This window comes from Rhopalosiphum padi, chromosome 2 (genome assembly GCF_020882245.1).
Source record: "Rhopalosiphum padi isolate XX-2018 chromosome 2, ASM2088224v1, whole genome shotgun sequence".
Taxonomy (NCBI): domain Eukaryota; kingdom Metazoa; phylum Arthropoda; class Insecta; order Hemiptera; family Aphididae; genus Rhopalosiphum; species Rhopalosiphum padi.
Genome location: NC_083598.1, coordinates 91153530 through 91276069, shown reverse-complemented (window position 1 = coordinate 91276069; position 122540 = coordinate 91153530). Strand labels below are relative to the sequence as shown.

Here is a 122540-nt window from a genome sequence, read left to right as displayed (position 1 = left end):
AAGTTTATAAAATATTATAAGTTTGTATTGTCTTATATGTAAGTACCTACTTTGGTATTTAGTTTACGATATTATGACTGATATGATTATCATTCAATATGCAATATTACATCAGTCGATAGTATACATATATGGTATTGTATAAAATATTGCCCGATTAAAATATAGTATTGTAGGTAGTCAAATTTTGTCTGCTATTTGTTGGCTTCCGCTATTTAAAAGTGTCCGTTAGGAGAGGTTTCATCGTATATATTAATATTATATTATACAGGAAGTTAGGGTTCCACCCATCAGGGTAGGTATTTTGTATTTTTTTATATTATACCTAACACGGTATTATGTAAGTACATACTAATATATGTATTTAACTACATACCTACATTTCCAAAAATTGTTTATATGATGCATTAGTCGAAATAGTTGTCATAATTATTTGTTTATTTTATTTACTTTTCAGAGTATTGTTAAAATTATATTATTGAAATACGTCGCTTCAACATCATTTTGAACAAATACTTACAATGAGAGAATGAAGTTTTATAATATTAAACGTTGTAAGAATAATAGTTATAAGTTATAACATTGAATATTGATTATAAATAATAAATATTCAATTGTTATGATAATTAAGAGTTGTAACTTGTAACAGATAGGCGACATATATTAGACAATTATTTAAATACACTGATAGTATATTACACAATTATAATATTATGTAAATTTAATTAAGTTCCAAAGATAAAAAAATGTCACTTATAATGTTATAGTATACTCGACTTATTCTGAAAGAGTTTTATTTAAACTTGTAATAATTCAAAATTAGTTATTTATTTAATATCAGTTAAGTTTATCATGTAAAATAATGTACATCAGTAAAAGAGGATGGGTAGTAGGTACGTGTTTTACAAAATTCAATACTCGTGAATATATATTTTTATCTCTAACTTGTATATATTATCATTGATTACAAATACTAGTAATAGTAGTAATAATATCAATGATATTATGTACTATTAGGTAGTTTGTATTGATTATAATATTGGTATACACTATACTAACAGCTAATAAAAAGATATTTAAAAATATGAGTGAAACGTAAAACGTAATTTATAATTTGTATAGAAACTTTTTAAACGTTTCACAATTGATTTTTAATATTTATTGATAAATTTCGTTAAAATATTAAACATCAATAAATTGGTGGCATTTCTGGTGGTCTAATGCCTACGGTCTTTATTTCTGATAGGAGATAGCTATTTAATGTTGTCATTAAGTAGTATTTAAATATTTGTCTTTTATATTTTACATTGATTTTTATTGTCTTATAATATATGCATTAAAAAATAAACACAGAACTTTAGCTATGGACCAATAATGACAACATTTAATTCAAATAGCTGAAACATTAGAAATTTATGTATTTATTGGTAATGTGAAATTTTAAAGTAGTAGGTTTAACCTACCTATACATCACTGCGTACTGTGGGGGGTTAGTATAGCTTTTTCATGATTAGCATTACTGGCTACTGCGCGAATGATATGTGGTTTTGAAGGTTTAGAAATTATTTCTATAGAATAGTTGAACACATGGTGTGATTTAATAAAATAGATAAGCTACTGTATTTGATAATATCTAATTCAGTAATTATTTTTATATTTTATTTTATATCTTCCGAAATCCATAACTATACATTTTTTAAATTTATTAAATTTAATAAATAAAATATAATTATACAAGCATAATTTATTTATGTTATTTAAGAACTTCAATACAAATAAGTGTAAGCCACTAACATTTTATTCATTTTAAAACCTTTATTTTTTTCTTTAGGGCAGTGAAGAATTATCATTTTTTTAATTTATCAATGTAATTGATCAGTTAAAAAACAAAATAAATGTCACAGTAAAATTAATATTTTTTAAATGTTTCTAAAAGACCATTATGGTATACAACAAAATTTAAACATTTTCATGTACCTATTTACTTTATTGTGGTATAGGTTAAAGTAAGATAACTAATTGTCTACAAATATTATATTATAATGTACGTACAAACTGATTTTAAACAGTAAAGGTTCATCAGAAATCAGAAACATATAATTATTTACTAGTTATTATACACCTAATTTTATTTTATATGGCTATTATACAAGACGCGCTTTGTATACTATGTTTATGAACAAATTAATAGGTACATAATTTAAATTTATATCAGTATCCACATAAAGAATTTTTAATTTGACATAATTATATATTTAATAATAATTAGTCGAGATAAATTTCGTATTTTAGATTCCAAGCGTAGCGAAGAATATTATATTAGTTTCACAATAACGTTTGTTTAACATCACCTTTAGGAGAAGTAAAAAAAATACAATCTTCGGCATTAAGGGTGATTTTAAGAATTCTCAGTTATTTTACATAATTATTATATATATATATATATATAATATATAAGCAATAATAGTTTATTTTCTACCAGACTTCACCCAAGTTAAAACTAATCTATCTTTCTATTTTGCTTTAATTTAATTATAAATTTAAATAATGTAATTACAATGAATAATTTTATGATTTTGTGCTTTTTAATTCTGGACATACGTATACATATCTCTAATCTAAACATAAATAACTGCTGACAGAATTCGAATGGTTAAAAGCCAACGTACATTCAATATCATTAAGATTGGTATTTGTCTTTTGTATTAACATCAAAAATGTATTTAGAATTAAGAAAGCTGCAAGTTATTACTGCAAGTCATAAAAAAAAAGATGTTTCAATTAATTGTTTATACATATGTATAATTAAGAAAGATAACATCAAATACCTTGGTATAATTATAGACCAATACCTGAAATGGAATTTTCAAGTTAATAACATTATAATTAGATTATGAAAAGTAATCCACTTCTTTATAGTAGAAAAAAATTTTGAACATAAAAAATATATATACATCATTTTAGATGTATTTAAAATAACTTATTTTGCACTAGTACAATTAACAATACAATATGATATCACAGTATGGGGTGGGTCGCATATTTCATTAAATAATAATTTTTCAATAGTATATAAAAATATTATATAAAAAAAAACCAAAAACTTATCTTATCAGAACAATTATTTAAAGAATTTTAAGTACCTACCTACTAAATGTTTAATTTCTGTATCATAGCAAATTTAATCAATATACTTATTCAAAAACAAAATGATTAAAATATAAACATATGTAGGTACGTCATGATCATAATTTAATAATACTACTTATTCATATTTCATACCATTAGTATGCGGACATTTTATACAAGTAGATTAAGGTTACTTAACAAAGCACCAGCCGATATTTTAAACAGTAAATCAAGATATGTAGAGGTACCTATTTAAGAAATTATTAGATAAATGGTCATATACATTACTTGAAAAATTTCAATAAATTGTATAATATTTTAAGTGATTATCTTATATAGGCATATAGCTATACGTTTAATGCATTTAAAATTAATTTCAAATATATACACATTTATTGATTTTTTTCTAGTTTACATATTATATTATACTTGTTAAGAGTTTTGATTAGTTTCTACTGTATAACCAATAAGAAGCTTTTCTTAGTGGTGAACAGTGACAAAGTTATTTTTCTATTATATAAAATAAATCAACACATTTTTTAATACTATATACATTGGCAGAAATAAATAATAATTAGTAAAAAAAAAATCATTACTTAGTTATAAGTATTTGATTTTAATATTTATTAAAAAAAATATGTATATATATTTGTAAAAAATGTTTGTGTCGTTATATTTCTACTAATTATAATAGTAATATAATCTAACCATTTAAATAAACAAAAAATATTCGATTTTTGTGAGCCAAAACTAAATTCCTCTGAGTCACAAGGAATTTATTGATATTACTTTTAATAAAAACGATCAAGTTATTTGGAAGTTATACAGTTACAATGGATGTGCAGAAGAAATATATATATATATAAAGGTTAAAAAATATATGTATATATATATTTATGACCTAAGCCATTGTTACAATTATCTTTAAAACTATATAGCCTATAACCTTTATAGAATTGTTTTTTAATTATAAAAAAATATAAATATTAAATGTATCATAGAATATTATTACATTATGTATATCATTTATTTATTGGCATTGAATATTATTAACATACTATATAGTTACCCAAGAAAGATAAATCAAGTAATATTTTAAATTAAATAATATTTATTTATTCTGAGACTAAAACAGGTACATTACTATTTACAGTTATATTTTAAGCAGTTCGAACCTATTAGTTATCGTTAGTCAGTAGGTACTCAATGTCATCATGTAGGTAGTTACAAGTTATGATTTCATGAAACATGTTGATACAGAATAAATAAATAAATATTGCGATTATATTTCAATATTTCATTGAAATGCATAAAAATAGTGATATTTTGAAATTTATAAAATATTTCATACTCATAACACTTTTATTATAATAGCAGGCCCTTTAAATACCCACAAAATATTTATATAAAATTGTTATGATTAAAAAAATATTTGGACTGATTTTAAGATATTTATAAACGTTTGAAGTTCAATTTATCATGAAATTGTATATTTAAACGGAATATGACAATTTTTCCTCTAACAAATAATAAATATTTGTTTTAATCAAAATAATATTAACGTATGGACTTGAAACATTCTGTGACTATATATTTATGCTTATTATTATTAATAAATACGGAAAGAAAATATACATTATTTTTTTACTGAACGATAATTTGGTATGTTGTACATTTGTAAAACAACACATGCGTCCTCTTAAGAATTTTCTTAAACCATAAACGTGCAGCATAGCAAAATTGTACATTCACAATAATCCATTTTCCTCTGATATATTTTAATGTAGAGTGAATATGTTGATTATCTCTGAGACTTTCTAATTGAATTCTAATTTTTTTTTACATTTTAAAATAATCATAATTTTATTCAAAATTAAAATATCAATAAAATTCTCTTATATTTATATGTTACATATAATAACCATTACCTTAAATATTTTTGATAGATCAATTTATTTTAATTTTATAACAAAACACGGTAAAATGGATTTTTGTGAACGTAAAATTAGCTGCTTAATGTGTCATCACTGACATCACTATATTATTATATGGGAGAGGTGTTCTATTGATTTGAGTTTTAAGAGTAATCGTTGAAATTATTTTTTTGTCAACAAATAATAATATAATAATTTATAGGTATAATCTAATAATCTATCTGAAATCTATTATTATAGGTGTAGGTACATAATTTATATTACTACATTGTCTACAGTAAGCTCTTTTTTTGGCGCTTCCGCGGGCGTCTATAATTAAAATGATATAGTTGGTGTCTCAGTTTCATGCGTACGACGTATAATTAATATATAATAATATAATATAATATATTAATAAATAATTCGATTTAATTTGACTAGGAATCGATGAATAAATCGATAAAATCAAACTGTAGACGGAAATTTTACATAGTTTAATATAAAAGTTGCTCTAATTTTGCATATCTAAACATTTTACAAATTCTGTTTATTTTTAATAAAAAATCACTGTATATCACATACACATATAAATATAAATATTGAATATAGTATCGACCTTAAGTCAGATTTTTTTTTTTATTATTTACAACCACCAGCAGAGTATTGAATTTCAAGTACATTTATTGTTTTTCTTGTATCTGCGGGTGTCCAGACGTAAGTATACTATACTACTATAAATATACATAATAGATGTATAGAATATGTAGTATAGCATGTGTGGATATTGCATAGATGAATAGATAATTTTAAATCTTTAGACTTGAAATTCAAAAATCCAAAATAAAAAAAAATTTGGTTTTTTTAATTAATTTTCAAAAGATTTTTTCCTACTTTGTCAATTACATTTTTATCATACTCGCACACTTTAAAATATTTTAATGATAATAATATATTTATAAATACATTATAATAAGCATAATAATAGTTATATTTCTTTTATTCATTATTAACCTAACCTGACGTTAGATATAATATGCTAGCAATACCACTAATAGCACAAAAATACTTATAATGTTGATAAATTATGAAGAATCTAGTAAAGCATTTAGGTAGCTGCTGAGTAGCTACATTATACGCGTATAGATATTAAAATATTACACACTCTATTTACTATAAAATGTACCTTTTTTTTAAATTTAACATACTATATTATTTCATTTAATTTGTAATCCTAACTTTTAAGTGCATTTTAAAATAAATACACCTTAATGATTTATATTATAATGATATCAGGTTTTTACAATGACATTTTTTAAACTTTTAATTTTACGTAGAATATTGAAACAACAGTTAATTATACAGTGATAATTTAAATTTAAAACTACCATGGAGCACTACAAAAAATATCACGTCTTATACCCTTATTTATTCGATCCCTTTCCAGTAATACAAACATTTTTGGGAAAATATTCTAATAATCTAATGCATGCATATTAAAAACTAAAAATCATGGGTTGCAAAAGACAAAAGTAAAGACCTAACCTGCCAACCATTATGATAAAAATTGTTTTTTTCCTTTGAAAAGATGGTATTATGTTAAAGTTATACAAATGAGTTATAGGCCATAGCTATCACACTATGTACTAAATAAATTTTAAGAATAAAACGGTTGGCAGAAATCACTAAAATTATGTCTTAAATAATTTATATTACATTGCAAAAAATCATCCTGTCCGTATATGTATATAATATTTCTATGTATAATATGTACGTACGATGTGAGTACGATCTTAGCTCCCGACACCGGCGTGCATAAGATGTCTATGTCTAGGAATATGAGAAGACAGAGTTGCGGATCATTGTCACTACGATGATGATCACGGCCCGTTCCGGATTACAAAGTGACGCTAAACTATCGACCGTCCTACTATTATAAACGGTTGAACGTCTTGTTACAAAATGTATAGCAATCATAATAAATATATATACAGGGTGATTGCCCAAGCATGCTCACTCTCATTTTTCTATTAATAATGAATTATTTATTGAAATTCTAATTTTTGGAATTTTTAATAGGTACTAAACTAAATTCAAAGACTATATTTCAAAATTCTTGTAAAAGTTATTGAGGGGTATTCTGTGACAATAAAAACTTTTGTTTTTCAAAGGAGAACTTCCATTTACTATTGTAAATTATTAAATAAATATATTTTTAGAACACTTTAATGTATCTAATTAAAAATTTGAACCACTAGGTTTTAGTTATTAAAATATTTATACCTACTAAGGGTAATGGTCCTTAAAAATTGGTTTACAGAAATATAAAATACACGACGTAACATTGAATCTGGTATTTATTATACTAGGACTATTTTACAAATTATTTAATTATTATTATATTATTATATAGCCTATATATATTTCAAATAGACTAATTATCTTTAGGACTCAAACTTAAATAGTTCGAAAACAACTCGTTTGAATTTGAATTCTGATACGTTGTAATTTTCAGAAAAATGATCCATCAAAAAATTTACAGTAGAAAACGGGAGTTTTCATTTAAAAAACAGAAGTTGGTAACTTCGTGTCACACTGTTTAAGTAGTACCAAAACTATTAAGAATTTGAAAATATGGTTTTTAAGTTTATTTAAAAATTCCAAAAATTAAATTTTAAATAATTGCATTATTAAAAGAAAAAGGGGTGGTCATGTTAGGTTAAACACGCTGTATATAATTAACTATTATAAAATAATAACATTGTTTTGATAGGATTAACTGCTGATTCGTATATATATATTATAATTCATTTTTGTCGCGTTATCGTTATGTGTATATGTGTATATAATCTATTATTATTATAATAATGTTTAATTGAATCACTATAATAATTAAATTATTTAGCAAAGTATAATGAAGTGTGTATTATTATTGCATTTGATTCGTAAATGATAGCATCTACCGTTTTGTAAAATAAAATATATAAATTATATGTATCAACTTAAAATATTTTATTGTTAAATAATATGTCACGCACTATTAATATTAGTACCAACTACACAATATATTAATAGGTACTATATTTATTATAATAATTTTATTACACCCTGTTTGTCTGTTAGGCCTCGTTGCCTAATTTTGCAGCTGCAATTTTGTGGGGATACAGAGTTACTTATATTATAATGATTAACACGTAAGTTTAATATACTCGTACACATATTATACATTATATACATAATATATATATATATATGTCCGTTCACCTACAAATTGTTTTCCTATTGGCTACTATAAATAAAAACAAAATCTCGTTACGAAATAAAGGTATATTTATGATGATGTTGCAATTGTCAGAAATATATAATACATTGTTTTAGAAATGTTACGTTCTTTACGCGCACCAAAAAAAAAAAAATAATAATAATAATAATCAAAATCCATGTACGAATAATATTACAATGAAGTCTAACTTAACGTACATCTCTCTAAACGGACAAACTGAGCAATAATCCCAGCAAAAGGAGAGATATTCTAGTGAATTTCTAACTGTCTATAATGTATCCACCCTTAAACCCTTTCTATTATGGACACTAATATTCAGTGGCATTAATACAGAGGTGCACGGCGGTGCATTTGCACTCCCTGGCAATATATAGCAGGTGCAAAGAAATGCGTTTTCACCTGCTGAAATAAACAGCTCAAAAATCAAAATTCTATAAATACATATATAATTCTATTTTATTGTTTTATTGAATTGTTTGATAATGTTTTTTATTTAATTGTTATTGTTATGTTATGTTTATGCTTTACACTTAGGGGAGTTCCAAGACTTAGTTGGGGGAGGAGGACTAAGTTATTCTTTCTACAAAACTTTATAACAAAAAATATAATATGTATTATATGTTCTTAGTGGGAGGGAGGCTGGAGCCGCGCCTGTTTAATCTAAGTTCAAACTCAAATTTATACGCAGCTATACAAAAATATATCCGTGTGTTTACTTACATACTTTTTCACAGTGTGTGAGTGTCGCGGATCACGACAACGAGACACGCGATTACGTATATGTCAAGAGACGAATAATGATTAATTACATAACCCATAGGAAGCCAGGAAGGTATTCCTATACATCGCCAATTTTGATAATATTAATTTTGTATATTTATAATTATGCATTATTTACATTTGATTGAACCTATTTCTAATGCGTATAGTATTTACTATTGGTTTTATTTAGGTACATTAAAATAGAATATTTTCATCAAATACAAGATTATACGTATACGAGTTAACTAAACAAATTACTAAGGCCTGTCTACAATGGAACCTAACGCTTGACAAACCGACAATATCACTATCAATTGAACGTCCGTTATTTAAGTTATTTTAACTACACAAGTAGTGTAGGTACTTACAATTTTTACTTGAGAGGTGTTTTTATTTTATATTTTATTTATTTGTTATTCATAAATAGTTTAAAAAAGAATATTTATTATATCATTATTAATTAATTGTTTATTTTTTGTTAATTTTATAAAATCAAATCTACCCTCAGCTGTAAATAAGGACTTCTTCTAGGGACTAGGATAATTTTAAATACACAATAAACTGATAACAGCTTTGTAAAATTAATTAATATTATATATTTATATTAGAATTTACTAATATTCGTGTATAAAAGCTTGAACTTTAAGTAGTCAGTAGTCAAAATGATAGTCAAACATGGGCTTTTATCGATGTTCTTAGAGTTTTAGAATTTATTATTATTTGTTGGGATGAATAAATTTTTTTACACCACACTGCAGTTCTACGACAAAACATACTATGTGCAATGTGCATATTGCATAAATATAATATTAGATGTAACATGTATATTGATAAAATTAAAATCTTCATTCTATTCAGTATTGAAGAACCGTATACTGCGCAGTAAAAATTTTACGTCAAGTAACACCAATTCATCACCTATATACCTACTCAATGTACTACCAGTATGCCTGCTGTGCAGTGAAGTATGTGAATGCCCATCTATACAACTGGTCGCTCGTTACTATTCTTATTGTGAATAGAGTATAGGCAAAAATTGTATTAGATTTAATGTTTATAATAGGTTTCGTGTTTAACAATCGAATTATGAAACAGAAAGAATGTAAACTACAATGTCAGCGAATAAACGTAATTATTGCGTTTATTATTATACATTGGAACTTTAATCAATATAGTATAATAACTAAAATCTACTGTATAGCGATGTTATGAATAGGTATCTTTGATTATATTTTGTATTCTCAGTAGCAGTAGCGACCTGAAAATTTTCATAATATTACGATTCAAGCCGCAAATTCAATAATGTTTAACACGCAAAGTTATAATATAATATAATATTAATTAATATTAACTACCACCATCCTAAATTTCATAATTTAAACGTAGTGGTAGCCATTGTGTTTGTTTCGTTTTCATGCTATAAATAATTATTTTACAAAAAAATCTACATCTTTGCTATGATAAATTATAATTAGTGTATAGCCTATTAATTATATATACCTATAATAAAAATGTACTACCATTATAACTACTCTATTTTGAAAGTTTAAAACTTTCAAGTGTATATATTATAATTTATTTATACTATAAACACCAATAAGTATTTAATTAGTGGTATCGAATGTAGTCAAACATTTATTGGTTACAAGGCTTAAAAAATAGACTAGGTACTTAAATAATTCAGTCGTTGCAAAAAATGTATCGATATTATTACGTTTTTTTAACAGTAAATACCAACACCATTTTAACAATTAAAGATAGCAAACATTTTTAATCTAATCTTTTTCATAGTGAATTTCAATCGCTGATAGTCTTTGAGATCATAGAAATAACACCAATCAATTGGTAGTGAATCGTCAGACAACGCCTTCGTGAAATATATCTGATCTAGTTTTATCCCATTACAGAGAACTATATAAACTTATAATATAATACCTGTTTCAACACCCAAAATACCCCCCTGTATACGTTCCTGACGTTAGACTATTATTATACAATATAATGTACTAATGTAGTACAGAGACAAAGATTGTTGTACAGGAGAAGGTGTAATTTTTTTTATCGATATAACAATAATTGATAATAACATAAATTCAAAACTGCCTACAGTCTACAACAGCTGACTATAAAATAATACGTATATAATATTTAACATGATGATTGATTGAAGAATATAATACGTCTTATACGTATACATATTCTGAATTCTCTATATATCCAACAACGAGTGGCGGGAGGAGTGAATAAAAAATATCATATACATAAATATTAAAATATATATAGTATAATATAATATTATTTGTCGTAGCATATGTCATCATTATTATATTATTATGAACTTGAACTGGTATATTATAAAACACGACATGTATACACACTATAACGCACTACATTGCTTACGTACAATAACACTAAAGAAAATTTTCGTTTCCTTGAACTTGAAACAATGAAAATAATTCGGTTTTATAAAGTGAAAACCTTACACGGTCCACCTGTTAACAACGCCGTGGATAATATTATATCTATGTATAATAGTGTGTGTTTGTATAGAGAGATGTGTACCTACCGACGGTGCGAGACGGTGATCTGTAAGTAGCAGACACCTATAGATATATATATATATATATATATAGGTATAACAATGTATACAATGGGATAGACTGACAATATATTACTACTGTGACCCCAACACTGACAGTGCGTATCTTTTGGAGTTTTGGCATTGGCGAATCATTCGAGTAGAACACCCTGGTAATTTCTTCCTAGTGAATTCGACACCGACAGTTGTATTCATCGCAGTGTCAAGCGTCTGCAGTAAGTACAGCTAAAGTATAGGCATTCAACCTTGCAGTGGAGTATTAGTTTGTTATAATAATATATATTTATTGCACAGCCGCGTGAGTTAAGGTTCGAACAATTGACAAAAAATCAGATAATGGTCGATGGGTATGTAGGGAGGGAGGTAAAAAAAAAATTGTTCGTTTTTTATAAATATAAATTATTATTTTTATCAGATTTAATTAAATAACTACATGTCGGTGTATAAATAAATCTAATTAAAATTGCAAATATTATCATTTCGATGATACGATGAATTCAGTTTGACGTTTATTATGATATACAAATAATTTATTTGGTATGAAATATTAGCAGGTAATATTTTTTCCTTTATACAAGCAGATCAACGTAATATAATAATAAGAGACAATATACATGTATATAATTAGTAATTACCAATATAAGTAAGATTTTAAATTCGTTTTTGGAATATTCACAGTGACTTATTTTAATTATTATTTGATAAAAAAAATCGGGGAAAAAATATTACAAATGGTCAAATGGAACACATTTAATGAATAAAATAAATTTAATACGTTTATGATATTTTCCTATTATTCGGTTATTCAGTTAACAAATTATAACAATAGGTAACTCATTACGTTTTTTTTTTAAATGCAAACACGATTACACGTTAAAAGTATTATCAATAATACCTAATAATAATAGAGATCGCAAATAATTAACAATTAATGACAGTGACAAAACCGAACAAGCGCCAGGCAGAAAAAATTGACCATATTACCTTACTGACCTCAGAGAAGCGCGTGGAGTGTGGCCTTTCATGGTTTATACAATTTATTATAGTTATAATAGATTTCTAACCGGCTCGTTTTTTAAGTTGTATTTATATTATCTGAGGCAAGATAATACCGATTTTAAGACAGAATCACAGGAATTTGAATAGTTAATATAATACATTTAACTTGTATTTATATAAATTAACATAATATATAGATCAGGGATGGGCAACTGGAAGTTATTAAAGGGCCAATTTTTAGAAAATTAAAACTTAGCAGGCCAGAGTATAGAGAGCAAAAAAAAGGTCATTCAAAATATGCATTTTAAATTTAGCATAAACGTAGCATAGAGTATAGACGATTGACTTTGAAATTGTATGATGTAATTTGAAAATGTATCGCGGGCCAGATAAAAAAGATTCGCGGGCCGCTAGTTGCCCACCCCTGATATCGATCAATACTTAAATATCAATAACATTATGCTCATACTTGTAAGAAATTATCACTTCTCTTTAAAATTTGTGGAATCACTGGGATTAGGTTGAAGTCGTAGAGATTATAAGAGGGTGTAGATGTATGCCTTTGCTATCGTAAGTAAAGCCACAAAAGTAACTTCACGCTTGAAAATGTCAAGTTTAGTAGGGTATATTTTGATTAAGGAGAATATTGACATCGGAACATAAGCGTGATATCTATATATGGTCAGATTTGAAGTTGCATCCGATGACAGCAATGTCGTCATGAAAACCAATCTATGCCCTTACGCGTTGCAATATTGTGTCAATTTTTTTTAAATTTGTGGAATCAATACATTCACTAAATGTAAGTGTGCGATACGATGATACTCAAAACATTGTTTGTGTGTATCTATGTTCTTCACTATCTTTGTCTTTATTTGTAAAAAAGCTTATTTTAGGGTGACGCTGACATTTTTGTAACCTGACAACTTGGTCCTTTAAAAGTAGGAATCAAGTGTGAACTTCCATGCACCATACATAATTATATGGATTAATAGTACCTATCTAACCTTAAAATCAACACTAAGTCTTGCTCGATTATTTTTCTAATGAACGTAAATGATTGGAGAGGTTCATTGGATGTCAGAAGTATAATAAGGTTAATAGGTTCGATAATGTTTTCATTCAAAAAACTAAAAAAGCATTGTATTTGTGTACCCTTTACAATAGCTATCTATAGGATTATAGCATAAGATATTGACCTGGCCCTTAAAAACTTAGCCAACTTGGGAATGGCGTTGTATTTTGAACGAACGAATGCTGTTCCATGATAGTTGTGCCAATATAATTGGAAAACGAAGTAGCATGTTCTTTGAGTATCATGGCAATGTCAATATGTCATCTATGTTGATTTTATTAATAAAAGATAGTTGATTAATGGTGGAAATAGTATCTTTTTTATGAGCTTAGTATTTATTTGATAACCAAAAATATAAATTTAGTCACGCCTGAATAATGGAACAACATTACCTTCGGTAATTTTCAGAGGCCGGTTTAATGTTTTATTACCAAGGCGTAGTGAAACTGAACTTTCACTTAATAATTTTAATAATAAAATTATAGAATACGCAATTTTCAGTTAGGTTGGATTAGATAAAAATTATCTTATTTGTTTATTATGCTGAAACACAGATTTTAAATTTTCCCTTATTAAATATAAAATTATACATATTAGGTATATTTATGAACATTATTCCATTGCTGTATCGGGTGATAACGCATTGTTAAAACTTTTAAGTTATAACATATAAATATTATATTTTACATTTATAAATTCAGGTCTACTGACAATATTTTATTATAGTTATTTAATTTGAGATGTGAAATTTATCGGAGAGATCGATGTGCGGTCGGGATCTCGGGGACACAATGTGAGCTGCTTGCGCCTTCACCGATAAGAGCGTGCGTCTAGTTCTTCAAGGCTGAGCAATGGGCATTAACAAGTTTTAAGAAAAGTAACTATCAATAATTTTTAGTGTTTTTAAATCGAAAAAAACATATTTTTGGAATTTAAAAAATATATTATTTATTTGTTTTTCTTATAGCTGAGGTCCATCACAAATTGCAGTCTACAATTATATGCTTTAAAGAATATAAATAATAGGTATACTGAATTTTTCAATAGTCATTATTACATCATTCTTTTATGGCAGAAACATACTTTATAATTTATATACATAATATTACAGATAGATGGAATAAATATTTCTTTCTTTTATATTTAATTGGAAAAAGTAACTTACATTGATTTATTTTTTATCAGTGTTTGAAAATGACTTTTAACTTGCAGGGACTAAACATTTTTTTATTTTGGATATGGTTACAGTTCTTAAAGCTATTAAATAAGGTTTCGATTTAATACCGAAATAATAAAACGGTTCTTGATAATATATATTTTAAAACTATGTATTTTTTTTTTAGGTAGCTATAAAGATGTAAAAATTACACTATACGAAATTGGATTAATAATTTCTAGTTGTAACATTTTTTTATTAAAACTTAATAAAAATGCAGAAAAATCCTGATGCATTATATTTACTAATTTATTGAATAATTGGAAATTTGTTTTTGAGATGTATAAAATATTCATGTCGAGAAGCTAGAATATTACAAAATAATATATTATTGAATTAGTCTAATTTTTACCTTGAACCTTCTTTAATTGAAGTTAGGTATATTCATCCAGTTTTCTTAAGTCTGGGCTTTACATTTAGTATATAAATATAATTAATGTACTTTGATCACATTTTTTTTAATAAATCATACATTTTCAAAATACCAATGACATTGCCATTGATCATATTATGGAAAGTAATAAAAAAAAGATGAAAAAACTCTTCAAGGCGTGAGTCATTAGGTCGGGGAAACGTAAAAAAAAAATCAGGTATAATTACATTATTATTGGTACTTATATTATATTTAGAATATTTAGACAATATCATACTATAAATAATTAAAAACCAACTACGATAACGAGTTTGCGGTGGTCGATTACACGATGTTAAATTATTATAACGATTAATTATAAAAAAAAATATGAAATGTGGGACATGCCTTATAGCGCGACGATAACACCCCAACTGTTTTCCAATTCTCCCTGTACAGAAGGCCTAGTAGAATGATACTATTTCGATATCATTTCATCAGGGGTGTGCCTAGAAATTTTTTTCGGGTGGAGCGGGGGTCAATATTTTTACTATATTTCCTATATAGGTGTCGCTCACATGACACGAAACAATGCGCGTATTTTACGATAACACGATAATGATGCAAAGACACTATGTCCATGTGAACCTAGCCTAATCAAGTCCCGCATATATATTATATTATGTACAACTTGTATTAATAATTATTTGTATTTTTCGGGGGGGGGGGGTGAACACCTCCCCTAGGCATTAGGCACGCCTCTGCATTTCATGTTTATTATTATACTGTATTAGTATTTGAATGTTTACTGGATTGATACACCACATAAAACATAGTCAGCTCGCACACACGGCCCATAACTATAAAAAACAAGAATACTAAAGAAAAAAGAAAATATTTTGACAAATAATATTATACACTAACAATCTGACTTCGCCCGAGAAAAAATTAACAAACATTAAATACGGCACTATATCTGTGCATTTTGGTTTTAATGTATACGGATAAATCAGCATCCATGTACCTATAGCTACCATGTTTTGTGAACTAATTCTATCGAGATGGGCAATTCACTTGTGGTAGTTTGTATATAGCACTTGGTATATTTTCAAACATGGTTCAAATTAATCTTTAAAATTTCCTAATATCTCTAGAAACGATCTCCAAAACTTTCATCAAAATCAGTAGAGTGATTTTTGATTATATATAGCTATGCACATAAGAACATTCATGCTTTTTCTGTACCTATATTTGAACAACTTACAATAAATTAAATATTATTTTGTTTCGACAAATGGAAATTAAATATTCTTTTGTGTGTTTAAAGTTTCCATTGATTATATAAAATAAAATAGGTATTATTGAATGTCATAGACTTGTATTTAAATTTGGTCAAAATCATTCAAATAAATTTATTAATAAATATATCTACTATATAAAATCAAAGGTCTTAAACGGATGACCCTTAAGCAAATCCCAAAAATGTTCTTCAATAAATCCAGCAAAATGTGTAAATGTATAGGTTATTTTTTATTACCTACTTACTTTTGACTGTTAAATCTATAAATATTGAATATATTTGAGTTGATTGGCTGAAAACTATCATATTTTTACCATTTGTTATAAAAAAAAAAAATAGTTAAGATATAATTTTAGACTTGTATTTTATATTTGGTATATATTATATAAAACATCAAAATAATTGTGTTCAAAATGTGTGCAGTTTAACGGAGTTTAAGAAAAAGTAAATCTACAGACATTTAATTTATCACTAGTAACGCTATGTAGAATTTATATTTTCTATAGTGTTATGTTTTATTATATCCATAAGACCATAACAATTAATAATCATCATCTTTGATATCCTTGTCTGACCAAAACTTACTTTTTGATGATATTATTCAACTTTTAAAATATAAAAGTTATTATTTAATTGATTATTGTTTATTATACATTTATTCACATAATAGCTTTTTAAATTTTAAAATAAAAATTTCATGTATCTATGGTTATTCGTTTTTGAGTATTACAAAAAAAAAAACCAAAATCGATTTTTTTTAAATATTTGTTTTGCGTTGTTTTTTCCGGTTATTTTGAAAAGTATTAAGTAGACATTTTTACACCTCTCTAACGTAAAAATTAGATCCGATTTGCATTTAGAAATCACCATTAAAGTTAAAGCAATTTAAGCATTATTTCAACTATTGATAGGTATATATAAACACATCAAAAGTAAAACCAAATTGTAAAATCAATGCATTCATAGCTCCGCTCAGAAACTAAAAAAAAAATCAGGAAGATCTATCCTCATACCCTTCCTCAAATACACCACTTTCATATCATCGAAACCATTGAGTAATAAAAATTGTACTTATATTCAATTGTAATACATTCATACACAGATTTACTTTGCATAATTTAAAATAATGTACCTAATTAAAAAAAAAATGAATTCATCATTTTTATTATATTCCCATAATTTATTATGTAAGTAGGAGATTAATTAAAATATTTTGATTACTAATTAATCTGGTCACTGTCTAATATTGTGTAATGTATGCGTATGATAACAAATCATTATATTATTATAATTATATCATGTCATCAGTCTTTACAATAACACTAATGTTTTTCATTAAAAATACACGTCAATAGGATCCTATGTACATTGTATATTGATATTTTGTTGTTTTTATAAAATCTTAAAAATTCAAGTAATATAAAATAACTGTTGTTAAATTATATTATTTTGATTGAAAGATGATTCATAAAAACAAAATAATAATTGTTAATTATACCGATCAAACTGGTTGAATTTTTCACAATTAATCTAAACAAAAATATTTTCGTGACCATCAGTCGACTGACCACAACATCTCGAGTTAGTTGTCTGACATAATTTACGTTCATATGAGTTAAAAGTAAATCAATATCCTTATATCTTCTGTAATTATTTTATTTTTAATAAAATGCATATTATTATACCTACTTGTACTACTATGCAATTATATACTCATATCAATATTCAATACACTATATTAGGTGTATAAATGAATATATTATGTATGGGTTATACTCTATATACTATTATATACTGAGTAATATTTTTATTGAACAACTCTCATTATTTCAAAATTTATTAAAGTTTTTGAAAAAAATATTTTTATATTTTTTTTAGTTGAAATAAGTGTTTAAAGTTTAGATAATCGGAGTTGCGAAGTAGTTTATCAACATTTTGCAGTGTACGAGGTGCAGAGTATGGGTACCTTTCCACTTCACTCACCTAAACTTTAAATACTTATAACTCGTAAATTCTTCATCCGAATTGCCATTCTTATGGATTAAAATACTCTGAAAAAATATTTTGCTGTTTCATAATATGAAATTAAATATGTATGTTATTATTCAAAGAAGTAAATACTTTCAAAAAATATAATTGTTTCAAAAAAATGTTGTTTTATTTCGACTAGATATTATGTGAAGAAATATTTTCTAAAATATTAATAGACTAAATCTATTTAAACAAAAATTTTAAAATAATGACTGTTGTTTGATAAAAGAATTGTCCTGTTTAAGCATAAAGCTAGACTACCGAATAGGTACCTGGTTTATAGTACCAACAACTTACCGACATTATATATGTCTTATTGGCTATTATTTTCTAAAATGTATGACAGATAATGCATAATATTATAGATGGGTACAGTAAAAATACTAGTATACTTATCTATTTACCATGTGAGTACTGAGTATAGTACAACGAAAATTGTATACAAATACAAATATTAATTGCCCATGAATTTAAATTTGAATTATTATACAAATGACCTTACTTAAAAACATTTTACAAGAAATTGTGTGTAGTTAGGTTCCTTTTGGAATTTTTATTTTTATTTCAAAGAATCATAATATAGTTATTAGAAATTATAATATGTATACATTTATCCTTTAAATAGATTTTTAGATGGTTTTATGCGTAACATAATAAGACAGCGAGAGTATTATTGTAATACGTGATATACTTATCTATTATAATATTATTTAATAATTACACTTTACAATATATATATAATCTAACTTGGGTATCTATTATTTATTAATTATTAATTATTATACATACAATTAGCTCTATAATAGATTAAATATATATACTTGCAATCTTAGATACAGATGATCATGTACATTGTACACAATTTAAGTCTATAATATACATTATATATTAATCTTTGGCTAAATTTCCTATTTAATTTTAGCAACCAATAGTGGAACGATAATAGATTTTAGATCTACGGTCTAACAGTCTACAGTATTATGTTTAATTTAGTTTAAATTTTAAAAATGAATAACAGTCTTCGAACTATTAAGGTGGATACAGAGTACGGACACTAGAGACGTTCCCTATTGACCCTAATTGTTGGTGACCATAAGCCATAACTCATAATACTCAGGAATAAGCCAATACATTTTTTATACAATTTAAATTTTAGAAATGTATTTATTTATTTGTGGCCATTCAAATTTTCTCTATTATAAAAAATGGTCTATTCACTTGAAATCTATAAAATCTTGACAAAGTTTTGTATAAATGTATTTTTCACTTTATTTGGCATATTATATTAGTATACATATACACGGCAAGCTATTTATTGAAGCATATCTCATCCAATAGTAAAGTTTATAGCAAAATCGAAGAAAAAAAAACTCCACGAAGGTCGTTTATTTTTATATCTTGAACGACATACTATTACAACACCAGATAATCAGAGACCGGATAGATCAGACACAATAATATTCAATACTATTTTATTTTACTTTTTACTTTTTACGTTTAATAATTAGTTCGGACACACATAGTAGTTTAGTACCTAATAAATATTATACCTTAATAGATGATATTACTGATAATATAAGAAATAACTATAATAGTGAGAGCTTTCGTCGTTTCCAAATAACTTGAATTAGTAGTTAGGCCTGGATTTAGATCTACAGCTAGTGCTCATAGGCTGTACAAAGTTTGGTACCCTTATTTTACTAACCCTTTTGGACATTGTTAAAATATATTGTATAGGTACATTTTTTAATTTTTTCAATTAATAACTCATTCTTACTCTACTTGATACTTGAATAAATAATAAAATAATATTTTAGGTTTATTGATCATATCGATAATATGTTCGAGTTACCTAAATATGTACAAACAAGTAAAACACCAAGTTAAACAAAATGTATTTTTTATTATTGTAAAATAATTAATATAAACATAAACTAATATTTAAACTTTTATTTTTCTTGTTTTTTGATGAGAAAATGTGTTAATAGTATCACTAAAATTTAATTTTTTCACCCGAAATTCTGCTTCAATGTTAAATTTATAAATAGTAAATACTGCTAATGAATTCAATGGATTTTATTCTTTTAAGAATGGAAAAGTCCTTTCACCTGAGCAGTTTGAAACTGTTGCATCTACTATCTCTAGATACATATGTATAACTATTTCTAAATTTGGAAACATACACTCTAGTTCTTTGGTTTTGATATACTTATACATAGAGAGAACATATTTTACATTTTTCATTTTTTTAATAAATATTTGAACTTAAAATGCTTATAAACAAAAATTGTGACTAACGATTTCTGATTTTGATTTTTTTATTACGATATGAACAACTTATAATAAACCTTGTATTCAATTTTAAAGATTTTTTGGATGGCTAAATTTTTTTATTAGTATATCAAAAAGAAAAAAATACGATATTTAAATACGGCCCTGCGTATAGTAGTATAGTATTATAGTATTTGTATATTAAACTAATACAAATTTTGGTCAAAAGTTTATTAAGTCCTGTAAATTTTAACTCTTTTCCGATACATGTAAAAAAGATTATTTTTTTTATAAACATCAAAAAATGTATCAATGATGTTTTATTTAGTGAATTAAGACAGTGTTTATTAAAAGTAATAAAATATAGTCTTTTTTATTTTTATTTTTTTTCTTCTCTCTCTTTTTATTATACAGCGTTTGTTTATTTAATATTATTATATTATAATAAGTTATTGAAAAATTGTGTGCACTGTTACTCCCTTCACCACCATAAGCTAAACTTAAAAGTGTAGGTAATTTTTATTATTTTATTTAATGCTTTGTAATTATGTTTGAGCGCAGCACATGTCCGAGCGTAATTATACTTTTTTTTACCGTAAAACATGGTTTCGTACTTCCAATAATACGGCTTACTGAACGGTTATAAAGCAAAAACACCTATAATAAAAAATGTAGAGGAGAATTTTATCTAGAATCGTATAGAGCCCAATTTTTGATATCTTTTTTCAATCGTCCAATATTTCACAATGAATTTTATGGTTTTTTTTACTATTTATTGTTTTAATTATTTCAATAATTAATAAAAATATCGAAAATCAGGCTCTATACGATTCTAGATAAAATTCTCCTCTACAAATTTCATAATAGGTGTTTTTCACGTAAAACCCTTCAGTAAGCCGTATTATTGGAAGTACGAAAACATGTTTTTACGGCATATTTTTCTGGGGTGACACGTCCTCTTAATCAAATAATAAAAAAATATTTCAATTCAATATTTCAAATATTTCATTATATATTATAAAATGATTTATTAATTGTTTTTACTAAAATGTTGTTGTATATACATAGTTAAATGCTTAAATTATTTAATTTATTTTTTATGATGTCTCGATTTTATTTGAATAAAAAAATACAATTAATATTTTAACGAAACAAAATTCATTTTATGCTTCGGCGAGATGGGTTTCGGCAGGATGGGTTTTCGACCAAATGGCCTCCGGGTTCGAAGTCGGCACGGGTTTCTTGGCTAGCCGGTATTGCTGGCTAACCAATGGCTCTTGGGCCTTCCTTTTTTCCTTCGGTGCCTGAAACTTTCTGCGTAGAAAGGCTTTTTCTACCGTTTCCGACTCCTCGGCTGGTGCGGAGAGTGGCCCTGACGACTTGCAGGTTACCGTTTCCGGCTCCTTGGCTATCAGGGTACTGCGTCCACTAACTCCTGCAAAACGCGTTTTTCCGCTGGTGTGGAGAGTTTTGTTTGTCAGATGTTCGCTTCTTCTCGATCAGCCCAGCCGCGGTTGTGTATAACCACCCGCAGCAGTTCCTGAACACTTAATACAAGATTCCTCCTAGGTTTTTCTTACAGTACCTAATTAAAAAGTATAAAGGTTGAATTTAAAATGATGATGACATTTTTCGAAAAAATTCACAAACTATTTTGTATACCTAGTTTAAATTAATTAAATGTGTAAAATGTGTTATTTTTATATCTAATTAATGTTTAAAAATTTAATAGCGGAAAAGATTTTTCATAGCCTATAGGCTTTTATTATACAGGAATAGTGAATACATTTAATAAAAGTCAAATGTAGGTACCTACCTACAGACATATTAATATTTTTAAAAGGCATGAATTTAAAATATTCACGAAATTCATCAAAATTGTGAATTATTTATAGATTATAAATATAGAACCTAAAAATTATTGGTTGATGTATCCACTCAGAATTATTTCTCATCGTAAATAACGATTTATTATTAAATTCAAATTTAACACATCCAAGTTCCAAAACAGGCAATTATTCAATAACAAGATCAAGGTGTACATAACATATTTTACTATATACAGCAGAGCAGTTACCTCTACTTGTCTTGTCAGATTTTTTAAATTGTATAAAATTATTAATATTGTTTAAAGAAATAAAAAGTAAACATAAGAGTGGTCGTAAGTCATATACGGTATACGTAAGTATAGGTATTCTTAATTTGCTCATCAAAAGTAATCCTAAATTTTAAAATGACTTTATTTATTTATTATTTTGAAACAGTAAATAATTATTTGGCAACAGCTGTTATTTTCATATCACATGGTCTATTTAATGATAACAATCGTCGAACGCATGCTGACCGGAGTTTATATTTTATAATCATTAATCAACTCTTCTTTGAATTTTTTTTCATTTCTAGATAATATTAAATTAATAGTTATAATAGAAGTATCCATATTCCATATGATAAAAAATAAAAAATTTAATAGTCAAGTATAAAATATTAATTAAAATTTAGAGTAATAACGTGAACGTCAAATTTGAAATTTTGTTAACTAAAATCCCATCTAGACACCTGATAAAAATCTATTAATCAAGATATGTTTTGTTACGACGACAAAGATTTAATATTTACAACATCATGGAAATCATTGTCTGTTTATTCGAAATTTGATGAATCTTTGAAAATACTGTGGAGAGAAAAGGAAGATGAAGGGCTATTTAGGTACAAATATAAAGAAGAAAATGTGATTGTATTGCCTGGAAAGTATGGGTTTCTTGCAGTTGTAAGTTAATTTAAATTCTTTGTATCCACCAAAGATTGGAAAGTATTTTTATTGAAATCTATATAATTAATCTAATAAAATAAATGAGGTCTAGAAAAAGAAATTCTGCCATTGTACAGCAATGCTTTATATTTGATTCTAAAACTCACTATAAACAAGTTAGAAAAGCTTATGCAAGTATACTAAATTCTTATTAAATACTAAATAAACTTATTTTGATATACCTATAATATCTACAATTTAAAGAATTCTGCGATTATAAGAAAAATTTTACTAAATAATATTCTCATAATATAGAATGAGATTGAGTTCGCCATTTTCCGATCCTTACTCTATAGTATAGAGCAGCGGTTCCCAAACTTTTTTTTTCCACTTTGCCGTTTTTGGATCCAATTTAGCCACAGTGCCCTGCTGTGAATAACAAGAAAGACTGAACAAAAAAATACTCATTGATAACTAATTTTACGTAGACCACGGTGCCCTTAGAAAGTGCTTGTGGTGCCCCTAGGGCACCACGGTGCACAGATTGGGAACCGCTGGTATAGAGTCTATGGTCTTTACCATAAATTTATTATACTTTCTTATTAATAACTTAAGTTCTAATAAATTATTATTACATTATATTTTGTTATTACAGCTGAACATCGATAGAGGTACTAAACGTCGTAAACCAAACATATTTACAAGTGTATTAGAACCTTTTAATGACAATTTGTTCAATTTTACCAAAGTTAATCCAGGAGAATATTTATTCAAATTTAATAATTTATCAAGTAATAATTCTTCTGGTAAGTAAAGCGGCTTATTTCATATATTATGCCATTGTTAAATTGACTAATACTTAAGTTTAGTAATGCGACCAATATTTTCTAAGAGAGAAGCTCCATAAAATATATTTGGTTTTGAAATTTATTATTAAATATTATTATTATTATTATTTGCATTAAGGCCAAATAAAATTTATTATTCGATATAAATATATTCAAAACTGATTTAAAGGGGAGGGCCCACATATAGGGTATTTTTCTGGTTGTGCCATTGCTTCTACTCTGTTTTGTTGTTAGTTAGGCTTGGTAGTTGATACAAATATACAATCATCAGATTACAATCGTGATATTGCCCGGTATGTGAATATTGTGCATTTATTTATGTAACAGATTTTACCCATAAAGTTTAAATAAATAGTTGTGATCATCTTTTCTTAAACCATATAATTATTATATAAGATCTTTAATGTAATATGTTATTAGTTATTGGTTTAAAGAATAATTATTTCAATCAATAGGTAATAAATTAAAAAGAAAGTAATTAAATTAATGAAATACTATCTGTAAAGAATATTTAATTAATTTAAATAAAAAATGTTTAGGTTAGGATGATTAAATTAAAAGTTATCATTTTCATATAATTTTTTAAAACTTAGAAATTTGATACTATTATAGTTGTTATTAAATTTATTACATGTAGAACAGCGGTTCCCAATTCATGGGCCGCAGCCCACTTGTGAACAGCGTGGAACTGGGCTATGAATCATTTTATATTAATATTATTAACGTCTGTATTTTTGGTTAAAATAATATTTTATCAATAATAATTATGGTACTCGTGCAGTATGCTATCTTCCGTAAAATGCTACCTACAAAAAACTTTAATATGAATAAACTTTACCATATACTTTCAAGTTTCAACGTACCTCCACAAATAACATCATCTATTAATTTAGAACAACTACCAAGTTCTGTTAGCAAGTTTCTCTCTTGAAGACAGTTAACACATGTTTCATAATTAGGTATTAAATGCCCATACAAATATCGCATTGATTTATTCATTGAATTATTTTGATTAAAAAAATACAAGGTAAAACTTGCAATGAAAAACACATATGGGAACACAACACAGACACAACAATACAACATAGAATAATATAAAAAATATCTAAAAGTAAGTTATTGTGAGTCTTGGTGAATCAGTTATCATAATTGCTATTTAGTTATAATTTTATATAACTGTTATTTATTATTCAAATTTACTTTCCCAAATTAAAATGAAATGAAATAAAAATAACTATGGTATGTAGCATATTACACAAGTACCATAATTATATAATTAATACTATTGAACAATTTTATTAATATAGTTTCATCACTTTTATCTGACGTAGTTTGTACATGTTTATTATTAATATCTGTTATTTGTCATTTTTTTCATATTTACATATATTTACTTATATTATATATATAAACGTATGTAGGTGTGCTATTTATGGGTCTTAAGGATTTTTTTTTACAAAATTGGTGGTCCGCACAACTAAAAAGGTTGGGAACTGCTGGTATAGAATCATCAATCATCAATGTATTTTATATCATGGAAAAATTAATATAAATTAGGTTACTTATATAGTTATATCAAGTAAAAATATTTTATTTTTTTATTGAATTAATAATAAAATTAAAATTATAACTGTAAAAGTATTTTCAGAATGATTCATTTTAAATACGATATTATGTGATTTATTTAGATACAGATGATATCTTAGCAATAAATACAAGTCCTTTGGGAGATTTTCATTCATTAATTTTACCAAAAATCAATAGTAAACTACCACAAGTTATTAATGAATATAGTTTAAATATTGCAATTCAATTGTTACTGCTAAGTGCATCTCCGTAAGTTACTATTTCTTATAATTTTATAATAATTATATTAAACTATATACACCATACTAAACATTTACAGGGCAATACGCGTTGGATTTAATAGTTTATGTGCTTTTGCTTCAGTGAACCATCTTCATTTACATTTGTATTACTTACAATATAAAATGTACCTTGAGTATTGTGTAAGTGAAAACAAAATATATTTTATAAATATTAAAAATGTAAATAGTTTACATAAAATAAACATTCAGTAAAATGTTTGTAAATTAAAAATCATTATTTCATTAAAATATATTTTAATTTAAACACTTAGTTAAATTTTGTAGAATGTATATTATTAAATTTATTTAAATGTTTTTTATCATACAATTTTCCAAACTAAACTATAATTTAAAAAAAAATTGTGTCATAATGTATTGAATAATTTTAGTCAATAAATATATGTTATTTAATATTTTACAGGACATAGAACATTTTAGTGGTCCTTGTCATAAGATTATAGATTTTCCTTCCAAAGGATTTGTATTTGTACTTAAAAGTGGTGACTTGCTGTCCAATTTCGTCAAGTAAATTTATATTTTAGTGCTTGTATAAAATTAATTAATTATTTTTTTGTAAGTATTAAATAATAACATTATTTATGGCTTTTAGAACAGTTTTTATCATGATTAATTACCTTCAGCAAAAAGATATTTCTCATAACATCTTTATAACTCGAGCACTAGCTAAAGATTTAAATACTGGCGATTTTAATAATTCAAGAAACTGTGTAAGAGTTTTTATTTGGGCAAGACTTTCATCAGGTGAATTTTATTTACATAAGACTTTCATTTATATGGTACTACTTCTTATTTACAAATATTAAAATTCCTAATTATTATCTTGAATAAATTAATAATAGTTGAAGTTATTAACTTGATTTGTTAATTTTAAATTAAAATATAAATCATATTATAAGGCAAATATTATTTTATATCCTCATCTTCTTAGTCAAACTATTTATATAAAAATTTTAGATTATTTTTAATCTTTGTCCTAGGATCCAAAAATTAAGAAGACATTTTCATTTATATTCTTAACTTTAAAATGTTAACCTAAGATAAATTTTAAGTTTCTACCAGTTCTATTCTTCTATAATAATAATACATTTTTAATAATAATTAAAATATACATAGCATACTAGAAAAATATTTAATATTAATATGAGCAACTAATTTAATTATTTAAGACTAATTATCTATTTAAAATACATTTAAGTATCAGAATTTTAAAACCTTTATTGTTTTCATATGATTAGTTTTTTGAATTTCTTTATTTATATGAAATTATTGTTAAATGTAAATATATGTTTTCTAGGAGATAAACGTATGGATAAATTTTCTCCAGCAACTTGTGAATTGTTTGGGCACTTGGTATTTAAAGGTAATATAGAAATTATTTTAAAGTTTTGTACTTTTTTAGTTAATAATTTGTATAAATTATTAAAATATAATTAACTCTTATTGTGTAACCACTTTGTTAGATAAAACTTAATTATAGAACCAAAATATTATATTTTAAGAAATAATATGTATTGATAATTGTTTTACCAAGATTCCTGTTAAAATGAATATTAAATAGTGTTATGCAACTAGTTGCTATGGTTACTATTAATAATAGTATTAATCCATGTCCGATCTTACCTATTGGTCATCAATAGTTTTAACTGAAACACACCTAAAAACATTGTATAGTCTTAAAATTATTTTATTTATTCAATCAGTCATGATATAAGTTATATTTTGTTTCAGATAAATCTGAGTTTTCTGAGGTAACGGAAAATAGTGTGACCAAAATTCTTACAGATGTTACAGAATCTTCATTTTTATTAATTGAAAATGACATAAAAAATTTGTACTTAAACTTATGAAGTAAGTTAAAAGCTTAAAAATAAAAGTTATGTTAAATTACCAATTTGTTTTAATTTTTATTAAAAATCTAGTTTAATTTGTTACTCGTACAATAGTTTTCACTTTTTCAGTGAAATTAAGAGATAAATTTTCACTCCTTACTATAAGTGTTTACAATTGTATTGCCATAGTAACCCACTTAATGTTGTTATTACTTGGATTATTAGCCAACTAGTTTTTTAAAAATATTTTAATTTATATAATACTATAATAAATTAAACATGGAGCTTTATAGACTAGATTACACATTGTTAGGCATGGTTTCTTCTAATTGTATGAAAGTTTTGCCAATTTCTCAAAATGATGAAGCTGAAAAGAAGACACAAAAAGTAATATACTATAGAAAAATATATATAATTTATTTTTACTATTCATTTTGACATAAAATGTAGATCATTGTTGGCGATCAAGAAGGAATTGTTCAAATGTTTCAAATCCGCAAAGGAAAAATTAACATGTTATTTAAAACACTACCTTTAGAAAAAATAACTGAAGTTTGTTTAGGAGGAACTCTTGGTATCTAATTAATTTAATAGTTCAATTGAAATTTATGATTATTAATCCGGATAAATAATACCTTCCAAGGTACTGTTCAAGATAAAATATTTTTGTCAATGGGTACATCTGTTCGCGGATATACTAAAAAAGGTCGAATGTTTCTTAGTTTTGATACTGGATTATTGGAATCAATTAAATGCATGTGAGTGAAATCTGAAAATAACTGATGTATAATTTGTTTATTGAGATCTAATTAACTAAATAAATTGTTATGTTAAATGTATTATAAATTATAATCCATAAAATATACTTGTTAAGAAATTTCAAATTAATTATCATCTGCAAATTAATTACTAATTTTAATGAATTTAAAATAAAAAAAAAATGTTTTAGGTATGTTACTGGGAATGAACTTTTGGTATCGGGGAAACATATATTTAACCACTTTAATGATTGCAAAGATATTAGCACTTATTTATGTCCAGAAGTAATTAATAGCATTATAACATTAGATGTAATAAAGGTAAAGTAAACTATAATTTATCATTATAACTTTTTAAAATTTTTTGTTATCTAAGTATAAATAATTATTTAGATGCAAGGTGTAATGCCTATTCTAGCATGTGCTGATTTATGTATTAGAATACTTGAAGGTTCAACTGTGAAAGAAATATTTTATTTGTCATCAGAACCAATTTGTTTGCATTTAATGAAAAACAATGGTGGTTCATATGGAAATGAATTATTAGTGGGACTTCAAAGCGGGCATGTTGTACTTCTTAAAATAGAAAAGTATATTTTAATTTTAAATGCTGATAACATTATATTATATTAGTAATAAAATTTAAATTAATTTATTATTTACTTATTAGAAATGCTTCTACTAGTATACTTTGGGAACTTATAACTCAATCAAAACAAGGAGCCATAACATGTATTGATTGTTATGAATTTAACGGAGAAGATCATCTTTTAATTGGGCGCCAGAGTGGATCGGTTGAGGTTTATTCATTAGAATCACATTCTGTTCCTATTGAAAAATATAAATATGTAATTTTTAAAGATATTTTAATTTTAAGCTACTGTCAATGCATTTATTATAATAATTAATATTATTTAAGAGTTGTTCAGAAAGTATAACTTCAATTCAAGGTGGAGCTATAAGAAGTTTTGGTATTCCAGAAATTGTTGTCACAACTTTTACAGGTTAAGTTAAATTAACTAACCAAAACATAATACTTAAATAATGATTTCTGTATAATTTATTTTAGGTTGGCTTTTTGGATTAACTTTTGTTGATCAACATATTGATAAAGAAATTGTATTGGAATCATCAAACATAATTTTAAATGATGAAAAACAAAAAATATTAGATATAAGGTAAGCATGTTATGTTTCAACTTTTGTTAAATTAACAATAACTTTTAAATACACATAATTTATAGGTAGTTTATTTATTGGCACTATTTATGTAATGTATATTATGTACATTTATTAAAAAATTTTATATTAGCTTGTTCCTCCTATAATATTTATTATATAAACCATAATTTAGTTAATATGTGATTTGAATCTAAATATTGCAGGACTGAAGTAAGTGATCTGGAAAGACAAGTTGCTATAGAAAGAAATAAATATTTGGAATTCACCCAAAAAAGTTCAAGACCCTCTGTTTTACCTTATTTAGCTATTAAGAATTCTGTAAGTATAATATATAATTTTTCAAAAAAAGTAGTTAATGAAGTATAGGTAAATGAAAAATGTTTAATTTTTTTCCATAGATGTTTTTAGATTCAGAAAACTTAATTTATCATTTAATAATTGAATTAGAAGCCACTATTGATAATGTTTTATTGCAATGCAATTGTTTAATTAATTTGATTGATGTTGAAAATAATAATAACGCAGTTGTAAGCAAGAGTAAATGTAAAGAAGAGGTATAGTAGTTTATATTATGTATTTATTTAATTATAGATGAGAGTGCAACAAATAAAATTAATAATTGCTAAATATGAATAAATGTAAGTGTACTAAATAAATTGAAAAACCGTTTTTAACTATGTATTTCCAATTTATAAAAATACCATTTCAAAAATTTTTGTTTTTTTGTAATTTATATAGTTATTGTATTTTAAAGATATGTTAATATATTTACTTATTCAGTATGTATTTAAAAATGTATAGGTATAACTCTTAATAACCAAAAATAGGTTGTTTTAAAAGATTTAATAAGTTGGTCATATTTTTATTCATTTTTTTTTTATCAATTTCTATACTGTTATTTATAGCCAATTTCCACTCAAATGTTCTTATTATATTATTAAAAGTAGTTTTATTTCAATAATGTTTAATTTTCAAAATTTAAATTAAAAATTTTAAACAAATTAAATGAAGGCCCCATCTAAAAATAAAGTGTTTGGGATTTTGTAAGCTAGACTCCTCAGTGCCAAATTAACACTATTAAAAATAAATATTGTTATTAATATATTTTTCATTCATATTAAATTTTTTTTTAGGACAGTAATAAATTATTGATTACATACAGATGTCAATTAAACACGACAAAATTAGAATTGAAAATGTGGTCACACGAAGGTGATCATGGAATTTTAACTGCTTATATTACACCTTTATTACAACCTAAATGTTGTCAAGTCTGTAAATTTCCTATCAAGCCACTTTTATATCATCAAAGAACTAAAAAAAATATAGTGTAAGTTGTACAAATATTAGGTATCTTCATTTTTATTTAAAAAATGTATTATTCTAAACACTTCTTTGTAAAAAGATATGGCTACTAAAATTATAATTATTAATTTTGTTAAGTTAAATATATATATATATATAAGAGATAAAATATGTTTGGTTTTGGTTAAATACTGGTGCCATTAAAATATTTAAAAAAATATATTATTTTCAGCTATCAACCTCAGAGTTTTTTGACACTATCTGGTGGATTTAGTCTTTCAGAAGCTCATTTGTGGATTTCAAACTGCTTGCCAGGTTTTCCTGAAAAACCAGCTTCTCAAGAAAACTTAGAATATTCTTTTGAATCAATAATATTAGATACAGTTTTATTGTGTGCTTATAGGTAGTTTATTTAATCATGTTTAAGTACCATTAACCTAGATTAAATAATATTACTCTTTTATCATTATTTTAGTCGAGGATCAATAAACATAAAGACTGACAATATTACTGCGATTGCAATCCTCAAGGACAACTTCAGTAGAGATGCTACAAGGAAAAATATTAAATTGGACATGACTTACGGTTTGTATATTGGATTACTCAATATAATTTATGGTTCATCGACACATGTTTATTGTATACAGAAATATCAGAAGGTAGTTTAATATTGATGATTGATGCAATTGTTTCTAAATTGAAAACTGACATAAAAAATGACAAAACATTGAAGCTTATTAATGCTATAAAACAACTATCAGTCAATCCTAATACAAATGGAGAATCACTCACAAAAGAGTATTTACTGATGATTTCCAATGAAGACAAATTAAAAAAAGAAGCATCTCAGAGACCATCACGCATGCAGCGTTTACAAGGTGTGATAATTAAATGAAATTAATTTTTAAATTTAAATTTTATTATTTAAATTTTTACTGATTTAGCTATTATGTTGGCATTGTTTGACGATTGGCACAAATTGAAAGGGTTAAATGTGAAGCCTAACTCACGAGAGGATTTACAAGAAGCTCTACAGACAAGCAATACATTGGATTCATTAATTAGCATGTTTGAACTTTAAATGTTCCCTAATTAATTTAATAAAGTAATACATAAATTAATTATTATGCATAAATGATAAATCTATATATACCTATGTATAATATATCAGTCAAATACCATTTCCTCATTAATTGTTCATCCATCTCAAAAAGTCAAAAACGACAAAACGTATCAATTTTAAATTTAGAGTAGTGATTTCTTTATTGTATTAGAATACTAGATGTGTAATAAGAAGGGATTATTAAAAATTCGGCTTTTGAAGATGGACTTATTTAAGGATTTTGTTTCGGCATATCACGGAGAACTCTTTTAAAGTTTAAAACGAAAAAAAATTATATTAGGTACCCAACAATTAGTGGGACGCAAATAGGCAATTCGTTTTTACGGAATGCAGCTCTGGTTGGTAACCCTAGTTTACACTAGTTCAAAATCAAAAGGCGAAAGGGTCTATTTAGATCTGGAGGATACACAATAATTGCGAAAGTACCTTTTCCCGAAGTAGATTGTGATCGTTTTTACCTTTTTTTTATGCGACGTTGCCGAATTGGGATCGTCTTTTTTTCTAACATATATTTTGGCACAAGAATAATCAGTGAATCCTACAAGCTTAGACTTAAAATATATTACGATATTACTATAAGATTTAGTGCAATAATGCTACATAATTTATTTAATTAATTACCTATATAGTTTTATTTATAAAAATTAACTTTATTGATTAATTTTAAATTTCTTCTAGCTACAGACATGCATTGAGAGCCGCGTATTAATAACGTCGTTCGACATCATTCTATCGAAGAACGTTTCCCGACTTTTCTCACAGTTATAATTGGAATTTAGCTATATGTTTTTTGGTGTTATCGTATTCTGTCCGGTACCTGTAGGAAAAGAGCTTAACAACTTACTGACTGTCATAGTGTTATCGTTAGTGATGGAGGTGATGTCGATTTAAGCGGCTTTTGAACCATTGGTACTGTTAGTGTCGGAGGAGAAGATGGGTTTAACGATATAGGTGCCGATGACGGAGTCGATGGACCTTGCACAGTGGGCGACATGGGTTTATTTGATCAGGATATAAGAAATAAATGCTGGTTCTACGACGAGTTGTCTATAATGAACATTCGATGGGTTCTTGTCGTAACATTTACCCATAAATGCTGTGGGCGACACTCATGTCGAAGTACGGTCAGGCCAATATAAAAACTGTATGTGAAAGATCCATCCCAATGATTTGCGTTTTTCATTACTTCTTAGTTCTCATACATTCAAACGTGTTAAATAAAAATGTAGTATAATTTATATTTTGTACATTGTAAATAAATAATAATAATATATGTTTATAGTATATACATATATTTCTTTCGAGGATTTTAATCTGTGTTTTTTGTGCGTTGTATTTTCAATTGATTTTTAAAGGTTTTCTAAACGGAAGATTATAACAATTGTAGCATACGTATTTATATATGCATAAATAATACGTATCAATGTAATATATATATTATTTAATATTTTTTAAGAACGTCATTTAATTTCTAATTTCGTCGATATTCACACTCAACGTTTTATAATTATTTTTAACTGTTGTTATTTGTGACATTAATACCTACTTCGAGTTCTTTTTCTAAACTACCTTTTATTTTAACCATAAAATGTTCGTCAGTCAACATCTTATTAATTTTTTCATGTAAATTTTGGACAACCTCTGTCAAATATTCACATCATTATAACTTATCGGGTTGTGCCAAATTCGTTAGAAAATATTCTTCAATGCGGTGCAACTTGAAACAAAACCGAAATCATTTGGCTTATTATATTGCTCAATTGCACAATTTTTGTTTCATACTTTAAAATCTATAGGTAACTATTTTTGTTCGTTGAATTTTCTTATTTCCGTATATACCTAATATTAATTTATGAGTACCTAATTGAGATAATATTTTGTAATTTACAAAAGTATTATCTTCTACTGTTATACATTTTCCTTCTATAAGCTTGATTTTTTCATTTATTTTGTTAAATTCTTTCAAAAAACCGATAGGCAAAATCTCATGCATGTTATTAAATTTCTTAGCTACTTTTGAATTGCATTTTTTTTTTGTTAATCTATTATCTTTGTTAATATGGTTCTGTGTGTGAACACATCATGTAAAAAAACATAAATTTATAAACATTTAAAAATAAATAAATAAAAATAAAAAAAATTTAATATAACCCATGGAGTGCCTATAATAAAACCCGAGCACTAATACGTCAAATTAATTGATTTTTGATTAAACTTTTGCAAAATAGTTCGAACTAATATAAAATTCGTATTAAAATATAATTCAGTAAACATATTGTTTATTCATAATCCATATTGATAGTGATTCGTATATCTGTTTATTATAATACTTTGTTACCTATGTATACTATTCAAACCATATAGGATATAGCACAAAAATGTGTATTTATATTATTACAAAAACTATATTTAAGCACTTTTTAGTTTTTGAGTGGAACGATGAATGTATTGATTTTATAATGATGTGTTTGTTAACACGATATATAGTAGAAAAAATTAATTTGATCTTTAACTTTGAGAGTGGTTTCTGATCCACTTCATTTACCAGGCAAAATCACGGAAAATTGAAAATTATTTTAAAGTTAAAAATTTATAAAATATTCAATTTTTATTGGTTTGGATTGGTAATAATATAAGGTTACTTATAAGTTATAAGTAATTCATACTGTAAGCAAAAAATCTAAAAAACATGTATACTTGATTCTTTTTCATAGATATACCTATTCAAAGTTGAATTTTGGATAAAATTCGATACTTAAACGAAGAAAGTGATTTTAGTTATTGCGTTATAATTTAAAACCATTATTCATGGCATCATGGGTGCTTTTACGTATACTATGCATTTTATCTTACTTAGGTACCTAATGACATATTTTAAAAATATACAGATTAATTTTAAGATAATACCTTTTTGTTCCATAAATATACTCACATTATTTTATGTTAAGGTGGTATTGACTTGAAAATTAATAATAATAAATGATATAGTTTAAGGTATAAATATATAGTATTATAATAATTAAATATTAATAATAAACGTAATTTTTTTTGAAAAAATTAAATCAACTTACCTAAATACTAATAGTAAAATAAATTACTTAAATGACCATATCATGAAATATACTTAGAGCGATATAGGCTGATAGAACGTCTCCGCTTAGAATCATTTTTAGTACCTATACCTATATTATAATGATATGTTATTATCATCAAATTAAAATTTAACACAAACATTTTACAGTGACTCACTCGCCACCTACTGTTCAGCAAAGCGGTATCCGGTTATTGTTCAATAAATACAATTTTATTCTATAATTAATAAATGTTACATATTTGAGGCTCAATCTTCGAGTATCTTTTCAAAATTCATATTTAATTTGTGGTTCAATTTTCGGGTAATAAAACGTAAACAAATATTGCATACAAAGCATGTAGATAAAATGTAGTTCAATTAACGACCGTTCGAGTAAACTTGGAGTGTACACATTGCATTTATTTCTTATAGCCTTATAGATATACCTAATGATATGTTAATAAATTGAGATTATGTTTTATTAAATATAATATATTATAGTATATATAAGCATTGGACACGAATTCATGTCTCGAATTGGAATATAGTAACTCTAATAATCTAAAATAATCCGTAATTCCTATTCAAATTGAATATCGAAAATCGTGCGCCAAGCTCTCACTCCCGACGACTTGAAATTTGAAACTAGAACTGTACATCGTACGCTTACATATTATAATTCATATCATATACGACTATATCTATATCTATTCAATATACTTATAATCTGATGCGTGTGATAAAGCCACAGTATACGCACAAACATATAGGTAATCTTATTAGGCTACTATAATGTCTATGAATTATGTTATTTACATATACAGTATTTTGATTTAAAAATAAATTTAACTAGGTATTTAAGTGCTTACACACAACAGTCAATAGTTGTGCATCGACATATTATAAAATCTTAATACAATATCAACGTGGGAGAATTTTAAATATGTATCTATTTATGCATCTATTTAATACATAGGTACAAATATACAATTTATATTAAATACTTATTGTATGGGAAAACTTATTTAATGCACATTAGATACATGGATAAATAAATCTTTGATATGGTTTTATGCATTGTTTTCTGATATCTATTTTGTGGTGATAAAACTAAAAAACGATATTATTTGTTTTTTTATTGCAGTAATAATTTGATGCATACTATTTAATTCAACATTCAACAATATTTTGGCCAGCAGAGTATAATTATAAATACTATGTCGTACCGCTAGTACTTAGACGGTTGATTTCTGAAATTAAAAAAAAACAATTTGAATACATTTGAAGAATTTAATATTATTAAGGAAAATACACGAGGCCAAAGAAACGATTGCCGATTGGTAGTCAAGGCATAAATAAGTAATAGAGATACGGGATAATATAGAGTAGGTACTTACCTATTTTAAATTTTTATATTGTAAAAATAATAATATCGTTAAATAAAAATAATTTTGCCACTGAGCGCGCTTATATTATGCTTGTTCAACATTTTTAACGATTGGTAGCTACTAGCTATGCAGTGAAATCGAATAGTTGGGCGTTTATTATTATTACTACTTCTAACTCAGAGTAAAAAGTTCAAGATAAAGTGCAGCTGCTGGTCGGTATTATTCTACTCGATCCCCGTCTAAAAATGTGTATAAGAAGATACAACTTTTTTTTTATCAAACATAAACGATTTAAACTCAGTTGAATTTAGATACACAATACATACGAATACACGATAAAAGGATTGAATCAACAGTCATACAGTAATTTATAGAAATATAGAAATATTTCTGTTACGATTTCCGTGGAAAGACGAATTGCTAATCCGTTATTTTTAGAGATGTTTAGAGTTTTACCTATTTCATATCTCTTAGGGTTTTTGAATTAAAAAAAATAAAAGATCCAATGGGTGACTATCCATACATCGTCTTGATAACGGCCACCGCGTGCTATAATACATATTCAGCTGTTATTTAGATGGATGTAAAGAGAGAGAGAGATAAAATACTAAAAATAATCAACAACAATTCATCACGTGCATAGACCTAGTCACTTCGATCATGATTAACCTCGCTGAATATTAATGTATTTTTTTTTTTTGTTCGACAGCAACACAGGGTTGGACCTTAACAATGGATCGTTATTCTGAATACCAAAGTATTATAATATGTATAATGAATATATAGGTACTATATAGTATATATACGTGTATTTAATAATATCTTGCGGCTCAAAGGATTCACCTAATACGCGTTTTTAATCAGATGAATTATCATATAATATTTTTACACGAAATTAAACGTTCGTATTGTCCACTGAGAAGAAGATTGATGGTGCGATGTTATTATTTAATATTTTGTATCGTTTCATAATAACAATGTAATATTCTCAGTGTAAAAAAAAAATGAGTATCATGAGATAGTGCGCGTGACGTTGACTCGAACTTGGCAGGATTCTAATAAAAACAAGACCAATTCGGTTGAAAATATATAATATTATACAATATACCTGTATGGCTGTATTACCAAGAAGATTCGTAAATTTGTATGACGCGTGGTAATGAGATATGTTGTGGTATACTTAGATACTGCGTGTCTCCTTTTTTTTTAACATATCGTGAGTTGTGATTGTTACTTTATTTTACTTTTTGTCGGAAATTATTACTACCACTGACAATATAATAATATTATTATATTTTTAGAATTCGACGAATAGCGGACGTTGTATTTTGAATTTTGTGAAATTTCTATTGTTGCTTCTGCTGAACTGTAAGACGAATAATCATTCCGACGTGGAATCGTGTTTGGAATGTCCAGCTGAAAAATAAAATGAAAACGATAGGTAGTAATAAATAATAATAATAATAATATATCAATCCAAGTTGTACGCATTCAAAAGTGGTTTGCTTGCGCCTACAACGTGCAAAGAATCTCAGCTGTTTTTTTAGTTATATGTTTATATGACAATATTAATTATTAATTATGATATTCGTTGATCGTGATTCAAACTGTATATAAATGACAAATTTATAATAATATAATGCCATAATGGTGTGGTTGTTTACTAAGTCTCGCACTCAATACTACACAGACTATTGATGTAGATTCGTCATTTGTGTACACACACAGAAACAGTAGGTATACAGTAGTACAGGATGTCCCACTATATTTGACGTTTATTTGTTTGTGAAGGTTGTTGCAGATGATAGATAAATTGCATTTTCCTATCTCCTCTCATGCGCTCGGTTCCATCATTTGTTCGTAAAAAACCTCTACTGGCTAACACTGCATCGGCACCCACCCGTGATATTAGGTATTCGTTATTATAACAATACTCAGCTCTGAAAACAAACCAATACCGATTTGCATAACTAGATATTATACTTATCTGGCTATACTGCATGTATACCTAAGTATAGTTAGTGCTAAGATTCCGAAGTTCTTGTATTCAATTGTTTTTTTGCGAGAGTTGTGAATATTCTAGATATATATTTTTTTTTTTGTAAAATGGTTAAAATAAATACAAAATTTGACGGCATAGTGCATCAATTTATATTTTTTCCTATTTTGTTATGTATTTATAAAAAAGGTATATTAAGCAAATTTTCAACAATACCATAATATTATAAATAGAGCATATTTTTTGTAAATTAATTTTTCACTTCATAATTTTAGAGCATCTTTTGGTGATTTTAATTATATATTTATATATTTTGATTATTTTTAGTGGAGGAAGTTCCAACTTCCAGGAAAACCTATCCGATATGAGAACGATTGGACAATATTATGCAGACAAAACATTTTTTTTTTTAACGATTACCTACTACCTATCTATGACCTATTCATGTATATTGTATTGAGTTACAATCATAGATTTAAAAAAAGGTTATTAACATACAATATGAATGTCTTAGCAATAACAATATTTCTGATTGAATTAGGTTATACCTATACCGGCTATAGCGTGTATTGATTAAATGAAAACGCATACGATTTTTAAGCAGTAAACATTTAACAGCATTTGTGCATTTGATAATATTTTTGGCAAATAACGATAAAGAATGCCAGTGAATTAAAAATGAATGCGCCCTTTGGGATGCTGCTGGCTATGGAAATGTATAGTACTATACTACTACAAAGCCATAGCGTACAGAAATATATTAAATTTGCGAAAGGGATCGTACAAGTTATGAGTGTACTTATAAAAAAATAATGCATTACGTAATTCAAATAAGTGGCATCACATCTAGTTGTAACAATAAATACAATTAATTTGATTTGCGTGTTCATCTAGTCAATGTTCTGAATACTTATACCTAATGTATATTTACAAGTATATTTGATTTATACTTTATTGAATACATTATCTGTTAAAGTCTCGGCATTGACATTGGCGCTAATGTTATTGTCTTGGCACCTACCCGTTACTACCAAAATTACATCACTGACGTTAAGTGTTTAAGTAGTAACAAATTAACACACATACACTTTTTTACTTTACACATACATACGCAATAAATTACACTCATGTATAATTTATTATAATTGATTATATCATATATATATATATATATATTGCAACCAGCTTTGACTCGATAAAATATTAGGACTTTTTCGCTGCCATTTTTTGTCATATGCATAACTTCTATTCATTGAATTAAATCGATTCCTTTTAAAAATTATTTACACATTATTGTGCTATATAGGTAGGTACAAACAATATAATAATTCTCTTTTAGATAATATAGGCCATCGTCGTATATTATGCGTCCACACTTGTGTTATTATTATTTCGTAGGTATACCGTTTATGTATTATTATTATTATTGTAATCATTGATTATTTATTGATTCCCTACCACTTTGTATCTATGAATTAATTATTATTACCTATCTTTTTATTTATTAAGAAAGAAACCACAGTAGTTATTTGGCCATTGGCTATTACATTTTATTACATAATATCTTAAAAATAGTTTTTTTTAACTACAATTAATAATTATTAGGTTTACATTGTTGATTCATATTATGTAGTTAGCAGTTAGCTTAAATTAGATAGTAAATATGTGTATGGTCGAAAAAATCCAGTGACCATTAGATTTTTGGGACAGAGTGATTACGTGAGTGTTAGAGGAATTTTGAAGATGATTCTTCGATATATTTTACAGTCATCCACGAATTCATTAATTTTACATTAATTTCGTGTCATTCTTAAAATCCTACTGGTACGTTATTGGTACGTGTTATTGTATTAATTTTATTTAACAGCCGCTACGAGTCGCTTAGGTTTTTATCCCAATTAATAAAGGATTACTATGGGATAATAGACCAGTAAATAATATAACTCGAGGTGTATGTATAAGTACGTACAATAATAAAGCATTAAAGCTTATAATTTATAATAATCAATAATAATATAATATAGTTTGCTCTATGTGAACAACTGAGCATAGTTTATCAGGCCCACTATATTATTCATATTTATATATTATTTGAAGCGAAGTGTATATAATATAATATACACATAGATTCTTCAACAAATCCGTATTAAGGGATCGCTTTTCGCAAAAAATACTTTTATGCCTATGCGTTATTTGTCTACAGTTTGTGTGATGTATTATAATCATAAGATATAATTTCAGACCATTTAATTCATATTTTTTTACCAATGTAATAAAATATAGAAATTGTATTAAAATAAAACATAAAAACCTTATTTATTGATTTTATCGTAATATAATGTAATTTATTTATATTATACATGTATATTGTATGTATGATGTAAAGAATATAATTTTTAAAACATTTTTTCAGGTTCAATATTCATTATTTTAAGAGCATTCTAGTCTAGAGTTGATATTATTACTATAAGTTCAAAAAATTACAAATTGTATCTAATCATAAGTAATTTTTGTGATTGTTTTCACTTATTTGATATTTTAATTCGCTAAAACAATATTTGGAAATAATATTGATGGATGCTCCCTTCCCTCATGTTTTAAAATTTATTGCACTAATTGTTAATTCATTATTGAATTATTTTCCATACACAGATGTCTTTACAATAATAATATTGTTAGATTTTTATAATATTCACTGGTCATTTATTAATATAAATAGCTAGATAACTATTTACCTTTGGTAGTTTTCTACATGACGTAATCCTTCATATAAAATATTTTATTAAGACTAATAATTATTGTTTTCTATGATTTAAATTTACCAATGAAGCATCGGGTATGTTAACTATCCGCATATACTTGCTTATTAGTTATTGGTATTCACAAATAATTTATAAGTAAATACCAACATACAACTGTAACTATAGGTTCATAGAGTATTAATAGCTTGAAATAAACTAAATTTTTTGGAAGTTGTATTTACTGTATATAAAATAATAAATTACGTGAAATATATAATTAAACTTAGGTTATTGAAATAGTAAATAATATCAATTCTATATGATTAAAATATTTTTAAATACAACACATTTTTAAAGAAACATCATTATATTTTATTAAATATTTAATTTTGCTATAATTTGAACTTAAAACGCTTATACAAAACATTGACAATTGGTATTTTCAATAGTTATAAATCATTGCAAGAAAAAAATATTTGGAGCATTGAACATATTACATTGTCAAGCTATATGATCGATAAATAAGCATTTTATCAACATTGATTGAAAAACTATAATAGTCAACCGTTTCAAATGTCTTGGTTTAAAAAAAACCAAAATAATATAAAAAATATATATAAAATTATGTCTAAAAAATGACGATATAATATTTGGTGAAAATGTTTAGAATCTATACCTCTATTTCATTTTAAATGAATTTTAAAAAATAATGCCAAAAATATGTATTGCACACAAAAAAAAAAATGATTTAAACAGAGCAATATCCTCTATTTCTAAGGATATTTTATAATTTATATACGTCCTAATTATCAGTAATTTATTTTTATATTTGTAGTACGGTATGTTTTACTTATTTTTGCCAAAAACATGACATATTTATTACATTATTAATTATTGTTATAAAATCACTTAATAACATACTGTAGAAGTGTGAAAAAGTACATGTTATAACTTATAAATAGTTTAAAATTAGTCTAAATAATTTGAAAATGCATAAATTTATAAAAGAATCCAAAGAACAAAGTTTTTATGGATAAAATGTTTTGGTCTACGACACAGTTATAATAAAATATAAGATAAAAATTTTGTTAAAATGTATGATTTTATACATAATATTTTAATTTAGAATCAAATTATAAGCATTTTAAAATTGTATGACTTTCTAAATTTTAAAATAATCATAACTTGCTTCAAAATTAGATATCAAAAATAGTCGGTAAGGGTCCTAATTAATACGACGTCCTTTTAAAACATGCTTATGAAAATAAAGACATATTTTATAAAAAGCAGCTTAAAATTACAATTTGAAAGACACACAGTCTTTACACCTAAATCCCAACCTACTAACGGTTAGTTATCTAAGTATTGTTTTTTGAAAAACCCCATGGCCGCTTCTGCAAAATTCTATTAGGATGTGGCGCGATCAAAGGCCGCGTGAAAAGTCCTATAAAAACTCTAGTGTAGCGCAGCAAGTTATCGCTAATGTAGGTAGGTAGTATAGGTACATACGTTGCGCTTAGCCCTCTTGCGTAGTGTCGTCTCCTTGGCGGAATTCCACAATAACGTTGAGAAAACACGGGTTTCCGTTACCTACTTTAACAGTTTAATTAAAACCACACCGCTGCGAATTCATACATGTACACACACCCACACACACAAGCGTTTATGAACACTCCTTAATTATTTTGCTTAGCCGTTGTGCGTATATAGGATGCTCGATTTGATCGCATTGTTTAACTTGTCAGTTTAATATTTCATCGGGCGACATACGCTACATGTATATAATATATTATACACATATATATGTAGTGTGGAAATAATGCATATTATGCCGGTAAAGGTATAGGTACCTTATTTTGTAAAGGATGTTTTGTACCGCATATTTTCTTACTTATTGTGTGCACGCCATCCACCAATTATAATAGTATGCATTTAATGTACCCGACTCCAGCCTACACCTTAAAATACTTGGAAACATAATAAATTTCAAATTTTCAATGATTTGCATTCATTATTAGATATAAGTTTTAAACAAATAGCTTATAATTAAACACTTTAAGAGACGAGAAACAATTTTTATTACTTTTGTTTTTTGCGATAAGCCAAAATAATAAATTTTATATTATAAAATAGTATTTATTAAAGTCACAGTAATGCTTTATTTCAAAAAATGTTTAGAAAAAGAAAAGTTATAGAAGGCGATGAAGCCCAGTATACCCGAACACTTCAAGATCCTTCGACGTGCATTAATAATAATATACGTATAGTTTGTAGTTTTTCATATTATCCATAATATATTATTATTATTGCTTTCCTGTAGCTATGCTTAGTTTTACTTTAGTTTACAGCAATAATATTTTTATAAAACTTTTAAAATATATTTTTACACTAAAGAAATTATAAAAACTTGAAAAACAAATCTAACATTGGGAAAAATATAAAACAAAATAATTATAATCGCTATAATATTTTATTTAAAAACGTTCATAAAAATATAAATATATAATACTAATACATTTTTATGAGTTATATCTTCACTTCTTTTGATAAGTGTTTAACGACGAAAGAGAAAAATGGAAAACTATTATTTTTATAAAGGGAAAAAAATGTAAATTTTTATATGAATACGTACCTACGTGCTACGTAATATGTTCATCCACATTGATAAATAAAATACATAATATTTAATATTTTACGTTAGATACATTTGAAACTTTAAATTTTATATAATACGTATGTTCATATAGAATTTAGATTTAATTAAACCTTTCGAATTTTTAACTTATCAATTTTGTATGTAATTTCTATGTTAATTTAAAATAATATAGGATTAAAATTGAAAGGTTAATAAAAATATAATTTTCTTCATCTATTGGAACAGTATTTTTTTTTTTATTATAATTTCTTTGAAATATATATTTTTTTAATTTATTAGCTATCTATTATTTTACGAAACACATTTTTTGGTTGGTAATAAAAAAATAAGAGCTCCAACAATTTTATAAAATAATACGAGGAACTCTTCTTTAAAGGCGACAATTTTGGAATACCTTGAATTATATATTTATACATCAATCAAATAGTGAAAATAATAATACCGAAGTAATAATCACGAAGTAAAAATAGGAAAACTTGAAACCTAGCGAAATCCAAAGCAAAAAGAGTTTTTAATTTTCGTAAAATTTACATACAATAAATTATTTGCATACAATTTCAAAAGAGTTACCTTATGTATATACTATATACTGTGCACAATTTATTATGACTTGAGTCATAATTGTAAATTTTAATATTTTAATATGTTTTATATTAAATAATTAGATATAGCATATTGCATATATATGTTTATACAAGTAAATTGAGAACTAAATTATAGTTTAGAAAATGTAATCTCGTCTTATCGTTATTCGAGTCAAAATACTAAAATACTTTTTGTTTTTCTCCATTAGCAAATTATTATTATCTATTAATTTCTTTCCAATTTTACGTACGGTATGATATGTGTAGTTGTAAAAACTCAAAAGTTAAAAATAATAATATATGCAGGTAATTTATATTATTATAAATCCTAAAGATACTAATATAGTAATATGAGTCAATGTTCAATGTAAGATTATATTGGACATTATTTAATTAAAATCAACGATATTGTGTTTCCTTGTAACAATAAAAATGGTACACAAATAATTATAGATATATATAGTATACAGTATACACAATATATACACAATCTGTATAGTATGAATAACACTTTTAAAAAGTATTTATGGTTATAGCTTATGAAGATTTAGTTAAAAATATTCATTATGTGAATAATACATCCATTAGAAAAAATATGTAGTTATTATGGGAGGGAGAAATGAGTTGAAATGACTAGTGTTCATTGTTCAACTAAACAATAAGCTTCATAAATAGAAAGGCTTTAGTTAGTAGTACGTAGGGACTTGAGTGCTAAAAGTTAAAGCCTTTTTTAAGTCTTAATACTCATAAATACTTAAAAAATATTAATTACACTATGAATATTGTATATAAATAACAAATTATTAAGTGATAAATTTAAACAATTAAATATTATTCAATATAATAATTAATATTACCTATATTTACAAAACTGTCATCACTCACAACATGACAATAAACTCAAATCGTCTTTTCTGAATGGCCAAAAGGAAATACAGTCTATGAAATGTGAAACGTCCATTAATATATTCTCGTTTAGAGATTTATTTTGTACAGCAAAAATATCACTATTATTAATATAATAATAATAATATAATATATTTTGCAAAATAAACAAAGTGATACATTTTATATTATATAAAATTTAGTATAAATTAGATTGCAGCACCCCATATAAGCAAAGCTTGTGCTGGGGGAGCAAATCTTATCAATACAATATTATTAGAATACATTATTTTATTTTATTATTTATTATTTTTAAATAGGTGCCAAATAAGAAAAAAAGTAAAGAGTTAAGAATAAATACATAATACATATTTATATAAGTTTAATAATATTAATTATAAACTAGATAAGCCATAACTTTTAATATAGCTTTTGAATAACTTTAAATTACAAAAATGATCGATGGTGTAGAAACCGAAATATCCCGAATTAACAAGAGATATTTAAAAGGTAATTAAAAAAAGTATTAAATATATTGAATGGTATATTTTTAACTGTTGTTTTTGGGATTTGGATCATACTTTGAAGTAATTTAAATTGTTTTTTAAATAATTGAGTATCCAATAATTTGTTTTGAAAATGTTGCCGCCTAAATAATATATTCTAAATGCATCATAATGATTATAAAATCTAAGCAATTGAAAATAATGTAGATTCTAAAGGCAATAGTGGTTTTACTTAAAATATAAATTATGTTATGTTAAGTTTAGTTCAGTACTTATTATACTTGAATCATTTTTACTAATATTATAAAACTATTATAATTTTTAAATCGTAGCATTTTCAAAATTTTTTGTAGGATAAAAATAGTATCACCCATAATAATTTTATATTATATACAAAGAATAATTTTTATAATACTTTGATTTATATAAATCGAATTTTGAACGAGTAACTAATTATTAGGTCAGTAGACAATTATTTATTAGTATCTTATATCTACTTTAAATTTAGATAGGCAGTGCAGTGGACAAATACTTTGCGGGACAACATTTTTCCAATATCCACTCTTCCAAAATTTAAATACTTATTAACTAAATACTCTTTCGAAATGTTATTTATATGCACCTAACAAAATACTTAAAAAATATTGTGCTCTCCGCTTGGGAATATTTATAAAAATGTATATTGTCGTTTTAAAATTTATAAAATATAACTTTTTCCAAATATGTTGTTTTGCAATGACATCAAATTTCAAATTTCAAATTAATTGCAATATATTTATTTTAAATAAAACCAAAAAATATAATTAATTAGGCATCTATCAAAATAATTGAACTAATTTAAATTTAAAAAATTCGTTTTTAACTGCTGGGAAATAATTTTAATAAAAAGTGTTCCATAAATTAGTTAGTAATGTTTGTTTAACAAATAAAAAAGATTAAAATTTCAGTTAGTCTAACCTAACCCAAAACAAATTAATTTAACCTATTAATTTATAAATACGACACTAATACACTATAATATACCTATACTTGTTCACAGAATAGTATTTTTCGAATTTATATTTTGTTTTTACTCAATTTTTTTATGATATATTATAACCACGAGGTAAATTATTGACGTGCACTTAATTGATACAGTGATTAATTGACAGCAAAAAGAATTGACAGGGATGAATTGACGTAGGTACGTTAAATTTACGATATATACGCATTACAAAATTTATGTACGCATTAATAATTTAAAATACATTAAATATTCGTTAGTTCAAATTGAAGATTACAACACTTGAAACTAATAATTAATCTGTTAGACACTAAAATCACATAACAAAGATTAAAATTTTAATTGATTTCTTTTGGTTTAACTTTTGTAGTGCCTACTTAGGTGTTTTTTAAAAATACATATTTAATAATTGTTTAAAAAGTAGCCTTAAAACGGGTAAAACGATATTTTATAATATGGTTATTGATTGGAATTTATGATATGTGATTTTGTGAGGCTTTTCAAAATTTGAGGTTTGGCGACTATAGGTTTGTCATTTAAGTGAATAGGTATTTAGATACTTTAAAACCAGACCTAACAGTTGTTATATACCTAGCTACTTTAATATATTTAATAGGAAAATGCATCCTGCAACAAATCGATCAATTAGAAAAAAGTGGTTTTTAAAAGCTTCATTACATATTTTAATTTATAAAAATATTCTACTTAATATGTCATTACTCTCGGCTTCCCTATTGATAAGATAGGAAACACGACTGAAGGCTGCATTTTTATATCAAATCTATAGGATGGTTAAACATTTTTTTTAAATTCCGAAAACGATTAATTAATAAATAAATAGATAAATGTATTGATTTATTTTTCAAGATATCGGTATTGAATGATATAATATTTCTTAGATTCCATTTTTTTTCGTACCTACTTATTCAAACAATAAAAAAATTAAAATTTTAATATACTTCTTGTTAAATTAGTTAAATTGGTAAGTATATTAAAGGTACTGAAAAATAAATGAAAATCGCTACAATTTTACCAAAAAATAAATACATTTAATGATCACAAATTAATCACGAAACAAAGTGTTTAAACTTTGTGCGAGGACAAAAACGTGATTTTTTCAGAAAATGCATCTTTTTGTAAGTTATATAGACTCATATCAATAACGTCTGTAATAATTGAGTGATTGTTTACATAATATATAACTATCAATGCTCGCGAATCGTCGTATTAACTTTACTTAAGAAAATTAGAATGCTTTATTACTGTGAATTCTTTCAAAAATTAACATTTTGTATTTAAATTACATTTTCTGCTGTTACTTAGAAAATATAAATTTTATTTTATTGATAACTTAATGCGATAAATAAAATAAAATGTATTGTCATTAAGTTAAGTTGTTAAGTACCTGTTGATTATATTTAATTTAATAAAAATTAGTGCTTATAATAATATTTATTACTTCATAAGTTATTATCAATCGACAATCATCAATAAATATAAGTAATTAAAATTTTGTTTAAATATAGTTTTTAAATTAAACTATTATTATTATTTTGTGACAATATTTCATCAATTTTTTCTGCATATAAACATTATAAATATTATATGAAATATCAAAACATAATATAATTCCGGTTTCTAAATTATTACGATAATTCATGAATCATTAAAAACCTTGAAATAAAAAGTATATTTTCAATTGTATATTTTTCAAGTGTATTTTCAATTTATGTAGTCATATATATATATAGTCATTACTTTTTATTTAATGCTTGTTAAAAACTGCTTAAGTCCGCAAAAACTGATTTTTTTTTTATTGTATTCTATCTATAAACTTTTACTAAATCAAGTAAATGCATGTACATTATATTAAAAATATATATAAATATTTTTAAAAACTTATCTTTTTTTAAAATTTTTGGTACAATGATCTAAAAAAACATTGAAGGGAATACTCGTTTTCCAATAAATTAATCTTAGAATTATAAATCTTTTATGTTATTATTTTTCTGCAATTATAAATGTAACAATTTTTGTATTAATAGGTATATTTTTAGTAGGTTTAATTGATTAAAAAAATACACTGTTCTAAGACTAGAATATTTGAAAAAAATATATAACTAAACCACATTTATTTTGTAAAATGTTAGTATTAGGTTGAAATGATGTTAAAATTATAACAAGTAGTTGAAATTTAGATTACCTTTTATAATGTCGCTCTACTACTACGCTCACATTGTTTAAAAAAGGTAAAAAAGGTTTAACCTTTCTATAGACCATAGTAGTGATGGGTACCTATATTTGAAATTATTTTATGTTATCGACCATACTGTTTTATTTAAAGCAAAATAGTCCTCGGATCGTTAGATGTATAAATATATGAAAGTGTCAAGATTATGTTCCTATCGTATGCTATGTATTATAGCAAAAGTTTTAAGTTTTGATCACATTTCATCAAAATGATGAAGTATTTGATAACTAGTTCAAACTTTTTCTGATTGATCCTTTATACATGGTATTATATGAAACTTCGTGGAAGTTTTTAGGAAAACAGAAAAAGGGTTAAGTATTGTATTTTATAAATCTAGCTAACATGTCAAACAATTTCATCGGATTTCTATAGTATGTGTTGGATGACAGGAGAATTTGTAATAAAAGTTGAGATTTGAGACTCGTCTAAGATTAGTATCAAAGCTACACGCGTGTTTTCTTTAGTAATGGTTGTCATAATGTTGTTGAAATGATGCATTTGCATATTGTTTTAAAGTGAACAATCGTGTTGGGATTTGTGAAGTATGAAAATTGTCAACTCTATTACAAATTGTCAGACATAATAATACCTACTATTGTCAAAATACACATAATATATTTTAAATGTCAAGAAATTCATAATATATAAAAATAAAATAGATATGAATAATACAGAATATTTTGAAAACTAGCCTAAAAAATAAACACAAATTAATTGATTTATATGAGGAAACTTAAAATATTACGATCCAAATTAATCGAAATAGGTATTTATAATTTTTTAATTATTAGTTTTTATTATTTACTATATCTTATGTTTGAGGTTTGTCTAAAAATGTTTTTTTTAGAAATTTCGTCGTTAATACCTTAAAATTAAAAAAAAATATATAGATAATCAGGTAAATAAATTATAAATACATAAATACTAAATACAACAAAGTTTTCAGAAAAATTAATTTGAAATATTTTAATAATAATATAACGTGATATGTACTCGTATAGCCTATTATTTTCAAAAGAGATAAAAAATTAAAAGTTATTTCATGTAAATCAATATTTTTACGGGAATAATATTACCTATATTGATAATATCAAATACCGCCTAAATCAATTATAAAAGTTTTGACAGAAATATCACGTATTTCCATAGTGATAATTATTTTGACTTGAATTATTATAATAATATTGTACACATTATTATTTTTACACTTATAATACGATATTATTATTAAATAACGAATATTAACTAATATTTTAAGTAAATTTTTATTTTTATACTTAAATACGTGTGTTTCCTGAAAAATCTATACACGCGCGTTTCTATAGTGATTTATTTGAATAGCGATTTTACTTCCAACTTACATCGAAATTAAATTAATGCTTTTTTTACGAACCCCATCGTCCCATCTACTCATTTTTTTGTTGTTATTAGATTACATAAATTTTAATGAGGCATAATATATTATAATATCAAGTATATTTATGCATATACTATATAGGTACACTTGTGTTATTCACAGACGAAATTATTACTTCTACGTTACTTTGTACGCAATTTAAAGCTTCTAGTTCCATCGAAAGTCTACACACGCATGTTCCATCACAACACACGTCTAAAATATATTATAGTATTATACTGCACCTTCCATATTTAATATTATATTACCTAGGATATATATAGATCCGATTCGACGATATTATTGTATTCTATGCGATTCGGCGGCATTACTAAACACTTATTACTTATAAATCCAAACCCTATATTTTTTAGATTATAAAATATGTATTTAATAGTGTAATTCAAATGCTTAGGTACAAATAACAACTAATCTTTGTAAATATAAAGATTTATCAACACACTTAGTTTGTAATTATTATTAGCAAACAATATTTTATAAATTTAAAATTAATTTGATTAGTTTTCCTAAAAATGTTTTGGTAAATTAGAAAATTATGTTTGCTGAAATTTCTTAATTCGTGAAGTTAAGTAAATAAAAAATAGCCTTCTATAAACCTATTGTCACGGTGTCAAAACTGTTTCAAATAACCGTCCTATTTCTTTTTTTTTGCATTATTATACTTTTATCTTGTTACTGATGTTTTAGTCTAGTGTATCAACTATCAACAATTTTCTATCTTTTATTTTACTTTTATATTATTCCAATAATTCCAATACATTTTATACACTAACCTTGCAATTTAATTTTGTATTTTTTGAGCTTGTAAAAATATGTCGTATAATCATGGGTCTTTAACCCGCGGCCTGCTTTGACGTTGTTTGAGACACGCGAACACATTTTAAGCACGTCTTTATTAATTTAATAAATGTTTTTATTAGAAATGTGACCGTGAGATTTTACAAAAATAGTAGGTGGGACTCTCTACTTAAAAAGATTAAAGATCTTTGGAACATGTTATAGAACTATTTAAGTATGTACTATCTCAACTTTTGTACATACATTTATTTATATACATTAATGAAATGCTGTTCGTTAGTAAGCGCATAACATGAAAATGAATGGACCAATTGGGCTTATTTTTTTTTTAATGTATGTAATAATCTGACTATAGTTTTTACGGAAAGAAAAATTGGAAAAGTTGTCAGGAAAATTGAAAAATTCAGGTAATACTGAAAGGGTTTTTGTATAAACCTACGACTGTGTTTAACGTTTTATCAGCTATAAAATAAAAAATTCTGTAAAGACAAAACAATGTTTATCAAGTCAGCTAATATACAATATTATATATTTACATCTACGTATACAATATATATATATATATTCACTTATGCCGCCATATGTAGATAAGCAGAAATTGGTGAAATTTTGATAACCAAATTGTATTGCATCTACATCAAAGCTGCAACCCAATAATGACTCCATTGCTGACATTACAATATTCTCTATAGTCTATATTAATATTTTACATAACACATTAAATTCAATATTAGTATTTATTAATACATCATAAACAAGCAGTTGAGGACGTTTGGGATTTAAAGCAATTACAATTTCGTATTTGATGTAGCAAAACATAGTAGGTCACTATAAACAAATACCTACCTATACGTTTTATAAGACAGGATACAAAACAAATTGATATGAATAAACTTGAAATTGGCAGAACAAAATTTCAGAGTCTATTTTGAGTTTTTTGATTAATATTTTATGGACAATTTTTATAAAATACATATTGCTATTATTATATTATGTTTACTATGTATAAATGCTACAATTATTTTTAGTTAAAAGGATACATGATTATCATAATTTTGCAGATCTTTAAAGTGGGAAAGGCTAGCTCAATTTTGGTGGTTTCCTCTAAACTTTGTGCTTTACGTATCGGTACTTACGGATGAGTTGCTTTTACCGATTTTTGTATGTTATGTTGCCTCAGATTATTTTTCGTGATGTACTGCAGTACAGTACAGTATTACAGTCAGAAAAGTTGTACTATACAAACATTACAAACACATAACAGATTTTAAGAATTTCAACATTCGAAAATAATAATATAATAATATATGGTGCCTTTTTTTCATTGAATAACTTAAATATTTTAATACAATATTAATTAATACCCTAAAATCGAGATTATTTTATTTGAGGTACATTTATAATATTTTCATACCTATTGTTATTAGTACTATATAAAAGTAATATCACAAACATTTTTTTTGTACAAATATGTAATATAAATCATGTGATAATTCGTGTATTCATGTATTCGTGTGTTCATCCGTTAATATTTATGAATATTTAGAATATTCAATTAAATTACATTTATTTAGAAAATAATATTTCCTAATAATTTTTAATATATGTCCTATTAAATAAATTCTACAAAACATACCAACATTTTCAATAAATTATAACAATATAAATTCCCGGAGTTAATATTAAAAGAAAAAATGTTAATATAAGTATAATACTTATAATATTTTATATTTTATAAAAGAAACGATTTAATAATATAAATAAATATTAAATATATATTGATCATAAAAATTATCTCGAAATATTATGAGATTTTGAAAATTTGTTGACTTTTGGAGATTTAATTGATAATTGTTAGTATTGAGATCGAAAAAAAATAAAATAAAAACTTTATATATTTCTATAATATTTATTATACAGTAGGTAGCACTTTATACATGTTATTGTTCTATTATTATTTATAAAATATTTGTTTTGATTAACCTTTGTTTTTTGTTTTTGAAATTCATTCGATCTGTTTTCAACGATGAAAATAACAAAACATATTTTGATACTGTGGTTTACTATACTTAGCCGATTCGCCATTCACGTATAAACTGCACAAGAAAAATACATCGACGAGCATACAATTAACGGCTAAAAATGAATTTTTAAAATATCACACCCGCGGATGAATGTCCGGTTTCCCATCCTAGATCCGGTCCCGCGCGTATACCTTATGACACTACACATCACGTACGCGCGTTGCCGCATCACCATGCGCTGAATTATTAGTCATGTATACGACGGCGATAAGATTACGCGCGTGTTGAAGCCGCGCAATAATAATATCGCTCGTATAACGTCGTGTATAGACGACTCGAGTGCACGTATAATAATTATTATACGAGTGTATACGATGACATATTATTATATACGACAGGACGATGATGTTTGTCGTCGTGAATCGTACCGTAGTCGTTCCGGAAGTATAACGATAGAGAATAATTTTGAAGAATAACGACGACGCCGCCGCCGCCGCCGCCGCCGTCGTCGATGGAAATAAAATTGGAAACCGTCGGCGGCGGCGGCGGCATCGAAGGCGAAGTAATTGCGATTTGGCGGGGTGGCGGCAACGGGAGGGGTGGAAGGGACGGGAAAAATATAAAATATAAATGATAGCAACATAATATTATCTGCCCGTCTGCCTTGTGCTTTCGTTGCGCGTTCGTATATGAACGTATATATATACAATTGCGGCTCGTCGTCCGTAAGCTCGCGTATTATTACATTGTTGTGCCGGCTGTTATCGATCGCGAGAAAAGCTCGAGAGCGCGTGCGGCGCGGGCCGTCGGTATTGCGCGCGCTATTCCACTCCGCCGCCGCCGTGCCACCTCGTGCGCCGGTCCCGCTGCGATAGCATAACGCCAGCTCTGGCGGTACGCACACTACAACTACTAATACCACCACCATCGCCGCCGCCACCCCGCCACCATCGCCACCACCGCCGCCACCACGGCCACCGCCTCCTCCGGTACTATATACTTACGCTATACTACCACTATTGCTGCCACCACTGCTACACTGTCGTACGGCCGCGTAGTGTGTCGCGAGGGTTGCGCCGGACTCTGTGCGGGTATGTCTGGAGGCTCTCATGGAGGCCACGAGCTCGTCGTCGTCGTCGTCGTCGTCGGTGCCGCTTAGCCCTCCGTCGGTCAGCACCATCAGGTAAGTCCGAGACTGCACGCCGACACTTATAGAGGAGAACGTCTTCTGCCAACATGGGGGGGATAACTACCCCCTCCCCTATAATCGACGTAGAAATAATAATAATATTAGAGAATATAATGTACGCGCGCATTTCACTACCCGCTAATAATATTATGACGACTTTATGTCGTCATGTGCCTGAAACGTGAGGTGTGCAGTGGACAGCGATGTGTACGTTTGAATTCCGTTTGATTTACAAAATATTTTTTTTTATACCGATAATTATTGTACGCGTGAATTACAATTATTTATCATAATTTCGGAAGCAAACGCTGATCGGTTTCCGTACCTTGTCGTATTATGTGAAATGACGCGTATGATAATGTGCTCAGGTGATTAAAAGTGGCGATGGCGAAGAGGGTAAATAACGTCAAATATAAGGTATTTCTGAGCTTAATTCGATGGGAAAGGGAGTCGGTGACTCTCTGATCACTCATTAGGCGCTTTACGCCACCGAGTGTGAGTGTATTTTACCGTGTAATGGTTATAGAATACAAACATTGCCCTATTCGACCAACGGTTAGACTTTCAACCCTTAGCGCACGTATATAGGCTTATATGCCTATTATCTATATTAATACATCATCATTTCAGCGTGTTGTATATTATCATACGACTGTAATAAGCATACTTCGGCTAGATCCAGCTAGGGGTCCGTACAGGGTTCCCGATAAGATTTGATTTGATTTATGTATAAAATATTATGCAGTAAATAAATTGTTTTCCGCGCTCTATCCATATCGTACAATGCACAAGATTTTAATTTGTCTTCTCTGTATTTATTATTGTTATAGCATCAAGAAAGAACCCACGTCCCTACCGTCGAGTCCCACGGGCAAGCTGATCGATTCAGTGATCATAAGGAACCCAGGTAAACCGCGTTGATGACGATGATAATAATAATAATAATAGTACTAATATATAATATGTACGGTAACTATAATAATAAGACTAGGTATACATCTGTACATATATGGTGAGACCGCATACACTATATGAAACATGATTACATCGACTTTGTCCTCGCCATCACAACCGCGTGTGTACTTATTGTAGGTATACCTATCTCTATCTCTGTGTAATATATTGTAATGTGCGAAACGAAATATTATTCGCGCAAACATCACCGCAAATACTATGTACAAGTACCTCTGTCCTCCATATATATATATATATACATGTACATACCAGCATAATGCATATGATTTGATTACACGTTGAAGCGCGCGAGTTAGATTGATGATCAGCCACATATTATATAGACGGTACGCGTTCGCGCGATAATACTCGCACGTATATGTATAATAACAATATAATAATATAATCATTTCTGGTTTTTTCTTCCGCGGCTTTTTTTTTCTTCTCTTTGGCCGTATGTAATTTTAACCCCTCCCCCCACTTTACGACCAGGCTAGACCATACACCCCGTGTCCCCGTCACTCCATGATCTGCACCTATTTTGGCGTCTGTTCATCTCGCGCGCGGCCGGTAATCACCGAGCTGCGGCGGCGGCAGATCATCAAGTACACATTATCCGCACAGCCACGGGCGGATCATATAATAATTTTTGGCAAGGTGAATGCACTTTGCCGCAGCAGCGTCTGTCATCGTCATCATCGCCATCACAACAATATCGTCGTAATAATAATAACATATTATATATAGGAGGTGCCTATCTGCCTCGATCGTGCATTACAAACCCACCGACGACAATATACATATACATACATAACATTATAATACGATAATTGTTACTCGCGCCCGATATTATACAAAGGAACTCACCCCTTTTTTCCCATCAAGAATGCATTTATTCGACAACTGATTATTTGATTTTTTTTAATATAAGTACTTAAATATCGTATTTTAAAATGTTTAAGATCCTTAGTTTTACTCAGAATATTATCATGTGGAGATACAAACTACTATTTTTCAAATGAAAGCCTGCCCCTTTTCTATTGTAGATTATTTATTGGATAATTTTTCTGAAAAATTCGACGTATTCGGAATCAAAATTCAAATGAGTAGTTTTTAAGTTATTTAAGTTTATGTACTAAAGATAATAAGTCCATTATAATATGATTGAAAAACATATGTAGAGCCTATAGTGTTTTTAATATTTTAGTATAATTAATATTAATCTATTAACAATAATTATAATTTGTAAAATGGTTCAAGAATAATAAATACTAGATCTAGTGGTGCATGTGTTTTATATTTTTGTAAAGCCATTTTTAAGTACTATTATCTTGAGTATAAACATTTTAATACCTGAAAAACTACTCGTTTGAATTTTGAATTAGGCACATCAATATTTTCAAAAAAATTATCCATTAAACAATTTATAGTAAAAAGTGAGGTTCTCATTTAAAAAACAGAAAATTGTTTCCCCATATAAGCCACTCGTTAATAAGTACGAACAAATACAAGAATTGAATAATATTATAATCTTTAAGCACCTATATTTAAAAATTCCAAAAATATTATAATTTGAATAAATTAATTGTTAAAAAAGAAAAATTTGGAAGTGAACATGATTAGTAAACCACCCTGTATTGTGTAGTACGTATGATTGTACATAAATATGTACTACATAGAGCATAGCAGGAATAATATGAAATATTTAAATGGAATTTTACTATTTTAATGTGATTTTGTGTAAATCCCTTATCGATATACACGTCATATATTGAGCAGACAGTCGTGCCGATTGCCGTCCGATAGGCGCATACATGTAGAGGATTTGAGTTTGCGTGTGTTATCAGCACATTTTGCACAAAATCGACTAAAGTTATTCGCGAAATCATCCGCACACATTTTTCGTCCACCCATTGCTACCGAAACATGCACGAACATGGGAAAAAACGTCGTCTCCCTGCATTATTCGTCCTGCCACCGCCGCCGCTGAACACAGCTCACGCGATAATGCGTTCATACCCCTACGGCTATTTCCAAGACAAACGCCATAAAGTGCACCAGACTGCATATAACACTATACGTATTATATAATGCTCTCTGTGACGCCAGACGTGTGTTTTTTCGAATTCAAATTCGCCATTTCGCTAGATTGACCGTTGCAACATAGCGATTCGCGCCCCACGCACATATTTTATGATATTCTTACCATCATATTATTATAATATGTGATAATGACGTGTTCTTGTGAAAATACGAATATTAGATGTATATATATTATATTCGCGTTGTCACTGTGCCCTACACGATACGCCATACTCGGCTATAATGTTGCAGGGTGATTGAAACTGTTTTTAAATGTCAAGAGTTACAAGTCTGAAATTCATTATTTATACATATAGCCATATATATATATATATATATATATGACATATGTATTATACATATATTGCAGCGTAAAATCAATACGTTTACGTGTGGTACCTACTGAGGTGCAAGTACCTATACATAATAATATATATGAGTATAAACCGATTATAAGATGTGTTGCAGTATTAATATCATAATGTTAACCCGTCGTTAAGTAGTTCGCACGTCAAAATAGGTCGCTTATTCGCTATTCCGAGCACGTTGAATAACAGCTGTAGGTAACGATTAAAATTCACTCTATAATTTAGCAAATATTTTACAATCGAAAAATACTCATAACCTGCTTCAAGATTAAATATATCAAAGAAAACATTTAGGGACCTAAGATTCTATTCTTAGCTTTAAATTTTATAATAGATCAATGTATTATACTGCAGTATAGAAAATAACAAAGTTAAATTGATTATTTTTTGTTTATCTATTATTTTTTAATCTCTTAAGGTGCCCACAGAGAAGTCGACATGTTATAATTTTATGACCATAAATTATCATATAGAAGAATTTCGGCTTTTTATAATTTTGATTTTAAATTTTTATAATACTTAAGTGTCTAGTAGTTATGTGTAAGGGCAATTTTATAAATTATCAAAATCATATTATTTTTATTCAAGTTTATGTTATATGTTTATTTTACACAAACTCAAGTACCTATTCATTATATGATTATGATAATTTGAAAATAATTTTAAACTCGTTTCAATAAAAGTATTTTAACATAATTACATTATAATTAACATTAATTTTGAGAAAGTTCATTTCATATTTTGAAATATATATAATTATGAATTTGCAAATATCTTAGTAATTATGTAAAGCTAATAATAAAAGTAATAATTTTTGTTGATTAAATTCGTTAGTATTACATCTCGTTTTCATTGCTGCTGAGTACCTATTTAAATTATTAAATAATATTAAAAAAATTAAAAAAAAACTAGTTTATTATTGGCGGAGAAATATACATTTTCAATAATTGCAACAGTAAAAATATATACCAAACTACATATTATGAATAAAACATTTTGTATTCAATTTGATCAATAATTCACATTTTATAGTATGGCTTTTATAAACGAATACGTGTATAATATTACAGAAAATTCCATTTTTCAGACTCTTTTTGTGAATTTTATATAATAATATAAGATATAACCAGTAAGTACCTATCTAATTTAAATTGTAAAACAAACAAACATTTGGGTAATAAAAAAATTTTATTTCAACTTTAAAAATAACTAAAATTGTTAAATTTGTTACCAGTGGTTGAAAATAATAAATTATTTTTAGTAATTAAGATAGTTTATGTGGCTTTTGCTTGTTTAAGTGAATATATAATATTATTCTGGGTACGAATACGTCGCGCCCGTCACGGTAAAATATTGGTTATTTAATATTCTAATTAAATGATAATTTATACAAGAAAATGTAGGTACCTAGTGAAAACAAATTACTAAGTATTTTATGAAAACAACATTTCGAGTTTCCGGACGGGTAACTAGAGTTTTCGCATTGTAAAACATAATATAATAGGGCCACGAACAGTTTCGCGGTTGTTAATATAATACTGAAATTCGGTAATGAATTAGTTTGTACATATAGGTACATTTCATATGTATATACCATACTGATGCTTACATAGTACTAGTACCCCCCCCCCCCACACACACACACACGTATGATAAGATAATTTTTATTCCTCGTGTATTATGAAGTTGTAATACAACGTGGGAGAGATTCTGTTCAAAGCCAAATTATTGTAGGTACACGACTTTAAATAATAATAATGGTCTTAGAGGTGTGGTGAATCAAATTCATTGTTTTAGATATTGTATACCTGGCATGTATCATAATGAACATTTATTTTAAAATGTTTGTTTTATTTGAAATACACATTCATGCGGATAAATGATTGAAATTTTGTGGTATAAATCTAAAGTTAAAATTGAAAATTATACCTACGTTTTCTTGCATGTTTAATTTCTATTGTGAATGATAAAAATAGTACCAAAGTCGTTTTATATTTAATAACTAATAACTTGTTTTTGTTTTAAAATGATATAATACTATTATCGTATATAAATATTTAAAATTCAATCATATAATTTAGTTTGTTAAGAAATCACGCACAAATATCAAATATAAACAGTATACTATTGTAGTATGGGTGCTTTCATAGTCTAAATAACTGGATGAAAAACATAAAAGTAAAATTTAATTTTTAAGTATTTTTTTTTTATGTACGATCGCGTGAACATTTCGTATTTTCATATTAAAATAAAATAATGGAAATATTCAACTCAAAAATTAAAATTAATATTTCCATTATTGTAATAATAATTGATGATTGCACGATATTATAATATTTATTAAATCGAATTTTTGGTATTCAATTGTTTCATTTAGGAAATAAACAATATAAATTTTACGTAATATAATTTAAAATGCTTTAGTTGATTTAATATCAATAATGTCATTTGAATAGTATTCACGAATTCATTTATTAGTTACTTTAATATTAGGTATATTGTTCATTGTATAAAACAATTATGCAAACATAATTCAAAAATTGCTATATTTAAGTATATTTAATTATTTTATAATTATAATTAATCCATTATAATATATTTATTATATACCTACTAGGAGCTTTGGTCTTCATATCCAACGGATTTCGTAAATACATTTTTTTTCATACTTTCTAAGTCATAATAGATATATTATATTTATCGATGTGAATTACGTACCACGATGGTTTCAAATTTTACAAACACTATTATACAATTTATATTATAATACATTATATAGTATATGAGTTTAAAATTTTTGAACCTAGAAACTTAAATCACTTAAAAAGCATACTGAAATCAAAGTTTTCGCAAACCTATAGGCTCGCAGTATTGTATAGCATATTAATGAATGAAATAATTTAAATATGTTTTATATTTTCACCGTAATTTTTTTTATAACCTGATATTTTTAATTTAATGTTCGTGCATTTAAATGTATACAAAAATACGTTATGCAAGATAAATATAAAAATATCTATACGATTATAAATTATTAATATGGTATATATACCTAATCAAAAGTTAACAACGTCAAACATCAATATAATTTTTTGCATTATACGATTCCCATTAATATTCATGCATCACCGAATTCACGTAATCATTTCAAGCAGGCTTATCAGCACTTACTTGGGTTCTTGTTATTGGCATTTCTCTTAACACTTAATCTATTGTGTAAAATGTATACTCACAGTTATGTATGTTCACTTAGAATTATTTTTGAAAATTTTAAACAATATGAATACCTTAATTTGGCCTTACTGTTAAATTTGAAAATTTATAAATTAGTAGTTGGTTTAAGAGAGTCCCAGGTTTTAAACCTCTACTAACATTTTAGTTGCATTATATTACTACGTAAATATATTGTATTTTCAAAAGAAATAAGAAGACTTCAAAATAAATACACATTATTTAAATAAACTTTATAATAACTTAAATGATTATTTTTAATCCTTAGATTATATTTTGTAATATAATATATAATTAAAAATAATTGATAATGTATTTTTAGGAAGCAGTTTGTTGTTAATATTTTTAAACACTTCCGCGAAAAATCAATAAATATTTACTTTCACCGTCGGGTATAAAATACAAAAAGAATATAATTATTATACTCGCTTAATATTTGTTTTATATTGATGAAAAATAAATTGAATGTTTATTAATAAGATCACATATTAATTTTCTATTCTGGCCAGATATCTAAAGCTGAAATAATTTTGAAAATTACAACTTTGTAAGTGATTGCAAGAAATTACGCAGTTGCAGAATCGAGGAATTCAATAGTATTGAAAAACTTTCGTATGTCATATTACACTTACGTATATCATACATTTGAATAACAAGCAATAATTAAATATTATTTCATTTATTCAAACAATTTCCGTAACAACGCCTGGTCAGCTAGTCTGTATAATTTTTTTTTTTAATTAATTTTAGTAATCAATGGTAACATATTATTTTAATATATAAATATAAACAAAAATCATTCAATTTTCATAAACCGAAATAAGGCCACCTCTATAGCAACCCATAGGCACCATAGGGGTTGAAAAAAGAAGCTTAAAACACCATTCGAGTTTCAAGAAATCTATTGATATAACTTTTATCGGAATCGGCATAGTTATATAGTTTCTGAGATTAGCTGTTAGTAAAAAATTCATTTCATATTTATATAATATGAAAGTAGATTGAAAAAACAATCTGATCATTATAATAAAACATACGTACGTTTCACAATTATCTTGTTGCTATTCAGCCAACAAGGTTTTTGTTAAACCAACGTATAATAGATTGTTAATACGATCATTGTAGTTAAATCATTTCATTTTAGGAAATGTACCTATTGTTAAAGTGATAAAAGAAATTGGAATAATAGAAAATATTATATATTCAGTTTTTATTCATTCGTTTGTATATGTAAATATTATTACAGATTAGTTTAAAACCTTAATTCTAACTTGTTATTAACACATTTTAGGTAGATACTTGAAATATGTACTTATTTAGAATAATTTGGTTACTTGTATAACAGACTACAGACCATAAAATACCAAAATGTATTAAATATATTAATTAATATCAGTGAATTTATAATATTCGCTTATAGTATTTCAGAAATATGTATAATTATATTGGTACTTTGGCATTTTGCAGATATGTGGAGAATAGGTATTGTTGACCGTTTCCGCTGTCTTATGATTGGTGTATTGTATTGTTTATTTATTAAGGATATATTATGCTTACATTCACCGTACGCTGTTTTGTCGACAAATATTATTATTATTAATATTATAATATTAGCACTATTTGCTGAAATCGATTTATATTTAATAGGTGGGAGGAGGACTAATTTTCCCTGAAATATGGACGTATTTTAATTTTTAATATTGTAATTTATTAATCTCTTGTTGTTAAATATATGTTTCATTCCTCAAAATGTTAATATATTTTTGTGAGTGACTTTTCATAATATATAAAATGTATTATTGATGATAAATATTTCAATATTAACGTTCGACTAGGATGGTAATATCACTAATATGTGCCTACATGTTATATGTAATTGTTCGTTATTATATTTTTTTTTTTGATTTGAATTTTGAGTTTGTTATTATGATATAGGAACGACAAAAATGTCTAATATGAGATTTTGATGTAGTATTTCGTACACATGCAAGTTTCGTTGCATTTTCTTAATTTAATTATATGTTTAATTTGGCAATGGCTTGAAATTCATAAAGTATGTAACTTGTTAAAGTTCATTTGTTTTCATTTATTCTCGAAATATCTGTTGTTTAATTACTTTATATATACGTTTGTATGACGTGTATCCACGCAGATGCGTGGTAAAAATAGTAATTCTGATTATTATAAAGTTGTATTAAGAAAATATATATTTTTTACATTTTTATATCGACAAATAATATCATGTTAATATTTTGTATAAATACATATTGCATATTTAACATTGTTTTATAATAAAAGATAAATACAAAATTATTAATTATACTATTAAAAATTATTTTATTTTATTTTTTATCAAGATTATTAAGCAAATGTACTTACCTATGTTTTAAAAATGTATTTCAGCTACTATATAGTTTATAATTTTCCTTTTTTTCCTAACTGTAAACATTTTGTATTATTATTTTTAAGTTTCTATAAACTTCATTTATAATGGCTGATATACGTGTGTAGTATCTGTCATTGCCTTCATTTCCATAGTTACCTTAATATCAATGTCGATTTTATTGGAATATTTTTAACGCTAGTTTAAAAGCCTTAAAAGGTATAATTTTAGTTCAATATGTAAAAATTAAATTAATTAAATCCACTTTGTACTTAATTTTATATCACAGCCAATTATTATCAACTGTTGATAATATTTTTATAATGTTATTCAACGTGTAACTTTTTTAAATATAGTGTGATGTCGACATAATAAATTTAATTAGGAAAAATGATATTAACTATGTTGGTTCTTTCTGTGAACACTTTTATGAGATAATACACTGAAGAGGTAATCTTTAGGTTTCTCATTATTTAATATTTTCTCTTATAAGGACAACCTAAAGAGTCATTCAACATAATTTTAACCATATTTTTATTTACATATTTTATTATGTTGTTATTTACAGATACGAATTCTATATGATACACTTTTATAGGTATATATTTTTCAATCTTAATACACTGTTAGTAGTTCCACGAATAATTACTAATTATTCAATAGTTAACTATAATGGTTTCTTAAACATAATTTATTTTAGTAGATCATGATTTATCCTTTAAATTTTATTAAGCCATTAAATTAATCAATTTTTTTTAGGAAATCCGACTATCAGTATTAGATTTTAGAGTTAATTATATATAATTATTAATGAACAAACATTGACACATTTTCTACTACGATAAATTGTACTCGGCCATTCTGCTTAACATAAGATAGGATCAAATGGAAAGTGACATGATGAATAACACTATTATTATTATTATTATATTAATAATTAAAAATATTGATCATATCGTTGTTGAGTATTGAAATACAATATGAGATTTAGCTTGACAATCCTAATGGACGCCAGCGACGCTGGTCGCTCTGTCAATTGTAGTTCCGATTCCCCGTTTATCAATGATGGTGTTGTATACTTCGACAGTTTGACATTGGGGACCAGGGTCATACATCATGGTGATAACTGTTGGGTTTTGGAAGTTATAGAAGGAAAATTCGATAAAATATGCACATAAGAAATCTAAAATATGCATTAAAAATGTATTAAATATGCAAAAAATGTAATCAAAATTCAAAAAAAAATTACAACTTGTTATTTATTAGTTACGTAATACTAAAACAATATATTAAATATTATAGTTTATTAAAAAACAGTTATGTAAATTAAATGTGATGGAAAACTGGTTGGACAAAAAAAAATAATACATCATTGACATCGTGGCATAGGTATTGTCAGGCCATAACATAAACGTTATAGCATTATCAGTAAGTTGGGAAAATTAAGTTTTCAGTAGATTGGACAAATCTATTAAAATTACTTTGTTAAAAAATTGAGTAAACCTAAAATACATAGATAATTTAAGAAAAACGTAATTTTACCTTTACGAAAGATTAAATTACATAAAAACGTAAAACAGATTAAGAAATACCTATTGACTTTTTCTAAAATGGAAGGAATATACGCAAAAAAATGAATTTTTAATCTCATCATTATTTACAGCAGATTTTCAGCTTTGTTTGTCATAAATCAAGAGCGTATAGACATATATGCAACTCCAACAATAACATTTTTGAACCCTAATGATAAATTATAACAATTTTGACGTAACTGTTAAAATATCTTTTCACTTTTGATGAAAATAAAAATACTTATTAAGTTTCCGTTATATTATATAGTCTTATAATAGTTATTTCAGAAGCTAAATACATTTTTTAAAGATTGTTATGTAATACTACTCTTTTAGTCAAACAACTATAATATTATTATTGTTATATTATATTATAGTGATTGTAGGAGTATAATGAAATGTCTATGATTTTTTTTTGCAAGTTCAGTGTTGTTTTGATAATTTTTTGCACTATTTATACAAACTCGAATCATAGTAAAATTGTAATGTATCGATAGAGGTCTCCCCTTATTCCAAGACGATGATACCACCATCGATGCACATTAACAGAATGCAGAAATTCGAAAAATGAAACATAAGATTATTAAGTCGACAATGTGTTAATATAATTTACTAGTTACCCACAATAGACTATTTTTGAATATTTAATACGTAATAATTAATATCGGAAATATCATTTACGATGGACACTACATTAAAATAAGAAAAATACATATTTTTATTTTTTTTATTTAATCAAATTTCATAGATACATATGAGTACTGGGCCCCACTGAAAGAACTCGTGTGGGGGCCCAGGAGTTTAAAAATATAGTTACATTAGAATTTCAGGTAATTATACAAAAATAAAGAAAAAGTTGTTAGTTTAAAAAAAATATACAATCATAATATTATCTAAAATTATTAAACTAAAATTAGCTAAATATTGATTACACTGTATTGACAAAAATACTAAATATACCAATTATATAATTAAATCATCACAAGACTCCAGTATAGCCATTGGAGAATTCTTCTTTAAATAAATTAAATGGAATGATTATTATTTCGGATGGTGTTTTATTACATAATTTGGTACCGATTACTTCAAAATGTCTACTATATGTGGTTGTTTTTAGTTCTTTTAAATAAAAAATTGGTTTTTTGCGTATTTTGTATTGACTCCGTGCGTTATGGGTTGTAATAAACGATGAGCTTTTTAAAAATACAGTCGTTATTTTTAAATAGAGTTTCCTAATAGAAAGTACATTAAATTACGTGTATAATTTTCTTTAAGTAGCATAACGTGATATTAAAATTTTTAACCACCCGACAACAACGAAAAATTAAACGTTTTAACTGTTTTTGAAAATCATATTAAAAATCGATTGTGGGAGCAATGGGGTGGGGAAACGTACGTCATCAGCGGTCGTTGGCTCGTCATCGGCTGTTAGCGTTCCGCCGTAATCCAACACCATAGCATCGAACTGGACTTCATCGTTCACCGACTGATATTTGACAAACGACACGATAGCGTAATGGGACAGTTGGTCGCTGCCAAGATCTATAAAGATCCACAGCGGTCATTGGCCCTGAGCGGGCTCGCAGGGATCCGTTTTTTATTTGGACGTGGCACAGCGGGCGCAGTGTTGTAGCTACCCGTCCCCGGCCTACCCACGTGAAACGACGAATCGTGCCTATTTCCGGTTTTTCGAACTTTTCTTTGGTTCGACGACCGCCGCGTTAAAGCGGAGGTGATGCAGTCGCTGCAGTCGGGCCTAATGTCCGGTTTTGTGAAGAACGGCTGTGTGCATCGTTGGCGTCATGCGATCCGCAGCTTCTCATCGGTACAGGACTTCTCGGTCTTGTGATTTTTCATCGTTATATCCACGTGCTTACTTTACCGATTAAAAATACGCAACAGTTCCGTTGTAGTTCCGCTTACTATTGAAATTCGTCATCAAATTTGGCCTGTCTAAAACGGTGGGCGTAAGTCGTTCGCCCGCTTCAACGATTAAACATCACTGCAGTTCCGTCGTGATTATTCTGCATTCTGCATTTTACCTATTAATACTAATCAGTAGAATATTAATTATTAATAATTAGTACTATAGAAACGAATATTTTCAAATTTCGTTGTTCATAAGATTTGTTTAATAATTATATTATATAATTAATAATTAATATATACGTCGTTTTAATGTTTACATAGCTATTATGTGATGAAAAATATGTCAAAATATAAAAGTTTGTTATTATAGCTATAACTATGTTAAGCTTTATAATATATTATGTTATAAAATAAATGTATAATTATAAGCATTTTCGCTGTAATGTTCTAGGTTTATTTGTACTTTTGTAAAGTTTTATTGATTAAATTAATTTGTTTAATTTTTACATCGGACGTTCATCGATGCTGATAAAAAGTATACAGGCCCATAACTCATTTTAAATCCACAATTAATTCTCTAAGTATGTATTAAATAGATCATCGCCGTATTATTTAAAAAAAATAGGTACTAACTTGTTCTAAAAGATTATGTAACAAAACATTTGAATATTTTTTAATGATAATATTTAAATACTACATGATAAAAATAGCATGATGAAGTATATAGGTACAATGTACATTGTATATATAATACGAGTATAATACGAGTATTTGTATCCTTAAAAGATAATCGATTTTCAGATTGTCTTATTTAATGAATGGTGTAAAATAATTATACAATTATGTGTATAATTAGTTAGTCATTATATATAAAATATAATACAACTAATGCATTTCAGTAATTGCAAGATACTAAATTCTTAATCAATAGCAAGTAATTAAAAACAAGATTTTTTGTAGATAAGTCACTCTTAATTTGTACAAAGCACCAAGTTGAACGAAAAAGTTACTAATCAACTCGTTTCAGCTAGAATAAAATCAAAAACACATCCGTTTAAAATAGTAATGTAACAATACATAATATAAACACTGCACTTTTTACCTGGATATTCGTGTGTATTTGCTTGAAGAAATGAGTGGACGGTATCAAAAATATTTTCTTTCGGAACCGAAACCGGTTTATTATTTAAGTTTAAAAAATATCATACCGGTATACGAGTTTGTTTTCCAGACACAACCGGTTTACGGAATAACCATTAATAAAAAAAAAAACATAATTTATTTCATTTTCATTATTTTAATTCGTCTTGAACTCTTTTGACCCTTTTTCATTGGTCGTTTTTTGGTGGTGCTTATTTCGTGACTATGTCTATACTGCATTATTTTGCTGCACATACCTCGTATACCTCGATGGCTGCTGTACAGTACCTACATAGGCACCTAATATTCTATCGATACTGATACTGCCGGCGCTCTTTAACTATTATAGTTTGTAAAGTGTGCAGTGAGCGCGCACACAGGAAACAGATGACTGAACATGGGCGCATAAAAAAAAAAAATCATTTTCGAGATATCTGTACAGCCAGCGTATGCATGTATATAGTCGACAAGCTGACACATTTATAGGTGTGGCTGATTTCATCGTAACATTTTTTTTATATTATTATGAATATTAAAAACATGAAAAAAATGAACGATCAACTAATATGTTGATAGAAAACTGCAAGACTAGGTACATGAAAATTAAATATACAAACATTATACTCTTGAAATTTACCGGGAGTATAAAAAATAAAATAAAATAATTATTATTAATAATTAATTATAATTAATAGCAGGTGGTGTCAATAAATTTAGCGTAATTCATCGTAAAATGTGTTTTAAGGTGCATAGTAGCCAGTAGTTATACACTACAAATGAATATTAGCTCATTGAAGATACAATTCAAATGATACCACATTAGGTTAGGAATCACACCTCTGCAGTACTCCACTGCGTTCCGTAAGCATATATATATACCTACGGGCTATACTATAATATATACTGATATTTCGCATTTTTGAAGGTGTCTTTTTATTAAATAAAATTATTTCAATGTTAATGATAAGTGATAACCCTGACAACTACTGATAATGTTATTACAATAAAGTGTTCTATGTAGTTAAATCACTAATTAGACGAGTTTAAAGTGACGGTAATATATTATGACGATTATTTTAACTAAAAAACTCCAATGATTACAAATTAACTCAGATTTTACACAATTAATGTAACTATTAAAACTTGTCTCAATATTAAAAAAAATCTTAAGTATAATTAATAGTTTCTGAAATGTGTGGTATATCTTACATATGAATATGTAACCCCATTATTGATATCGATCCAACGACACGACATCCCTAACTTAAAATGAATGTTCAAATGTATAAAATTGACAATTGTTGTGGAAAAAACACCTCAAAATTTCTATTCATGATACGTGTATTGGCACTTACCGAACTGACGGTGTTTATCGTTGGGTACACGTGCGAGCGGCTATAATATGCATATGATGCTTAATGATATATGATATATTATAATATTAACTATGCGTCTATGCATAATATAACGAAGCGGTTTACGCCATGGAAATATTTTAGTATTATTAATACTATTTATAGCTGCGAGGTGAAATGACCAATAACTTTGTGCGACTAGTCGTTAGATAATCATAATTCGTATATATTAGAACATTCTTCGGAGTACCACCGCGGGGAGAGATGACCAGCGTGTGTAACATTCAGTTACATCGCTGCTATAGCTACACACTACGACTAAATGCGTATAAAATATAATATGAAGTCGGTTATCGATTTATTATTTTTTCTATTAAAATCAAAAACGTTCAATACCGACCGAAGTCTTTCAGAGGGGAAAGGGAGAATGCTAAAATAGACTTGGTCGTATCTATATTATGCAAACGTTTTTATAACTGGTAAAACGTCAATACATGCACTTTTGTACTTACTGCATGACGTCGTGCCACGTTATATTTTTTCGTTCCACGCTATTGTTTTTTATCTGCATTCCAAACAAAAGATCCATTGATTTGGTAATCTTAAATAATTGACGTTTGTGTGGTATAGGTTTTTTTTTACAATTAGTCGAACTTGTTCGTGTTGGATATAATAATATATCGACAATCGTGGCGTTGAGACGAGACCAACTTCGGATAACCTGTGTAGTATATCCCTCATCTACATAGACTAAACTACAAGATATATTATATAATATGTCACGCGTTTAAGAATACCTATATTTTGTATTATTTACACGGTGAAGTCATACTATATAAGACAACAAACAATTTTGGATAAAGTACATATACACGAAACAATAATAATAATTTATAACTTAACTGCAGTAGTCTTTTCGCGTTTAGAGAGAACATAAATATTTCACTGTATATATAATATATATATAATCATAGTAGTATAGCCTATAGGATGGAAATAGGTATAGTATAAATACATTAATTTATTAAAATAATGGTTGTTTAATCTATACGTTTCAATTATTAAAATTTATCATTTACCTATTATCTAGGATTAACATATTTAAAAAAATAAAAAACAGGACTAATAAGATAATTTCCGATTCAATCGCGATTGCCGCTTGACATGAAGCTATATAATAATAACCCAAGTTTTTCGTTTTTCGACCATATCGCGGTTCTCATAATTATTATTTATACGGTAACATAATAACTTTGTTAATTAATTAATTTATTCAAAATTAAAAATAAAATATGTATATATTTCAAGATATATATTATATATGTACAAACGTACAGTACACATATTAATAAAAATTAATACAGAATACTCGTAATTGAAATCGACAAAAAAGGAAAACAGTTAGTACACAAAGCTAAAATAAAGGACAATCCTGTATAAAACAGGATGTTTGGACCTATGATAGGAAGACATACCTACACATATTTGTTTCGTTACAAGTGTAAATATATAAAGGTACTGCTGTATTCTGAAAAGTACACACGCAGCTTCGTTTACCGTTATAATAATAATATATTAATTATTATAACATATTTTAGAAGAGAAAAATCTACTCACTACTTATATAATATAATATATAAACAACGTTTAAAAGCTTGAGTATAAATTTATGCTTATCCTAATTTAACTTTGATGTACTTTACGAATTAAACATTAGAAATTATAATATAATGAAGGATTTTGATGAGCCACCGTGGTTACATTAAGTTTTTAATTAAACATAAAACGCATTATTATCACATATATACTGCATGCTGAAAGTACTTTACGAGAAATATACGTATTCTTAATTATAAACAAATAGGTACCGTCAAGTCCTTTGAAAAGTTCTTTCGAGTGACACCCGTCTATTCTATCCGACGCAGCTGTATAATATAATATAAAATGTTTTCATTTTATGTCATCAAACGCTGCTACATTCCCAAAGCAATAACATTAAATACTAAAACGATAAATTTTTAAATGAATAACTAGATTTTTTTACAATATTAATCTTAATAAAGTGTGTTTCGACGTTATATACTTTGGAAAATTGATTACGTTACTAATATTTTCGATTATATTTCAAATTTAAATTCAAAAATGGCGTTTTATTTTATGACATTAGGTTGTCAACAATTCTCGTTTTAATAAAAATATCTCGTTACATGGCTATAATAAAGGTATATTATATAGATTCAATCATAAATTATATTATGAAACCTATTGGATTTTTTTTGTTGGAAATTATATTTTAAATCGTAAAAGTTTTACATGATTTTCAAACACGTAATCTACTTTTATTAAACTATTTTTTTTTTTTTCATTAATTATTACAATTACAAAGTTCTAACTATATGCATCATCGCACTCTGGTCTCTGCAGCACATGTTTTTTTTCATATTCATATTGTCATTAATGGACTTGGTGTGCACTGCATGTAATTATTTGTACGAAGTCAATAAATTTTGTGTAAAAAAACTGGTTTTCCGGCATAAACAGTATTATTACTGTAGTATTTGCAAGTTTGGTACACAATAAGACGAATAATTATAACTGATTTAACTCTTTATCTCTCATAGATTTTTATTTTAGTAAACATACCTTGTAGAATTATTACATCACTATTATTATTAAAAAAAAATCAATACAAAATTAACCAAGCCCGATATTTTTATACATGTGGTACACCAAAAATTCAAAAACCAATTGTATTATTTGTATTTTTTACATTGTGTAAATGTATATAATTAACATGTCACAAATTATATTGTAAATTTGTGATATAAACCAATTAGATTTAACAAAAAATTACGAATTTGCGAATACATGTCACATGTGGCACACCGCGTTAATTAAATCAATCGTATTCACAAATTTAATATCAAAATGTATTTATATGTTATACAAATATGGTTATAATTGCTGAGTTATTAAAGTAATTTTGTGATGGTGGTTCATAAAATTATACGTGAGCATAATTTATTTGTACTACACGCTTTATTTTACTTATAAAATCGTATGATCTTTTTAAATTTTATTTGAATGATCGATTATGATAATATGAAAACTTGGTCATTAAGTTTTTGCTATACAATTTGATGAGTTTTCAATATTTTGTAATTTTGTGTGAACTATAAACATGATAAAATATGTTTTTTATCAAAACAAAAAGATTTAATTATTTTATTTGTCAGCGCTCAATACTGAAAAGTGGTGATGTATATAGAACAACTATGTGTAGCTCTATACAAAAATACAATATAAAAATGTCTTTAAAATAAAACAAAAGAGCAATAAAAATCTTTTAAATAAATCACTTACTTTAACATGTTGGAAACATTAAACAAAAATTAATATATTTTATTTACATAATATTTTATCGGAACAACATTGTAACGAAAAATCGAGTTTCAAAATAATTTTTTATTGAGATTTGAATAACATTGTTAAAAATAGTAAATATAGAAAGCAAAGAGGAAATTCAATAAAAACTCGATGTATTTACACTACATTATTTTACCGAAAAAAAAAACAAAACAATAGTGTTCACGTGAAATATCGTTTTTACGTAAATATTAGTGAATGAAACATTTTACCAGTTGCAAAATAAAATAAAAACAATTTAATCACAAAAAAATGTACCTACACTAAAAAGAAAAAACTGTATTTCCTTTAGTGTGTTTGATTTATAAAAAACAAAAATAAGAATATAAAAAAAGACTTAGATGCTTATCGCACTTATATGCAGTATTTATCTTATATAGCTGATGTGAATTAATCATTATAGATATCGCACTTGTGATTGTAAATATGTTTAGCAGTACGCATTTTAAGAATAAATAAACATTAAGAGATTGCGAAGCTAAAATTTATCAGTAAAGCGCTGGCTCGGTGTTTCACTAAAAAGAATAGTCTCCGCAAACTATAAATTAACGTCGTTTAATATTGTTCTTTGCAACTCGTATTTTTCGTCGGAAACAATCCGAAAGAGAATTTTTGAAACTATGGTCCATAAGTCGTGTTGTCACAATTTCCTTCTTTTTTTCTTTTTTTTTTTAACAATTGCAGCCTTCAACATTATACTTTGCAAACACTCGCGCTGTGTACAACGTACCGTAATTGATTTATACGAAAGTCTTGCGAGCCAAAAATACTGAATTTATAAAAGTGTTTTTTCATTAACGATCATACATTTCTATTTAATAGTTTACAGTAACAACTGAGGAGAATTCGTTATGAACGGTCCAATAATCAGTTGTATTGTTGTATAATATTTGTATTGAATCCTAATAAATTCCGATAAAGTGCAGTTTCGGTACTTCTCAATCGTCCGGAAGCACTCGTGAAGGTGACTATTCGCACTTCATTATATTAACGTATGAATTACGATTTCCGCCAAAAATATAATTTTTTGAATTTATGGTAATTTTTTTGTATATTGAAACTCGCTATTGATATACTAAATGGTAAATGCGTAATGGCTTAACATATTAAATATGGCTTGAGCAGGATTGGTTTTAATTTCTGGTGTATACAATATATATGGTACTTATATATATTATGATATATTTCCGATGATCTGATATATTTCTTAAAAACCACAAGATTTACCCAAATACAGCGTCAATTTTTTTTTTTTGTAATTACTATATTGAACTTTCGCAGTTATTACAACTATCAGGTTATCACGAGGTAGTGTGTAGTTGTCTCGATTCCACGATGTACAAAACTGCATGTGAGGCTTTAAACTCGCAGTACGCATACGACCGTGATTTATAAGTTCTGACAACGCGATCATCGTAGTATACTTTGTATATCGCGTAATGGATAACCGTGCGATATTTTCTGTCACTCAGACACTCAGCCGTAAGAAAATTTCAGTGTTCTCCGCGCACCGTTTGGTTATTACTTATTTATATCATAAATCAAACCATTACTGCGTCACCGATCGCGGACAGTGAGTGCTAATAAGTCATATAATATAATAGCTATGTTCAATCATGGATGAAAATTCCAGGAAAACGATTCTTGTACGAATATTTGCAAGCCCCGCGCCATCATCGACGTTGTCACAATGTGCCGTCCGATAAAACGTATCAACCGCCTGTTTTCGAATGTGATTACAGTGGGCAAATCGCACACAATTTCATCTTTCACCAATATTATTCACAAGTAATCGTTATTTAAAACTAACTGTAGGTACGTTTAATTTGTGTATGTGTACAAATATATACATATACAAGACGTTTACAATCAAATAAGAACCATATAAACTATCATTGTGAATTATGATCTTTGTTTTTTCTATATGTATACTAGATTTGAAATAGTATAAGATTATAACATACCTACTTTTAGTGGGTAACTGTATGTTATTGAGTAGAGTGTGAAACACAAAATTGTTGCAATACAGTCGTCATAAAAACGAAGAGTTTATTTATTTATCATTCTATGCCTTACACGGTTGATGTAAAAAATTCGACTTTGTACAAACGTGGTAACTATGTAAATCGCAATCAAAAACTAAAAGCGACATATACCTTTAAACTAATAACGATAAACAAATATTGTTTACTCCTGCAATAGGTTTGGAATTAGACTTTGCTTTGCAAATTATAAAAATATATACTCATAGCTGGACTAAATAATTAAATGAATAATGCAATATTGTATTTTGTATTATATCAAATTTTTTGTGATAGAGTTCTCATATTATATAATAATAATTAATATAATATTTTAACAGACGACCTGAAAAATGCATACTTGAATAGTTGAATGTACTTAAATTAGAGAAGACAAGTGTTAAATTGTTGTAATAAGCGAAAAAATATGAACCTCTGTACTTATTACTTAGTTAATGAATATGCGTCAAATTGGTTTAAGCAACCATTGTGTATACGTATATAGGGCCTACAGATATTAAAAATTTTAAAAAACAAATATGAATAACTTATATTCACATAAATATATTTATAAAAAAGTACTATTTTACCACCAACAATTCTTCTCGCCCCCCCTTCAATAGCAGCCTCATCGGTAGTGTACTAGTGGTATAGTAACTTTAACGAAAAATAAGAAGAGACTGTCGGAAGTGCGCTGCTGACCAAATACTCACTCGTCCTACACCGATCGTATGTGTGTCTGTGCGTCCCGAATGAATCGGCGAACTTGAAAACCGGAAAACCGGAAAACCGGAAGAAGACTCCGAAGACCGAGCGAAAGGGTATTCGTTTCTGTTGGCACATGCTTACCGTGGCATATAATATTATTCGGATATGCACAACGACGACCAGAGAGCGCACTTAAAGCGAATCTTGCAGTGGTGGAGGCTCCGCGGGGCACTCCCACTAAACCCCGAGCGCCGCTTATGTGTACGTGTACCGCCGCCGCCACCTGCATAGCGGCCGCCACCACTTCATCTGACAACCTGCGACGGCAGCGGCGGCGGCGGCGTCGTCGTCGGTCACTGAACTATCAACAGCACTCGCACGCACGCACACGCTTACACGGCGGCCGGAACGTAGTTGTATTATAGTGTATTTTTGTTGTAGTAGTATTAGTAGTAGTATCTCTGTATCTAGTATAGTATTAGTATTAGTATTAGTAGTAGTAGTTGTAGTAGTAGTAGTAGTAGTTGTTGTTGTAGTAGTAGTAGTAGTAGTAGTAGTAGTAGTAGTAGTAGTAGTGTAGTAGTAGTAGTAGTCGTCGTCGTCGTCGTAGTAGCTTACCTGCCGCGGTCGTCGTCGTCGTCTTCTGCGCGCGTACCATCGCCGGCCGGCCGACGTGTCCGTGTGAGACATCAGTGCTCCAGTGCAGTCATCGCGGGTACGCGCACGTGCACAGAACGCATACATAATAAATATATGTATAATATATAATATATAAATATATTATCATTATTAACGATAGTAATATATATAAACATAATATATTTATAAAGAGTCGATTCGGGCGCGCGTTTAATCGGTCTACATTTTCTATACCTGTAAGTACGCGCGATTTTAAAAAATAGTATTTTCTTATCGCCGGGGAGTTAGACTGATTAGTTTTGAAATTCGCGCGTGAACTACTGTTGTGCTTTCCATCTGAAAATGCGTCTCGCCAATTCGCGCCCCGAAAATCCCACCGCGGTATAACGGTGGCGGCAGCGATGCACCACCACCTGCCGGAGCAGCATCACCACCGACATGTCCCACCGTCGCAGTGCCGTCACTTGACGACTGCCGACCCTCGTCGGGCATCGGTCGCACTCGAACCGCCACCGTCGCCGCCGCCGCCGTCGTCGTCGCCGCGGACATCCATCCGAGTCGTCTGTTTTCGCGAACGCGCTACGACATAATATCACATCGTGCAGCATACGACAACACCCGTGTAACATAAGACACATACAATCGTCGCAACATGGACGTGTTCAAGCTCGACCAGTCGTTAGCGGCGGGGTTGGGCGGCGCGCCGTCTGCCGACAAGCTGACGGCCGACGTGTCGTTCGGCGCCGGCACCACGGACGAGTTCAACCTGAGCTTTTTCGACGACACGACCACGGACACGGCCGGCTCCGAGAGCCACGACCCGCCGGCCCAGGGATTCGGTGACGAGTCCTGCACCGCCGCGGCCATGGACACGACCGCGTCCACGCCTGCGGCCGCTTTCCGCGACGTCCGTGTCCAGTCTCCGTGCACCAGTTCCACGTACCGGCAGCCAACCGCGTACGCTGGCCACGCGGCCAACTCTCAACCACCTCCCCCGCCGCTGACGATCGCCGTCACCAACTCGACGCCGTCCTCGTCCACCACCGCACCAGGTCAGTGTTCCATCCGAACGCGCGATTCGCGCCGATTTTTCCAACCGATTCGCATAACACCGCGCGTTACATCATATCTGCTATATTATCATTCGCTCCGATACGACAGTTAGCATAGTTAGCACGAGTAAAATGAACACAAACGATTATTTTACACAACTCTCTGGTGACAGATGAATGCGATAACTTATAGGTATAGGTTACCAGGTATATAGCTAGGTATATAGTTTTTCTGTACATGACTAATTTTACTGTATTACACTGTACTTATGGATGGCCTTTTAGTCGAATGCCCACTATTTAGATTCTTCCTAATAGTGAAGATTATCGTAGTATTATATACCCGTCGGCAGTATAAGTATTTTGATTAGTAAATTTGTATACGAAATTATCTCCGTTTACAACTCGTGTGTATGCGGAACAGCACGAGGTCTATACACTTAAACGTAAACGTGAATTTATAGATTGCCAAGTCCTCGGCAAGTTGAATAACCTATAGCCACTAGAGGCAAAACATCTAGTGAATAAATGTTGAGTAAATAAACAAGTATTTTAGTTATCAAGGTAATGGTTTCATTGTTAGTATCTACTTTTGTCGTGCCATTCATAAACATTATATTCGTAGTATTTATAATCGTTTGACAAAAAATAACATTTTATATTTATTACACGCATTACATTCACGAACGTCTGTGAAAAAAATGCACAGGTCAAGTTAAAATAAATTCAAATGTTTTTCACTATAAAAAATTTTACTAAATGGCTTTGAAGCCAACTATAGAGCTACAAACTTTTGGGAAAATTGTTGGGTACACTTTTTTAAATTTAGGATCTGCTTATCTATCAATGGACCCGGATGTTTCAGTTTTTGTAGTGTCCTCGGGGCCCGGGTTCTCACGCCCCTCTCTCTGCGTTTAATTTCGACCCTGCAGTATATTATATATACCTATGTACGGACTACGTGTGCTTACTTCCGATGACCCTGTGCGATACGTTTTGAAATATATAGGTATAATAAATAATAATAATGTGTTTAAAATATATCGTTTATACGATTTACGATGAACTATTATTTAGGCATAATAGATCACTCGGTATTTATATTATATTATTATGTAATTTATGTAACTTTCATGTACAGTGAAAGTATACGAAAATAATCAATCTTTTACTACTAGTATCGTAGCCCGTAGGAAGTGATTTTATTTTAATATTATTGGTGTATATATTATAATATAATATATAATATGCATGTGTATGTGTCTATATGTATAACATAATATTTCTCGTTTAGTCGCATTACGTTAAAATGCTTCGATCGGGATAGATTATATTTATATTGTTTAGATGAAACCGGTACCTACGCTTCTGATTTGCATCTGACACGCGCTTTATGTTCATTGGATGCGAACAGTTTGGTTTATTATATTCAAATCATAATTATTGTATATGATGGCATACCTACGCAGGCTATACGTCTATACGTCTATAATAGTTATTTACGAATAAAAGTAGTATTTACGCGTCTTTTGACATCAATGCTATATTTAGATTTTTTTTGTCTATAAATTATAGTTTATTGTTTATAGGTATACTATAATCATATGTTGCATTAAATTTCGATTTCTGGGTTCAATGACTATATGATGCAAGTATCCGTTATTTATTAGTTTATTACAAATGGACAGTAATTAATACATACCATTATTAACTATAATAATACAGGTTTTTTTACCTATATACTCTCAATGCATACGAAATAACGATTTATATATATAAAAATTAAAACGAAAAACATCCTCCCTCCCACCACAGGTATATTCGACGGGCTTATATATTTTACATGAACACCGAAGTTTGAGGAGTAAATGTTCAAGCCGATTTGTTCATCAGACCTTGTTAAGGAAACGTCTGTCGAAACTTTCATCAAGCACTTTCCGGAATTCATCGTAATTAGTTCGTATATATAGTTATATACAAAGAGGATTAAAAGTTTTCACTAAAAATACTCTACAAGAAGTTGCACGAAACGTCGTTGGAACTTTTGTAAGACTTCATCGACCGCATAAAATGCAACGTACGCTATTATAATGAAAATCGATTTTTTCCCACCCTAAAAACAATCTTTCAGTTGGAAATCGTCGTCGGTGATAAAAGAAAAAATGATTTATTGCGATCAAAATCTGTCGCGAAAAATAAGTACAAAAATTCAAGGTCACGTAAAATAACAGGTATACCATAATATATGTGTATATGTATATAAGTATACAACGTATAGGAAAATCGGATATTACATATTATTTATAAATATATATATATATATAGATATTAATACCGGTCGTGTATGATTATCTCGTGCCTGCGCGTGTATCGATTATGCGGTTATTTTTTCCTTGCACATTCAGTCATCCTCTATACCTATTATATTCTGTTGATCGATCATCGGCTTGCGATTGGTCAACGTTGTTGATGTTGAAGATCATTCACTTTGCTCGTGTACCGTTACCATGACTAACACATATGAATACGCGTACATTCACACACATACACACACATAATAACACATATATATTTTTTAGTTATGCGCCAAGAGAGCACTACCCGCACCTATGCCATTGGTTACCAAAACCGTTCACTGTTGGTCTTGAGCCAAACAATTTTAAACTTGCGTAATTTAATAACATACCTACCTACCTGTTTTTTTATTTATTATTTTTTTTTATCCTAGCCTTCCGGGTAAATTTCTTTCAGACGTAATCGAATATAGGAATATATACATATATATACGTACTAAATTTTTTTTCAATTATAATATATGCATAATATATATATCTATTATATTGTGTTTTTATTATATGCATAAATATACCGATTTAAATGTTAGGATACCGTCATGAACATTTCGCTAAATAAATATTGCATATAAAATCGTACATATCGTATGTACCTATACTATAATATAATTTTAGGTATATATGTAGTATATACAGGTATATAGTATACCACGGTATTGCAATGCCTATACATAACGGTTTGAAATTCATCCGAATTCAATTCGTCTTATAATATTGTTGCATTGGTACTATATATTAATACGGAAATAATATAATAATTTGCCATTCGAAACATGTGCATGCCTATTGCCTAAAACTCTGTGTCTACCTACGTGACAGCTGTATTAATTCCTAAATATTTAAATATATAATATATATGTGTGTATTATAAATGCTGTATTATTAAATTTGGGGTAATAGAAAAATAATTTAAATAAAAATCGCAATTTTTTATACTAAATGATAGGTAAACACGTAATATCTTAAAAATAATTTCGATTATTGCTCGATTTTTGTTTTTGGTTAATCTTTTAACGGTGCCGTCGCAGTGTGGACAAAAACAATGTAATTGTTGAATATATTATTATTATTTCTAGTCATGATATTTTGGGATTGAAAAAAAAAAGAAAATCATACCTATCTCACTGGAGTAGTTTTGTATAATATACACATGGCATTTATTAATGTAGGTTCGTATATTGTATATTTGTTTGGCGTATATGATTTGTTTATTATACTTATTATGATGTTCAATATATTTATTATTGTACCTACTACACACGGAAAATATTATATCAAACGGGAACAATAATAATAATAGTAATAATATACCATCGGCGCAAGTCCGAACAAAAGTATTTAATTTTTCAACAGAACCAAATATGTTGTAACTATACCTATACATCTCTACCGTGCGCGGTGCGCCGGCTCGCCGCTTACAAATCAATATCAAATATATAATAACGCTATATCCATGATGCTAATAATATCATATTATTATATATACACTATAGCACTGCAGCAGTGATAATAATACTGTAAATACGCACTCCTTGAACTTATGTAATATTATGTTTTTTACAATTTTATATTAGATTAACGATTGTAGGTATGCAATAGGTAATATAAAATTGATATTGATCGTTTCTAACAACATTTTTTCGTGGATTACCTGTGACACTATAATACATTATAATATATAAGAAGAATTCACAAAAACATATTTATCTCCATTATATCCTTTTATAATGAAGTTATTCAAATTTTGATTTTTGGAGATTTTAAATAAGAACTAATACTTAAAGATCATATTTTCATATATTTGAATCTCATGTTTCATTTATGGAGTGTTTCCCACAGTTTGATATACATATGTTTTCAAAACAAAACCACAATTTGTACTTTAAATAGTGTAAACTGTATTTTACTTTATATAATTAATAAAAATATTCTAAATAAAAAATTTAAACGAGAATTTTTTGAATAAACTATATTATGTTTCCATTTTAATATTAATAATTTTATATTTATAATTGATAATAAATTTAGTACTTGTTATTCCCAGATAATTTTTATAAATTAAAAAAAAAATTGATAAATTTACATTAATTACATTAATTATTTTAAATTATCAAAGTCTTCATGCTTTGTAAGCTTATCATCATTAATAACTAAAAAATAATAACTTATAGATGCTGCTCATTTAAATTGCAAATTATATACATCAAAATTTTTTTTTAAATTACCTATCTGTTTAAACTATTTACAATAAAAATAAAGCTTTTTGTTTTAATAAAAACTTTGTATTATCACATAGTTCTCTTTAAATAGTATAAAAATTAATAAGTTAATGATTATGTATAGATAGAATGCATACTCATTTAGCAAGGTCCTATTCTAACAAAGACTTGGAGGTTTTGTGCTCTTTAATTTTATTTCGGAATAAGGAGATCAATAAAAAAGTTCAAAAAGTTTCATATAACACCTTTATTGGTAACATACAATATTTTCAACATACATTTCAAAATAGTTACTTATTTTTCAATTTTGTCTATTTTTTTTTTTTTTGTCAAGAAAACCAATAAAAAACAGTATAAATAATATATTTTTTAAAAAGTATCTGGGTTTTTTTCGTCATAACATAATAATAATATATATCGAACTCTTGGTCAAAACATTTTTTATTATACAATGATTGACAAATAGTTTACATTAATTTTTTTTTTTTGTCAATATAATATTATATAATATATAAACAAATTCTACCGAATATTACCACTTATCACATTGGTACAGATAATTTCGATACAATGAACCAATCGGTATTTATAATATTTTTACGCCAACATACATCATGCATAATCAAATTTATATGATTCGGTTTATGTTTTACAAAAATTATTTCAATAAATACCTAGTTAATTGTATTAAAAAGTGATCACATTAATGCCTGTGTTGACTATAGTCTTATTGTATGTACAATATATGTTTGAAAAATATACTTTTCTGTTTAAAGATTTTAAAATATAAATATTTAATTTCAGTTATTACGTAATGTTCGTTTACCTGTATAGGTACAATATTCTAATTACAGTCAAGTAATAATATGTATAATATTCCTGATTATGAACAAGTTGTATAAGGTTTTAAATATTTTATGCTTCGAAAGTTAGAGCAAAGTAAAACAATTATAATTAACCATAGTTTTGCAAGTAGTAGAATTCGCTGAAACAACTGAAGAAAAGCGTAATTTGGGTAATTTCGGCAGTGTTAATTTATCAAGTATTAGCTTTGCGGGCAAGACAGCGAATAACTATTAGGGATCTATACAAAGAACTAGTATTATTCGACCATTTATTATGTTTTAACAATGAACGTTCATTAATTCAAAAAGTTTTTTTCAACATTTTTACTTTGGAAAATTTAAGATACTTTCATTCTTACATTTTATATTACTTTTATTTCGTCTAATATTATGCCAGAAGGTTTTGAAAGTTCAAAACCTTAACAAATTTTGATAATAGCAATATAACATAAAAAGCACAAATTTTTTTTTAAGAACACCAATGTGTATATCTTATTGAAGTTAAGTTTTTATTTACGGGAGTTTAAATTTGAAATTTGAAATAAAATTGTAACACATACATTCAACGCTCGTCTTAACTTTATTGTTTTTAAATCATGATAATATTATAAATAATCTTTTAAACCAGCATTTTAAACATCATTAAATTTAGAAAAGTATTCAAATGATGAAATTTATAATGTATGTAATTTTTAAACATTTTAATGGTTTTACCTGCAATATTTTTTTTAAATAATGATTAATGACTATACATAATCATCCTATATTTTATACATGTATATAATATTTTTAACACATCAAGTAAATAAAATATGGTATATATAATATATCTGACCAGTGAACACATAACACAATTTTAATCAATACAAGTATAATTATATGATCAGAATACTATTACAACTGTCATACCTATCTTCGCTTAATAGATATGCTACCACTTATCTCAATTTTTGTAGCTTTACAAGACATCTAAAACTCTGCGCGGTTGATAATGTACTTATCTTATAAAGTTATAAGTAACATATAGTTTTTATAAACTGTGAGATATTTTTATATATTTAATATATTTTAATATAGTCATTTTTATATCTGATTGTGCGCACATATAATAATTTAATATAGTTGTTGGAAGTTATGAATCGTGATATATAGTGTGGTGCTACAACATAATAAAATGAAAGTTTGTTACAATCATCGCTACTGTTATGCAAATGTAAGGCACTTTATTATATGCTACTTTTTTTAGTCGAAAAAATAATATCTACAGACTACAGAGACCATGTACTTTGAAAACTAAAAAAGGAAATTTTTAAGTAAATCTGTTAAATCTACCAGTTTCCACAAAAAAAAATTTGCTAATATATAGTCATATGACAGTAGTGTCATTTCAGTATTTCGTTAGGATGTGTATACTAATTTTTTTAAATTTAAAATTATATTATTATTTTTTCTTAATTTATGATAAAATAGTTGTATTTAATGAATAACGAAAGTAGTATTTAAATTGGCGACATTTGCGTTACTTTTTTGGAAAATCGTAGTGTAACTATTATTACTACAAACCAAAATAAAATAATAATACGCTACTATTCTATTGCATTATTTAATACATATTTCTTATGTTATTGGAGGTTATATATTTACAATTGACGAGTCGATAATATATATTGTCCTTTGCATAATGTGGTAACACCTATAGGTAGGCCTTGCATTTATATTATATTAAATAATATTTTTAAAACCCTATACAATTTTTAATCTTTTCATTTTTTCTATACGTGTCATTATATAAACTTCAAATGAAAATTAAAATCATACTTTTTTCAAAATACAATGGCCTGTAAACCCGATATTACTATTTAAAAATTACTATAATAGTTAAACAAAATGCAAAATTGATCAAAACGTATAGTTATTAGAAGCCTGTAAAAGCCACTGTCGATAACTTATACAATTTATTTTAAAAAAACACGGATTTGTTTATAAAGACATTACTTTGCATGGATTCGAAACATAAACACGATAAAAAAAACTCTATCAATATTGAACTTGTCTGTGTACAGTATATAATATAATATCAAATATGTCAGGGCTAACAGTTATATAGATAGTACACACGCGACAAAAATAATAAAGCTCATATTTTGTACACGGAACAATATTATAATATTTGTATTATGTCCAATATTTTACTGGTAGTAAAATTCTAAAATCTTCACTTACCTATATACAGTTACACTACACACCATTTAAAATATAATTGAACATAATAATAAATTAAAACAAATTTTTAATATAATATTATAATGTGTGAACAATATAGCTATTGAATTTAAAAAAATTGTATTATCATTGTATTTAAGCGTATAAGTATAAGTCACAATTTACAATATTATAAACAATGTATAAATAACACTCGTATCATTTCCAGTTCACAGAACGATTATTTGGTAATGGGACTTGTTTACAAATGAGGTAAATATTACCTAAAAAGGCAATGTTATTAAGACAATTTTATAAGAATGTTAGCACTTGGTGTCGCTAACTCCTGTTTGGGGTTTTATCGAAATCGGATATCTCTACACATTTTATATGGTGTAGTCAAAATCTCGTATTTTTAACGGATCACAGTAGAACAAAATACGTAGCTATAAAAACCTACCACAAAGTAATTATGTTCGTATGTATGTTGTATTATACAATTAGTCAAATAAATAATTATCAACGATTTGAATTTTTAAAATTGCGGGTTACCTATATTATATAAGCACGTAAATATTAAAAAAAAAAGCCATAATACTCGGTAGCTTTGGCGTTGAACTCGAAAATTAATGACATTTAAACTGTTAATAAAATCGCGGTTATATATTATTCATTAGAAAACGGCATAACTTATTGCGATACATTATGAGTTCAGTTGATAAATCGCCACGTTCTCTGTCTCGTTTAAATTCCAATCATTAAGACAGCGGAAACTATTAGAAGAGATCTGACATGATCAATAAAAACGTTTTTTGTTCTTCGGGTCTTCTTCAGACGATAAAAAATGGCTAAAAGAGTGTTTTCTTTTATTACTTTTACCGCCTATATTTTATATGTATAGTTTATACATACTATATAGTACATATAGTTTATACATACTATAAGTACATATAGTTTATACATACTATATAGTATATATAGTATAATTCACTCATGTATGAAGTCAATATAGTATTCAAGTTACTTTCTTTCCGAGAATTGGAAACATGGTCGTGTATTTTTTTTTCTACTTAACTACCTTTACGATGCAAATAACCTGGGCTTTAAGTATTTCATCCCGAACAAACATCAAGTGAATATTGTTCATTTACAATTCATAAATTATGATTAAAATATTTTTAACGATTTTGCATAAACGTATACAAAAAAAGTTTAATTGAAATCAATTGGTAATTATGATATAATAATACGAGGTAATATATTGTTGTATCATAGACTTGACTGTATAAAACAATTATTATTTCTTACTTATCGATTTAGTATATTGCTAGTCATATTATAATTTTATGAATTTATAATAATCGTTTCATTTTACGAAAAATGCATCCTACTATCATATTACATATCAATGCAATAACTACTTTAGTATTTTATTTATATCAGTAAGTGTTTAACTCGCATTTAGGCTCTTATTACATCACTAACTACCAGGGATTTTAGATTTAAATAAAATATAATAAATACCGTAAATCATGGCCTGCCATACAATTGACCGCACAGATCACAGAGATATTTTTGAACGGAAACTATACTACGCGAGTGAAATAAAGGGGCTGCACGATATTACGACAAACCTATAATATAACCCTTATATTTTAATATATTGTAGTGTCCTGTGTATCTCCTGTAGTCTTGTTGTTTTGCGAAACAAGACACAGCGTGATTTAAACAATTTTGCCTGCTTTTATCGATCAGACGATAGACACATTTCCGATTTATATTATCTCGTGTACTATGTGACATAATTTAATATATATTATTCAGTTATCTGGCGTTTTATAAGATTATTCAAAAGTGAATGATTTTTTTAATGACTGCAATGATATACGAATATAATTACTTTAATTTTACTTTATCTCCACGACTCCACCGTTATCAATGGTATTATTATTCAGTAACTGTAGCTGATAGCCACCTTCGGATAGCCATCATTTTAACCGTTGCGTGTATTTCCAAGGCGACCGAGATAAATAATAAACTAGTTACTGTACAACCCAATTTCACCCGGGAAAAAATGAACAAACATAAATTTACAGCGCTATATCGATGTATTTTAGTTTTAGTGCACCTCACTTTGTGACCTAATTCAACCGAAATGGGCAATTCACCTATAGTGGATTGGACACATATATCACTTGGTATATTTTCTAACGTGATTCAAACTACTTTTTAAACTTTGCTGATATTTCTAAGAATGGCCTCTAAAACTTTAAAGTAGAAGAGTTTTTGAGCCCATAAGTTACTCAAACATAAAGACTGTCTTTTATTGTACATTTGAATAATAAACTATAAATAAAATATTATTTTATTTTATTTAAAAAAAAACTGCATAGCGCCGCCTAATAAATCTTGCAATTTTTTTAAAAAATTTTTCTTGTAACCATTCGCAATCATTTATAATATAAATAAAATAGTATTTAATTTTCATGTGCCAAAAAAGAAATCATGAGTTAGCGAGCTACAGTATAGTATACCTATAAGGGTTGTAAAAAAAGCTAAAAACCACCCTCTTAGTCACAAGAAATCTATTGATACTTAAAACTTTTATTTAAATCAGTCTATTAAGCTTCTAAGATTAATACGTTCAAACAAACAAACTATTTAGCTTTATAATATTAGTATAGATATGCAGATATATGATAGTGAAATTTTTCAATATTTCAAAATATGAATAACAAAAAAATTTAATTACCGCAGCTTATGGTGTTATTGTATGGGTGGTGTAAAATCGTGCTTCAAATTAATCATGCACTTATTACTACATGATGTGTAAAAATTATTGTTTTTATTTTTTTTAATTGGCATAAATAGCGTTGAACATAATATAGTTGATTATTATCGTTTAGTGTAAACAATTTGTCTTTGCTTCTTCGATATAATATAAATTCAGTAATACAACACATTATTATATTACACACATTTATAATGTTGTTTGAATAGCGGAAGATATCCGTTAATTTTTTTCGTGAAATTTACTACTTGTATTTTATGTTTCAACTTTATTTAACTTTGACGTATACTACGCAGATACTTGCCCGTATGTACTATTCATAATATGTCAATGTTTCAAATCCTAAAAGTAATTTTAAGTTACATGATGCGAGATTATAAAACCACTTATTCATATGCATACCATGGAGAAATAACAATTCAAACATACGACATCTTTATTATTGGAACCTTTATAAATATATATTATTTATGTGTAACATAATATCTTTATGATTTGTGATCAAGGCCAAATCTGATGCCTCAGAGTCCGGACCCCTCTTCACCCCATCAAATTTTGTTTAAAAACTTTGACACCAACTTAAATATTTTCAGTCATAATAATAGTCGCAATAGGTAAATCTTATCATTGTCATATTTTTAACTGAATGTCAAAACTTAAATTCAGTAAAAATTACATTATATAGTATAGGTATAAACATATTTTCCCCTTCCCCCATCTGAAAAAAATACCTCGGTATGGTTTTGATCATGATCATATAGATAATTCTAGCATAAAATTCTCTGTAGGATATATAGTATCTGAAATTCTGAAGATTATTACTAAGTTTTCAAATCGAAATCCGAGACGCCGTAAACTTCGTAACTCAGCCGAAATTTAGCTGTATTAAAGAGTTGCTTTTATACAATAAATATTATTGTGACGACTTTTATCGAACGGTGAAAGATGGGCTGGTGATAACGAGGGTGGCTCTGGAGTAAAACATAATATACTTAGTCTCAGCATAAAATCGCGCTTGTGTATATACAATGAAATACAATACGTTCGGTTGCAATAGTAACGCTAAGAGTGTTTAGACAGAGATGATTTAGCAGACATTTTGGAACGTGCCGATCAATCGCTCGCAATATTCGAGAGGACGGTACAAACCTATCAGCCAGTATTGGAAAATTAACTAAAATATGACTATGACGCTTGATGGGATCGCGAAATTGCCACCCCATAGATTATAATAATGTACTGCGTGCATGACCATCATTCGATATAATCCAAATTATCGAATGACATCACTCGCGACGGGACGAGCGTGCACAGTGGCGTGCTCACGCGGGGGGGATCAGGGTGTCATGTCCCCCCCCCCTTTGGATTTTTTTGTAATGATGTATAATCTACATGAAAAAAAATTTAGGGTCTTTGACGAGTTAAAAATGAAAATCCCCCCCTTTCAAAAAAGCTGAGCACGCCACTAAACGTGCATATATTTTGAAATGCGAGAGGACGCACAGGTCTAAGCCGATAATACTATTATATAATAATATATACAGACGGGCACATAGGTATATTATTAAAATGTGTACCGTAGTCGGTCCGGTCGCGCGCGTCTTGCACATATACTATCGCCGCCGTGTACGCATATTATATTGCAGCCGCAGTGTGCACGGTGCGTGCGTTTAACTTCCTACATAATGTGTACCTACCTCCATACCTCTCTCTATACATATATATATATATATACGTACCACGGCCCGTGTACGTGCATGTGTGTACGCCGTGTACTCAGATCGTACAATAATAATAATAAAATAATACTACCACGCGCAATTGTGTGTGTGTGTGTGTGTGTGTGTGTGTGTGTACGCACAGGAAGGACGGAAAAACGCGCGGCGAGACGGAGACGGGACGAGAGAGAGAGGCGATTAATAATTATTTATCGTCGTCGGAACTGGTTTTGTGTTTTAAGTTTTGGTACGGACGAGCCCCGGCAGCGCGCGTGTGCGGGAGAAGTGAGGCTGCGGGTAGAGAAAAAAAAATTATAAAAAAGAGTTGGCAAACTGGTTATGCCGCGCGCGCGCGCACCACCGCGCCACAGCCCGAATACACACACCGTCTTTCGCGTTCGTAGGTACCTATATAGAATATATATGTGTGTAGAGTACTACATGGGTGTGTGTGTGTGTGTGTTTCTGAAAGCACTCAAGGTTATTGAACCGTCCGGCGACGGAATCCTTTGCTGCTGCTGCTGCTGCTCGTATTGCCTCCACACTCTCCGCCGCTGATGTATATAATAATAATATAATATGTGTGAGTGTGTGTACGTAAATGTAATATAATAATAATATATTTATATCTTTTATATTGTCGTGTGTCTCGCTGTTTCTTTTTGTTTTTTTTTTTTTTGTTTGTTGTGTTTCGTTATTATTATTATTTTTTTTTTACTTTTTTACTTTATTTTCATCCGTGTATTTTAAGATAGAAAAAAAAACACACGAATTCCAATTATTATTATGTTTTGTGTGTTCGAGATTTTCCGTTTTTACGAAGACTCTGTATTTTATTAGATTATTATGTATTATATTACGACATTACCTATATATATATATATATAAATATAATAATATAATTTATTTTTTTGTACAACTTATATTTTATTATATTCTCGCCATTCTCGGAGCGAACAGTCCGTCATGAGATGTCTCTCGGTCGCGGCATAATTGAGTGTGCAAAAATGACGTACCTATACGTATAGGTATTGGTATAAGCATCTGGATCGTGCATAATTCGTTTCGACTTAGAATTCAAATAATTTAGAAAATACGATTTCATTGTAAATCATTTTGATTTTCGAATCGAGTTCGTTAGACGTGGTATCAGTATAATATTAAGTTCTCTTTTTCAATTCGTTCGTTTTTGGAAGAAATCCCTCGGATTGATAAATTAGAGTACCTGGTCAAAATTAACGTTTCAATATTTAAACTTTGACTCGAATCGGTTGAATATCGAGTGACTGTCGTATAACTACTGAAAAATCGTTATTATTGCGTTTCACATAATAAGAACAACAATCATGACGATTTAAATATATAACTACGAGTTGTGCATTTTTCTTGGAATACGAGTATAAAGCTAGTATTTCAATATATAAAGTGTAACAGAAACAACTAAAACATGTAGTTAGTTGTGTATAATTTTGTAATCAAATAGCATAGAATTTTGATAATCGTTTTAAATGTATAATGACTTAAGAATTCCATGATATAGACTTAGACTTATTATTTCCATCGTTCGAGATGTTCCTTGATCTTTTGATTCTTTTAAAATATGCAATATTCAGGACTGTTATGATAACTCCAGAATATCAATGGGTTCACTTCAAAACAAAAGTCAGTAAATCATCAACCACTCTATGTATATATATTATTCATATTTATCGAATCTTTTCACCGAACAATGCGGTCGTACAAATATTGTAAATATTTAGACGCATTCGAGAGACACAATAATAAAATAGCCGAATCCTCGGGCTGGGCATCATCTATATAAACAAAAAAAAAAAAAAAACGACTATGAAAACAAATATCGTATATACAATATATATACATACATATATAAAATATATAAATATATTTTTACGTTTATACAAGACGTCCAAATACAAGAAGTAAACTTATACATATATATATATATATAATATATCGTATAATGCATGTATACGACCATTAGTGTTGAATATATACTTGAATTTTATGCGATGGTTTTTCCATTCTTCTTCTTCTTTAACTACGAAAGCAATATTATATATTTGAAATTCGACGTTGGCATTACGTCGTTAAAACGCCATGCCACCACCGACCGTGTGTCCACATGAAGTCGAAATATCTACACGGAGTAAGGCGTGGTATTTTTATGTATAGGTACCTATAATATTATAATTTCTATAAGCGCGTGCACAAAGAATATTTGTCTTGTCGCATAATGATCGATAGCGGTGTCTGTCAATGATCAACGTCGGACTGGTGTGATTAAATAAGATTTCTATGGTCTTCTGGATTGAAGTGATTTCTGGCTTTTTCAAAGATGTTTTTAATGGAATAAAATTGTTTTATGATTTTGTTCTGAAATGAAAAATGATTACCATATAAAATTTAATAAGTATCATAAATTTATACCGATTAAATATTTTTAAGGCCTATACATGTTTAATATATTTTATTAAAACTGAAATTGGTGTTCAAATTAAGTACGTAACGCGTCAAAACTATATCAAGTCGCAAAAATAATAAATAAAAAATTGTATCAATTGTTTCCGTCACGATTACGCATTTTTTTTTTGCTCATCGATTAGGCCGATTTTTTATGTGATTATAATAAAATACTATTATAAGTGCTACAATTTTCGTTAAAAATCAGTGTGATTATAGTACACACGTAAGATTTTAATCGTGGAAAAAATCTTTTTTCGAAGACTGTTCAGTAATCATATGCAAAGGCCAAGCCGATAGAGATTGATTTCAACTACAGAGCACATAACCCAAGCTCTTGAAATTATTTAAGATATCTGAGTTCATTATAATATATAAGGTTATTATATGTATTGTATTCTCATTTGAAAGACTCGGCGATGGGATTTCATATCGAAGCGTGTGCGTGTAAACGAAAATTAATAAGACGCGGGGTCGTATGATCGCAGTCGATTACCAATAATATTATATATTTTATAAGGTATAAACATGTGTATGGATATAGGATACGTGTAATACATAGCGATCATGGTACAGGTGATAATAATATTATTCGAGTATACGGCGGGAGTACCGGTTATGCTCGCGTACATTTATAATATATACTATATACATATTAAATAGCCTAGACCACCTATTATATATACCTAATATATCTATATAGCTGCCGTGTATTAAACATTTACACGGGAGATTGTAAAAAACCGACGGTTGACTCGACCACATAGTATAATATTATACAATGCAGTCGCAGTGATTTTTTGGAAAATATTTTTTAAATAGAAGTATACTCGAATTTTTATTTCGGTACGGTCCGTGAACACTGTTTAGGTACCTAGGTCTACCTACCGATCGCGTGAGTCTTACACATTACGTTTGCTATACCTACCCGCTGCGGTATCTTATTATATATATATTATATATTATATACAAGACATTTTATTTTGACGTCTAAACGCGCGTGCGACCGTATATAGTAATTCGTTTCGTTCTAAAGTCGTTTTAATTTTATCATCATACGTACGAAATAGTTTATGTGCAATATCGCTCAGTAAAAAGTTTTTTATTTTTGTTGTTTTATTGTTTGTATAACAATATTATCACTAGTTAAAAGTTTAATAACAATATTAAGGACTAGTTTGAAAACTTCACCTGTCATGATTATCCTGTTTTTATAATATTATCGCAGCCGTGCATGTATCCTAATTTTCCTCCATAATCCAATAACTGACTGTTTTCCAACATCAACTATTTTCTCACAAAAAATATCACGAAGAAAATTGTACGATTTCATATGTTCATACAGAGCCTCACCTGCTGTCGGTTAATCAGAAAAAAAAATATACCATAAATATATTCCATTTTCATCCAAGTCAATTTTTTGTTTTAAATTACCGATTATTTATTTATTTATATTTTTCTGTATTTAAATATACCATCAACATTAAACAAAACCACTACAATAGTATTATAATGGTATGTAGCTGCTAATTGCTATAGTGTTAGTTATTTAAAAAAAAATCTATATTGTATACGTATAGTAATATACATAAATATAATGTATGTATACGTTATAAATTACTACTTTTTACAATACGGTTTTTGCATGATTAAAATTCATAATAATTACTAAAATAAACTTTATCATTGTTTTATTTACTTATACTGCTTGTATTTAATTGGCCAGTTTTATCAATTCTACTAGATTAGTAGATATGATGTGCATAATCTATCGATGAAATAAAAATGATACAAGATGTTAAATTTAAATAAAGTGTACTTAGAATAAAATATTATCTTACTATACATTTTTTTTGGATAGAAAATGGTATGGATTTTTAAGGAAAAAATACTTACAATATCAGAAAAAAAGTATGTAGTATGTACCTGTATAAGCTCATGGTGCTCCTTGGGGTGCAACAAATAGGTATAACATATAATAATATTATAATATCCATAAATCATAGATAGGTAGATCGATGTCCGTTGACGATCACACTTTAGAATAGTTTGTGCATGCTCTGTAGTATTTCTATACTATAACATTATATTTTTATATTATAATAGCTATAGGTATTACGTTTATTTAATACACTTATAACAATTAATATAATACATTTTTTTTTAAATGCTAACTTTATACTGCAATATTTCAATATGCGCTCTTTGTAATAATTACAATAATATATTATATAAATAAAATAGAAATTATTACTACTTAGTTTATCTAAGACCACGTAGTAGCCAGTAAATATCGCATATTTAGGTATATGTATATATTATATATATTTATATAGGACAGGTACCCTTGGTTATAAATTTATTATAATATTAAGTAACATAATGTGGTCATTGGATTTTATCCACATTTTATTGTGTTAGCGTATAGCCCGTTGGTGAAAATTATCATTGCTCACTCACTACCCATACATATCGCTAGTAATAAAATGTGCAATTTTAATAATGATATAATAAACGTTTTGTAATAAATGTATAAAAAAAAAGTGATATATGATGTAGGGTCCCACATATCTTATTTTGTATTATTGCATAGGTAAATAGTAGTTTTGCTCGAAAAAGTTCAATGCAAAATTCAATCGTAGTGGAACTCGTGACGTTATATAACTATTATTGAATCTACTATAGCGATTTTTCTCATGGACATATATTATTATAATTTATAATAGACAGAACAACTAAACTGAATTTTAAATTGTAAAAACTGAGATTGGGTTTTTTCGCATATTATGTCAAAATTAAAATATTATATATATAACTTATATAAGTATCAATGCGCTTTTGGTTTAAATTTGTTACACCGCGATTGCGTGTCCTGCTCTCGCTATATCTATCTACTGCAGTATATTATATATATTTTACGAACGAGTAGATAATAATCGTTTTTCATCGTAATGTATAATATAACGTGTAATCGTGATGTTCTCTATACAGACACAGCAGTAGACCGCGCAGATACATACGACTGTCGACTGCTATTATAATAATAATATTATATATATATAAACGTATTCGTCGGACCAGCAGCAGATAGTTCTCTTTCTATATATTATTATTATTATTATTATTATTATTATTACTATTATATTTTTACTCCTCGCCCGGTTACTATTATAATATCATGCACGTGTACCTATATATACCTATACACCACATCAGTGTTGTAGTACACCTACCATGTTATTATTATTATTATTATTATTGTGACGGCACACACCCACCACCTCCACCGCCTTGGCATTCAAATCTCAACATGTGCGTCACTCTCGTATTACAATAATATCGCGTACAGATGTAGGTACGCGTATGGGAAACATTTGTAACGATCATATTTTTTTCCACCTTGTGTATTGTTGTTCCACAGTCTCCAGGATATTGTTAAAGTTCACTTCTTACCCGTGCGATTCATAGCCATTCCTACTTAGTGTCGGCGCGTATTTCAAGCGCGAGTTTTCAGACATTCACTGTAATATATTGTAATTATATCGTTCCGGGTAAAATAATATTACATTCTACAACTAAGAAATTGTGATGGATTTGATTTAGAAATCCCTATAAAATAAAACGTTTTTTAATATCTATACCTATCACACCTTCGATCTACACTTCAATATCACTATAATCGGATAATTAAAGTTAGGAACATTTTATTTTCATCTCACTTCGTTTTGCATATTTTACATATATTAAAATATAGTTAAAGATGGATAATCGGATTATTATTAACTGATCTTATTAAAATATATATTACATATTATGCTCTATATAATATCATAACGGTTGCGATTATAATAACTAATTAAGTACCTACCTACCTACTTAAACACCATCGCGTGTTGGTGTTAAAATCGGTTTTATGAACTGATGAAGTATATTAAACGTATGTTGACCCCTTACAATATAATATCGTTACATTATCTTTGTATATTTATGATATTATGGTTGATTGACATAAAATAATATTCAATTGCAATACATAGTGAAGTACAAGTACAGCCACAGTCCATAAAACGAATACATCGTTGAGTACACAGTATTACAGTATTCTCTCGGATGTAAGGAAATCTAAATTACCGATGTTTATGGACATTATAATATAATATTTATGAATAAATCTACTCTGACTTTTATTTTAGTATTATTCTATTAAATGGCCATACTGGCCAATAGTCAATACATTTACACGATTTGTATTTTGACCGCCGACGTCAATTTAACGAGTGATCGAAATCATACAATAGTAGTTATACTTATAATATTATATATTTCTTTGTGCATAAGTTACATTGGTCCGTTTTCCGTCTTATATACTGTAAGTATGCAGTATACTATATAATATGTATATATATAGAGGAAAAATCAAGAAATACTCGTCGAGTTGTTATTGCTGCAATGATTGAAATGGCTAGATGATTTATTGTTGACGGGTAAAAAAAATATATATATAACATATACTGCAGGACGGGGTTGCAAGGTACACAGCAGTGACTACGTGTATATCGCGAGGGTGCCATGAAATGTAGGGCGTGACAGGTCTGGTGACCTAGTTTCTTGGATTCCCTGCGAGGCCCCGTCTATATACATTCGTATATATATTATATACAGTCCCGGGTGGCGGATCGATGTCAGTAGTTTTTGGCAAAACGATATTGCTGTTTTCCTCTGAGCGTAGAAAATATAATGTACACTTTTACTTGCGATTTAAAAGCTCTGAAAACGCGTACTGAAAATATAATATTATATATTATGTATACCTATTACCCAATCAAGTTTATAAAAACATAAAGATCGAAAACGATATCTTTTACGAGTAGTAGAAAGTCATCAAGGATTCCCAAACTCAAATAAATCTCCTTTAGTTTGTAATTTATATTTATAAAAAAATAACCGACGTTGTATGTACAATATTTATTGTATACATTTATAATTTGTATCGTGCATTCATGCAACAATTTCTATTATTTTTTATTTTTTTTACTATTATTGAAATTCTTTGAGCTACCTTAGAACAGTTAAAACGTTAAACTTGAAATGTCTTATAATTATACGAATTTATTTAAATGACACATGCAAAATATATATTTCAGGTTATCACTTATAAGATTGATTTTATCAATATTGTTAATGTCCTCAAATATATTATATAAGATTATAATTTTAGCAATTCGTGTCTCTAGCTGTGCTTCTATCTGTGACAATATTATTATACATAATACACACAAAGCGTCACACCGTCTCAAAGTATTTGTCCCAGTCTATACAATTCTTTTACTATTTATGATTTTTGAAAATTATTAATATAATAAAGATCTACGTTTAATGTTTACTGTATTTTTAATATTTTTTAGTTAACTAAACTGAGAACAATAATAATGAACTTTGTGTTAAGAATATCTACTTAAAAATCTTGTGTGTAGTCAATTTGAATCACTAATATTTTTGAACATTTTTAATACATCAAACCATCAAATTCCATTAAATATTCAAGTACATATTTTATTTATATTTATCTAAAATATAATAACATGAGTTTTACATAGTATGATGCTTATATATAATACGTATACGAGGATAAACTCATCGAGACACTACGTGCAATGTGTAGGCACTGTGTAGCTGATATTAAATATTACGTTCAACGCGCGAGAGTAAATCAAATTTTAACGATGAAAACCGACCCGGTACATATAATTAAGAAAATATTTCTCTCTGTATTATTTGTTATATTTTTATTCGAACATTGTAAAAACACTGAGTACCCACGTCGACGCAAATCACATAACAATAACAAAACAACACTTTTTCTTCAAAACGTTAAAATTATAACATTATTCTGTTGCGATTTTAAATTTTTATCAATATATTATTATGTTTTGTTTACAGATCAACATTTTGCGGCAGCCGACTCGAACACTACGCCGGCCAAATCGTTCGTACCGTGTCGAGTGTGCGGCGACAAAGCGTCTGGATACCACTATGGCGTCACGTCGTGCGAAGGATGCAAGGTACACAGCAACAACGATACATACTATTACATATACCTATATTACGTTAATTACAATATAATATTTGATATGAAACACTTAGTGAGATTACGCACGTTTCAGTTGTAATTTTTTACGCTCAGGTTGCTGTTGATTATTTATTATACACACGGCCCGCGGCCTTTAAAACCGTGATGCACATTAAAATGATAATTGTATATTATGTTATCTTCTGCGGGGGGTTGCTGACGAGAATAATAGAATATACGCGCGCAATGCGAGTGTCGCGACAATGATTCACAGAAAAAAAATCGCATTATCAAACTAAATATTAGTTACAAAGTTTTGGTTTACGTTTATCGTTACCACACATAAAATAATAATATATCTAACATACATATATCTTCCACGTCGATAACTTTTCATCTTTAATTAATATTTTACCAACATGATTTTGGGGAACTAATACTGTATTATATACTGTAGTCATTTATGAAAATGTTTAGTTTACCTAAACTCGAAATAATAAAATCGAAATGTTTGTTTTTGTGGTGCTTAACAATTTGATATTGCTAATTTATGTAAATCTTTTAAAAGTTAAACTACTCGTTTCCATTAAGAATTCAAATATAGTTATGTAAGTTTTAAAGTTTAGGCAGAAGGTGGTTATAAACTTATAGTTGGCAGGTCGATATTTTTGAAAACAACCATTATGAGACATCTTCTGTGTTGTAAATATACATACATATATATAGTTTGTGGAAAAGTGAGTTTAAGGTCTTAAACGTTTTAACCCTAACCAGTATACGAGATATTTGCATAAAACGCATTTCAGATTGCAGAACTCCATTCAGAACTTTTTTGATTTTATTACTGATTTTAAGTTTTTATTATAGGATTAACCAATGCCTACGTTTTTATACACCACTATCTGTGTTGGGACAAACTATAAGAGATACGAGTACCCAACACCCGGTATCTATAATCTGTAACCTGTCTGATTTTTCTCTTTTTTTACGAGCCTCGTGACAGCATCCTTACCCCCACTGTTATAATAAATAGTATAAGGGCCGAACTCCGAGTTTAAATTGATTTTCCGGATACCCAATACCCATACATCGTTCCCAATAGTCGGGTATATTTTCTTGTATTCACATACCTTCTTCCCAAGCACGAAATCTTAGTTAAATTCTAAAGTTTGATTTCGCTTCCATTTTGTATTTATTGTAAAAAAAAAAATAATATTTCCTAACAAAGAATTTAAATTTTAAGAACTATTTATTCAAATGCATCTATAAAAATAAGAAGTAATTAAAAAATATATATATATTATTTTTGAGTTATTTAGTTTTTTTAATATAAAACTAAATCCGATTAACAAAAATAAAAGTAATTATAAAGTAATTATAAGTAATTGGTGTATTATAAAAGTATGAGAATATACAAAAATTAACTAAACAATTTTTTTTTATATTAGTGTCACAAAACACTATAATAATTAATAAAGAAATAAATAAAATTTATAGTTAAATTCTTGAAGAAGTATTTGTGAGTTAAAAGTAAGTACTATGATGGTCTAAATTAGGATGTAATAATTGAATAATTTAAATAATTTGGAAAATCAATAACGACTCTTAATCATATATTAAAATAATATATATATATATATATATCATATATAGTAAAATCACGACTGATGATGATTAGGTTAAATAATGATATAAGTCCTATGTCTATCTATGTAATATACTATACATCAATTATTATATCCACACACAGATGTCGGAATTTTCTGCAACGTTCTGAGGATATTATCCTGTGCCTATACAGTATACCGACTTAATTATAATAAACATACACTGTATAGTTCATTATATATAATGTATATATATATATATGTATACCTATATAAAGTATGTGCTGTATAGTCACAATATTAAGTGTGTCTAATTAATTTGGTGGGACAGTAATAATAAATGAGAACTAATCGGACAGTACATTGACTGTACGTGTGTGTTGTACAACTCGTCCGTATATTGAAAAAGACTTAAACACACAATATGCTGTACAGCACACCCGACGTTCATACATATATAACCTTATAATACATTTACTCGTTATTCATAGATTTATTATATTGTATTATATGTACAGGTACAAACAGTTTTAATATAGAGGCAAATTTTGTCTTTCCGCTTTGATGTTTATGTACATAATATTTCATGTTTATTTTAAATAATCTATCAAATACGCTGACGTGTGTTGGAAAAACTAAATTATAAAGTAAAAAAGAAATTACCCGGATCATTTCATTTTTTCCAGTCCATTATTACGCACGATTGAAAAATTTTATTATAATTATTATTTCACGGTAATAAATACTGTGTCCGTTGGTTGCACAATAGCAAAAAAAAATGTTATAATAATAACAAAAAACAATAAAGATCATGAGTGGTTAAAATTATAAAATTTTAAAATTACGTATACTTATATTGTTATCGTATATTTTCTCGTTTTATTCGAAAGCATATATATTATTATTATAAGACATCAGACGTTATAGATGGAAAAAAAATGTAAACAGGCGGATAATGCGGTACCGTTGGACTATCCGGTTCCTTGACCTTCGACGGTTTTTTTTCTATCATTATAACATTCATATAACGGCAACGTATAAGAAAAAATTTTCTTTTCACTATATCGCTTGTAAATTACATAGCTTAACGATCCCAATTTTGTCCGACGCAGCATCGTGCATTGAGATAATTTCAAACATATTAATTACTATAAATAATCTAAAAAATGTTTGTTACAGGGGTTCTTCAGGCGGAGTATACAAAAACAAATCGAATATCGGTGTCTGAGAGACGGTAAATGTTTGGTGATCCGATTAAACCGGAATCGATGTCAGTACTGCCGATTCAAAAAATGTCTGACAGTCGGCATGTCCAGGGATTGTAAGTACAATTTCTACAATTTTAAAACTAACATGCTACTATGGGTGAATAATATATATATATATATATATATAAAATACATAGAAATAAACATTTAGAAAAATATTATAAAATTAATTTAGAAATTGCTGAATATATTATTATATGAACGTACTCGCCGTCAAGTTTCAAAAACAAATATTTATTTTATGTAATGTATAATGTTTAAAAACATGACTGATTTTTATAATAAGCGAAAATGTGTTTTCTCTGTAGTATTTTAGTGGATTGAATATGCACAATAATATTTATGATTTTCTTTTTATCAAAGTAAATTGAGTAATCATTTTAAAAGCACACGTTTTGTAAAAATCTGCCAACAGCATAAGAGAAAACTATTTATTCTTGTGGAAAATGTGCTATTATTTTACAAGTGATTCAGTTGGCCGATTTAAATGTATTTTTTTTCATTTTTGTTTAAGAAGATTATATACAGCACGTTGTACTATAATAATATATAATTTAATACCGGCATTTATATTTATTTGAAGGTATTTCATTAGTGTTTTAAGTAATGTACTTACGTTGTGAAATTCAATAATCACCTTTTCTTCGAATTTTGCCTTACCCACCCATACATATTACAATTGTATTTATATATTAATATAAACAATTTATGTCATAGTCGGCGTCATACTTTATACAGTTTTTTTTAAAATTAATGTTATTAAATATACATATTATATAATATAATTTTTCAAAATAGTCACCAGAATATTCATTATTATTGTTATTATTTAATATTTACTCGGTAGTTTTTAAATTATAATAATCTAAAAGACTATAGTATTATTATAAACATCCACTCGATGAGAAAAAAGTAAAAACCCGCTGACGTTTACTACAATATTTTTTACTCGGCTATTAATATACTAAAATATTGTAATTTTTGTTTTCAACGATTACCAGCTGTGTACCAGGTATGGCTATTTAATTACGGCCTATCTAAATCCAAATCATAACACTCTCCACAGCAAAACAAAACTACAATAACAATAATATGATAGGTAAAAACCATATTATATAATATAATTATAAACCATATAAAATTGATGTAGCTAGGCTTAAACATAATAATAATATGTAGCATCATAATAATATAATTTATTATAAAATATTTTGGGGGTGTGACAGTTGATCAAGGGGACTCGCGACTATCCTCTCCCCTCTCTATACACATCAACATACTAAATACATAACATGCCAGCTTAGTCAACATGTCCGCGGGCTATATGGCTAGTTACAAACACTTTTGACACCGGATTCGAGTTCAGTGGCCGAACGTCCACATTCAATACAAATCTACATATTTTAGACATCGCTGCACCGGTCGTTTAAACGGCTCGAAAACACCTACGGTCGCGTATACCTTTTATTGCCAGTTGCTGCAATACTGCAATAGTATATTATGTACACTGTACACACACATGAAAAATGTCTTGCGACTCCGGTAACAAAATATAACATGTACTATAGATATATATATACGTGTTTATTATTATTTATTAATCTTAAATATTATATATATCCACTAATATTAATATAATATCTGCATTCGCATCAGAAAAAATAAATAAATATCGAATACGGAGCTCAGTGTACGTATTTCAATTTGAAGTTTAAATCAGTATTGTATGTACTTACCTAGCAGTAAAACACATAGGACAGTGGGACTTAAGGGTCAAAGTCCCTAGACCCTACCCCCGAAATGTGCTACTTTATGAAAATGTATTTCTACAAAATTCTTCTCTTCTAGTACCAGAATAATAGTTAATTTCGAGAAAATAATAGTAAATACTATATTATATAATCAATGATAATACGTATATGGTATATGATTTCGAAGACATTATTTTAAAAATTCGTAGTGAGAAACGGACAGATAGCGCCCTACTTTCGTTGTTCAATTTTTCGGAAGCAAGAATAATTGGGTCTATGAAACTATAGTCTATACTGATTTGCACTGTGATTTGGATAAGTGATTAGACATGCAGAGCCAACTCTTTACAAAACTATTCATTCCAGTCTTATATATGTGCACGTGTGTGTTTGTGTGCTGTTTGACAAGTTCGAGTTTACTTAGGTTAGGTTATAAAAATCATAACAGTTAACGTTTATAGACACCTACTTAGTTGTTTTCCATTTTGTAATATGGTCAATATATGTGGTTAATAATATACATTATACATAGATACACGATAAAAATCACTTTTTTGACCTTAGTATTGATATATTATATTTATTTTTTTATTATTATGTGAACATAATATTGTTAGCATGATTATAATAATATTATAATAGAAAAATGTGTATAGGTACTATTATACTTATAATTTTAAAAACAATAAACTTTTCATACGTATCTTTCATCAAATAATAAAATCATGAATAGATTTCATTGCTTTCTCTGTTTCATTATTGTAATCCTCATTTTTTTGGAAAAATAATGAAATTTTATTGTTTTGCCTCTTACGTTTAATTAGTAATAAGTTTAGATCTGAATTTGAGAAAATTAAATTTTACATAATATTTTATGAAATAAATAATTTAATAGATAATTCTATTATTTTTACTAAATAAAGGTAATTAATTTTTAAGTAGACCAATAAACCATATGAGATTGTTTAATCATTGTACGTATATTATATTCTATATTAATATGCATTAGGCACATAGTTTTAAAATATATTATTATTGAAATCTAAGGTTTACTACTTGTGTTATTTGATTTGTATTGATTAACACAAATTAGATAATATTTTTAGGTACCAATGTTAGTAAGGAATACACAAAAGTACAAAACATACTACATATCAAGTAAAATGGGTCTAATCTAAATATACACTATATAGTACATGGCTATCAACTATAAGGCATATTTTATAAATTATAAGTAACTACGTTACATTACTTTTAATCCCTGATACTATTCGTGTTCCGGAAAACATCTCTCGCCTAATAATATTTTTATAAGCAAACATATAGACATTATATTTAACAAGAAAATAACTCATTCAGCAATAACATTATAAGAACGCTTTGCCCGCATGTGTTGTCTTCGTCTTACAAAACGGATAACATAGTAAAAGCTCTTTCATGTGGGCAAGAATAATTAAGGCCAAAGTTAGCCAACACATTTGTCACATTAGAAAGAGGAGATTTTGTTCTGTGCAAATGCAAAATAGTTTTTATTTTTACCAGAACTACAAAAAAGTTACTCAAGTTTGAAAAACGCAAAAAACTTTTTTCGTATTAGTAATATCAAAAAATTAAAAACAATATTACATAACCAATGTTTTCCTTTTTAAGACAAAGACGGTATATACGTGTGATACATTCTTTTATATTGTAATGAAGTGATAATTATTAAAATCATAATAATTTAAAATGTTGTGGGTCTTGTCTGATTAAATTTATTGATTCGAATTTATAACTGTCGGTCGTTAGTGCATCTGCTGTAGGTTCAGAAAACATACTAGGAAGAAGTAATCATATAACATAGCTATTTAAGTGTAATCTAAAAGTAAGCGTTATTCAAGGCTTACATTGGTCTTTTAAAAATGTATGAAGGGTACGTTGAACATTTAAGTGTAATATATTATATATTTTCAAGTACCTACTCAGTCCACTCATAATACACCACCACCCTTCACAAAATAAACCACTATTAAAAAAATTCGCAGTATTGTATAAAAAAAAACACATAAACGCATGCGACAGTAACATATTATTATAACATATATATCTATAGATATATCTTGCACTGCGCTGTACTATTATCTATCGGCGATTATTGTGTCTCTTTTGATCAACCGTATCGAATATACACGTTCAAATAGTAAAAATGTATAATATTATGTTATATATACCTACCTACTATCGATGACAACGCTGCAGAAACACACACACAGATACAAGTGAACGTAACAGAGATTATACACAGAGAAATATATAGTGTATTATTATTGTCATTTAAAAACGCTGACATACTGTACAATGTGGTTCGCCAAACATGCTCACATCCATTTGATAAATAATAATAAATATTCTATTATTTAGAATTTTTAAATATACTTTGAGGTCATATTTTCGCTACACAATTTAATTTTTTATTCAAGAACCACTTCTTTTTGTAAATTATGTTGAGTTAAATTTTTTGAAAATTATAATGTACCTAATTTAAAATTTGATCGTTTAGTTTTTAAATTATTAAAATGTTTTTACTAAGAATAATAGTCCTTCAAAAAGTTGTAGTAAAATTTAAAATGTATGTTATATTGTATCTATAGTACCTATATTTTAATATTTATTGTACAATTTTTATAAATTACAAATTTAATACGAATTACTAATATTTTCAAATAACCATAGCTTCTAAATATTCTAAACTCATTACCACGAATCGACTATCCGTAGTACATAAATTTAAATACCTCAAAAACTACTCGTTTGAATTTTGATTTTAATTAACATTTTCCAAAAAATTATATGTTGAATAATCTACATTAGAAAGGGAAAGTTGTCATTTGAAAAATAGAAGCTAGTATCTTCACGGGATACTTCTTAAAACTTAAGTAGTAGAAAACTCTCGGCATTCTTAAGCATAGTCTTCAAGTAATTCCAAAAGTTCGAAAAATATTTGAAATAACTGCATTATTTTTTTTTTTTTAAGAAAATGGGGATGAGCATGCTTGATGAATCATCCCATATTATATTACTTTATACATACGCCTATACAACGTCGTTGTCATTTCTTCGCAGAAATTCAATATCCTTCATTGTCTGAAATATTATTATTTTATCACATCGTTCATTCAATTTCAAAAGAATCTTTTTTTCGATACTATATACGTAGAATTTGTATTATATAGTACGTTTACTATTGAAAAAATAAATCATCTATATATAATTATAGAAAATATAAACATACCAACAAATATAATATTATAAAACAACAACAACTACGAACTTTGTGTTATTATTTATTCCTTATTATCCTATGGCAGTTACCCACCAAACGATATAGGAAATCAATCCACATATTTTTCGTTCCAATTTATTTCCTCAGCAACGGTCACCAGTTCACCACTGTAGTATTGTTTACATGGTCATCATAATTTTATCATCTTATTATTATTTATTCATATTTTACTCATTAGTATATTGTTTATTGTTATATATACGAACACGATTACGAAGGCGATATTATTATGACGCCTGCACAGAAATGAACCTACACAGCTTCACCAATAACCGTGCACACGATAAAGATCCAAAACATCGAACAATCTTTTGCTCGGGTGGATGGGTAGTATATAAAATGACTCACCAAGCATGATCGTGCCTATTAAATTTTAATAACAAAAATATTTAAATTTTGAGGATGATGATTTGTATATTATTTGTAGATACTTAGATTTTTTGTGTATTTTCACGAGTGAATAATCCTGTATAGTATACCTGACTTTCCATCACCAGAAAAACACGACCCAACACCGCACAAAATCTATTAGCCTTATACCATCATGTACAGAAATGCCACGATACCGCAAAAATCCATCATACCTCGTAGCCTATTACCGTATATACTATACATAATATTATATACTATGCATGTTATGAATTTATACATAGTATATTCAGTATAAATACAAATTCTTTAACACAATCATCCTTCTGACTAATACACCATTCACATAAACTGTACAAACGTTAAACTTCAAGCAAGTATGCGTTAATGGAAATATGACAATAATTATTTATCTAATTTTCGTTCGGTAAAAGTATTCCTCATCAATAATAGCATAGGCAATTTCCAGACATATCCGTACGTTGTGTACCGTATACGTTCAGGAGATATCACAAGTCTTATTTATTGTATAAAATTACAATTTACATAATAAATTATTACATCAAATTTACAAGTATTATTAATAATAATAATAAATGTTTATTTTGAACTAATAAGGTTAGATTAGATTAGGTTAAGTATACAATAAAATATAACATAACTTATAGTAATAGGAATATATCTAGTTTAATATTAAATAAGTATGCAAGTTGACGTGTTAGGCATGATTCTAAAAGAATACAAAACAAAATGTCATATTCGTACCTTATATATATATAGAAATACATTAATTTATTTATCGCCGTTAGTTTTTACGTTTCACTTTACGTATATAAATGATACAAAAAGTTTTAACTTTTTTTAATAATTGTATGTCATTGCAAAACATTTTTTGAAAAAAAATTCTATTTTCAACTGCAATTTTTTTTTTTTTTTGAATGACAACTTACGTATACTTTTAATTTCATTTTAAACGGAATAATTTTCGGAGTACATTCTACACATTTAAAACGAACATCAAACTCGAAGTTAATTTGTATTAAAATTTTAGATGAGCATTTATTTATTTTATTTATCATGACGTGTATGTTTATCGTTATTTTCAGCCGTTCGGTATGGGAGAGTGCCGAAGAGATCTCGTGAGCAGCTCGAGTCGGAGTCGAAGACCGTGTCGGCCGCCGATTCGATGGCGGCGGCGGCGGCCGTGCAAGTGACCACCACGACGGCCACCACGACGACAGTCGCCGCGAACGCGGCCGCAGCCGTTGCGGCCGCTGTGGCCATAGGGATCGGTGGGAGTGCACCTGCCGTGGCCGATCCGATCATGTCTGGCACCGGGCCGGCCGCAGTGATCGAGACCAACGGCGGTAGCGTGTCCATATCGTATGACGTGATCGCAGCCATATCGCAAGCACACCTCACCAACTGCGATTACACGGACGAGCTGACCAGGACACTACTTCGGAAACCCGTGGCATCTCCAGTAATTATTTCTTACGAAACATATTAATTATTATTGCCAATTGGTTAATTTTTAATGTTTATTACTATTCGCCACAGTGCTAACCTATTTCAGCGGTAGTGCGACAATGACAATGCGAGTGCATTATGCATTGGTGGAAATAACTGCGGGGCTTTGGGGACTCGTTGAACCCATAAAAAAAAGAAACTGTAAATATATAATTTTAAGTGCATAACACATTATAGCAATTATATTGCATAAATAATATGGGTACACTGCGGATATTTGGGTTAAATTAATTTTATTTTCCAAATTACAAATACTCAACTCTGAGAGCACAAACAATTCGTATCCAATTATTTCTCAACTTTATTGTGTGCTTCTATAAAACTTTTGGGACACAAAAAGTCACCAATAATATACATTGAATTTATACTTATTGAAAAAATATTATTATCATTATAATAATTTATTATAACAATATAATATGTCAATTCGGTATATTTCATTGGTATCAAAAAAAAAAAATAAAATAAAATAAAATTCCAAGTCCATCACTCACATATAGGTATTAAGTACCAAGTTGAATGTGAAAGTAGAAGCACTTCGCTCCCACCAATAAATAGCTTCTAAAGTTAATCCAAACAATGGGAGTGCGGTTTATTTTTATCATCCGTTAAGACGTCTTATATTTTCCATAAATAATGGCTATGATTAGGATTGCAATATACCAGCATAAATATACGTTAAGGTAGATTATTATTGGATTCGGGATGTGTTGTAAGGGCTAAACGACCGCGTGTACTAGAATAATCGCGTCTGTGTTGTGTCTATCGTCGCATATTTTGTTTTTTCACGAGTCTGTGCATTTATACTCTTTTTGAGTAGTTTTTCGATTTTTTCCGGTTCACATGGTATATTATATACTAATATATCTACATAAATCAGATATCATAATAATGTATCATATTGAAACATGCCTATATAGATTTTAATTTACATTTGCAATTATCATCAAGGCATTGTTTTTAAATGTTTGAAAGCAAGGGCATATTCATTTTGAATTTAAATTGATCGAATAGAGGTAGTTAATATAGTTGATAAATAATAATTTACAAAATAATTTTATATTGTGTAATATAGAATATATTTTAATCCATATCCTTAAATCTAGTTTTAATGTAGATGAAATATAAGAAATAATTTTAATCGAGTTACGATGATTTTTTAATATATTTCATACTTTTATAGTTTTATTTACTAAGATAAAATCATAAAATAAATATTATCATTTTAATTATTTCAAATTAAAATCGTTATTATTATTTACTTTTCTTTATTAAATAGTTACACAAGTGTTTTTTCAATTAAAACTATGTATTTAAAAGGGGAAGTAGTAAAATATTAATTTAAATTAAATATTTTGTCTATATGTCCTATAATTATTCATAATTTTAAATAAGCAGAATTCATAAAATGTTGAATTCAGAATTAAAGACAATGATAAGCTGGCGCACTATGAAGGTCACATAATATGATGTGATTATTTTAATTAAAAATCGTGGAATATTATCTTTTTTTCTGTGTCCTCATGTTGTAGCATATAATTAAAGTAGTGAAGAATTTTTATTTTGAGATAGAAAAAGAAATATAATTTAATATAATATAAAATAAAATAAATATAAAGTCATGATAATTGTTTGCTGCCACATTGTACCCGTTTCGTAAAAGCTTTTGATAAAAATAAGTAATACCGATATTGAATATTCTGTCAACATTATACGATTTAACCGTTTTATAATACTTCGATTTTATTCATTTTTTTTCAAACATTAACTGCAACTATAGTTTTTCAATCAAAATTATTATAACACGAATATTCTGTTGCGCTTTATACTTTACGCAAGAAATAAAATATTATAAAATAATAACAGTTAATTATAATACTGTAACTGTTTCTACATACATACCTTAAAACGTAATCCATGATACTTTTTAATAGTTATTATAATATTATGTACACGACGGCTATTTTATGTATTGATTAATAATTACTTATATTTTTTTTTGCATGTGAAGCCCGCTCAGGGATGCTCCAGCCCAGAAGTGGCGTCGTCAACAGCGGACAGCGAGGAACAGCAAAAAATATGGCTGTGGCAACAATTGGCCGCGCACATCACTCCCACCGTGCAAAGGGTAGTGGAGTTCGCGAAAAGAGTTCCTGGTAAGAAAATACAATTTTCCTTATGTTTGTGTCTTAATTCTTAAGACTTTTAGGCGTTCTCATAAAAGCAAATTACAACTGCAACTCACATATGCCTTATTGCACTTACAACGTAAGTGCAACGTGCACACTGCACATGTTAACACTAGTTTCAACGTGACTGAAAAGAGATACTACTTTCATGAACAATTTTTGCAACCGATTGCAAGCAACTATTAAGAAGACATTATATACTATATACCTAAATATAGGGTTTACGGAAAAAATAACTATCTAAAACAAATTTTTTTTTAATCAACATTTTAATTTTGTTATAGTTGATTAACTACATATTATATGAATTCTTTCTTTTATACCATATACTCTGTATTATATTGTCCCCGTCTATCCATATATCAAAATTCTATTATATACTAATTCAAAATTATAGCATCTAAGTTAATATTATATTAGAATTTATATACCTATTAGTTATTACTATATATAGAACTGCTATAGAAGAATATTTCGTTTATATTTTTAAAATACTGACTAAAGTAAAAGTTAATTAGTTATATGTTTAAAGTTTAAAGTTTTAGGTCCACTAAAACACTTGTGTTTGACTATTTCATTATAGGTTTCGTAGACCTCAGTCAAGACGATCAGCTGATTCTCATTAAAGTGGGATTTTTCGAACTATGGCTGTGCTACGTATCCAGGTTGGCCACAGACCTTTCGCTCACCTTCTACGACGGCACGTTCATCACACGACAGCAGCTGGAACTCATTTACGACGTACGCATTTTATTCAACATTATATTATATTAATATGAAAATCCATCGTCTAAATCGCGGTAAAACCGTTTGCCGTAAACCTAACTTATCGTCCTAAGTCCTAACCTTAGTCAATGATTTCGTCAAATATCCGATTTCATTTAACATTAATTTTTGATTTTGTATTTAAAATTACAAATTATTAAAAAGATCTCAATTATGCTTTTAATTTATCCAATGAAAATTTGTTTATTGGTATTGCTTCCAGTCAAATAAAAAACTATCATATGAAAATATTTATATTCTTACCAAAAATAAACTCTCATAGATTAGTACTTCTAAGTATTCAAAAGTATTTGAAATATTATTTAAGATATTGAAATTCATGCTTGAAAAACACATTGAAAATATTTTTTACAAGTACCTAGTAGTATCAATAGATGTTACCTAACCAAACGTTTTCAAGTCCAGACGTCCAGTAGGTACAAATTGTTATTCTTGAGTGACATAGACTATAACTTATTGTGATTAATAATATATTTTATCAATCTATTCCGAAAAAAACGGGCTGATGCATTGATTTATTGACGTCTGTTGATTATAGCCGATAGGTGAATACAATTTTCTAGGTGAATATTTAATAATATTTATTTTTTATAGTTCTATACTTAAATACGCGTCACTACGTATCTATCTATAAAAACCTCTATTGCGCAGTATGTAACTCAAAAATTTACAAACTTCACTTCTTTATAATAATAGTATAGATTATATTATTTTGTATATATAAAAATTGTAAATGTATTTTAAAAATAAAAAACAAGTATCTAAGCATTCAAGGATGCCTCAAATATGTATATTTACATGAAGAAATAGAACCAACGATGATAACATTGTGAATACTCGTAAAATGTTTTTGATTTCAATTTTCAACAAATATAGGATTCTGTAGGCGGTTGAATTAAATTTGGTGGATAGCCAAATGGAGCACCCAATTCTATTTGGCTACCGATAAACACATTTTTACACGAAATGCATAATACTATAAATTCTTACCCTGTCCATTTTTGATAATTATTTATAGTATATTGTGCGATTCCATGTATCTATTTTCGAAATTCGTTTAAGAAAATTTTATGATTATTACGTGATAAGGGTGGCAATAAAAATCTCTTGTAAACAGTAAATTAAAATGGGGTTTTTATTTCTTTTAATAATGCTATACTAATTTAAATAATGATTAATATGATTACAAACAGAAATATCTACCTACTGGTACAGTATACGTATATATCTTATTACCTAATTAATGTTGCCAATTTTAAACATTTACTGCAGAATGCAAATATTACCAATTGATTTTTTTCGCAATAAAATTAATATAAATACGAGTAAAAACGCACATATGTTCTATGTAACCAAAAAATCATAATATTTTCAAAATAATTCACTTTTAATAATAGGTATTATTCTTTCTTACTAGCTATTCTTGAGCATTTTTTATTTAAACATTTAAACTATTAGTTCAAAGTTAAACTAACGTATTAATATGATGATATATTTCAACCATGTATAAATTTTTGCATCAGAAACTATAAGGAAATAATAGAATTATTAAGAGTTCAATGTGTTGGGAAAGAATTAAGAAATACTTTTCTAAAAAAAAGTCTGTGCCAGGTATAAAATACAATTTTAATAAGGCTCACTCAAATCCCGTTCATTTATTCACTTGAATCTAACCATACTACATTTCTGTAAATCTTTCGATTGGAAAGTGTAAAATATTCTAATGTAATAACCAAAAAAAAATGTATTAATTATTTGACACAGTAACAACGCGCTCGTTATTAATAGCGACGGAAGCTTATTACTAATAAATTATAAGTTTATAAGAATCAAAATTGTGTTACAGTCGTTACAGACATTTGACATTAGATTAATAATATTACTGCAGTCAAATGTAACGATTACCCTGTAAATTGCTATTAGTGATTCGTATTTCTTGAATTAAATTATTTGTATTGATATACTAAAAAATGTCAAGTTCATAACGATTTATCAAAATAATTTCAGGGAAATATAATAATGTACCTACGCACAAACTATTATCTTCCTTGAACACTTTAATTGTTGGTTCTATTCGATATCAGCCCGATTAGTATTTTGAATGGAATATCAATTACATTTCTGGACATAAAATACATTTATATGATAATCGTTAAATAAAAATAATAATAATAAATACATAGTATCAATGATTTTATGTTTTAATTTTTCGACGAAATCTATGACATAAAAAACAAAAAATTATAATTTGATCACCTAATTACAGCTTATTTGAGATTTTGAAATTTTAATCATTTAAAAACAAATTATCGAAGTATTGTAATCAGATTGCTTTGTGCCTTACTTATACACGGAAAAAAATATCTATAGCGTGAAATACTGACGTCAGTGACTGTTGGAATAAGAAATACATGTTGCAATAAGTGGACAACTTCAATTTAAAATATTTATCGACATTTTATTTTGAACACTGGTTTTATTTTTACTTAACTAAGTTAATGGTAAAAACAAAAATCTAATTTTCTAACATGACTCAGAAATCATTAAAACTTTTACCAGTCGTGTATCATTTTTTAAAGCTCGTATTCTCCTATAATTTTCGATGAAAGTTTTGACAGAAATTATTGAAACAATCATTTATTACCAACTGCTCATCAATCACCAATGTATTATTTGTATTTATCAGAACTACGTTTTATTATCCACAGTTGGACTTCGCCACAGACGTTTTCCAGTTGGTGACATCTTTCAACAGTTTATCGCTGACGGACACCGAGGTCGGTCTATTTGCCGCAATCGTGCTGTTGACGCCGGACAGGCCCGGCGTCTCTGACGTCAAAACCGTACAGCACAGTCAAGACCGAATCGTTGAAGCGTTCAAACTACAAGTGAGTCATCGTCATCGATCCCTTTTCATCATCAAATTATTGGGGAAATGTCATAATCATCGGTTACTCCAACGTCCCCACGACCTTCTTTTTAATCTTAACCCTGGTCAATGTACTTATATATATAGGTATCACGAATATTTAATAAAAAAAAACACTGACTAGTGAACTTTTTTTTTTAATTAACTTTTCTATCATATGATTTTGATAATATATAGCCATAGCCATATTATCTTTAAAACAGTAGCGCAATTTCAATAACTTTTCATTGATTAAAAAGTTTTTGAGTTATTAATTTTAAAGTCGCAATGAAAAATGCCAAAATAATGCACACTCATAAGAAAACACGTAAAATTGAATGTCCTTTTTGATCTCCTATAAAATGTAAGTTTATTAAAAAGTAACTCTGTGTCCATGATACACAGAAAACTTTTTTAATCTGGACCAGTGAAAATGCGATTTATCTTTATAATATTTAAAGTTTATTGATACTGCAGATGGTTACTGTTGAAATTAAATACAAATCAACAATACTTATAATAATTTTATCTCGACGTTTTTTAAATTATATACATATTACAGGATATACCTAATAGGTATATGTAAATTTGATACACAAATTTTACCCTATAAAAATGATGGAAGTGACCAAAAGCGAAAACATCAAATATTTAACTCAGAGATTAGAGGATCACCTATCATTTAAAGATCATTAGTATAACAAAAATCTCCACGCATTGGCCAGATCGACATCAAAAGTTTATTATAATTGATACGTGATTAATCATTTATAGGTAACTTAGATGACCCGTGCGATCTTTCTAAAAATGTTTGACATACAAAAATAAATTTGAAGGAGGATGTACCAAATATTAAATCCCCCCCCTTCACTGAATGTACTCTATTTTCACCTATGGTTATTTGAATTATATACAGTCATTCAGGTACACCCCACACATTACACTGCTGCATGACATGGTATATACATAGTATATATGAATATAATACGACAATTACGACAGTATTAATTTTACAAAAATACTTCACGCTTATCGTCTTTTAACACTGACTACCGTACTAATCAGTAATCCCAGTCCAAAAACGTAAAAAAAACCTTAAAAAATCTTATATAATATTATTATGTTTTCAAATTGTAGCTAAGCAAAGGTCACGGAGGAGACAAGAATTTGGCTCAAACAGTATTGTCGAAACTGCCCGAACTACGAACCATTGGTGCCCGACACGTTTCGTACCTGGAGTGGTTTAGGTTAAATTGGCACATGTTGAAGTTGCCACCGTTATTCGCCGAAATATTCGACATACCCAAGTGCGAAGAGGACTTGCATCAAGGCTGAATTATTATCTTTCTATTTTATTGTTACAGGATTTTTTTTTTATATATTTACTTATAAAGTTTCATTTTTTTTATTTGAAACGAATCGAATACTTCCTAAACGAACAAAATGTGTTTACAATCAAAAGCAGAAAAAAATGTATTAGTAATGATAATTTCTAACAATATCTTCGTAAAAATAATCTTGATATACTTACGAACAAATATTGTTAACGCGCTTCAGCCGCCCCCGTCGAAACACGCTTGCGCCCCTCAAATATTCGTCCGGTCGGCGCGAGAGTACAACCTAATCATCGACTTCGTGTCGATCAATGATATATAATAATAATATATACATATATCTATTATAATACTACACAATTATGAAGAGCAATAAAATACAAAAAAAAAAAAATTTTAATAAAAACAAAAACACTATATCGTCTGTCTAATATTAGAATAATTCTATGTAAAACGAAATGAACATTTTATAAATATTATTATATAGAATATATATAATAAGACATTATGACATAGGGTACATGTACAACGAAACAATCTTGTATGATAAGTGTGTTCTTTTTAGTTATTTTATAGTTATAGAAATTCAATGACGATCAAAATTTCATCTTACACATAGTAACGAATAATATACGCGTTCTCGTTTCTTGTTAGGATTCTTGCAATAATATTAATCATTTTCATATCATGCATTATTTTTTTTTTTTTTAATCACATACCTAATGTGTTCATGGCTTAGTGGAGTGCGGATATAATATCATCATTTTCATATAATATAATAGTATTATGATATAATTGGTTTTGTTATTAAACAATATTATATACTTAATATTTATATATACACATATAAATGTGTATATTTTACATTGTAATAGAGCTCCATTTATCTTTCTATACATTATGTACGATCTATTTGGCCTGAAAATGTTTTTTTTTTGTCTTTGTACTGTGTTCATCATTGACAATCTTGAGTTCGTTAAAAAAGACAAAAAAATCTAAGCAATATTTTGTAATATTTAAATACTGTATGGTAAATATAACTAAAAATCAATTTTATCTTTTTTTTTTATGGAAAGTTTTTAATATTATTATTATTATTATTATTATTATTGTATAATAATTTGATTTTCTTCATAAATATTCTCTTTTTTTATAATTTCACTAGTCAACTGAAGCAATTTGGTCCAGCAACTAAGCAAACAAAAACGCTTTTATGTGATATATTTTTTTTTTTTAGTTGAATTTTGTGTTATTTTATCTTTTACATTCCATAGGTACTTTTTATATTTTATTTGTAGGCAATAAGTCTTAAAATTATACTACATTTTCGCAATCTATTTATTATAGCTCTTACGCTGTTGTTGTTATTGTTGTTGTTAATCATTTTTTTATTAGTTTTTAAACTAACAGTGTACAACCGTTGTGTAATATGAAAAAGTGCAATTTAAATGGGAATCACTGTATGACCCGGATTTTCTGTCAATACTTCAGTTTCTCTTTTTCTCTACTTCTCACTATACAAACACAAACACACAAACATATATAACAAATCATAAAATTAAAAACACTGGCACACAGATACACATACACACACACATACTTCATACATACCTTACATGCCACACTTAAACATTTATGTATTCACAGGGTAGATTAGTTATTTCAAATCGTTTATGTTAAAGACAAAATTACAAAAATGTTTAGAATTCCTTTTTTTTTGATAATATTATATATCATATCTTTAAGATTTTCTTAGAGTAATTTTTGAACACCAAGGTAGTAAATCGAATGTGTATTATAAGAAAATAATTTTAAATTTAAAATAAAAATGTTATAAGTGACAATCACAGATATACTGAAATGGACTCACCTTTACGTTTCGCAATAATTAGGATAATGTTATATATTTTTTTTTAGCTCGTAAAATAATTCAATATCGAACGAAAGCAAATAAATTGACTTTTGTTTTTGTTTATCCTGTTTGTATAAAGTTTTCTTAATTCGTTATATTATAGTCTATAATTTTCTTTCTATTAATTTGTTTTGTTATTAATAATTGCATTTTAATTAATATAATATACAATTGTTAAACATTTTTAGAAAAATTTGTATTCTATTTATTTTAGAAAATAGGTCATTATTTGAGTAGATGTGGTCCCCTATTTGTATTTCATTCTGATTAATTAGCCAATGCTATCACTAATAGAGAAATGTTATGCATTAGATAAATATCTTTTTTCTACTTTTTTATTGAACGGAATTCAACTAGCGTTATTTTGAGTATTTAGCGTTAATTAGTATTTTTTTATATATATAATATATATTATGTATATTATATATATATAACTGAAATATTTAAATATAACATGTTTACCTCGTTTTAAAAAGTTAAATTTGTATATTGACATATTGTAATATGTAGCTAAAAATGTCGATAATCGGAAAAAACAGTAAATACAAACATAAATCACTATTGTAATATTAAAAATACTTTATATATATCTGTAGCGTATAGATTATTTGATTATTGTTTAGATTGTTGTATAAAAACACCACTTTTTTATTAGATCTTATTATTATTATTATTATTATTTTTATTTAAATTTTATTGTTTTGTTCTAAAAATTTAAATTTACAATGAGAATAGTTAAATCTTGTCAAAATAATACGTAGGCGTGTAGTAGTGATTCTGCATAAAGCTTACACATTTTACTTACTATTATTTATTGTATAGTATATAAGTATGATATTTTCTTATGTTTTATTTTCGAGCTCGGTATTTACCGTATTATTAAATTATAAATTATTATGTCGTTGATGTTTATAGATAAATAGACTAAAACTTATTATAATTACTTTTATATTATATTATTATAAATTATTATAATAACAACGAAGTCGTAGCTATAAATATTATACGTTGACAATGAAATTGCGTATAGGTTCGTATTTATTGTTTATCAGTATATATATTATTATACACGTATGTATGTACCTACGTATTTTGCTTGTTATACTGTATTATTATGTTCGATTATTATTATTTTTTTATTGATATATTTTATTTAGAATAGGAACCCATTAGTACAGAAAATAAACCGATGAGCGAAAAACTTCTTAAAAAACACGCGTTATTCCATTTCCTTTGGTTCTTTCAAACGGTTAACTGCAGATTACATTTTTTGGAGCGACAATATTATACGTGACTTACGTATTTTCTAGGCAACTCATAAAACTGCAGTCTTCAGTTATTATTGTTTCCACGTGTTTGCGGTTTTTTTAATGATCAAGAAACAATCTATACTACTGTAAGTACGCAGTTTCAAATCGAAGAAGAAACATATAAAAAATGTTATCATCGTAATGGTAGGGAATAATTTATTAGATCTGTGTAATGAAATATTGCAAGTGTAATTTGTTATCCCAACTTTGATTATTGTAGAGCCGTTTCGACAATTATATTAAAATATTAATAGGCGTACATTTAAAAAAATATATATATAAAACATTTCCAAACAAACTATTGAAAAAAAAAAATGATATTGAATAGGCAAATTCAATATTTAATTACAGACTACAGTTAAGTTGTTTATTGTGAGTCAAAAATCGTAAAAGAAAGTTTAAACTTAAAAATAGGTAAATGAAAACTTTTTTAACAAAAATAATTACTAAGTTAAAAAAAAACTTCTGGCAATAAGAAGTATTTAAGATTGGTTGTGAATGTTAACGATCATTTGTGATACATTATTGTTATACTTTTAATAATTTACAATGGTTCCATTAGTTTCATAATATTATAAATAGTTAAATAAATAATTTAAATAGAATAATTATTAAATTAAGAAGGTACAAATTTTTATATTTAACTATAGTATTTTTTTTTTTTTATTATTGTACTCAGTCTGTTCATTGAATTTTTTATGTGGATAAACCTGTTCACAATACTATAAAGGTACCTTAATTTTCGAAAATTGGTTTATACTTTATTACAATAATTTTCACCAATGTACTTTGTTCACCCCCCAGTTTAAACTTTAAACATCACGAGTTACAACGACCCTGGTGCAATATTTCCTATAGATCCACTGCATTATCTATAGTAGGAAAATACAAAATATGTACCTATAACTATAGTAATATACTATATACTATATAGGATACACTTCAAAAGGATCCTCAGGCATGCAAACGATTTATATTAATTTTGTATATATATTACATACAATATTAACTTATTCATGTATAATAAAAAATAAATACTTTGAACAACTGTATTTATTATAGCGCATCAGAGTGATAGGTTTTTAGAATCACGTCCTTATCTTCCAAAACACGACCGCGTGGACACATATACTCAGTAAAATAAATCGATATATTTTTTTTCTAATTGAAATTCTTATCTCTGATTATAATATATTGTAACGTAACATATAATTTTTTCTACGAATATTTATCTATATATCAATATAATAATATATTTAATATTTATCAAATATTGGTAAGGCTCGTTTTTAGAAATCATATAAACGCAAAGAAATAATATTATAATACCACTTATATTTATTATTTATTGTAATATAACAATATATGGTTCATTGTGCTTTTGCCGTATCATTGTTATCAAGGATGGACTTCGACGATTAAGTAACCTCATTTTAGCCGTATTTGCTGCAACACAAAAATCGCCACGATATAATTAATCAATGTATAAAAGATCAAATTAAAGAATAAAAAATAATGCTTCGGAGAAATACTGTGGTGATGTCAACACTATGCAATAAATTTACTCAATACGCAAAATTGAAAATTTTAATGCGACATCGAGCAAAACAAATTCTTAAATATTTGTCAAAATTGCGGAACATGCAATATAATATTCACTAATTATTTAGTACTCATAAATTTGTTAAAATTATCGGCAAAACTATGGCACGTTCAGTGGCTACATATAACTGTTAGATAAGTCATGTATTAATATAATGAACGCGGGCCTAAGATGCACGTAATTCTCATTTATCACAGGTATCTGTAGGATGAAAATCAAGGTTATATGGTAACATTATACTTTTTGAAAGAGGCGTAGACAATAATTATGGCAACGATAACGTTTTTTAAATACAAATTAACGCAAGCATAAAAGAATTTGTGTTTTTTTTTTTAATTTTACATACGGAGACATCGTGATCCACAAATATACGTGCTTGTTGTATGCCTTTCTACCTATGATGTGTGTTATCGAAAACAGTAATGATAATAGTACATTTTAAGTAAGTAAATATTTATGTAAAAAAACAATTTAATAAATAATATAATTAATGACAAAATCTGGAGTTCAAAATTCAAAATTTCAAATATTGCGTCAATCACGATCTACGGCTATATTTAGGGTAGGTACCATGGGTACATTTTACAATCTATAGTACAATAAACAGCTAAGGGCTTAATTTGTTTTAAACAAAGATACATTTAAATATGCCAACAAATTTGCATCATGGATAGGTATCGTTCATTTTATAGGTACTTATTTATTTTGTAACGCCCAATTTTGTTTTATAAGGCTAAAGAATTATTTGATAGGGCTAATCCTTACTCTCCTCCCCACCGATTACCACAATGATAGATATGCAATTTTTTTTTCTATTCACGCCCACCTTCTACGATATTATTAAAATCCAAACGATTTCAGACGTCATAGGAATAAAGAAGGAACTTGGATTTATTGCATTTATTTATATAATTATATGCGCTACAGTCCTGCGCGTTGGTTGATTTTAATGATTAGGTACAGAATGATAAAGCGCAACACGATTGGCGTATAAATGTAATAACTGTGCTCGCAAGTTTCATAACAATATGCACAACAAAAAGATTTCGTGGCTTCGTGCGTGAGTCTATTTAAAATTGCTTATTTCGTTTTATTCAAGTTGTGTTTTACACAAGTTGTAAATTTTATCAATTCCTGTAATTGCAGCTAAATACAAAAAATTTTAGTGCAATACCATTGGTTATAAATAATTTTAAATGTATTTATAATCAATGACAATATACGTAATAACCAAGTTTTCTTTAGTTTTATATCTATTTGGAAGAAGTTAAAAAAAAAGTAAGAACTAAGAACAAATCTACGACGTCATCACTTTGGTTTAGAATGTATAATTATCATGGTAACGCGTGCTACATAAATTATATACAATTAATATACTATAATAATTAACGATAGCAAATGTTCACAATAACTTATAAGTGCACTTAACATAGATAATTGTTACGGGTAAAATGGACAAATGTTTAAATTACACGAACAATATTGTACTGCCCGATTTCAGTATAGTTAAAATTATACAGGACAATAAATTTTCATTTTTTTCAATATTGCTCCCTCGTTTTAATTTAATTTAAACACTGCTAAAACCTTTACAGAATACCACGATGTAACATTGATAATTATAGGTAAATGTATATTTACAGTGGCGCTATATTATGCGCATAAACCTTGGAAGAAAACATAAACCTTAATATTATATTAACCAAATATGACCCACAGGAAGTATGAAAGTCTATCCCCACAACCCCATATAGATACCTAACCATATTTATATACATCACAGTCATTATACACTCTAATAAAGTATACAATATATACTGTATGTCTATATAGATAACTGATAAAACGTATCCTCTTGTCGACATTATAATTAATATTGGACGATGTCATGTGTCGTTTTAATGTATCTTATAATTGTTTAATGTGCGCTGTGGGTAGTACCTATTACCAGTGTTTTAAAGTCAGAAGTATAGCTCGTATATTCTAAAAATCTAAAATAAACCGTAAATGTACCAATTTCGACCTGGTATACCTAGTATATACCTA

The 122540-nt window shown here is 27.5% G+C and overlaps 3 protein-coding genes across 9 annotated transcripts; all 3 read left to right on the top strand.

Annotated features, from left to right (window-relative positions):
* The first annotated feature begins 23299 nt into the window (after positions 1-23299).
* Positions 23300-27156, top strand: LOC132921938 (GDP-D-glucose phosphorylase 1). Of its 2 annotated transcripts, XM_060985196.1 has the most exons (6): positions 23300-23697; positions 24335-24485; positions 26216-26363; positions 26434-26536; positions 26817-26920; positions 27011-27156. In XM_060985196.1, the coding sequence occupies exons 1-6, from the start codon at positions 23512-23514 to the stop codon at positions 27024-27026; spliced, it is 708 nt and encodes a 235-aa protein (XP_060841179.1). In that variant the 5' UTR covers positions 23300-23511; the 3' UTR covers positions 27027-27156. The 2 variants fall into 2 exon arrangements, with proteins under 2 accessions (XP_060841179.1, XP_060841180.1); XM_060985197.1 differs by lacking the exon at positions 27011-27156 and having other exon boundaries at positions 26817-26924.
* A 986-nt stretch (positions 27157-28142) lies between these two features.
* LOC132921937 (Bardet-Biedl syndrome 7 protein homolog) lies at positions 28143-33885 on the top strand. Of its 5 annotated transcripts, none has more exons than XM_060985193.1 (16): positions 28143-28264; positions 28539-28632; positions 28696-28819; positions 28889-29003; positions 29195-29324; positions 29397-29593; positions 29674-29851; positions 29923-30007; positions 30073-30181; positions 30388-30502; positions 30583-30738; positions 31318-31514; positions 31722-31892; positions 31965-32074; positions 32137-32367; positions 32434-32610. In XM_060985193.1, the coding sequence occupies exons 1-16, from the start codon at positions 28260-28262 to the stop codon at positions 32568-32570; spliced, it is 2154 nt and encodes a 717-aa protein (XP_060841176.1). In that variant the 5' UTR covers positions 28143-28259; the 3' UTR covers positions 32571-32610. The 5 variants fall into 5 exon arrangements, with proteins under 5 accessions (XP_060841176.1, XP_060841178.1, XP_060841177.1 ...); XM_060985194.1 differs by having other exon boundaries at positions 28169-28264; positions 28559-28632; XM_060985192.1 differs by lacking the exon at positions 28143-28264 and adding an exon at positions 33291-33885 and having other exon boundaries at positions 28282-28632; positions 32434-32594.
* A 21055-nt stretch (positions 33886-54940) lies between these two features.
* LOC132919917 (ecdysone-induced protein 78C) lies at positions 54941-118794 on the top strand. 2 transcript variants are annotated; one of them, XM_060981851.1, is made up of 9 exons: positions 54941-55120; positions 55957-56033; positions 98476-98597; positions 101392-101533; positions 108029-108405; positions 110464-110608; positions 111225-111382; positions 114136-114315; positions 115473-118794. In XM_060981851.1, exons 1-9 carry the CDS (start codon positions 55047-55049, stop codon positions 115668-115670), a joined length of 1473 nt encoding a protein of 490 aa, XP_060837834.1. In that variant the 5' UTR covers positions 54941-55046; the 3' UTR covers positions 115671-118794. The 2 variants fall into 2 exon arrangements, with proteins under 2 accessions (XP_060837834.1, XP_060837833.1); XM_060981850.1 differs by lacking the exons at positions 54941-55120; positions 55957-56033 and adding an exon at positions 76856-77925.
* The last annotated feature ends 3746 nt before the right edge of the window (positions 118795-122540 follow it).

Coding starts and splice junctions, on each gene's coding strand:
- LOC132921938 (XM_060985196.1), top strand. CDS start 23,512: ATGTTTTGTTACGACGACAAAGATTTAATATTTACAACATCATGGAAA. Junction 24,486..26,215: donor ATCAAGTAATAATTCTTCTG/GTAAGTAAAGCG, acceptor TGATTTATTTAG/ATACAGATGATATCTTAGCA. Junction 26,537..26,816: donor AAATGTACCTTGAGTATTGT/GTAAGTGAAAAC, acceptor AATATTTTACAG/GACATAGAACATTTTAGTGG.
- LOC132919917 (XM_060981850.1), top strand. CDS start 77,526: ATGGACGTGTTCAAGCTCGACCAGTCGTTAGCGGCGGGGTTGGGCGGC. Junction 111,383..114,135: donor AGCTGGAACTCATTTACGAC/GTACGCATTTTA, acceptor TATTATCCACAG/TTGGACTTCGCCACAGACGT. Junction 114,316..115,472: donor TTGAAGCGTTCAAACTACAA/GTGAGTCATCGT, acceptor TTCAAATTGTAG/CTAAGCAAAGGTCACGGAGG.
- LOC132921937 (XM_060985192.1), top strand. CDS start 28,525: ATGGAGCTTTATAGACTAGATTACACATTGTTAGGCATGGTTTCTTCT. Junction 29,594..29,673: donor GTACTTCTTAAAATAGAAAA/GTATATTTTAAT, acceptor TTTACTTATTAG/AAATGCTTCTACTAGTATAC. Junction 30,503..30,582: donor ATTTAGCTATTAAGAATTCT/GTAAGTATAATA, acceptor TTTTTTCCATAG/ATGTTTTTAGATTCAGAAAA.